This window comes from Lepidochelys kempii, chromosome 3 (assembly GCF_965140265.1).
Source record: "Lepidochelys kempii isolate rLepKem1 chromosome 3, rLepKem1.hap2, whole genome shotgun sequence".
NCBI lineage: Eukaryota > Metazoa > Chordata > Testudines > Cheloniidae > Lepidochelys > Lepidochelys kempii.
In genome coordinates, this window is record NC_133258.1 from 97,174,002 (window position 1) to 97,318,180 (window position 144,179).

General features: G+C 42.6%; 2 protein-coding genes across 9 annotated transcripts; both read right to left on the minus strand.

Moving 5' to 3' along the window:
* Positions 1-41,824: 41,824 nt before the first annotated feature.
* On the minus strand, positions 41,825-55,819 carry KIAA0408 (KIAA0408 ortholog). 2 transcript variants are annotated; one of them, XM_073337257.1, is made up of 5 exons: positions 55,675-55,819; positions 52,457-52,798; positions 52,048-52,127; positions 48,581-49,937; positions 41,825-45,828 (listed from the first exon to the last, which is right to left on the minus strand). In XM_073337257.1, the coding sequence occupies exons 1-5, from the start codon at positions 55,807-55,809 to the stop codon at positions 45,655-45,657; spliced, it is 2,088 nt and encodes a 695-aa protein (XP_073193358.1). In that variant the 5' UTR covers positions 55,810-55,819; the 3' UTR covers positions 41,825-45,654. The 2 variants fall into 2 exon arrangements, with proteins under 2 accessions (XP_073193358.1, XP_073193359.1); XM_073337258.1 differs by lacking the exon at positions 41,825-45,828 and adding an exon at positions 45,911-46,048.
* A 2-nt stretch (positions 55,820-55,821) lies between these two features.
* On the minus strand, positions 55,822-114,281 carry MTCL3 (MTCL family member 3). Of its 7 annotated transcripts, none has more exons than XM_073337252.1 (9): positions 113,362-114,281; positions 112,477-112,701; positions 108,301-108,459; positions 78,087-78,158; positions 76,187-77,353; positions 73,058-73,226; positions 60,627-60,744; positions 59,720-59,831; positions 55,836-55,923 (listed from the first exon to the last, which is right to left on the minus strand). In XM_073337252.1, exons 1-8 carry the CDS (start codon positions 114,226-114,228, stop codon positions 59,768-59,770), a joined length of 2,841 nt encoding a protein of 946 aa, XP_073193353.1. In that variant the 5' UTR covers positions 114,229-114,281; the 3' UTR covers positions 55,836-55,923; positions 59,720-59,767. The 7 variants fall into 7 exon arrangements, with proteins under 7 accessions (XP_073193355.1, XP_073193354.1, XP_073193353.1 ...); XM_073337251.1 differs by having other exon boundaries at positions 55,836-55,919; positions 76,178-77,353; XM_073337250.1 differs by having other exon boundaries at positions 76,178-77,353.
* Between the last annotated feature and the right edge of the window lie 29,898 nt (positions 114,282-144,179).

Sequence of the window (144,179 nt, forward strand, 5' to 3'; positions counted from 1 at the left end):
GGGGATATGTTCTATAACTAGATTTCACCAACCCAGTAACAAAAGTTGTTGTATACGGTGAAGCACTGTAACAGTCTTACCATGGAGTCACAGACAGTCCCCTTGGACATTCCAGACTATCTTGCCATCCACGAAAGCTGGACTCGGTGATAGTTGGTTGCCACACACCAAGATTACAAAAGATTCAGGTTGCTTCCAGTCCCAAGGGACCAGTCACTTATCCTAGGTCAATTTGTACCTCAGATCTCACACCAAAGACAACACTTGTAGCCAATCCTATAGTAAACCAACTAAGGATATATTAACTAGGAAAAAGAAATGGGTTATTTACAGGTTAAAGCAGGCAAACATGCATACACAAATGAGTTACATTCTGTGATTCCAAAATGTCACAGAGTTGTAGCAATCTGGCAGCACTGAATATCTTTTAGGGCTACCCCAGTTAGACCCTAGGGATCTCTGCTTCTGTTTCCTTGCTCCAACCCTGAGAGAGTCCAAGTAACAAAGAGATGAAAATTTTTCATGTCAGCTATCTTTATTTCCTTCTTCCAGAATTCAAGCTGATGGGACAAGCCCTTTGCTAATTGCTCCTGCAAAGGCTACTTGCAAAAGGCTTTGTAATGTGACATTCCACAATGGCCCATTCTGTTTTGATAGTCCTTCCTGATGGGCAGGAGAAAATACCATTCATAAGGATTTAGCATTTAGCACTAGGCAAAGTTTTTTCTTGTTTGGTGAGTTACATATAGGGCCCTACCAAATTCATGGCCATGAAAAATGAATCACAGGCCATGAAATCTTACTTCTGCGCTGCCTTCAGAGCTGGGTGGTGGGAGAGCAGCGGCAGTTGGCCAGGCGCCCAGCTCTGAAGGCAGCACCCTGCCAGCAGCAGCGCAGAAGTAAGGGGCAATACCATCCCACGCCATCCTTATTTCGGCTCTGCTGCCTTCAGAGCTCGGCAGCCAGATAGTGGCAGCTGCTGACTGAGGGCCCAGCGCTGCAGGCAGCAGTGCAGACGGGTGGCAATCCCATACCATGCCAACCTTACATCTGCGCTGCTGCTGGCCGTAGCTCTGCTTTCCAGCTGCCCAGATTGGAAGGCAGCCGCCACCAGCAGCAGCAGTGCAGTAATAGGGGTAGCAGTACCTTGCAACCCCCCCCCCCCACACACACACAACTCCTTTTTGGGTCCGGACTCCTACAATTACAACACTGGAATTTTAGATTGAAATAGCTGAAATCATGAAATTTACAATTTTTAAAATCCTATGACCGTGAAATTGACCAAAATGGACCATGAATTTGGTAGAGCCCTATGTATATAGTTCAGAACAAACTTTTACAGTTATATAGCAAACACTTTCGTGTTATCTTATAGCATGAGATACAGATCTTATAAGTAGGATTAATACATGTAGCAATTAAAAAATATTTCACAAAGTCTAAACATATTGTTATAATTCTAATACCCATCTTAACCATCCTAACACACAGGAGAGCTGGATTGGTTTCCAGGAATGAATTTGCCAGTGCTCGGCTTAGGTCTAAAGCCTTGGCAAGAGCTGGCACCCGGTCTGCCATGGTCACACCTCCCTCTTCAGGATAACTCTTTTTTTCAAGGTCATTTTCTTTAGACAAATTAAATGTCAGCTGCCACTGGTCTATATTAGAGAGACAAGGTGGGTGAAATAATATCTTTCAAGCTCCACAGAGAGGTCTTCTTCAGGTCTAGGAAAGATACCAGGAGTGTCACAGCTAAAAACAAGATCAAACAGATACTTTAGCATGAACAGGGACCATTCAAGGCCAGTGGCCTGTTGTCATAGGACAAAAAGGGATCTTAGTGGGTTGCCCACTATCCAATCTGTTTCGGTCTAATCTATACTTGTTTGGCATTTTTCCCCCAGAATTTTTTCCATGCCCCAAACAAATATGTTTACAGTCTTCCTGTTAACTGCAGGAGTGAACCACAGTAATATTCCCAGAGGTGTAATGAAAAACAAGCTAACATGGAAACTGATTTTATCAGCGTCCTGCCCCCCATCCCACACTTCCTTCCATCACCCTTTTAACCATATTCCCATTGCCTGTTCTTCCCAAGGTGTATTACTCCCAGCTCTAAAAAGTATGCAATGATAGTTCTGTTATAATTTTGCATGCCTAGCAAAGCAATATCGTATATACTGGCTGGGACGGCAAAGTTCGGGACAGATTTTGGTACTTAACCTGCAACAGAACTGTATTTGTGATGGGACGTGTTCTGTCCTGCTCAAGAAAGTTTGTCTTTCCTCCTACCTAATCCAGGAGGTGATAGAAGGAAATCCCCTGTTCTCTCTTATCAACAATGTGATACTAACAACATGTAACACAGCTAAAAATCTAACCAGGAATAATGAGATGAAATTAAGAAAAGAGAAATTCAGGCTGAAAGTTAAGAAAAACTTCCAGACAGTCAGATCTGTCATTCCATAGAACAATCTTCCAAGTAAAGCCCATCCTGGAATTTTGATCTAAAAATGTTTACTTTGGGGGGGTTGGGATCAGAAACACCAGATCCATCTTCCAGGTTTAACGAGAACCAATTAAAAAACCTGGAAAAGGACATGTTTCACCTCCAGAATTCAGAAACAGAAAAAGACCACACTCACTCAGGCCCCTCTCTCACCATTGCTCTCATCTTCATTCACCATTTTTATCTTCTAAGACGGGGCACCCAGACCAACCTGGGAAAAGCTGGGCATGCAACTCTGATACCGCTTATCTCCAGAACTATCCAGCGGTCCCAGCTGCCTGCTGCTTTAAGAGGTTCTAGCCCAGGCCAGGACTGTCCAATCACATAGGGAGCTTCTGGGATCTAGTAGCTTACTTCACACACATACCTGTTTTCACCCTGCCCGCCTTCACACCCTCCCACAGGGCAGGAATCATTACAGTTGCTGCCTGTTGGAAATACAAGTTCCAGAAGCCCTTGTACAATTTCTAGGGAATACTTCATTTTCATTCTGTTGCCAAAATTCAAATCCACTCTGCTGTTGGGATTCAGATAAAAATTCCTGCCCTAAATCCTAGCTTTTGCCACATACGGATCCAAATCTGGATTCAGCTGGGTCAGTTCGTCTCAACTTGTAAAGGGCATGGTGGAAGTTCAGTGGCCTGAAATGTAAAACCGAAGCACCGGAGAGCTAGAATATACCTCATTGCCAGCAGGATGGAGTAAGTGACTTCACTGGTATTTTCTCTCTCTAATATGCTAGAAGCATGCAAGGAAAATAACTGGTACAGCTATCTCATAATATTTTCGAGAAAACAAAATTGAACAAAGCTTTATAATCTCTACCGACAGTGGCTCCTTTTTTAATAGATATACATTTCTAAAGAAACAGTATTCTTTTCACTGCGTGATGTTTGTCAGACAGAATATACAGGAGTCTTTCCCCCCTCATCTCAAATGTCTAAGATTTTCTGAACTAAGAGGTACGATGAATAAGACTGGAGGGTTTCAGTGTCCCCCACACCAAGCTGCTACCTGGTCTATTTTTGTTTTACTGATGTGTTCAGCTGTTCTTTTTGCACTTGGCCTGCTTTGTGCTCAGATCACAACTTCTCAGCTCTGCGTACAAAAATCAAGGACAAAGATTCTACGACAGAAGGGCAATAAAATGAAAAATAGTTTCACATGCACTTCAAGCTCATGAGGGCAAAGTCCTTTAAAAGAACACTGTCATGTACTTTTAGAAGGAAAATTGAAGGGTTTTTTTCTTTCCACTGTTTCTAATTCCCCTTTAGGGATCCTAATCCAAAGCCCATGGAAGTCAGTGACTGCCATAAGCTTTGGATGTGACCCTTTGGGCCCAAAACTTGAAGTCTATTCTATCAATTGTGGCCTTTTCTATGTTCTCTCCTCTCTCCTCATGCCCACAGCTCTGACTCCCCCTCCCCCCACTCACCAGCCAGCAATTCATCTGCCCATCCCTGAGGGAAGTAGAGAGAAGAGATCATCACTCCCCAGGACAGTCCCAAGCTCCCATCCTCATACCCTAGCAGAGGTAGTATTCCTGTGGTTAAGAGACAGAACTAGGATTCAGGAGATCTGGATTGTATTCACCACTGCCAGAGGCTTTCTATGGGACCTTGGATAAATCACATAGCCTCTCTGCACCCATTTCCCTATCTTTAATATGGGAATAATAATATTTACCTTCCTCATGGGTTGTTATAAGTCTTAATTCATTAATATCTCTAAAGTGCTTTGAGATCCTTGGATGACAGCCACTGTGAAATTACACAGTATTATGTTTTTTCTTCTTCATCACCAACTTTAACTACTTCTCTCCCATCCTTTGGTTCATCTTCACTCCCCTTCCTCGTCCTATTTCCTGGCTGCTTCTCAGCTTTCTTCCCCATCCCTCCTTAATTCCTGATTACTTCCCACTCTTAATGTCTGTTCCACTTTCCCTCTGATCTCACACACACACACACTTTCCCCCTGCTCAAATATTCTACTTCCAGCTGCTCCACTTCCCTAACCACCCCCATCCCCGCCACATGCTGCTCTATGTGAACTAGCAGAACAGAGTTTGGGGAAAAGCAAAGAAGACAGAAGTGAAATTAAAGAATTACCACAACTTAGAATGTATTTATTGCTCTTTCAGCTGCTGCACTCTGAGCTGTTATCCTGCAGCTTGCAGGGACAGATTGTAACCAAGAAAAAAAACAACATTAGTACATCACACACAAAAGTAATGCCCAATCCAGCCCCCTTGTTTGTGCATGAAAGTGTGTCTCCACACTCCAGAATTACCTTAATGGTACTTAAATTGTGCTAGTTAGCAGTCATTGCATACATATATAGTATTCACACTATATGTTCTGCCCCAGGTTCTGCTCCATTCAATTGTTTAAGCAGGAATGCCTTCTGGGCATGCATCCCAGAGTTCCTAGCACTGCTCCAAACTGGAGTATTGCAGATGATTTTTGCACATCCCTTGCATGCTCCCAGGGATTGCGGGAGGAGAGGTCAAATTCTTAACTCTCCCACAATCCCTCCTGCAAAGTCCCATAATTCCTCCAGCATCCAGAAACCTATTACTATTATTATTTCTCAGCACACCAATGTACCCAATGATGTCAGCATAGCACTGGGGCTAATACTGGTTAATTAAATATTGCAGAACCAAGAAAGAGCGCTCACACACAATTACATTTTGTGGGTCCTGAAAAGCTGTTTGCCATTTAAAATTTTTTCTCAGAAATGATTTAAAGATGGGCTTTTAATCAGAAAAACAAAAACAAAACAAAAATTTAGAATGCAGAAAAAAAATCTTCACCAAGTTAATGATTTTCAGATTGTCAAATAAATCTAAAATCTGAACTATTAATCCATTTAGGCTGCATGCTCCTCTTTCCCATGGATGAACTATAGAATCCAAACATACTTTTGAAATATATAAGACCATATGTGTTACAATCAGCTTTGGTTGGGAATGATTGGGGTCACATTGTTCGCATCTGTTTCAGACATCCCAGCGTGTTGATGACAGTTAACATACTTATGCGCACAGTTCCATAATAATCCAAGAAAGGAAGCCAGTAATATCGAACTCCAAATATTTTTGCTACACTATCCCTTCTTATTTCTTTAACCTATGAAAGTTTGTTGTGATTCAATAAGAAAGCCAATACGAGCGTCAATTGCCTCATTAAAAAATTTCTGCTTCACTCCACCATTTTTGCCAGTTTTACTAGTGTGCTTGCAACTAGGGAAGTGAAGTTCATCTTACCTCTCTAGCTTTATTTGTTCTCTTGCTCACATTGAACATTTAGCTAACATGATGATGAACAATTTGTTCTTGTCCAAACTTACCACTGCACCAAGTTTGGCCCCCATTCAGCTAAAAGACTGCTGGTCCATGATCCAACATGGTTCAATTTCACAGTGTCTGTGTGTTATCAGTGTAGTTTGCCTACTTCATGCCAGCAAACGGGCTCAAGTATGCTATGGGCCAAATGCTCTCATGTCCTGTGCAAAAACAGGAGCAATAAAAGCCTAGGGAGGAGGGAATGTGGCAATGGCAGACCCGAGCCCCAATCCAGCAAAGCACTTAAGCACATTGTGACTTATAGGTAGCCCCATTCTAGTGCAAGGCTGCAGAATGGCATAAGTGGGCATGAGAAGTATTGAAATAGGGCAAATTCCACAGCAGCCCAATACAAATAGTCAATAAATACGTGACAACCAGACTAGCACAGATACCTCAGAGCAGGAAAATGCATGTCTTTGCTGTACTGAGTGGGTTCAAATTCTGAACTCATCACCTAAGTAAAGGCCTATGGAAGGCCCATGTAATCTGAAAGTGGGTGTTGGTCAGGTGAGAGCTACTTTTGCTAGGTTGACTGATTTTTCAGTGCATCACATTATTGCCCTGATTTTCAGAAGTTCTGAAACCTCAGAAGTCCTACTGAGGTCAAGGGGCGTTGTTTATGCTCAGGACCTCGAGGAATCATCCCCTATGGCTTTCATTCTTTACTTGTGTGCACATGAGTGTGTACGCATCTACACATGTGCATACGTGTGCATGCATCCACTGTCAGCATCAGGGCCTCTGCTAGGAGACAGCATCTGCATGTTCATGTATGGGCGTGTGAATAAGTGTGCATTTGTGTGTGAGCGCACATGACTGCGTGTGCACGTACTTCACTGTGAGGATCTGAGGATAGCAGACAGCACGAGTACAATAAGCTTTTTTTACAGTCAGGAGACAGTCAGGCGAGTTTTATTTTTAATGTAGTGCTGTAGCCCAGATGGTTTATTAATGTTGCTGACATCATTAAAGAAAGATCCAGAAGACCAGGATGAAATCTTGTGGTGGGTTAATTTTAAGGCCCAATAACCTTGTCAGTGTTATTAAGTGAACAAAGCTATTTCTGAGTCAGTAAACAGAGGTGATGCTGAGGATCCAAACATACCCAGATGACATCATCAAAGGGTACAGTTCTTCCCTCCTGCCTCCCCTTTTTTTAACCTTGCTCCTTTGCTATTCCTGTTCTTTTCCCATTCGTCCCTTTATCTCAGCTATAATTCACTTAGTACAGTTTATATGCTGGGAAGTGGCTTAACGTTACACCTTCAAGGAAGCGATATTGTTTCTGGAAATTTTTTCAAGGCGCTCAGCACACTGACCACAGATTTCACATTGGGAGGTGCGAGGTGCGAAGACCATTTGAAAATCTGGCCCTTGAACGATAACTTTATTACTTGAGTTCTGACCTTTCTTTTAACAGAGCTTCCTACCAGCTGGAGCTTCCCCATGCTAGAGATGGAGGCAGGTTGGGTTTCTCAACAGCAGCAAAAGTGCCTCACCATCTCTTAAAGGGGTAGCTGCCGTTCCCACACTTCCATTCAGTGGGCGAAATTTTTCAACTGAAACTTTCTCAGTGAGTGGATACATTTTGCAAATTCAGGTTAAATTCACTGAATTGTTTCATTAAAAAAAACAAATTCTGAAAAATAAAATCGAAACATTTTGTTTTGACATTTTCAAAGTGAACCCTTTTTATTTTTCAATTCAAGCCAATTTTTTGTTTCAAAATGTCCTTCCTTTTTATTTAAAAAAAATGTAAATAAAGCTTGAAATCAAAAGCAAATATTTCATATTGGGTGTAACAAAATGTTTAGTTCAATCCAAAACTAATTTTTCTGACATTTCGGTTTACCAAAAAGGTTTTAAAAAATATTTCAGGTCAACCCAAAGTGACACACTCCCCCCCGCAGTTTTTTGGAACTATTGATAGAAAAAAAAACAAAAAAACAATCCGGGTATTCACATAGCCCTGAATTACACAAAACTTGATACTAGAACTTGTTGAAAACTGCTGGAAAACAAAAAATTGGAACTCCTCCCTCCAAAAAATTTTGGCTAACCGTCATCCGATGAAGTGAGCTGTAGCTCATGAAAGCTTATGCTCAAATAAATTAGTTAGTCTCTAAGGTGCCACAAGTCCTCCTTTTCTTTTTGCAGATACAGGCTAACACAGCTGCTACTCTGAAACCCATCAAAAAGAGGTCAGCCCTACACCAAAAAAAGCTTTTGAAAAATTCAGCTTTTCTGGTTTTCAGTTTTCCATTTAAACTTTTTTTTCAAGGAAATCAGAGACTTTCTGTGAAAGTGTTCATTTAATCAAACACAGAAACAAAAGTTCTGAGAGAAAATTTTCAGCCAGCCAACTTGCTACATCTGTTACCAAATGTACACCCACTACAAGTACAACCACGAACACACATTCAAATAAGATTGAAAAGTGATTGCTAAATGCAGCATTTTACCATATAAAACCCTTTCTACAACGATACTTATCTCAGGGTCCTCATGCTAGCGTTATTCTAGCTGCACCGCTTTCCTTTTGGAAAGTGGATTCTAACTACTGCCTCTGTGAATGTTTTCATCATATATATTCTCTTGTACAGCGTATGTCATATTGATTTATATATTTCTTCAAATAGGCAAATGAAGTTCAGAAGTGACATTAAAATATGAATCTCTATACAGTAGCTGCAACATAAAGTAAACAACACTCTAAATACTGAAGAGTAATTATCTATAAAATTTGCTAGTACTTATTAAAGCTATCATTTCAACACACTGAACATAAAGTAATTCCATAGCAGTATAACTCCATTCAATGGAGAAGTGCCTTTGAGCAATTTGTGCCTAGTAGTATAAGTCAGCTGACGGTACCATCTGTTGACTTCATTCATTCCAGGCATCATAAACAGCCTGTGCTCAGAAGTCCTAAAGTATGATTGGTGGTGTTGGCAATATGCCTGTTTGTAGCCATTAGGAAAAACACAATACAATGATTATGAAAAATGGTTATGGATCAATTGTGTGGTACCATGACTGGGAGTTTTTTCTGCAAAGTAATCACTCAGATAAGCTTGTCATCTCATCTCTCTCTCTCTCTCTCTCACACACACACACACACGGACACACACAGAGCTATTCTCTATTTCTTTGCAAGATTTTTCCAATAGAATTTCAGCTGAGTATTTCTGTAGATAGTGTCTGAAGAACTGAACCAATCCTCCATAGAAATTGCCACAAACATTTGTCTTTTATGTGATCTTTTTTCCCACACTCTATTCATAGGGTAAATTATGAATTAAACATTTGAAGATCACTCAGTGCTTTAAAGCATATTCAAGATTAAAACCAATGCTAAATTAGCATTTAGGGAACTTGTAAAACTCACAAAGCGGGACATTCAAAGCTGCCCCATGGTGATTAGTTTCTTACAGGACTACTGATATACACAGGTTGTGTTCTCTGAGACTCTGGCAATATCTCAGCAGGGGACAGGGGAAATTGGGGGCCTTTAATTCTGATTTCCCTTACTTTTTTCAGACTTTTGAAATGGGAGAAGCCAAATAGGAACCTTACTCTTCTGGAAACTAGTTAATTTCCAGGTGGATGTCACTTGGGAACAAGCTAATTTATTCACAGATTGGAGATTGCCTGGCCTTGTGGAAGGGGTGAAATGGAAGGAGGACTTCTAGTGACTGTGATGCAAAGCAGGTGAAGACTTTAACGAAGACAAGACAAGAGTCATCTTGTTCCAGTTTTCCCCCTTCTCAGAACTCCCTCTTTCCCCAGCCTGTCCTCTCATGTTCACTTACAGTAGGTGGGTGGGTTGGAGTGGCAGGTTGGTCTGGGGCAGAGAAGTAAGTTTTGTTGGAAACATTCTAAATTTGACATTTCTCAGCCAGACCCACTGCCAACATGATCCTCCACTTCAGGTCCTCAGTGGAGCACATCGAGAATGGACATATGCCTCTTGACTCTTCTATGCATTCATTTAGAAAATGCCTAAACTTGTCTGGCTCCCTGACTTACAGTAATTTGTCTGCAAACTGAATCCTTTCCATGTCTTGTTTCACATATGCCTCAACTCTCTCCTACTCGCAGTCCCCCACCTGGCCTGTTAGATTGGTCAACTGCTATTTCTAATCCACTGTGCCTGCCCATTGTATTCATAACATAACCCTATACTTGCTCTTCTAGAGGGTGCCCTGAAAACAGTTATTTTTGATTCAAACTGACTCACAGGCCCAGCCTACAAAGTAAAAGTATTTGTAACTAAGTTTCTGACAAAACAAATTTGCTTCTCCACCCTGTAATACATTGCAATGTACATTTTTAGATCACATTGCTTTGTTGGGTTTTAACTTTGATGTCACAGTGTAATAAGCCCATTTAGGTACTTAGTAGCTATCAGTGCATTGCATAGCATGGGCACTTGGAATGTCAGTGTGCAAAGATAGAAATCAGATACTCCAACTCAGGACTTGGTCCAAAATGACTTCAATAGCAGGCTTTGGATTAGGTCCTTGATGCACAGACCTGTATACTACATGAAGTAAAGAAAAATCTCAATTTGCTATTCACAGTATAAGGCCTATGACACAAATGAGCAGTTGTAACTCCACACAGTAGAGGCCAGTGGTACAAATACACACCATCCAGTTCATTACAGTAATAAATTCCTTTTCCTTCCCAGTGACAGTTAAAACGACAAATACTAGAATAATTTTTAAAATGCCTTTGACTACTGTATGAACATGTGGTTATAATGATTGTATTTACAGAAGAATCTGTTGTTCTCCTTTCTTCCTATCTCCTGTGTCTCCCAGGAAATATGCCAATTTGCAGGCATTTTGCTCCATATTAGAGGAAACTTTCCTACACACAGGGCTCATCTGTCATAGAGCACCAGAGTGCTAGGAGTAGAAAATTAATAGCCTGAGAGCCATCTGTAAAAAAATGGGCAGGAATGAATATGTAACTGTTGGAAAGTTGCCTGTGTTCCCTTGATCTTTCCAGTTCATTCTTTATTCCATTTTCTTTAATCCTCCACTTTATCTTTAATTCTCCATTTTCTCTCCTTCCATTTCCCCTCTCCTGTTTTTCCCATTTTCTCTTCTCCCCCTTCCGTCTTTCTTCATCCTCTATGCTTCTCCTCCCATTACTCTATCTATAACCCTGTTTCTCTTCTGCCCATCCATTTCCATGTGATCCCCCCACCCCAATATCTTTAAGCCTATGATGCAATTTCCTCAATGAGTTTGTTTCCCCATTTTTTGCTGTCTGACCCCCATTCTCTCTTCCTTCCCAACCCATTTCCCTCCCTCTCTGTACCTATAATATCCTTCCCTTGAGTCCAATAATTTTCTCTCCCTATTTCCCCCCCACCCCCTTTTCCTTCTTAGGTCAGACCTCCTTCCCATCCATTTCTCAAATCCTTTCCTCTTCTCTCCACTTCCATATGCCCCATTTTCTATCTCTCCCTTCCCAACACCCCACCCCACTCTGCCATTACAACTCTCTCCCTTCCCCCCACTCAACCCCATTCTAACAACCCCCGTTCTTCCTTGTTTGTTCCTTTCCTCTGGCTGTTCCTTTCCCTGGTCACTTATCCAGCTCCCCTTCCCCTGTTATACCGGCCCAAATTCCTCTGTTTCCTTGAGTCAGTGGTATGACCAGGAATCTAACCCAGCAGTCATGATTTGCAGTCCCATCATGTTAACCACTAACTCTCACTAACACAACACTTGTAATGATGTGGCACTGTGTTTGTGTAGATGTCATTTGGCACTAATGCGATATACGTAGAATTGCTATAGTATTGAAATCCTGAAGCTCTGGAGCAAAATGAAATTTTCTCATTTTTATATTTGTATTATTTCCACCTTCCTATTGCACTGTGCAGAAGCTTTCAGAGCCAACAGGCGCAAAGCAGAGCAAGCTGCAGTGTTGTTCTTGGAAGGCAGTTCATAATGAAAACAATACTGCTGGACTGGGGGAAGTCGCCTCTTCCAACACATACATCAGATCCAATATCAGATCTGGAAGAATGGCAAATGTTACACACCCACTGGAATCTTTTTTGAACTTCTTAGCTGTTAGCCCAACACTAGAGGGCAGAGCATTCCATTCAACCATTGATCCAGCCAGGCTTTTCTTTGGCAGCATTTTGAAACAGGCTGCTGAGAGGAATGTAGTGAGTATAATAATAGTACTTTGTATTTCTGTTGTGCCTTCTATCGGAGTAGCTCAAAGGGCTGTAGAGACACTAATGAATTAATCCTCAGCACACTCCTGTGAGCTGGGTAGTGTCATCTTCTTTTCACATCAGGTAACATCTAATGCACAGAGTGGAGAATTGACCTTCCCGAAGTCACACATCAGCCTTACTTAAGTCTTTTCCACACAGGAGACAGTGCCCTGCAACTCAGAATGAGGCTTGGTGAGCAAAGAGGCAGGACACAGGGGAGTAGGGGGAGCTGCTCACAAAATGTATTTTCCACAACAGATTTTGGAGGTTTATTATGACAAAAAGCTGAAACCTGAAAACTTTTTGTATTAAGGTTTTCAGCTTTCAAAAACTGACTCTAAAAGCAAAAATCTATAAGCTGAATTGTTCTGAGAGGTCTGCCCTTAACAGTAAGCCTGTCTCCTTCCACTCCATGGGGGTGTGTGCGCGTGCACATGCAGACGTCAGATTTCACTCTCTGAAGACCTGCACCCTCCATATTCCAGAAGGATCAGAATGACTAGCTGCTTCACAGACAAGCAATAAACGATTTGTTGAAATTACTCATTAGGTGCCTAAATGCTAAGTGAGGGACCCTTTACAAATGCCTGAGGGACAGAAGCAGAGAGCCTCAGGCACTAGACAGAAAAATTAAAATAATGGAAAAGCAAACTAATCAAAAGCTTTCAAATATCAAGAGTTCTTTTTCTTATAAAGTATTATTAAAAGCTGTTGGCTCAGAGTCCATTTGAGTTTTGGGGAAAGATTTTGGTCAGTACCCCTCATTACCGGCAATTTAACATCAGCCAATCTGTTGCCTTCTTCCACTGGAATCCATTATGAATTCCTTGAAAGCAGCTTGTCCTTATGCACAGGACCACTAACAAAGTTAATTTGGTAATAAAGGGGAAGAGGAGCTGTGTGTTCAGTTAGGGAAAGTACAAATACAAATGAGATAAATGTTTCCAGCAGACAAAAAAAAAAAAAAAGATAGTAACCCATAAACAAACAATAAAAAGAAACATTTAACATAAGAGAGAAAAAACAGTGAACAATTAGACAAACACGTACAACATAAGATAGAAGAGGGGAGCCAGAGATGGGCTATGTTTGGGGTGCCTAGCATCTGGCTATGGAGGTGAGCAGCCTTAAATAAGAAGCATGTACAAGTCCAAAAGCTGATACAAGTACACAGGATTAAGGGCAACATCTGCTGTTGCAGACAGACATTTAGGCCCAGATCCTCAACAGGAGTTTTTGGAACAGTTAGGAGCCTAAATAATTGAGCCCTAGAGCCATGCTTAGATCTGGGATTTATTCCACTGGTGCTGTCTCTAGATCCATTTGGGAATACAAATCCTAAAGTACTCATCAATATTTTGACATTTATTTTCAGAGGAATCAGGCTAATCCTTGGAAAATGTATTGGTAGGATGAAAGGTACTAGGGAGTTTTGGAGCCAAAGATAATCACAGATTAAAAACCACTGGGAGAAACACTCCCCAGGAGTACCCATGATTGTGAGGCCCTCACCACCACTTGCCCTTAGTAGGAGGAAGTCTTGTCGGTGCCTGTCGGGGGTCAGCTCCCTCATATAACCTGTCACTGGCAAGACAAGCATTTCCCTCCAGGCCTCATCCTCTGTACACATTAGTGATAAACATACACCAAACTCCGTGTCCTTGAAGCATTCTCTGTAGTGTCCAGTCCCTTATCCGCTGAACACTTACAGAATTAGCAGACCTGCTGTTCCCAAAGGAACCCTACACACCAGCAGATTAGTCTTGTTTTTCACTGTAAACTAAGCTAAGTTACAAAATAAAAAACCCAATAGATATTCAAGTGATAGTGAGTATGAGCATTGGAAACCAATGGTTACATATAAAATAAAAATCATAAACACTTTCTAGAGCAGTAGTAGGCAACCTGCGGCCCATCAGGGTAATCCGCTGGCAGGCCACCAGACAGTTTGTTTACATTTGCAAGGCTGCCGGCAGTTCCCCATGGCTGCGGTTTACCATTCCTGGCCAATGGTAGCTGCAGGAAGCTGTGCGGACCACAGGGACGTGCTGGCCGCCCCTTCCCACAGCTCCCATTGGCCGGGAACGGTGAACTGATGCCACTGGGAAATGCTGGCAGCCGTGCAAATGTAAACAAACTGTCTGGCAGCCTGCCAGCAGATTATCCTGATGGGCCGCAGGTTGCCCACCACTGTTATAAAGGCTAAACTTAACTAACAAGTTATCCTCCTGTCTAAAAGAAAAGGAGTACTTGTGGCACCTTAGAGACTAACCAATTTATTTGAGCATAAGCTTTCGTGAGCTACAGCTCACTTCATCGGATGCATACTGTGGAAAGTGTAGAAGATCTTTTTATACACACAAAGCATGAAAAAATACCTCCCCACACCCACTCTACTGCTGGTAATAGCTTATCTAAAGTGATCATTCTCCTTACAATGTGTATGATAATCAAGTTGGCCCATTTCCAGCACAAATCCAGGTTTTCTCACGCCCCCCTGCAACAAAGCCCGTTGCCAACTGTGCCCACATATCTATTCAGGGGACACCATCACAGGGTCTAATAACATCAGCCACACTATCAGAGGCTCGTTCACCTGCATATCCACCAATGTGATATATGCCATCATGTGCCAGCAATGCCCCTCTGCCATGTACATTGGTCAAACTGGACAGTCTCAACATAAAAGAATAAATGGACACAAATCAGATGTCAAGAATTATAACATTCATAAACCAGTTGGAGAACACTTCAATCTCTCTGGTCACGTGATTACAGACATGAAAGTTGTGATATTACAACAAAAAAACTTCAAATCCAGACTCCAGTGAGAGACTGCTGAATTGGAATTCATTTGCAAATTGGATACAATTAACTTAGGCTTGAATAGAGACTGGGAGTGGCTAAGTTATTATGCAAGGTAACCTATTTCCCCTCGTTTTTTCCTACCCCCTCTCCCCCCCCCCCCGAGACGTTCTTGTTAAACCCTGGATTTGTGCTGGAAATGGCCCACCTTGATTATCATACACATTGTAAGGAGAGTGATCACTTTAGATAAGCTATTACCAGGGGGAGGTATTTTTTCATGCCTTGTGTGTATAAAAAGATCTTCTACACTTTCCACAATATGCATCCGATGAAGTGAGCTGTAGCTCACGAAAGCTTATGCTCAAATAAATTGGTTAGTCTCTAAGGTGCCACAAGTACTCCTTTTCTTTTTGCGAATACAGACTAACAAGGCTGTTACTCTGAAACCTCCTGTCTAAAGAAGCTTGTGTCACCCAAAGTTCTCACCAGCATTTTCAACCAAGCCTGGAGGAGACCCCTCTTTCATGAAGAAAACTTGCTGGCCATTTACTTCCTCGGTTGTCTTCTTCATCCCCTAAATATACCAGAACAAACCTTTCATATGCACTTCAAGATAGAGTCCTCCCCATTCCTCCCCTCCCCTCCTCCTCCACTGTTTAATTCTTCCTCTTACCTAACTTTGAAAAGAGATTCACAATCCATCAGCATTTGTTTCAGACTGGTGACTGGAGGCCAATTGTAAGCCATACAATACTTAATTTACATGTAAACAGCCCAATGAACATTTCTTGCTCGTTTTTCACCTTTCCTGGTGACCAGTGCCTAGACACAGACCTTAAGAATGTGATTTTCAGTGTATATACTTAACTTCTTGCACAACATCCTTACGTGTGTTTTGAGTTACTACTGCTGATCAGTGTGATACAGTTCACCAAAAGAGTGTCTTGTGAATACCAGACACAGAAGATCTTTGTGATCCCTGTACATCCTTTCTGTACCCCCTTGCCAGCTGGCATGAAGATGTTTCTGGAACATAGGGTGTGCCAAACTCTTGCTGGCTCAACAGAAATAGCATGAAGCCCAATTACATAGTAGAAGCAGCTTCAGACAATGGAAGTGCTCCCCTTCCCCGCCCCCAAGGCAATAGGCTACATGGCAGGTCAGCGCTAAACTGTGTGGACAGAGGGATTTCCTGATTGCAGGCATAGGGGCTAGGATATCAAGAGCAGGCTGTGTGTGCTGGACGAGTTCTGAGTGTGGTCCTGAGAGGAAGTCGAGGGATAGGATTTGCTGGACACAGACCTCATTGGAGTGACAGACTTGGGAATTTCTGAGCAAGGAAACTGCCTGCTGTTTGTTTCTACCTAGGGAGGATGACCATATTTTCCCAAAGCGAAACTAGGACTCTGCATAGGGCTGGCCAAAGGTCCCCCGCTCCCCCCATGTGGGGCCAGCCCGAGGCCCCTTGTACCCATTGTGCACAGGGCTGGCCCAGCCCCTCTCCCAAGCCCTTCCTCCCGCATAGGGCTGGCGTTGCTGCTCTGCCCACCGCCCCCTTCATGTTCTTCTGTGCCCTCCTAGGGGTCACACCCCACTTTTTTGGCAAAACTGCATTTGTCCTGTTTGCTCTTGCCAACAGATCATCAGTTAGCAAGAGCAAATGGGACAAATGCAGAGAGTTTTGCCAAAAAAGTCGGGACGGCCAGGACAGGGCTTAAAAAAGGGACTGTCCTGGCCAAAATGGGATGGACGGTCACCCTATTTCTACCCTGTTCAGGGAACCAGGACTGTGTGTACATTTTTTATAAATAAAAGATTACATTAAAGATTATACCTGACCCATGTAGCTGATTTCTCATCCGAAGAGAAGCAGCCCAGCAAGACATTAAAGTTTGGCTAACTGCTCTGGCCAGGGAAGAGGGACCTTTTATTCAACGCCACGGTCACCCCCCTGCACCTACAAATGAAGGTAAACAGCTCAATGTTATACTGACCGGAAGTGAAAAAATCTTAAGTATTCTATCTAAAATTCATTGAAAAATATCCCTAAGGTTTTAGTTAAAATGAGAAAGCTTAAAGTCTATTTTTAAACTGCTTTACTTAGACAACAATGTATAATTTAAGAAATGGAAGCTTATATTGTAGCAGAGTGAAGTAGACCACAACTTGCTCCAGTGAATCATAGCTTTTGGGCTGACCCAGAAGTCTGGGATCCTAGATTATTAGGGGATCTATAAAAGGTACTTCCTGATTATTGCTTACTTCTCTAGTCTAGTCTGAAGTGAATATCTAAATAAACAGCCTTCTTCTCACCAACTGCCAACCTGGTAAAGCTACAACTGTCAGAAAGGGGCCAAATTCTTCTCTCAGTTAAACCAGCATGAATCCAGAGTAACCCATCTGAGGTTTATGGCGTTTAATCCAGATTTACAGTAGTGCTAATGAGACCAGCATCTTGCTCTGGGCATTTGGACATATGGATTTCCTTTCTTGAAGGCATAATGTAGCTTCATCTACATAGGAAAGAAACTACAAAGCAAATTAGCTCATACACATTATTTTTGTCCTAACTTGGCAATGCTTCCTCCTGTTGCTGCCACTATTGGTTTTTTTCTCTTTCACTGGTCCAGTATTGGAAGGCACCCTTAGCTCCTCATGGATATGTCTGGCAGCTGCAGGGATTCATATGCCAGCTGGAATGCACTTGATATCAGCGGCAGCATATGGAACTGTGTCTGTCCCTTTGGCTGCCTTCCTGGGTGATCTTTTCCTTTACTCAACTGCTGGATGCCGCTAGTGCTCGTGGCAGCTTGCTGGGGTGTCACGGAATTACTAGTAAAACTGAGACATTCTGTTCTCCTGTCTTGCTAGCAAATACAGATTTCCTCCTCCCTCCCCCCCACCATTTTTCCATGAGTTTGGGCCCAGAGAGGAGTTTGCTGGCTAGCAAGGACCCAGTCACGCTCCCACTAAATCCAATAGATGTTTTGCCATTGACTCCAGTTGCTGCAGGCTCGGATCCAATGGAAGATTCCTGTTGCTGCTCAACACCAACCTGCCCTGTCCTTATTTGGGGCCTGTCAAGGTTCCTTCCCCACTTTGAACTCTAGGGTACAGATGTGAGGACTTGCATGAAAGACCCCCTAAGCTTATTCTTACCAGCTTAGGTTAAAAACTTCCCCAAGGTACAAACTTTGCCTTGTCCTTGAACAGTATACTGCCACCACTAAGCGTTTCAAACAAAGAACAGGGAAAGAGACCACTTGGAGACGTCTTTCCCCAAAATATCCCCCCAAGCCCTACACCCCCTTTCCTGGAGAAGGCTTGATAAGAATCCTCACCAATTTATACAGGTGAACACAGACCCAAACCCTTGGATCTTAAGAACAATGAAAAATCAATCAGGTTCTTAAAAGAAGAATTTTAATTAAAGAAAAAGTAAAAGAATCACCTCTGTAAAATCAGGATGGAAAATACTTTACAGGGTATTCAGATTCAAAACACAGAGGATCCCCCTCTGGGCAAAACCTTCAAGTTACAGAAAACAGGAATAAACCTCCCTCTTAACACAGCGAAAATTCACATAAAACAAAAACAAAACATAAAACAAAAGTTAAACTAATCTGCCTTGCCTGATTTACCTATACTGGTTGCAATATTGGAGACTTGGATTAGGATGGGTTGGAGAAGATGGATTTCTGCCTGGCCTCTCTCAGTCCAAAGAGATAACAACCACTTAAACAAAGAGCACAAACAAAAGCCCCAACCCCAAGATCTGAAAGTATCTTGTCCCCTTATTGGTCCTTTGGGTCAGGTGCCAGCCAGGTTAGCTGAGCTTCTTAACCCTTTACAGGTAATGGGATGTTGCCTCTGGCCAGGAGGGATTTTATAGCACTGTATACAGAAGGGTGGTTACCCTTCCCTTTATATTTATGACAGGGCCAGATTGCCCTTGGCACCAGGAGTAATTGCAGTTCCTGTAGATTGGAGAGGACAGGAACTGCTCCCTTGACGTACCTCACGAGCGCATGTTGCCTCAAATGAGGCAGGAAGTAGGTGTGACCGTGTCTTCATCTCTCCTACATCAACCCACAGAGTGAGTTAAGTGAATTAGCCAGAGTAGAGTGCGCCATCCTGAGGCACAATCCTTCCTTGGGTTCTTCCTGGAGCAGGGCAAGTCCATGCTTGCTCTCTACACAGGGGCAGTGCCTGTGCGCTAACCCTTGATAAGAAGCAAGGCATGTGTGATGTGGGAACGTGTACATTCGCTCTCCCCCCTCTCGCCCTGCCCCCAGCATCCATAGAAAGCAATCCTGCTGTGTGTCCCATTTCTCTCTGTGAATCAGGAATGACATCCATTCTCTTATCTGAAAATGTCTGGTTCCTTCACCCTGGAGCTATCTTAACCAGAAGCTCAAAACACAACACGATCATTAAAACATACAGCATAGACAGTGCACATCAGGGACTGGCCCTGCTCACAAATATGAGACAGGACACTGGGAAATAAGGAGTCTATCAGACAAAGCCATGCTGAGAAATGTGACTGACCACCTGTGGACATTGACACCAACAGTCCAATTCTCATTTAAACTCTGGCAGTATAAAAAGGCCTTGAAGTAGATGTATATTTATGTCAAATTTAAGGCCCTTTTACTGCCAGATGACTGTTCTAGTGTAAATGAGAACTAGGCCCAAAATGTCCAACTATATTTCATATAAATATAATGTACAACACCATGAATGGCCAAATGAAGGGCCTGATCCTGAAAACATTTACTACCAAGTGGCATGCTGCTTCCCACCCTGTCTAAACTCCCAGTACTACTCACAACAGAGAGCCCTGTGCTCCAACTGGGCTTTAATATAGTAGAAGGACGTAAAACCTGGAGCAAGTTTAATTTCTTTAGCATGTGACTTTACTTGTCGTTCAGTGTCGCATATCCTCTGCTGTTGTCCACTAGTCATCTGATAAATTCAGATCCGTCTGAAAAATAGATTGTGACTTTAAATCATCATCAGCATCATAAGTTGCCCCAAACTCTTACATAGCCCCTCTTATCAAATGTAGACACCTGTCAGGTGAGTCACAATTGCTTAATAGGGAACAGCTATGCTATAGGACAGAACGGTAAGAAAAAAGCTTTATCTAAGCTTAGGAACTGTGAAGGGTTTTCTTAACTGTATCCAGTAATGTATAACAATGTTTTAGCTGAGTGCTCTGCTGACATCTATTTGGCTCCAGTTCAGCTAAGCCCTTTAAACAGCTAGTCATGTGCGTAAGTGCTTTGCTGAACTGGGGCCTTAACCCTTTACTCTCCCAACATCACTAGAAAGGGCTTTCTCTGCATTATACTCACTGTCTCTCTAGCCCTCCCTCTGGAACCCGTTAGAACTACTCTAAGCATTCCCCAAAAGGGATTTGCTAGAGAGCATTACACATTGCTCTTTCCCCTTAGGTACCATGCACGCTGCCATGGCAGCATCCCTGGCTGATTCATGCACTTGGAGGCATGAACCATCAGTCTCAGGAACTGAGCTTCACAATCCCTCCATGCTGGATCTAAATCACTGGCATAGCATTGCCACTGGACTACCATGCTGCCCCAGCTGAGGGTGCTTTAAAAATGGAACCCTTGATAGCACTTGAATTGAGGCATGGGGAAATTAGCTTAGAGGACATGAATTGGTCAATAGTCGGACTGCATTAGCCTAAAGGTACTTAGCTGTTATGCATTGTTACTATAAACACAATAGTCAACCAATATTTATTTCCATATTTCCTAGTTAGAGTTAAATATGTAACAGATATGGGAAAGCACAAGTCTGTTGTTTCTGCTGCAATCATATTTCAGAAATATTTCCCTTGTGACTGCAGGTTCATCAAGTTGCTGTAGGGAAAACTGCTGAGCTTGGCAAAGAGTCATTTCTGCAAGGCGAAGAGATTCACTGAGGGCCATCTGCCCTAAAAATGTCTTTGTCAATATAAATTCATATACCATATGGTAAGAGCAAAAACCTCACAGAAAACCTAACCTCAGAACTTACCACAGCAAACCCTAACCTTATAATGTACCACAGCAAACCTTATAGCACAGCAAACCACAATCACCCTGTAGGCTCAGTTAACATACCTGAAGGAATCTCTTTCCTAATGAGTGTTTTTACTCCCTGCCATTTAGAGGCCGGCATTAGTGTACTTACTGGAATGTGTTTCTAATGCTTTGTTCACGGTGGTGTAACTGGGCTGGAAAAGCTTTATAGACCGTCACATGATAGAGACCCTATAAATAGATATAAAAAGGATGCTTTCTAATGTAATGCATTCTTATCAGACTGTCTCTGATTACATTTATTATGTCAGACAGAGGAGTCTTTGTATTTCAGAACTGGTTCTATTCGTAGCAATGTTTCAGTTAGGGATCTAATTCATTTAATAATATTTCATACTAATGGCTACTGTTTTTAAAGGCCTGCCTTTGTGCACGGACGTGGCAGCAGAAACAGTGAATGGCACTATAAGTAGGTGCCTGTCTTCAAAGCTACTTGCGTAGTTTACAAGGTTTGCTGGCTTCCCTAGGAAATGTTTGAGGTCTTTGCACGAAGTGGGTGCACAACTACATGCATATACATTCCTCATTATTAATTTGTATGGTAGAGCCTAGAGACCCCTGCTAAAAGCAGCACCCGATTGTTTTAGGCAGTGTGTAAAGCCTCTGCCCTGAAGAGTTTATACTTGAAAAAGACAAGACAGACAAGAGGTGGGAGGGGAAACAGAAGCACACAGGTCAAGTAATTTGCCCAAAGTTGTACAGTCAAGTCAGTGGCAGAGCTGTGATGAGACCCCAGGTCTCTGGATTCCCAGTGCAGTGAGCTAGTCACTAGATCAGTCTGATGCAATTAATGCATCTATTTTTAAATATGCTCTTGTAGACTTGAGGAAATCTGCAGTACATGCTCAGTGTGCAGTTTTCAAATGCTCATCACTTTGCTATAGCAAAGCCGAACAAGGGCACTAGTCCTTATTGAGGTCCATGCCCACATTAAAGTTGTTTCAAACTGCAGCCAGTTTTGCTGCATTCCTCTTCAGAAATGCCTGTTGAGAATTATTTAACATTGGGAAACGTGTATTTTTTTGTTTTGCTCCCAAAACAGCTTAAAGGAGTTTGCTCAAACTTACCAAAAAAAAATTCACCTTCATGAAGAGATAGGTACAAGTTGGAAACATGAGTTGTAGTTCAGTGAGTATGAATGATTATTATGATTGTGTAATTTCTGTATATTTGCATAGCACCACTTATGTATGTGGTTCTTAAAGACCACATTGCTCTGGCAATCGCCTGTTGCGGGGTGGGGGAAGCAGCGAGTAAAGCTGGTTGGAAAATTTTAGTTGACTGTTTTCTGTCAACATTGAAATTAAATGTTTCAGTTGAGCCCAAATTAATTTTTTTAAAGAATTTAATTTAGTGAAAATTTTAAAAATGTTGCCTGTGTCGTGAATTGGGACAACTCTTTTTTGAGATCTCAAAATTTATTTTGTGAGACAGAAAATCTGTTTTCTGATCAACTGTAATAAGGAGACAGGATGTACTGGATGTTACAGGAAAGCCTGGCCAGCTATAAGATGGTTGCTATGGTAACTAATGGTACATGAAAACAAAAGAAATAATGTTGCAAATCCCAAGACAGTTCTTGTGCCCTCATTTCTTTGTCTACTACAAGGTAAAGACAAAGAAAGGAAAAGAGAGAAAGAAGGTAGTGTCATGCTGTCTGATGTGACTCATGACAGAGAGTGCCAACTTCAGGGAAGAATATCAAAAAGCAGGACAGAAACCCCAGATTGATTGTATGTTCTATACTTAGGTTTCACCAACTAAGTAACAAGCGTGAACTCTTAAAGCCCTATAACAGTCTTACCATGGTTCATAGATTCATAGATATTTAGGTCAGAAGGGACCATTATGATCATCTAGTCTGACCTCCTGCACAATGCAGGCCACAGAATTTCACCCACCACTCCTAAAAAAGACCTCACACCTATATCTGTGCTATTGAAGTCCTCAAATTGTAGTTTGAAGACCTCAAGGAGCAGAGAATCCTCCAGCAAGTGACCCGTGCCCCATGCTACAGAGGAAGGCGAAAAACCTCCAGGGCCTTCCAATCTGCCCTGGAGGAAAATTCCTTCCCGACCCCAAATATGGCGATCAGCTAAACCCTGAGCATATGGGCAAGATTCATCAGCCAGATACTACAGAAAATTCTTTCCCGGGTAACTTGGATCTTACCCCATCTAAAAACCCATCACAGGCCATTGGGACTTGACTTATGAGTAGACCTAAAATCATTTGGAAATTTAAATGAAAGTTGTTTGTGTTTTGTTGTTTTTCATTTTTTTTAAATCAACACATTGTTACTCATCTTGGATCCTTAACTGTTTTTTCCATTGAGTATTTTAATTCAAATTTAGTAAATCTGTCAACTGTTTATAAATGTTAGTTTTGGAAATGAGAAATTGAGCTGTTAGTAACTTTTAGTGGGTCTGGGGTAACACACTTTTGACGTTGTCAGAAGATTGGAAATGTTTTATGGTGTCACAGATAGTCCTCTGGGGCATTCCAGTCTATCTTGCAAGCTGGACTATGATAGATGGTTACTTTACACCAAAGCCACAACACTATTCAGGTTACTCCCAGTCCCAAAGAGCCAGTCACTTACCCCAGGTCAGTTGTCTTTGTTTCGAGATCTGAGCACAACACCTGTAGCCAATCTACAATGGCCCATTTGAATTCCATGGTCCTTCCTGATGGACAGGAGATACCACCTCTTGGGGTAAACTAATATTTCTCACTTGGTAACGCTTCTCCCCTGAGTGCAGGGAATTTACAAACAGTTTTATAGTTACAGAGCAAACATGTAAACATTACCTTATTCCAGGGGATACTGATATTGTAAGTAGAACATGCAGTATCCTACAAGTGTTCCATAAACACTAAACACACTGTTATAACTCTAAAAATCTATTTTGAGAACATTCACACGCAGGTAAGCAAGACTGGTTTCCAGCTATACATTTGTAAATGTTCAGTGAGGCCCAGGGACCTTGGCATGAGCAGGCACCTGGGCTGCCTGCATCACAGGTGGATTCTGGGCACAAGATGAGAGGTAGAATCAAGATGAAAGTACAAGAAAGAGGTCATTTGTCTCCTAGGCATTGTTAGCCTATGGATAAAAGTAGATCAAGTAAGGCAGTGAACTATAACCATCGTAAGACAGGGGATTGGCAGGTTAGTCCATGCCTGAGAATGCAGGATATGTGTGGGAGCTGTGGCTCTGTGTTCCATGTTAGCCTAGGGTGTGGCCAACACCCAGAGCCTGAATGCCACAGCTCAGATATATTTTTGGCTCCTCAATCAGACTTATATTAGCAGAAACTTTCACTTTTTGCTGCAGAGAACTCTTAGTAGTAGTTACTAAGTTACATAGTTATGAAAGCTACATATTGCGTGTCGAACAGTGGAGATTTTCACATTAAAAGTTAATTAACATTAGCTAATCTACATTCGTTCAGTGTATTAAGAGATCTAAAATGCCATGTAAGTGCCAGGTACTATAAAGTATCAATGCCATTAAATGATGGCACATAATATGTTTGAGCCATAAACTTGGGTTGCACATGCAGGACCTGTGCCTACATAGGTACTCTGGGGACAGAACATCCACGGCTATGGAAACCGTATCCCCAAGGTAAATATGTAAATCCAGGAGGATATAAGGTGATCACACCTGACACTCTCAATACATCTGCTGTTGTCAGTAGCTACCGGTGTGGTGCTCCACTCTTGTTCGATGATAACAGTCGGCTGCGTGCGTGTTCCATCTGTGTGCTGTCCCAGCTCTGCGCAGATAGCTAATATAGCAGACCCTGAGAGAACCCCCCAAAACCACAGACTCTAGTAAGGCACGAAGGAACCCAAGCCAGGTTTATTATCAAACGAAGCACAGTAATAGTTCCCTATAGACTTTACAGGGCATACTACGAATTTGTGCTCCCTGGCAATGGACACAGCTCAGTCAGTGGTGGGACACTCCACTGCCCCCTAGGCTGAACAAAGATGTGTGCTCCGGGACCTACTTTTATACTGTTGCAGGACAGATTACTCATCATAGTTCAAACGAATCTATCCATCATGTTGTCCTTTTGACCCTGTCTTTAAGATGCACCTGCCTGTTCTTTGTTATGTCTATGGAGTGTCTTGCCGCCGTCTTGGCACAAGTTCCTCTCATTAGCACTTGTGTGTGTGTGTGTGCACACGTGCCTCTAACAACCTTTTCTTGCCAACTTCTGTAAGTGGGACCTGCCTCTGGCTCACAGCCCAGCTTTGCATATCACTGCCTGGAAGTACTTTGGTTCAGGCTTTACTTTGGCTCAGACTTCAGGCCTCAGACTGGGACTCTGATACAAGAATTTATGTTTCAGGGCTTCCTCTTACTACATCTGCTATTACTTAGTCATCCCAAAATGGGATATTGTTGATCTCTTGAATTTAAATCAAGTCTGAGCTAATTTGGAAGAAAGTTGATCTCACTTTGCATCAAAGTGTTTTACAATTATGAAAACAAAATATTAAGAGGAGCACGATACAAGATTCCTTTTGGTCTGATCATATGTTATGGCACTGGTAGAAGTGTTAGGTATACATATTGTAGTTTTATATTTTCAGATCTAAACTTTCACAGAGATAGCTTCCATCAAATTCTACCCAGAATGAAAACCTTCAGCATCAGAACAAGACCATCCCTCTCTCCCTCCATTTTATTGCTCTATATTGTTCATGTCTATAAGATCTGCTTCTGGGAAGTGCTGAATATGCTCAACTCCTATTAATTAACTGTGATATAGCAGAAAATACTTAACTGAACTGTATATACACACACGTATATACTGGGCTAGATTCTCAGATGCTGTAAATCAGCGTAGCATCATTGACTTATATCTGTCTTTCTGACAATCTGTCATATTAAATATGGGATGTGGCCCATGGGCTGTAGTTTGCCCACCTCTGTTCTAGAGAAACAAAATACAAAAGCTAAGTGGTCTATAATGAGACTTGTACAACAGAGAAACCATCCCTCAGTGCTGACTAGCTCTGCAAGACCTCTAGGGCTTGTTAACAAGGTCTCAGGTGCTGATCACATGATTAAGTAGTGTTGAAATGAGATGGACATCAACAAAATTATATTAGACTGCCTAACATCTTTTGTTCAACAGATCTGTTAGTTCTGCTAATATATGCTTTTTGAGTCCTGTTGTAAATGCCTAATCTTCAAGAAAGCTATAGTTTAAATTCCAGGCCCCAAACAGCAAGGGTGGGGGTTGGATGGGTCAGGGGGTGGGGGCCAGGCTGTTTGGAGAGGCACAGCCTTCCCTACCCGGCCCTACATATAGTTTCGGAACCCCGATGTGGCCCTCACGCCAAAAAGTTTGCCCTCTCCTGTGCTAGACCCTTATTGTGACATTATCCTGGGTACAATCTGAATTGTTGAACAGCTGTGTTGCCTCCATTCTCCAACTGGAGGGCCTTTTACACTGCTTTGCTATCAGGGCAACCACTCCTGGTCTGCTCACACACAGCCTCCAACATGTAAATTACTCCCAGTTATACTGTATGAGTGAGATAGCCAGCCACCCATGAATTACACTGCAGGGCAACACCAGCAAACACCAGTCCCAAAACTTCCCCCCAGAAATGTGTGTTTTGTACTGCCCAGTCCTTTACTGGACAACACAAGCTCATGTAAATTCCATCATTTATTAAAGAAAATGCTCTGCACCAATCTTATCTCAAATGGAGTTTCCCAAACACATTGGTTTAAATAAAACAAGTTTATTAGCTACAGAAAGATAGATTTTAAGTGATTACAAGTAATGAGACCTAAAAGTCAGAATTGGTTACAAAGAAATAAAAGGTAAAATGCAACTAATACCTAACTTAACAAGTTAAGTGAATACAAAGCAAAAGTCTCTCTCTCATCACATATTGCAGCAGTCTTACCAGCTGAATTCCTTTCAGACAGTTGAAAGCTGTTTCTTTGTTCCTCAGGTCTTGTGGCTGCCGTGGGTAGAGAAAAAGGGAGGAATAACTTGGAGGTATCTGTTCCCCATTCTTTTTACTTTTCCCCCTCTTCTTTGAGAATCATCTCCAGCTAGGGTTCAGGAGACAGAAAATGTGTGGGGATGGGAACCTCCAGCTGTTTCTTTGCCAAAACATACATTTCTCACTCACATCCTCTTTCCTGCCAAAGAATGGCCACTTAATCCGGTGATAGTCCATTTGATTTTGTTGACACCTAGCTGAGACAGCTAACCTCTTGTCTCTGGGGTTCTGGTTTGTGATTCTTCCTCCAGACTCAGAACATGTCTTTAGTAAAATAATACAGTAGAATCCTATAACATTACATACAATGTTGCCACACATTTTACCAGAACAATAATGATCAGCAAATTATGAGTTTTCAAGTGATACCTCACCAGGCATACTTTGATCAAAATGTATCCTAGTCTTGAAAAATGGGTGAATATAAGGATTCAGTCTGTCACACTTATGTACATACTATACTTGCAACTGCCCTGCAAATGTATATCCAGACAAGGTAGAACCTTGCCTTTCAGATTGTGAAAGTGTTTAACAGACTCAGAGCACTCTAGATATTAGCTGATGCTGACCCATTCTGATCCCATTTCACAAGTTGGACAATCCCTTCCTCCCCTCTTTCTACCCTTATTTTACATATTTAATAGAAAATCTGATCTCTTTTGTCATGTGTGTATGTGTAGGATAATGGAGAGTCTTCAAGTGCTAATATACCATGATGGATTTAAATTAACAGTATCAACTTAGGGAAAACACCTGGGCATCACTGTAGATAGCTCAATGAAAACCTCTGCCTCAATGTGCAGCAGTGGTCAAAAGAGCAAACAAAATGGTAGGACACATTAAACTAGGATGGAAAATAAAACTGAATATATTATGTTATTATACAAATCAGTGGTACATACCCCCCGGGAATACTTTATTCATTTCTATTCTGGCCACTCCATTTAAAAGAGGATAGAGTAGAGTTAGGGAGGATTCAGAGAATTATTAAAGGCATGGAAAAGCTCTCATGTGAAGAGAAATTGAAAAGATTGGGGCCTGTTTACCTTAGAGATGAGATGTAACAAAAGCATATAAAATAAATAATGAGTGGGACAGAGAAGGTAGATCAGGAAATTTATGGATTCCAAGGCCAGAAGGGATCATTGTGATCAGTCTGACCTCCAGTATAATACAGGCCATAGAACTTCCCCAACTTGATTGAGCTCTTTGAGCCTATACTTTGATACATGTTTTCTAATCCTTTAGTTATTCTCATGGCTCTTCTCTGAACCCTCTCCAATTTACCAACATCCTTCTCCAATTGTTGACACCAGAACTGGCCACAGTAGTCTAGTAGTGGTCACAGTGCCAAATACAGAAATAAAATAACCTCTACTCCTACTCCAGATCCCATGTTTATGCATCCAAGAATTGCATTAGCTCTTTGACCACAGTGTTGCTTTGGAAACTCATTTTCACCTGATTAGTCACCAACCGCATCCCAAATCTATTTCAGAGTCCCTGCTTCCCAGGATAGGGTTTCCCAGCCTGTAAGTATGGCCTGTGCTCTTTCTTCCTAGATCTATACATTTACATTTAACCATACCACACAACCAAACCAAAACACATACTGTTTGCTTGCATCCTGTCACAGGGTGCTCACTCACTGCAGGTGGCACTTCCTCCTGGCTGTTCTGGGGAGTAGCTTTCTTCCTGGTCTGATGCCTCTCCATTCAGTCTCTCAGTTACAGTCTTCCATCTTACTCTGTAGCCTCTCTCTCAGTCCAGGAGCTGCAGCTTCCTTTTTCTGGCCAGGTCACTACGTGGTTTCCCTCCAGGGTATATATTCTCACTGAACCCACTGTCCAGACAATACCATTCCATCAGTGGCTGATATGGGAACTCAGGCCAGCCCACTGCTCCAAGTTCCAGCTGAGGGACTCTACGCCATGCAGCAAAGGTCTGCTCAGTCCCCAACCTTGCTGCTCTCTCCTCCAACCTTCCTCTCACAGGCTTTCTTCTCCACCCTTCTCTCTTCTAGGTGCATCCCAAGGTCCTACTTTTTCCCTGGGTTCCTTCCCGCTATAATGCACACAGAACAACTGCAGACATCTTTACAACCATTTCTGCAGCCAGCTTCTTGGTTTTATACTAGCCCAGCCCATACCTGCTCAGTTGAGCTCCATCTTCCAATCAGGGGTTGCTTCTCCATCCTAAGCCCTCATGTGTGGCCTATCACACTAATTTGCCCTTTCTCAGCTTCCTTAACCCTTTCAGAGCTGGTGTGGAGTGAACACCCATCACGCACCCACTCACCAAGCAATCCAGATCACTCTTTATCAGTGACCTTTGCTCTTCATTATTTAGCACTCCCCCAATTTTTGTGTCATTTGCATACTTTATCAGTGATAATTTTATGTTTTCTTCCAGGTCATTGATACAAATAAATAGCGTAGGGCCAAATTCTATTCACTCTGTCTCATAACACAAGAGCAAGGGGCCATTCAGTGAAATTGAAATGTGGCATGTTAAACCAATAAAAGAAAATACTTTTTCACCTGTTGCGCAATTACCCTGTGGGACGCTTTGCCACATGATGCTGTTGAAGTCAAGAATTGTAAGATTAAAAAGGGGACAGATATTTATATGGATAACAAAAATATCCAGCATTATAATAGTAAATATTACAAGTAAAGATGAGCTTTGGAAGCAACATACACTCTCATGGTTCCGGGCACAAACCAACCTCTAGATTTGCAGGGTTAGGAGAGAGAATGGATGGTCCAGTGGATGGGGCAATAGTCAAAAAGCTGGGTTCAATTCTTTGTTCCCCCACAAATATTCTGTGTGAACCTCTTTGCATATTTTCCCAGCTGCAAAATGGGGCTAGTAGCACTTTTCTACCCCTTAGGGGTGTTGGGAAGATAAATCCATTACAGATTGTGAGGTGTTCAGATACAACTGTTTGGGCCACTATAAGTATCTAAGATAGCGAGTTAAGAGGAACTTTCCCTGGGGTCAGGTTATGCCATAAATTCCTACTTCCAGCTTTCTTGTTCCTTCCTCTGTAGTACATGATCCTGGCCCCTGCAAATGACAGGCCACTAGACCTGATGGACTACTGGTATGGAAATTATGTTCCTAAGTATTTTCTGTTTCTGGTGGTGGGAATTCCAATGACAGTCTTTGTCATTTAAAGTGTAACAGTTCTCTGAATCATAGGCTGATGGTACAGTTTTTTCTCTCTTTGAGGCATTACTTCAAGGGCCACTCGTATTGTGTTCTCCTATTCTTTACCAAGCTTTTCCCCCATTGTGGCTGATGTTAGATATCAAAGCATTACAACAGCTGGGATAAAGTGTAAAGGGCACTGGCGTAGAATACTCATTAAAAGAGGAGTGAACAAAATGGGGCCCAAATATGGCCAGTGAATTATCAGCTGTTGTCTGTGGCTCTCCTTGTGGCACAGCCCTCAGAAACTACGAATGCCAGCATGCAATATCACATCTCAATCAAAATGGAACATTGCATTTGCTCTGACCTGTAGTCTCTGCAACAAAGAGCTATAATGACTAGAGCTCTGAAGGTAATCAATGTCCTGTACCACAGATATTTTCAAGCGCTTGGAAATTTTTCCCATTATGCACTAGGACAAACCAGAAACCTTTTGAAGTTTTTGACCACCTTCCCCCAAAAAACAACCGCCCCCCCCCCAAAAAAAAAAACAGAGACAGAGAAAAATATCCAACCAGAATAGCCAACAGTATGGTGGTGGTTAGCGCACTCACCTAGGATGTAGGAGGCCTGGGTTGAAGACCCTGGTTTGGAGCCTGGACTTGAACTTGGCTCTCCCTCATGAGTGCTGTAACTGCCTGGTTGGTGTCTGTCTGTGATTCTGACCAGAAATTGCACCCTAGAACCTCAGAGACCTCTCTCAATACACCTTTCTTTGAACCAGGTATGTTCCTGCAAACAGCTTTGGTTTCGATGAATTGGCATTTTCCGTTTCATCCAAAAGTCCTAACCAGCTGTAATAATGAATATGGGATGACCATAACCAGATTTAGGGTCTCAACGTCCCAGCAAATTGTTAATGTATCTTTTGGCTTAGCGAAGTTTGGACATAACTGTATGTAGAGCACCTAACAAGTGTAGTAAGAGGAAAGGGGGAATGCTGTATTTTTTGATTCTTCAGCCTGCCCAGAATGTGTATATGGATCACATGGCAAAATCACAAGATCCAGTGTGGCATTATATTTTACCATGCTTGAATAATCAGGTCATTCTCATTTGTCACTGATCCAACCTTTCATACAAATACTAGCTTCCTTGTCTAATTCCAGTTCATGCAGGCCCTGCTACCATTTACAATTTGGCTTTCTCTTGAGTTAGGAAATATCAATGGGGAAGAAAGGGCAAGGGGGTGTTTACAGAGAGTAAAAAAGACAGAAACATTTTTAGCCCTCAGCCTGTCTTCCTTTTTAGGCTGTTTATCCGTGATCTCTGCTGGCAATATCTCCAAATTCTTTTCTTTCATTAGAACATCTGATTGTGGTAAATGTGGCTGCCAAGCACTTGATTAAAGATGGGCTTTAAACTGAGAAGAGTTTTCACAAACAATTACATATGTCTTGTGTGGACCCAAGATCTGAATCAGGATAGGAGAATAAAATATTTCAGAGTTGGAACCTATCACATGGAATTTGTCAACTCCTACTGACATATGCAGAACTGTTCACCTTTGAATTCAATATTCAATTTAATAATCTTTGCGTACCTTTAGACTGTTAATTGGAAATTCCTTTAAAAGGCTTTAGAGGCTATCAGTTGGCACTTCGGATACTTAAACATTTTCCCAGTACCAGACCTTGAGTGGAGCAAATCTTGTAAAAAAGTTATTCATAAACATTTGTTCAAAATGATTAATAGCATTCTTTTCACCTCTGTTCATGTCCCTTTTGTGAATACTTCCTGCCAATATTCTAACAAACAAATTTACTGAGAGGAATATTCGCAGAAAACTAATCTTAAGCATATAGGGCCTGATTCAAAATATATTGAAGTCCTGTGTCCAGTTCTGGTGTCCCCAGTTCAAGAAGGATGTAAATAAATTGGAGAGAGTTCAGAGAAGAGCCACGAAAATCATACATGCAAGGTACACAATCTATTTAGCTAAACAACAGAAGGTTGAGGTGTGACTTGATTACAGCCTATAAATACCAACACGGGGAACAAATATTAAATAATGGTCTCCTCACACTAGCAGAGAAAGGTATAACATGTTCCAATGGCTGGAAGTTGAAGCTAGACAAATTCAGGCTGGAAATAAGGCATATATTTTTAATGGTGAGAGTAATTTACTATTGGAACAATTTATGAAGGGTTGTGGTGGATTCTCCATCACTAACAATTTTAAAATCAAGGATGGATGTTTTTTCTAAAAGATCTGCTCTAGGAATGATTTTGGGGAAGTTCTCTGGTTTGTGTTATACAGAAGGACAGAGTAGATAATCACAATGGTCCCTTCTACTCTTGGAATCTATTAATCTATTCCTTTGGTTGAAATAAAGTATAGCATCAATATATATTTTCTAAATATGTAATGTAATGTTAATATATAGTAATCGGGAGAGAGAGGTCTGAGGCACTTACATGCCATGGTGATAAGCAAAGCATAAAAACATAGATAGATTTGATGGCATAGGATTCTAGGATCTCCTGCGTTCTAATCTGGGCTCTGACACTCACACCCCTGGCAGATCACTACAGGCCAGATTCTTTCAGCCTTGCTTGCAATGGATAGTGTCTTACTCTCTGAGTAGTGCTGTCAGGATAGCACAATCTACCCCTTAGTCTCCCCATGCCTCAGTTTCTCCATATGAAAAATGGCGATAACAATACTTACCTGCCTTATTGGAGTAAGGACACCATAAAAAGTTAATATTTGTACATTATGAAAAATGAGATGTAAGAGCATAACATTATGATCTAATATCTGATTTATCTTCTATAACCAGTCCTTGCAGGGAGACTAACTCAATGATCCCATGGTCTTTTTAACTCTAAATTTGTGACTCCGCTGTGGACAACAGTAATTTATTCCATCTTCAGAATGAAGTCTAGAGTTTAGAAGTAATAATCCCAACTATAAATATAAAATGATGGGGTCTAAATTAGCTGTTACCACTCAAGAAAGAGATCTTGGAGTCATTGTGGATAGTTCTCTGAAAACATTCATTCAATGTACAGTGGCAGTCAAAAAAGTGAACAGAATGTTGGGAATCATTAAGAAAGGAATAGATAATAAACAGAAAATATCATAATGCCGCTATATAAATCCATGGTATACCCATATCTTGAATGCTGCGTGTACATGTGGTCGCCCCATCTCCAAAAAGATGTATTGGAATTGGAAAAGGTATAGAAAAGGGCAACAAAAATTATTAGGGGTATGGAACAGCTTCCATCTGAGGAGAGATTAATAAGACTGGATTTTTCAGCTTGGAAAAGAGATGTCTAAGGGGGGATAAGATGGAGGTCTATAAAATCATAACTGTTGTGGAGAAAGTAAATAAGGAAGTGTTATTTACTTCTTCTCATACTACAAGAACTAGGGGCCCCCAAATGAAATTAATAGGCAGCAGGTTTAAAACAAACAAAAGGAAGTATTTCTTCACACAGTGCACAGTCAACCTGTGGAACTCTTTGCCAGAGGATGTTGTGAAGGCCAAGACTGTAACAGGGTTCAAAAAAGAACTAGATAAATTCATGGAGGATAGGTCCATCAGTGGCTATTAGCCAGAATGGGCAGGGATGGTGTCCCTAGTCTCCGTTTTGCCACATGCTGGGAGTGGGCGACAGGGGATGGATTACTTGATGATTACCTGTTCTGTTCATTCTCTCTGGGGGACCTGGCATTAGCCACTGTCGGAAGAAAGGATACTGGGCTAGATGGACTTTTGGTCTGACCCAGGATGGCCGTTCTTATGTTCTTAAGTACTCATGTGACACAGGACAAGAATTTTGCCTAAGAAATTATGGAAATGGAAGACCACTCTGCTCATATTTATCCAACAGGAAGCAAAAAGCAAATATGTTTTTTATCCATATTACAGCCAAAGAAAATGAAGACTAAACCTTATTCAAAATCTCTGCCAAATGAGGAATTCAGGAATGGTATTTCTTTCTTCCTGTCCTGTTATTGCTGGCCTTTCTGTGATACTCAATTAGCCAACACTAGATAATGTTCCCATCATAATTAATATTTTTCTTCTTTGCCAAGAGTTACAGAGCACATACAGGAAGAAATTCAACAACAATAGAGGTGAGGTTGAATGTTAGCTTCTTTACTGCAGCAGAAAAGGAAGGAGCTACTGTTCACCTTCAGGCAACCTTAAGTTACTTAACAGTGTGGAAAATCTTTCTTCAGCCAGCCATCTCCCTTTCCAGGAAAATGGGATTCTGGACCCAGTGGATTCTGCAGGGCTGGCCTTAAGGCAGGTAAGCAGGGCAGTCGCCCAGGGTGCCAATTTATGGGGGTGCCACTTTGCATTTCCTGAGTGCCACAGAGCACGTTTCAATGTAGAACCACGAGCCATTCCTCTCACACTATGAACTTGGTGCAATGCTGGGAATTCAAGAGGACCTATGGAGTGGTTCCACTAACACTCCTCAGTACAATGCTTTTCCCTTTCAGCTGCCATCCAGAGTGATATATTCTTAACTCTGAAGCCTAACAATAACCATTGGAATGTCAACACTGTTAGCTACTTCACTGTGGACCATTTTAGCAGAAACACCCAGAATGCAGGTGGAGTGTGGGCAGAGTACTTCCACTTCTTTTTCATTCTGTTCTCACCTGGGATGTTTCCACAAATGCATGTTATTTTAGGAGTTAGGCTTTGCAGGTCAGGCTAGGGGTGTGAAATGGTTGCAATGAACCCTAAACCATTTGAAATGCTTCAGGTTTCTTTACAAGCTCTAAGCCCTAACAGTACTCATTAACAGATGTCAATTTTTTAAATTTTACTTCAAAATCACATACAGTTCAATTTCGGTGGGGAAAACTTGGCAGTTTCACTTGAGTTTTCCTTTGAGATGTTGGGTGGGTTCAAAAAACAAAACTAGAGATGAGCCTGAGCTAGAGTCCTGGATTTGAACACTCTGCTCATTCCAAACTATGCAGAAGTTCAGCTCTCTAAATGTGGGTGCGATCTTTCCAGTTGGGTCCTGTGTAGTATGGACTGAACCATTTCTTTTTTGTAAAACCAACTCGAGATTCCTATGAGTCTGTTTTGCGATTGTGAGTTGACATTTTTATTTTAGGATACACTGTCCTTGCTTGCCAGTGTAAGCATATCTTCCTAAGTGAACATATTTTCATTACAAAGGACAAGGCCAGCTCTGAGTGTAACATACAGTTTAAGAAAATGCCTCTGAAATACATTTGCAGGCCCCAGTCTGTGGTTCTTGATACATGTCCCAACAGATGTTTTGAGAAAGGAAGGCCTCAATCCAGCACTGTGCTCTGCATGGGCAGACCCATATGCCTGAGTGGAATCCCAATGAAAGTCAGTGCAGAGCTCAGAAAGCTCAGGCATTTATCCACAGGCAGCTCAGTGCAGGATTCAGACCTAAAGGACTTGCCGTTTTTAGCACATTCATATCATGGACTCATTTTAAAGTTGGTCACATCACAACCTGTTTAAAAAAAATAGAGATTTTTTCCCCTTCTCTTCTTGTTAACAGTCAAGCTGCTTGATCAACAGGAGCACAGACAGCTTCTTCTGTTCACATCCAGGTTAAGAAACAGATGAGGCAAGATGTCAATACATGCAGGGAACACAGCAATTCACCTTCTGTTGTGACCCAGCCATGATCGGCTTGGCCCTGTCAGGCTCCACAGCGTATTACTGACATTTAGACTCTTTCTCTCTGACGGCTGCATGGCATTTCAAACTACTCTGGCCCCACTGTGGGTCAAAACATTCTGACTTTAATGGGAGTTCCCACACAACTGACTAAAGGTGGAAATACTGGGGAGAAGGGGAGAAAACAATCAGTGTGTGTGGGTGTGTGGGTGCTCACGCATGCTTTGGCGGGGGCAGCATGTTGGATTATTGAACTATTCTTTTCTCATATATCATGCAGCATCAATGTGCTGCTTCCAGCATTACATCTCCAGGGCTTACTAGAGTAGTTCTCCTGTTTAAACAGGACAGTCTAGACAAAAAAAGATACGCTGACACTGAATGGCATCTCTTGGAAAAGAGTATCTGGCTTTTAACTGTTCATAGGACCACTGTAACGTTCTCTAAACCACGAGACCGTTGTTAGGAAGTGCACAGGAGTTCAGGTCCGACCTGGGGTGCCATTTTGTAACGAGCCGTGGCTGCGTGTGCACACACTGACGCAGACACCAGTTGTAAGCAGGGATTTAACCCTGGGGCCTTCAGCACAAAACCCACAGGCTTCTACCACTTGAGTTAAAAAAGAAAACAGCAACCTGTGTTAGCCACTGGGAGGAGTCCTAATGTTGGTAGCCCATCGCTGACGCTGACAATGTTATTTTCACAATTCTCATCTCTGGCTACGCGTATGACTCTGAAGTCCAAACCCTGATGCGCAGAGTTGGCCGTATTGAGGTCATGGAAAGTCAATATCTGATATTTGACGATGCAGCCTGGAGATGATTTCGTCAACCCCACTCAAATCTGTTACATGCTGATCTTGTCAGAGATCGCCAGTGAGTACTGTTCTGAGCCATTCCATAGAATTCAAGGGTTGGAAGGGACTTCAGGAGGTCATCTAGCCCAACGCCCTGCTCAAAGCAGGATCAATCCCCAACTAAATCATCCCAGCCAGGGCTTTGTTAAGTTCTTTGAGATTAATACCAGTCCACTGGACACTGCTCTTCAGGCTGTCTTTAAAGAGCTTAGATGGATGATTCTTTTTTCTTTTCCCCTGACCCAGCCCCGCATACAAGATCTGTTTTGGGAGACAGCGGTCTTCCACTTTGATGACACGTCGTGTCCACTTAAGTTGTGCTCAGTGCTGGTTGTGTGCATTTCCTCAGTGCTGGTTGTGTTCACCCTTTTTAAGGAAGGGGCTAAAAAAGGTGCCCTAAACACTGCCTGCCCCATAAAATCTGGTCAGACTACCCTGGCTGACAGATCATCCTACAGCGGGTCAAAAAACAATAAACATTCTAGAAGCATGGAACATCCGCACCCTTATGGATGGAGGCAATGCACAAAGGCCTGAGAGAAGAATAGCTCTTGTCTCCAGAGAACTCGCCCACTACAATATTGATATTGCAGCACTGAATAAGACTAGACGGGCCAGAGAAGGTTCCATCAGTGAGCTAGGAGGCAACTACTTCCTTTTGGAAAGGAAAAGCAGAGGATGAACACAGGATCCATGGAGTTGGATTTGCAATTAAAACATCTTTCCTGAAACAACTTCCTAATCTCCCTGTTGGCCTGAATGAATGACTCATGAAACTTTGATCCCCCCTGAATCCTTTACAGCATGTCACTGTCATCAGTGCCTATGAGCCTACACTGACCAGCACAGAAGAAAGCAAGGAGCCGTTCTACTCTGACCTGGACTACATCCTCAGATCAACCCCTGCATATGACAACTCCTCTTGGGAGACTTCAATGCTAGAGTTGGTAGAGACAGCAGTGACTGGAGAGGTGTGATATGACAACACAAAGTGGGAAAGATGAACAGCAACAGATTCCTCCTCTTGGGTAAATGTGCAGAACCGTCAGCTCATCACTAACACTGTCTTTAGGCAAAATGATAAATATAAAACTACATGGATGAACCCATGGGCCAAACAATGGCACATGATTGACTGTTATCACTCACCAATGAGACAACCGTGATGTCAGAATTACCAGAGCCATGCATGACACAGAATGATGGACAGACCACAGATTGGTAAGAGCAGTGCTCAACCTGCATATAGCCCCTCACAGTGCAAGCACCCCAGCTCAACAGAACAGCCTTCAACATAGCAAGGCTCAAACTAGGGCTGTCAAGCGATTAAAAAAATTAATCGTGATTAATCACACTGTTAATGATAGAATACCATTTATTTAAATATTTTTGGATATTTTCTACGTTTTCAAATATATTGATTTCAATTACAACACAGAATATGTGTACAGTGCTCACTTCATATTTATTTTTGATTACAAATATTTGCACTGTAAAAAACAAAAGAAATAGTATTTTTCAATTCACCTAATACAAGTACTGTAGTGTAATCTCTTTATTATAAAATTTGAACTTACAAATGTAGAATTATGTATAAAATATAACTGCATTCAAAAATAAAACAATGTAAAACTTTAGAGCCTACAAGTCCACTCAGTCATAGTTCTTGTTCAGCCAATCGCTCAGACAAACAAGTTTGTTTACATTTGCAGGAGATAACGCTGCCTGCTTCTTGTTTACAATGTCACCTGAAAATGAGAACAGGCGTTTGCACAGCACTGTTGTGGCTGGCGTTGCAAGATATTTATATGCCAGATGCACTAAAGATTCATATGTCCCTTGATGCTTCAACCGCCATTCCAGCGGACATGCGTCCATGCTAATGATGGGTTCTGCTCAATAATGATCCAAAGCAGTGTGGACCAATGTATGTTCATTTTCATCATCTGCGTGAGATGCCACCACCAGAAGGTTGATTTTCTTTTTTGGTTGTTTGGGTTCTGTAGTTTCTGCATCACAGTGTTGCTCTTTTAAGACTTCTGAAAGCATGTTCCACGCCTCGTCCCTCTCAGATTTTGGAAGGCACTTCGGATTCTTAAACCTTGGGTCGAGTGCTGTAGCGAGCTTTAGAAATTTCATATTGGAATCTTCTTTGCATTTTGTCAAATCTGCAGTGAAAGTATTCTTAAAACGAACAACATGTGCTGGGTCATCATCCAAGACTGCTATAACATAGAATATATGGCAGAATGCAGGTAAAACAGAACAGGAGACATATAATTCTCCCCCAAGGAGTTCAGTCACAAATTTAATTAATGCATTATTTTTTTAATGAGCATCATCAGCATGGAAGCATGTCCTCTGGAACGATGGCCAAGGTATGAAGAGGCATATGAATCTTTAGCATATCTGGCACTTAAATATCTTGTGACGCCAGCCTGTTCTCACTTTCAGGTGACACTGTAATTAAGAAGTAAGCAGCATTATCTCCAGTAAATGTAAATAAACTTGTTTCTCTTAGCGATTGGCTGAACAAGAAGTAGGACTGAGTGGACTTGTAGGCTCTAAAGTTTTACACTGCTTTGTTTTTGAGTGCAGTTATGTAACAAAAAACCTACATTTGTAAGTTGCATTTTCATTATAAAGAGATTGCACTCCAGTACTTGTATGAGGTGAACTGAAAAATACTATTTCATTGTTTATCATTTTTACAGTGCAAATATTTGTAATAAAAAATAATATAAAGTGAGCACTGTACACTTTGTATTCAGTGTTGTAATTGAAATTGATATATTTGAAAATGTAGAAAAACATCCAAAATATTTGATAAATTTAAATTGGTATTCTATTGTTCAACAATGCAATTAATCGCGATTAATTTTTTTAAATGACGATTACATTTTTTGAGTTAATCGTGTGAGTTAACTGTGATTAATCGACAGCCCTTGCTCAAACACATTGACTATCATGTGCAGTTTCAGCAGCCTTGTGATGACAAGCTTTTTTCATGGCCACCAATCTCTGGCAACCCAACAGAAAAATGGAACTACAAAGATGTGATTATTGATAGTTAAATCAGTGCTGGGGCCAAAGAAAAGGGTATACCAGGATTGGGTCGATGAGAACAATGAGGACATTTCCAGACTCCTAAGTGACATGCAGAATGATTTCACTTCCATCTCAAAGAAAGATAGGTGTAAGTGCCTACAAAGCAAGACCCAGTTTGAACTGAGGAGAATGCAGGATGAGTGGTGGGAGAGGAAAGCTGCAGAAGTTCAGCCTTACGTGGAGTCCTAATAGCATGTATTAAGCCACCATGTTACAGTTACACACTTGTCTTTTTACTCTCCAGTGCAAGCTGCAACGTACCTATCCAAATCATTAGTTAACATATGGCCTGTCACCCTGGCAGATGCTGCCATTTGAATGTGATGGCTTCCCCAAGATCATGTTCTATTACCTCTGCAAACCATTCAGTCCTGTGGTACCTTACTGGAAGCGCAGGAGTTCCCACCCCTGCACACACACTGTGATCTTGGCTGAAATTCCTTTACAGGCCACTGATTCAGACCTGTGTAATTTTGCTATCATTTCAACTACATAAGAAAAACCTTTATTAGATTCTTCCCACCCTAACTCTTATGTGGGGTCAGACTACCCCATGAAGGTGAAGACACAAGTTAGGAATGGTGGGGAGACAGCACCTCCTGGCATAAGTGCTGGAACTATGAGTGCTGGGGCGCTGCCACACCCCCTGACTTGCAGTAGTAATAACAACCCAAATACAGAGTTTCTGCCATCAACAGCCCCTATAATAATTGTTCCAGCACCACTGCCTCTGGGAGGCACTTAAGGGGAGCGCACACCCTTACAGAGTAAAGCATGTACCTCCCGCACAACAAGCCAGCTTTGCCTCCCATGACAGGCCCTGCCTTCTCCCAGCCCCATTTGGGGTGTCCCATGTCCCTGGGAGTGCTAACAGAGAGCAGGTCCTTAACAGAACAGACCACAGGAGCTGCAATTTTGTCCCTGTATGGGAGAAGATATGCTGGATTGGGGGTGAAGCTGCTTGCAGCCAGCCCCCACAACTTGCATGATCAACTGGGGGTGGGGTGAGGAGTTACATCATAGCCCATAGTGTGCTGGAGGGAAATACCAGTCACATTCCACCTTACAGGGCTAGCCACACTCCAGCAGTATTGCAGGGCTCCTCCCTCTGCAAGTGTTGGGATTTCTGTGTGAATGAAAGGTGTTTGGTCCATATCCTCCAAGGTATTTAAGTACCTAACTCCCATTGATGTCATTGGGAGTTAGGTACTTAAACACCTTTGATGACCTGAGACTATAGGTCATAAATTTCATACTGTCCAAATCATGAGTGCTATAGCATATCTGCTGGTAAAACAACAATGACACTAGAAGGATTAACATATGAAACCATACAGAAGCTGATAAACACTCAGCAAAAATGCATATTTTTTAGCATTAATGGGTGAGAATTTGAAATCGCCAACATCAACTACTGCTATAATACACACAAAGCAGGAAAACTGGAATTTGGTATCCACAAAGGCACAGGTGAAAAAAATACAGGACTGAAAATTTCAAAGGATACATTACAGGCAGTAAAAGGGGATGTTTCCTTAGGAACAAAGAACTAGCCACACATTTACTACAAGTGTAGCAGCGCCTTGATATTTGATTCTTCTGTTATCTTCCTGATTTTTATTCATACCCTTGACTTTGTTCATATTCTGGGTTCAATCTGTGTTACTCTAAGGAAGTTCCAGTACAATACTTTTCATAGTAACATCCTATCAAGGCACTGTAAGTATGAAATCTCATAGTCACATAGCTGCTGATTGTTCAGTGCACATTAGGAATATGTTCCTGCTAATGTAAATGCTTTATAAATAGAAAAGGAAAAAAAGCAACCTCAGAAACAGAGTTACCATCCTTAAACTATAAGAGTAACAAGTTTTATATAGCATATGACATTAACAGTTGATGAAGAAAGTGCATTTCAAATGACACAAAACAGTAAATTAAGGTCTAATATTTTTACGGATGGCAACGGTATCAACAGGTTTAAGAACAAGATGTGTTGGGGAAAATATCTTGAGTGCAGTACAAATAGAAAATCCTACAGTATGTCATATACGTATGGACCATTGGCAAGGAACCACACAGAAAACATACATCCACTGGGAATCGAGTGGTGGTGGAAAGGACAGATGCAAAAAAGGTTTTCAGGTTTAGCAGATAAAAGTAAATGTCTTCTGCCTTTCATTTTAAAGAAAACATACACAATCAAAGAGAATATTACAGATTACTCCAAGAAAGAATAATGATAGATAGAATTGTATATTGCAGGCCTCAATGCCAAAAAAATTCTTTTCATAGCAACACCGTGAAAATTGCATACTTTTTGCATGCTAGGGAACTTATATTTGGTCCATAACTTAAAATTGGGATGTAGCTAGCCAGCCTGCTGGGATGCTGTGAAACTTTGCAAAAATAATATTGAGGCCATTTCGATACAAGATCCCTATTTACAGTTTCAGCAGAAACATATTCTTAAATAGACAACTCTGTACATACCGAGCAGAACCAAAGGGCAGTAGAAAGTAACTGATGTTCAAAAGAACATTGAAAAATTAGATTACACAGTTTGGCAATTTATTCTGATAATGGCCAATTCACCCCCTACTGTCTGTGTAAAGGTCAACACACTAATTCTATGGCTCACAGAGAACAAGCAAAGTATTGGTTTCATTCCTTTAGCATCATTTAAAATGTACTCTTTATAGGAAGATGATAACTAAGACTATTGAGCAAAAATAAAACATTAAGTAGAACTAGATGGTGAATGATGAGCGAGAGGTAAAAGGATATATGAGCATTTCTTGGAGATTTACCTTTTTATTCCTTCTCCCCCTGCCCAAGGGCTCTGTATCAAGCCAACCAGTCCTTTCAGCCAAGGGAAGTTGGCTGGGGTGGTGCCTCTCTCTCATTTCTAAGGCCTGGTCTATACATAGGTTTTACACTGATTTAACTAAATTGGCTTACAAACTGATTTTGTTAAGTTCATACAACTTTTATGTGTAGACAAGGCCACAATCCCTTTGTGATTGTGTGCAACACAAATAACTGAGCATCAAAGAGGGGAGGCAACTGATCCATAGTGACATTCACATATTTTCAATACCTGGAAAGTGTTTGGGTTGGCAGCTAACTCCATTGTGCCTGAGGAGTTTCTATTTAATTGTTTCCAGTTAGGCTTTTAGAACTCTGCAGACTCTCCACTGGATTTACTTCGGGGCCAAAGTAAAATATAGTCATGTTCCTAGTCGAAGCAGTATGGAGAATCTCACAGTGGTTCAGAGAGTGAATAAAGAGTGTACAGCTACACAAAGACTTTAACCAACACATGGAGACATAACATTCAACCTGTCATTTTGACAATAGGCTCACAAAATAAAAGCAGTGGAACCCTTCATTTGGTGAGATCAGGGGTGGGAGAAAAGTTATGTCCCACTCTGAAGATTTATGATTTCTTTGTTCTGGAGGCTCTGTCCCTTCAGAAGCTCCAGCATGGCAGCTCTTCTCAATCTGAGCTAACACTGGGGAAACTGGAAAGACAGCTAGTACCCCTTCCTCCTACAGCAAGTAAGAGCATATGTCAGATCACTAAGGCTACTTAAGACAGCTGCTAAGCTGTGGTTATCACAATGCTGGGAACTGACTCTGCCATGCTTACTCCTGCAAAGACAACTTCATTTTAAACAGACGTATATTAATATTTCTAAAATCAATATGTCCAGCTAGTCTTCTCGGGTATTTATAGTGCACAAATTACTGAGATCTCTAGATGTCAAAACCAAGGTATATGCATGAGAGGGACTCAGAAGATCTTGACAAAATGGACTTGTCCTTGACCTATTAGTTTACCTCCATAACTTTCTGTTAATTAAAGTTACATACACCAGGGAATACCACAGGTTTTTGTTCCTTTCTATGGTTTCAGAGTAGCAGCCATGTTAGTCTGCATTTGCAAAAAGAAAAGGAGGACTTGTGGCACCTTAGAGACTAACAAAATTTATTTGAGCATCTCTTCATCCTTGCTCGGGGGTCGCATAACTAGTTACGCGACCCCCGAGCGTTTATGCGACCCCTGAGAGAGGATGAAGGGATGCTCAAATAAATTTGTTAGTCTCTAAGGTGCCACAAGTCCTCCTTTTCTTTTTTGTTCCTTTCTATGTTATTCAGCAAGTTGATAATCAAAAGTAGGCAGTAAATATCAGTAAACTGAAGAAATATCTTAACTGGTTGTTCATCCCTGCTACGCATCTGGCAACTTTATGGTGGGTACAAATTTCTAGAATGGAGAACACTGTTGTTACAAAAAGTGAACAAAAATGCTGAATAGTGTCAATATTTCATTCAAAAGGTGGGAAGGGAATAAGCCAGCCTACACACACAGCATTCTAATGGCCAATAATATACAGACAGATGAGGGCAAGAACATACTTCTAATGCCATCAGTCTAGGATTCCTGGCACCACAATGATCATATCTCCTTCAGCTCTTGAGGCAATATATATGTACTGTATGTAGGCTGTTGCCAGAATACAAGCAAACTTCATAACTGACTGCCACTTATACCATTCACAGGAGCAGTAAGTTAGCTGTTGGCTTACACTCTATGAAGTCCAGTATCAAAGTAAGAAAGCCTAACTACAGCATTTGGTAATCCTAGCATTCCTTATTCTCCTGCTTTCACTGAAAGTAAACAGGTTAAATTTCTCTGATGTAACTATACTTTTAAATACAGTGTTTAAAGAAAACAAATTTGAAAGAATTACCATGCTTACCATCCTTTTCTTTCCTCCATAAACTGTATATTTACAATATAGCTGAAACTATAGGAGTTAATTCCCTACAGTAGGTTATATTAAATGGCACGTATAAAGCATTTTAAGGCAGCAGAATGTTTTAGGAATATCTCAGGTGATGAAAAAGGCTAATATAGTACTAATCATACAGTATTTTAATTCCGAAAAAATATGCCCAGCTATATTGACCCTAGCATCGTAAGGGTTGAAAAACCAAACAAGTATGCCATTAAGCACGTCCGAGGAATCCACTGAGCTTGTCTGCTTCTGATACATATTGTGCAAGCCCTTGTCGCTGCAACTATAGTCAAAAAAGTGTATTCACTATACCTGTGAACCTATATAAAAGATGTACAAAATATAAATGTCATCAGGGCTTTATATTTTCAAAAATTTTAAATAAACACAAAGTATATATAGGCATATATGTTGTAATTTCAGTGTCAATACTAGCACAGAGTTTGTCTCTTCTAAATACAGACCTGTATACTTCCTATTCCAGCACATGCACCTACAAACACATGATCATGCATACAGCTTTACTTTCTGCTGTTTGCAGAAAAGTCAGAATATACAGAACTATACATTGTATCAACTCAAAATAGATTGGCAAACCAAGGAGGATGTCATTCAAAAGTAATTATTTGTGAGCCATTTAAGAAAGAAAGAAAGAAAGAAAGAAAGAAAGAAAGAAAGAAAGAAAGAAAGAAAGAAAGAAAGAAAGAAAGAAAGAAAGAAAGAAAGAAAGAAAGAAAGAAAGAAAGAAAACGAGGGGTATAATTATTTCATCAATAAAAACACTGAAGACTGCAATGATGATCTGAGATTGAAAACGCTTTGCCCAGTAAGTCAAGTGACAGGATTACTTTTGGACGATATACACAGTGTAGAACTGGGTGCTATCACAATCAGAGAACACACAGTTATAAAGAGGCGCAGAGCTTTCACATTTCACAACAGCATCAAATTCATCCTTGAGTTCAGACTACTGTCGTCTCTGACTGAAGTGAGAGAGAATAACTGTGTGCAGTCATTCTCACAGCAGGTGGTGCTGAAGGTGATCTGGATGCCCACCTGGAAGGTAAGCGTCGATTTGCTGGCCGCGCTGGCCGGGAGAAGCCTTTCCCAGTTGAACATTTAGCTGGCACAGATATCTAGAACACAAATGAAACTACTTGCCTTAACAAGTTATAACACAGTCGTTAATGGAATGTAAAAGGAATGAAGTGGCATACCTCAGAACAGGTGGTCTTGGGCTATTAAAAGGACCTGAGGATGTGTTTACATAGCAATGTATAGAATGCAAAGGAACAGACACTTCTATATATAGGAATTCTTACATCAGTTGCAGCATGAGATATGTGGACATGGATGCTAGATACAAGGGAAGATATAAGATTTTAACCCATATGCAAACCATAAATTAATTGCTCTTGCAGGCACCTTTTCATTTTTGGAACTTATGTGGATGAACTTTTATGCTGGTTCATAAACATAACTCAGTATACAACAATACACTGAAACAGGATTCCATGTACCTTTCAGGTATCTTTTGATGGATCCTGTTGTAACTGTCAAGGCTCATTATAAAGGACTGTGTTTCCATTACTGTTATGTGAAGATGTTTGTACTTCATAAATTGTTAATAATGATAATTTATGACTATAGTATCATAGCTGCATGCAGAGCTTCACAAACGTATGAAAGACAACAGTCCAGACTCTGTTCTTTGTTTCAGTGGTATAAATACAGAGTAATTACCATAGGTGTGATTCTTCAGTGCATTGTGCCATGTGTGGTTCTTTATACCTTTGCCAAGTGAGTGCAGGTGGGTTTAAAATGCTGCCATTCTGATTAGTTAGTATTTTACACTCACTTTACATAGGCATAAATGACTACACAAGGAGCAAGACAGTGGAGAGTCAGGCCCATTGGCTTTAGTAGAGTTACTCTGGATTTATGCCAGTAAAAATAAAATCAAACTCTGGCTCATTGTTCTTACTCCAAATATTCACTAAGGAAATTTCCTATCACATTTGCACAGAGCAAAAAAATCAGAAGCTTCTCCTTTTTTCTTTTTTTTTTTTGCTGTGGTAGAACAAAGTTGTTTCTACTGAAAACTATAGGGATGCAGGGGGTGTTGTAGCACCCCCAGGTTTTACGCAGGTTTCCAGCTGCCTTCCCCACTCTGGGGTCCTGGCCCAGCGCCCAGGGCTCCACTGCCACCCTCCCCAGGGGCCAGGCTGCCAGCCCTGTGCATGGGGCTCTGCTCCCAGTTGCACTCCCACCCCCAGCTGTGGCCCCAGCCTCAGCCCCTTTACACAGGTCCCCCCTCCCAGAGACACAGGCCTGCTCCCAGCCCCAGCTCTGGGGGGGGAGAGGGGGCATGGACAGAGGTAAGGGGGCTGGCTTTCAGCACCCCTACTATTAAAAGTGTTCCAACACCACTGCTGCACACTGGTGAAGCTGACCCAAAAAACCCCAAACCAACAAGAACATCCTTATGTTAGGCTCAGCCCTTGGTCAGAAGAAAATCTACAGAATCAAATTCTCAGCTGTTAAAATCAATGTGGCTCCACTGAAGTCAATGGAATTGTGCCAATTTGAATTATACCAGTTGACGATCTGACATACTTTTTTTCCCTATGGGGTTTCACAGCTCCAAGTGAGTCTACCCCATCTCTGTGAGGCGCTAAGGAGGGTATCACAGAATCATAGAAGTTAGTAGGATCAGCAAAGGTCATCTAGTCTAACCCCCCTGTCAGGATGCAGGATTTGTTGTGTCTAAACCATCCAAGACAGATGGCTGTATCCAGCCTCCTTTTGAAAACCACAGTGAAGGAACTTCCACGACCTCCGAAGGCAGTCTGTTCCACTGTCCTACTGTTCTTACTGTTAGGAAGCTTTTCCTGAGCTTTAATCTAAATCTGCTGTGCTGTAGTTTGAAACCATTGCCTCTTGTCCTGCCCTCTGTGGCAAGAGAGAACAACTTTTCTTTACCTTTTTTATGGTAGCTTTTCAAATGTAGCTGAAGACCGCTATCATATCCCCCGTTAATCTCCTCTTTTCCAAACTCAGCATACCCTATTCCTTCAGCCTTTCCTCATATGGCTTTCATCCCCATCCCTTTGATCATCTCTGTCGCGCACCTCTGGATCCTTCCCAGTTTCTCTACATCCTTTCCTTTGTGTGCTTCCAGCCAGTAGTCTGCCTGAGCCAGTAGTGACGTCCACTTCCCAGCAGCCACTGGCAGGACCAGTAACTTCAACTACATTTTTCAAAATACTTGTTTCATTTTTTTTTTAGGAGTTTGAGAAAAGGGCAACTTTTCTACACTCTGCCAGTAAAATAAGGCCAAATGCAAAATGCTGTGGCTGGACCAGCCCCTCTCTTTCCCCTGGGTCAGTGTTGGGAGCGATGCACAGTCTGGATTTGAAGAATGTGTGAATGCTCCGTTACTGGACACGTATAGAAACCCCAGCATGGCACCTTTAGGAGACAAACAACAGCCATTGTTCTGGAGACTGCTCTCTCAGCCCCTGTAGGTTTTGCCATGGGAGGCTGTGTTAAAATCCTTTGAATGGGTTTTTGAAAACAGTCATGGGAGGGGAGAGCGGGGGAGAGAATGGGCCAGATTCTGATGTTAGCTATAGCAGTGCAAATTTCAAGTAGCTACACTGAGGTTAAACTCTAGATTTACACCAGTGTCACTGAGATCAGAATCTGATCCCACAGGACTCCTATATTATACTGATGTAGCTCCATTACCTTCCATGGAATCACTCCTGATTCACACAGGTGTAAATGAGAAAAGGATCACACCCAAAGTATCTAATATTACACAAACAGATATTTTAAACTGTCCCATTTTAGTGGCTTGTTTCTGAAGTTGGGTATAAATCTTACCTCTGGTAACTTCTGTCTCTCTTTGCCTTGTTTGACTTGCTGCCCAACACGCCTGGCTGAATTCCTCTGAAACTCTTGCTTTCCTTGCTCTGTCTGGAGCATTTCTAAATACCCACTCAATGTCTCACAACTCCCATCTGTGAACTCAGAATCTGACTGTGTCCCCTTATCTTTGCAGCATTTAGAATTATATAAAGATGTCACTGTTGATTTTTCATAGTTTTTCAAAAGTTTTTCAACAACTCCATAGTTTGACCTCGAGTCAGCTGAACGTGGGCGACCAGATAAATTAATTGGTCTCCAATCACGCTCGTGAAGCATATGCCGGTAGCCACTGGTGCTTAGAAGTCCATTTATTTGCTTTTGTTGCCCTGTTGTTCTGGCAGCTTTGGTTGGATTGCAGGGATCCTGTTTCTTTGCTGCAGAGAGTCTGGGATTTGAAACATAAGATGCATTTACAGTTTCTGTTCTGTTAATCATCCAGTCACACCCTGGGCCACAGTGTTTATGATCTCCAGTTGGTCTTTGAAGCTTCTGATTTTCTTGCAAAGATTTGTTGCATTTATCTGTATGAAATACAGTCCTGTTAAATTCATCGATCTTTGCTGCCAATGTTTCATTTTTTGGGGTCTTCTTTGGCAACATTGCAGGGTCACAGGAGTCATTACCATAATGTAAAACATTATGAGATTTAGGGCAATGTCTTCTGTGCAAATTCTCTGTTTGCACCATATTTCCATCTGAACAGCTTTTCTGGGCAGACAACGGGGAAGATCCATTCGGAGTACCTTTTCCAAGCTTGCCCACATCACATGACCATGTGTTGTGACAAAAACCTGCCGCTACACTGCACTCAGAGACTCTCTCTTTTTTGGCTATAGGTACTGAAGCAGTTACCACTGCACCATCTTTCACAGACTTTCCTTCATTTGCATGTGCCACTGGATCTTCACTCTGTTTTGCAAGAGAAGGATTAATACATTTCCTTCCATTCCTATCCTCCTGAACCTTACAGTTGCTTCTGCTGTCTGTATCTTTTACGGGTACTTCAGAGATCTGTACAGCTGCAGAAAGTGAGTTTGTCAGATGTCGAGAAGTGCTCCGTGGAGGAACTGGTGGGGCTTCTTTTTTTGGCCAGGGCATGAAGTCTCTTCCTCTACCACCAGTAAAAGAGCTACAAGGCATATCTTTCAAACCCCTGTTGGCACTCATCAAGTTCTTCCTGTTATTTTGTCCTTCTGTTTCAAAAGTGATGGAAGAAGTTTGTGGTTCATTGCTGGACATGCAGTTAATCTCAGGCATAATAACTGTGTTTTGGGTTTCTTCAAATTCTTCCAGAAAAGGAAGTGACTTCATTCTGTACATAAAAGAAGAGGCGTTTTTAGTGATGAGGATGTTCCTCCTAAGAAGTCATCTGGGGAAAAGGAAGGGAAGGCTTAACCTGTAGACATGTGACAGAGCATGGGGCACTGTCTGACCCCTAAGGGGAACAAAGGATTAACCCCAGCACAGCTTCCCACTCCCAGTACACAGGCACCCAGAAGAAGGTCTTTAAGACTGGCTGTTGGAAAAGATTTTGGGGCAATTCCACTGCTAAGAATACAGGGAAGAAGTCCCACTCTATGATGGAAGAGTTTGAAGGAACCTCAGCAAAGGAAATCTTGCAGTGTACTCCTCCCCTCCATCCCCCAACCTAGGTCCCCTATAAGAGGTTTTACTGTAGGAAGGAGGACGGGCCCTCTAATTTGTACTCAATTCAGTGGGAGTTGGCATGAGTATTTGAGTGAGGAGCGCCTCTGCGCGTAGTCATTGGCTTGTGCAAATGTCTTAATATTCAATGTGAGAGCACAAATGTGTCATTTATGGTTCCATGCAATAATCACATTTTCCAGCACACATTCACAAAGTGTACAGCAGTTCCTTCACAGATATTGATGCTAAAGCAATCATACACTGTGGAAAAGACTGTAGGCTGCCCATGCATGGATGTACTGGGGAAAGACTCCAAGGAGCCCCTTTGTACTTCTTGAATCTCTCAGCAAGAGCCTGGCACAATGTGCGTACATACCTACAAGGCGACAGGTGTTAGCTGCCTAGAAAATTACAGGGTGAGGTCAGGTCTATGCTCAGCAGAGTTGGCTGAGAATGGAGAGGGAAACACAATGCTGCCTCTCCAAGAGTGGTGTAGCTGCCGCACAAGTGTGGGCTTCCCAGGAGCCCCAAGGAGGAATTCTGGCAGAATCAGCCAGAAAACCTTCTGGGCACTTGGCTGCCATGTGGCCTCACCGAACCCCTGCCAGACAGCCTGTCACACCAAGGGCACAATCTAGCCCTCTGTGCACTTTATGTACATCCGTGTGTAAGGAGCAGTGTCTAGCGGTATTTCCTCATGAGGAATCCAAGGGCATTATGTTTGCAGTGGACGGGGTGCTGGTGGAGGGGAAAAATGATTTGCTACTGTTCCTTTCAGCATGCAGCTTACTTCTCCCTGATGTGGCCAGCCATCTCCCCTAGTGTGTGTGTGTGTGCAAAGTGGGAGGGAGGGGAGAGAAGTCACTCCCTGCCCCCTTGCTCCTTGTAGGGAGTATCTGGTGAAAATCCCCTGCAGTCCCTCCAGCATCCAGTGCTGAAATCTAGGTAACCCTAACATGACACAGAGGGGGGACAAAAAGAAAAGGAGTACTTGTGGCACCTTAGAGACTAACCAATTTATTTGAGCATAAGCTTTCGTGAGCTACAGCTCACTTCATCGGATGCATACTGTGGAAACTACAGAAGACATTATATACACAGAGACCATGAAACAATACCTCCTCCCACCCCACTCTCCTGCTGGTAATAGCTTATCTAAAGTGATCACTGTCCTTACAATGTGTATGATAATCAAGGTGGGCCATTTCCAGCACAAATCCAGGTTTTCTCACCCTCTGCCCCCCCCCTCCCACAAACTCACTCTCCTGCTGGTAATAGCCCATCCAAAGTGACCACTCTCTTTACAATGTGTATGATAATCAAGGTGGGCCATTTCCAGCACAAATCCAGGTTTTCTCACCCGCCCCCCTTTTTTTTTCCAAAAACCACACACACAAATTCACTCTCCTGCTGGTAATAGCTTATCCAAAGTGACCACTCTCCTTACAATGTGTATGAAAATCAAGAGGGGGGACAGAAATCTTTCATCCTGTCTACTCCACTACTGTGCTAGGGCGAGGCACAATCTAGCCCTACGTAAATGCAGATATCAGTTTATATATTTTGGAAGCACACTGCATTTTTTGCAATTAAAACATGAGTTTGAAACATATTTTGGTTTTCACTGGGATTCCTTACGCTGAGCACTAACACACTGAGCCCTATCCAGCTCCTGACCAATTCAATTGCAAATTTCCCTTAACTTGAATAGCCTCAGGAATAGGCCCACTGTTGCCTTTCTTCCCCTAACATAAATAGGCCAAATGTGTTTTTACCTTCTGTGGTTGGGCTTCTTTCGAATTTCCTCTTGATAGCTGCATAACTCTTCACTAACTTTTGCCAGTTCTTTAAGAGCCTTTACAAATAAAATAATGTTACCTTAGCATGAACAGTAATCTCCAGAATTGTTTTATACCCAATGATGATTTACATGGGAGAGTCCTGTGCAGAAGGGAGTAGCACAGAAATGTCTCCAAGTTATGGACCAAGGTAAATAGCATGCCACTAGTGTATTTAACAAAAGTTTATATATTCAACAGTCACAAACTGAGGGGGAAGGGGAAACATTCCCTGGCTGGGAAGTTGTTGCATTCTAAGACTCAGAGGACATATACTCTGGGTAGAGAGAGAAGGATTTCATCATGTTCCCCACATTTGCTGAAACACTGTTACTGTCATACTTACTGCATTGAGATCACCAGCATAACTACTGGTATCTTTCTTAGGAATTTTCAAGCTGAGGAGGTCTTCATATTTCTCCTGGTTGTCAAAGGCCAGACTGTTCCTTAACAAAACATTGTTTTTCCCCTGAGTTCTAGTTTCTTTACATTCTTGTTCTGTTTTACTGAGCAAACTCTTTTCTTCCATCCGGTCACTTGCCAAGTTATGTCGACAGTTCAGTTCTGCTGTGTCACTCCCTTCTGAAGTAGGGGAATATACAGATAGCTGCAGCATCTTGCTTTGAATGGCCTTATTATCCCGGACATTCATATTGCTCTCCCGCCTTAGTTTTACCTCCTGGTAAAGCTGAAAAGGCAATAAAACACCCTATTTAATCTAAGTAGAATTATGAGCTTCTAGGATAAAGGACCATATTTATTGTCTGCTTTAAACTGTGTTACAAAGCTCCTAAGCATTTTCATTCAGTAAAATCACATATGGGCTGAAAGATTTGATATGTATTTTTAGCTAAGAGATGCTGAGTCCTTAGCGGAATGGCCAATGGACCATTCTGTTGTCACAAGGTGTGGAGAAGGTTTGTTACAATTCCCAAAATCTTTGCTATATTTTAATCAAGGGCTTAGAGCTATGGAATGGGTTCCAGAAGATCTCACATGTTAAGTACCTCTGAGCTTGGTCAGTAATTAGGTGGTAGACTGCCAGAAACACCAAGGTGCTCCAGCAAATTTTGCTGGTCCATAAATAAGTGAAACATCCTCTATGAATCAATACTGAATCAAAATTCCAGGATGGTGTTGGATGGTAATGTGCTGGTGTCTTTTTGATCAGGTCCTGACCATGAATAGGCATTTAAGATCCTCTGACTCCACTAGTAAAAGTAAAGGCATTGTCAGCTCAGGTATGCTGGCATATTCTAATTTGGGGAATTATAATACAAAATATATGTTTAATGGTTGATGGCAGGATGCAAGGTCTGAGCTGTGGGACTGTTTGAGATATTGTTAATTTTATAACCATGGATAAAGAGTAAGAACTTGAGATGTCACTTTGAAGCATTGTACAATGTATATTTCCATTTACTGTCCCTTGCATGCAAAGATCCCAAAGCTCCTTATCAACATTAATTAATTCTCACAACATCGATGTGAGGTAGACAAGGGATGTAGCCATTTCTGAGCTGAAACACACCTGCTCTTTAACAGTGCACAGCACAGTCTGTAACACAATTTTGGACAGGCAGAAAAGAAAAATAGTGCATCTGCTTGAAACTGCATAGCAAATACGGGTAGGTAGAATGCAATGACTAGAGTTGGGAATTTGGCTAGGACATGGAGGTTTACATATTCCTGTTTTTATTTGAAACTGTTAATGACCACGAGCGATCATTACATCTCACTCAAAAGCTATCAGACCTGATTCTCCCACTAAGGCTGCTTTACACTGCTCTGGCAGCATAAAGGGGCATTACAGTGTGTGTAAATTACAATTACATTCACTTTAAAGTCCCTTTCCACTGCAAGAGCTGGGTCAAAGGGCCTCAGTGTAATTGAGAATTAGGCCCATCATCTCCAACACCATAGAGCCAACTAACAAACTAGCAGATGATTATTAATTGTAATAATACTCATTTATTATTTATATTACAGTAGCATATAAAGGCCCCAATCAGGTTGGAGCTCCATTGATTTAGATGCTGTAAATGATCGAAAGCAAACCTGATTCCTGCCCCAAACAGCATAAATATACATATAGGGCTCACGTTACTAAGCACTGAAATGTAGTTTGCCACTTCTGTGGCAAAACAAGGCAACTAGTTAACAAATCACAGCAACATCACCACATTTAAGGCAAGAAGTGGAGAAGAATATCATATTCAAATCCAATAGAAATTACAGCTGAAACATAGGAGGCAGACATCACGGAGTTACACTGTAGCCTGAGAGCAGCCTATGTCTGAGTCATTTGGCTCCATTTTCCTTTTCCATTTTATTATTTTCCTTTCATGTGAACAATCTCTTCCTTACATTCCTAGTGGTTGCAGAAAGCAAGCAAGAATATTTTCATGTGTATATTAGAATAAATTTGTGCACTAGTGAGTGGCAGAGGATTTTATTCAGATGACAACTTTGGTGTAAAAGAATAATAAATAAATTACTTACGCTATCCTTGAAAGGAAGTGAATTAGGATTGATAGAAAGTAAATGATCGCTAACAGGTGTAAATATTCTTTGTGTCTAGCCTTTGTTTACTGTAATCCTTTTTTCTAATAAAGGTCGTCAATAAATATAGTAGGTCTTTGCAGGAATAAATCTCTCATTTCCTGAGCCACTCATTCTTTGATTCATGGAATTCCCTTTGATGTTAACGAATAAAGTAGTACATAATTTATCCCAGACAGAGAGATATATTTTATAATGCCTGTATTAGAATTTTGTTGATAAATATGCATTCACCTAAGCCAGTGGTTCTCAACAAGGGGTATGCATACCCATGGGGGCACGCAGAGGTCTTCCAGAGGTACATCCATTCTTCTAGATATTTGCCTAGTTTTACAACAGACTACATAAAAAGCACTAGCAAAGTCAGTACAAACTCAAATGTCATACAATGACTTGTTTATACTATTCTATACACTAAAATGTAAGTACAATATTTATATTCCAATTGATTTATTTTTAATTATATGATAAAATGAGAAAGTAAACACTTTTTCAGTAACAGTGTGCTGTGACAATTTTTTGTATTTTTTGTCTGATTTTGTAAGCAAGTTGTTTTTAAGTGAGGTGCAACTTGGGGTACACAAGACAAATCAGACTCCTGAAAGGGATACAGTAGTCTGGAAAGGTTGAGCGCCAAAGACCTAAGCCCCATACAGACATGTCTGCTACCGTTTAAAATGTATGTACGATGCACACTGTGCCCAGAATCTCTGGCTATGGTATATACTGCCAGCAATACTGCAGCAAATTTGACCTAAGACCAATGCTTCAAAGTGACATCTCAAGTTCTTACTCTTTATCCATGGTTATAAAATTAACAATATCTCAAACAGTCCCACAGCTCAGACCTTGCATCCTGCCATCAACCATTAAACAGTGGCAGACACTGAACTGGAAAACGGTTCAGAGAGAAAAACCATGAGGTGGCCTTGGGCTATCATATAAGACTTTAGAAAAATGTTCATTTTTACAGTGTTGTTTACACTCAAAAATCCAAAGTACCTCTTCTATTTTCTTCTGCATGACCTTCCACTGACTTTCCCACTCCTTCCTTTCACTGTCAAATCTCTCCAGCAGTTCCATCTTCTCTTTAGTCCAGTTCTTTTCAGTATTCTCCAGTTGTTTATGTAGGTCCATTGCTGCACTATGAGTATCAACTAAAAGGTGTTTATGCTCCTCTTCTTTCCTCAATGTTTCCAGGAAGCTGGGATTGATTTTATCAGAATAAGTCTTTCTTGTCTTTGATTCTAGCTTCAAGCAAAAAGAAAAAAAAATGTAACAGACAGCCCATTCCATTCATTTCAATTGTATCAAAGATTGCTTGCATGAGTCTATATCAGGATTATAATGATAAACATATACACTACAGTAGAAGTATGGATGAACTGGAATACACAGCAGGAAAAGGAGTTCCAATCCCTTCTCCCCCACAAAAAGTGATATCAGATAACAAATTTAGTCTATCATTCTACATGCTGTACCTAAATAGCATACACATAAGCAACAGTCCTACAAATGGGTAGTATTTAAACTTGCTCTCCTTTAGATGAAGCAGAAGTGCTATGACAGCACTTGATCGTGCAATATACAGAGAGCCTCTTTCAAGATGCTGAGCACCCTCAATTCCCGTGGTCGTGAATTCAAGGCCTTGGAACCTTCCAAGATCTGTCTTTTAGTCAGAATGGCCAAGAATGCTGTCTCTGTGCTATATTTGAACTGTTCACAACAAAACTAGAAATCTAAAGATAGGAAGTTTGCTCAGAACAATTGAGATTTTACACTGGCACATTTAAAAACATTAGTGTTATATGTATACTTTTAATTACACAAAAGAAAACATGCAGTTATGGGGGGGGGACCATAAATCTTTTATGAACATACATACACATCAGAACACAATACAAAAGCTTAATGTATTTTGGTTTTACACGTCTTAATAAATAAATATATTAGTCCCATGGCATGGGCTTGGAAGACAGCAGAAAGGGACTCTATCCCCAACTCTGACTGATTGTGAGACCTTGCATAAATCATTAAACCTCTCTGCACCCCAATTTCCTCTTCTCTCAAAATACAAATCATGATCCCCACCACCCTCTGTAAAAATCTCTGAGTTCTATGGATGGACAAGTGCTAAGTAGCATTGTTATATTATATGTTTCAGAGTAACAGCTGTGTTAGTCTGTATTCGCAAAAAGAAAAGGAGTACTTGTGGCACCTTAGAGACTAACCAATTTATTTGAGCATAAGCTTTTGTGACCTACAGCTCACTTTATCGCATCCGATGAAGTGAGCTGTAGCTCACGAAAGCTTATGCTCAAATAAATTGGTTAGTCTCTAAAGTGCCACAAGTCCTCCTTTTCTTATTGTTATATTATGATACACTTGTAGAGGGAAACCTTTTACCGAATGGTGATAGATTTTATAGACCCGATTCTCACTCACTCAATTTTTACATCAGTGACTCATTAAAAATCAGTAGATTTGCTGCTGATTTACACCAGCATGAGGTTAGAATCACACCCATTAATTCATTCTTGGGAGCAACAGTTTGGTAGCCTGACATGGGATGATGTACTGTATGCACAGTTGTGTGTGTTCCCTGAATTTGGGTTTCAAATCAGACTACTGTGTTAATCTGGTGAACACAGATATTCATATCCATTCACAATAAACTTGCAGATTGCATTGGTTCATGCTCAGAGGCTATATCAATGTTATTTGTCTGGTCTCAAAAACGACTCCCTTTATTGGACATGTTTGTGATTAGTAGTTTGTATCTAATTTTGTAATTCCTTTTGTGCTTCATGCAAAGCTATGCTCAGCCCTTTACTGGGCAAAGCAGATTGATTCAGCTGTGGCTGCTACATGATCACAGCTTCCCACTGTCTGTTTTTTTTCTAGCCAGCTGACAAGTTGACATCTAATTCAGACTCAGCTTCTTTCATTAACAAGTGAGCTGTGAGCTCAGCTGAGGACCAACAGGTTACTTGCAACAGTGTGTTAGATGAAGTCCTGATACCATACATCTCAACTGACAGCATTTAAGGCCTGATTCTACTACCACCACAGCCAATGGCAGTCATGCCTCTAACTTCAGTACAAGTTGGATTGGGGCCTCAGAGGGCGGGACCTCCCTTCATTGAGCCTCCCTGTCACTCCCTTTCAAGATCACAGTAATACCATAGAGTTATTTAGCTGTGCAATGCAGCGTTTGAACTCCGCTCTTTCAAGCTCCCACTCAGCCCTGTCATTGGAACACTGAGACACTGAGAAAAGCTTCTTCTTTTCTCTTCCATCTTTAGCTCTGCCTGAACCATAGGTGCCAACTCCCTGAGTGCTCTGGGGCTGGAGCACTCACAGAAAAAAAATTGTGGGAGCTCAGCACCCATCAGCCACAGTTGTTCGGGGGCATCGCTGATCAGCTATTTGGTGCCCTCCCCCATCAGCTAATTGGGGTGCTGACAAACAGCTGTTTGGTGGCACAGGGAGGGTTTGGGGGAGAGCAGAGAGCAGTGAGCAGTGGGTGGGTAGGGGTCTCAGGGAGTGGGCAGAGCACAGGAAGAGGTGGAGAGAGGGCAGGGCCTCAAGGGGGTGGTGTGAGGGCAGGAAGAGGTGGAACAAGGGAGGGGTCTTTTGGGAGGGGCTGGAGTGGGGGCAGGGCCTCAGGGCAGAGTGGGGATGGAGCACCCCTGGGAAAACTAAAAGTCAGCACCTATGACTTGAACCACTTCCAAAACAGACTTCAGATCCAGCAAAACACTTCTGTTTTTATCTACCTGGAAACATTCAGGGTAGCTTTACAAATAAAGATCTTTGACACTAACAGAGCTGCTCCAAGACAACTCAGCATTCTTAATATGAAATAAGTCCACTATTAGTTTGTTGTTTAAGACAGGCTCACGGCTTCATGTTGAAGCCAGCCAGTCTATGGAGCTGGCCCCTCTCCAGGGCCAAGGTTCAAGCTCAGTACCAGGGACTGCCTTAAATGTTGATGAAAAACAACTTCTTATATAAGAATTCCATGCACTGAAAATCTGTTGCAATCGAAACATCTATTCATGGAACATCTACAGCCATATCAATATTTTTTTCACTTCACTACTACAAAGGTTGTATTTTTATGGGGGGAGGAAGGTACAGCAGTAATTCACTCTTTTGCTATACTTACTCTTTTAATCGACTTTTTTTAACTTATTCAAGAAACTTCAGAAGAATTAACCAAACTGATCTATTTACTCACTTGACTTCTCTGGACTGATTCAAATGCATGTAGCAAAGAACAGTATGAAGACATAAACTAGAGACAGGCTGAGATACATTTTGCCTACCATTTGCACAAGCCTTTGTCAATGCAACATTTGGAATAACAACTGTGATTCAATCAGAAGTAAATGGTAAATCTTACTGGAACCAATCTGAAAGCCTACATTGCAGCCTAATATTTCCTGAATGTGCTCCTGTCATGCACACATTTGCAAAGCAGGTTAGCATGTCAAAAGACTCTTGATGTTCTTTTAGAGTGATTACTTATCAGGTATTACTCCCTTGCTTACATCCATCTTCAAAATGTGCATATGCCTCATACAAGATTCCATTTAGAAAAATAGAATGGAGACCCTCAACATGCAATCAAGTCCTGGAAAAAGTTAGTTGCAGCTATTTACTTGTAACTGTATCTTCCCTCAAAAGTGCTTCTCTCTTTCATTCATGGTTTCTTTTCCTGTTCATATCACGACTTATTCCCTTCAAATTTCCTCTTAAGATGCAACTACTCATAGTGAAGCTCATGATTGTTGATGTTCGCTCAGATGGCTGGGTGACCATATGCTGCGACTGCTGTTGCTATGGTGGGTAAATTCCTTAGAGGACTTTGACTCCTGTCCCTATCTTTGTCTCTTTCTCTGCTTGTTGATTTCCCAATCTCTAATACTGTGAGTATACTCACTACTTGTATAAAACACGGGGCTGTTCCCACAGGTATTCCACATGGCTTGAGCAAAACAAACAAATGTCAAAAGCCACTGCTTCCTTTTTATTAAAATACCTTTTTCTTTCACATGTGAAGTCCTATCACCCCAACACAGCCACAATTTTAGCTTGCCTTGGGGAGCAGTACAGTGTCTGAAATCTGGCTGTATTGGCACTTTCCACACGTCCTAGACAAGGTCAAAAGCTCATTACAGCAATCAACTTTAAACAAATAATCAATTTTGTCAACATCAGCTGTATTTCTCCTTTCAGCGTACCCTTCTCGCCTCTCAAATAAAAAGGTTTTATGCTGCTCCTGGTCTCTGATGTTACTCTTTCTTCCCTCTACCTCCCCTCTATGTAAATATCAAAAAATGCAAAATAATTTGAACTAAATCTCTGCTGGGGTATGGCAACTTCTAAAAATAATCTGCTGTGACATCAGAAGAGGAGGTGTTATTTTTCAACAGAGATTAACTGGAGTGGATATGCACAGCTAATCAGGTGAACTGATCTTCCTCTGTTTTACTAGTGATTAATTCACAGTAAGATAGGGTGCTGGCTTCTGGATGGGTCTATTTATATTTTTTTAAAGAAGTGGCAGGCATCATAGATTCTATGCACTTTATATTAAACCTATAAGAAACTCTCAGAGTCTCACTCTACTATTTAAAAAACAAAAGATCAAATGTGCAAAAATGGGCTGTCATCTCTGTCTTGTTAATAAATCATTCCATAGTTTGGAAACACTGACTGAACCACTGAACAGCCTTTCCTTGAGAATAAACAACCACCATCACACTTTTAAACTATTATTGGTCTAGATACAAATATCAAAATGAGGCAGATGTTTACAAGAGCCGTTAGTCAAACTGTTTACAGCCTTAATAATGTGTATTGTTACCTTTCTTTTCTATTTCACAAATAAGGCCAAAACTCTTCAAAAACCGCTGTGATTTTTAAAAGAAAAGAAAAGAACTTACCTTTTGTGCAGTAAACAATCCTTCAGAAATTTTTCAGTCCATTTTTCAGTGTAGTAGTGAAAGCAGTGAAATGCATAGCTAACTGGGATAAAGAGTTCCAGTTCTGTGAATCCTGATCCTTAAAGAAAACAAGAAACCAGGAAAGAGAGAATTTTTCAATTGGAGCAGCACTTGCAACTCTCTTTGATTAACTTCCCAACTTCGGTTTTGCAAACTGAAAAACAGTTCTGTCTGGCATCATCCCGGCAGCTGGGTTCCATGTGACGTCAGTACATGGAGGATGGTTTTAAAGCCACTTCTTCCAGCCCCCAGCTCTGTAACTTTATCTCTCCTCATATTTTGTGTAAACAACTTCAAGTCCAGGACATTTTTAGGTTTTATAGTGCAGCTAGTATTTAAAGCTTGCCAAAGCAACCAATGTTAATGTTAAAGCTATGACAATGGACAATTTTAGATTTCTTTTATTAGTTAAAGGCAACTCTGTGTTTTAAAGAAGGATTCTTTTCTACATTCCACGCCCAATTTTGAGGGATACATTTTAAGTTCTTTAGGAGCTTTGAAGCTAAACCACATTTGTTTAAACAGGCAACTTTTCATGATCCACAGCTCCTCTAAAATACCCACTCTTCCCCCATACTAAAATCTTTACTTTTTGCATTCAATTACATTATCACTTCTGAAATAAGACATTACTAGTCATTGTGTAATCTTATTTTACTTGTATTCTAGGAATGTTGACAATGGCTTGTTCAGAAAATACACAAACATTTTTGCTACTGTATAAGGATATTAGGCCAGATTCCCTGGTCCATTAAGTCCACTTTTGGACTACTTAGAAGCACAGAAACTGGCCAGAAATAGCCAGCAGAGAATCTCCATGCACAGGGGAGCTCTTCACTGGCAGAAACCTGGCAGAGATGGTGGAGATGTCTCCTGTTACAACTGCACCCCTCAACCCTGGCACAAGGGGATGGAGGAGACATCCAAGATTGGCTTGGGGCAAAGAGAGGGTGTGACTAAGTTGAGTTCTGCTACAAAAAATCCTCCTCAGCTACAACATCAGTGAAGGACCTTATGCCAATACAATAAGTTTGAGCTGCTACCCTGCAATGCTTCAGCTGGAGCTGGACAGGCTGGAGGCTCGAGCAAGACAGCAGAGAATCAAGCAGCTACAACCAATGAACAACCACTGTGCCCCTGCTCTCCTGGGTCTCAGTGGAGCAGGGTAGAGTGTCTAGCCCACTGTGACAAATCCTTTCATTTGCATATCTAATTGGATAGTATTGTTGCACTGCATTGTAGGTTATAAATTCCATGCTCACGTGGTATTGGTCTGTGCTGGATATACTGTGGACCTACATCACCTCAGAGGGAACTCTGGCAGCCATCTGCCCCAAGGAGCACCCAGGTGTGCGGTGGGGTGGGCATGCATACAACTTTGCCATCAGCAAAAGCATCAGGGGAATGGAGGCATGTCTCTTTCCTGCCCCTATTTCCCTCTTTAGCCAGTAGTAGTTCTGGAGCTTAGTTGTGCTGAGAGACTGCAACTGAGATTGGCCCCTGCTTGAGGCTGGGGGCTAAGACTCCTTGTGCCCTCACCCATTTGCACACCTGCATGACTCATATTGTGGATGGCCAATCTCCAGCTGTATGCAGTAGCTTCTGTCTGTGCTGAACAGAAGACTGATGGGCATCTGCTATCAGGCATGTGAATGCAATTCCCATTCCCTTGATTGGAAACAATGTTCATGCCCTCAAGAGTAGAATTTGATCATCTTATAGACAATAGGAGTTGCTTGTGGGATCAAGAACATAGTCTGCCCTAGGTGCTGCTGTGAGGAGCCAGGAGCACTTTGCCTACTCAGCACTTTCCCTCTTTGGAATGACAAGATGCGCCTATGTTAAAACACATGTACAGTAGAAGGGTTTCAGCTCAGGGTGCATTTTACAGTAAACACCAAAGTAGGTTGCAGGGAAAATACATTTTTTCTCCTTATATGGTCAGAAAGTAAGTCCCAGTGAAGACATTATTTGGGTGCTTATTCTGCCCCTGTGAAAGATATGCAATGGGACTCGGACTGTTTATACAAGTTTCAAAAGCCATTTAAAAAAAGAACAAAGATGTCTGAATATGACAGACAGTCCCTGAGGAAAATCCTCAGCCCATTCATTTAGAAATCCTTCTTTTTTAAAACCTCAGAGCTACTTTCTGCCCTCAGTTACACTCAAGCAACCCAACTGTTCTCAATGGGAGCTGTGCCTATGTAAAGCAGGGCAGAACTGAGCCCCTAACCCAGGATTATGGATCAGACCCTCCTCTCACAACACTGCAGCTTCAATGGGGTCAACAAGGTAAGTGAGGGCAGAATACTATCCTATGAATTTTTACTCCTATCGTTCCTTAATATAGACTGTAATTCCAATGTATTTAATTACATTTTACTGAATTAGTGCCTGTCATCATCCAAGTGCTGTGAAACAAAATATTAAAACACAGACTCAGCCAAATCCTGAACTCAGTTTTTACTGAAATTAACTTGAGATTTGCCTCAGTCAGAGTGAGGATTGACTAAAAACAGTGCAAAGGCTTCAGGGGTAGTCCTGTGAATAATATGATGCTACTCAGTAGGAGGCCAGACCCAAGACCCACTGAAGTCAGTAGGAATCTTTCAGATTACTTCAACAGGCACTGGATCATATCCAGGCCTTGTAAGCACCACAGAAAGAGGTGTATAAGGATTGTAGCTGCTTTGGATTCAGTTAAGAGTGTTAGAAGATTCGAATTAAAATTTATGGAATTGTGAAGGAGCTGAGTTTGTAGCCCACCTCTGCACTGACCATATGCAGCTCCCCTTGAAGTCAAGAGAGGTATTTGCCTGAGTGAGGGCAGAATTTGAGCCCTACATTTTATTTTTAAAGTACGGTTCTACTTGAAAATGACTGTTTTAAAATGGCATCTTGTTATTCAATAGACAAGATCCCTGTGTGACTGGCACCTGCTGGCAGAGTCTACCCGGCTCTTACATGGGCATGCTGTGATTAGGAGGGCACAAGAAGTCTTATCCCATCTGCAACCCATTTAAAGGCCAGGCAAAATTGCAGCACTTGTGCTGAGGGAGTGCAGGGACTCCTCAATCCCCATTCTCCTGGGGGCATACAACATGCCCCTGGGGGGAAAGCAGAGACAGCACCTTGGCCTTCCCCCCAACCAGCCTGCAAAGCAGAATGGGGACACCCAGCTAGCAGACTGCACCCAAGAAAAGGATGTAATAGCAGGCATGTTCCCATTACAAGCTGGAGAGCTCAGAGAAGTTTTCTGCTAAGTGCCTCCTCAAACTCTCACTGAGGCAATGCAGTTCCGCACTAGGGTTGCCAATTTTGTTTGGAAGTATTCCTGGAGATTTAAACACATGATGATCTTTAATTAAAGATTAATCTTTAATTCCTGGAGGGTTGGCAACCCTACTCCGCACTGTCCCCTATTCTGGACATGATCTAGCCCTTAGTGACAAGAAAAGATTTACTACTGTAAGCACCAGAGTCAACATGGCTACAAAGGAGATTCCTGTATTCTATTACTTTTTATACATCAGCAGTCTTGGTAACTAAATTCCATCTGCAAAAGGGGTTTCGTGGAAAATACAAACACTGTTCAACCCCTCTGGTTTCACTGACACCACTGTGAGGGAGGGAAATATCATCCACAATTTACAGTTGGGGGAACAGAGTCACAGCTACATCATGCAACTTGCTCAAGGTCACATTCGAAATCTATGGCAGACATTTATAACTTGTTTACTCTCCTAAATTACAGCATAGTTTACCAATAAGCACTGCATATCTAATGGCAGAACCTGGTCTTGCATATTGTTTCCCCATCACTAAAAGAAAATAACAGTGTCAGAAATTTAAGTCAGTAGGTGTTAGGTGCCTACCTGACATTTCTGCCTTTGAAAATCACCCTCCTATCCCATTATATTCTGGGCTGATAAGAAGAAATGATGTATTATATTCAAAGGCTCTGCTTGTTTGTGTAAACAACCCTTGAAGTTCATGTGCAGTTCATATTTTTTTATAATGCACATTTAGACAGTTATGGTTTTGTCAATTTTTTATTATTCAACTGCTGGGTATATTTTTGCTTCATATGGGCACCTGCTCTCTTCCAGTTCTGATTCTAAAGCACTGGTGACAGATGTCAGCAGACCCTTGTCTTATTATATCTGTAATCTGGAGCTTCAGGCAACCATATTTTCAGAAGAAAGAAATATCTTTGTCCCTGAACAAGATCTTTCAAACTACCATTTATTTTCATCTGTGCAAGTTACTTTACAGTAACAATTTAGAAAACATTTTAGAGGCATTTATTATTTAAAGAATGTACATCTGGATCTTAAAAGGAAACAGTCTTGACTCAATTTCTCTGGTTGCATTCAAAGAGAAAATACATTCAGAATCTACCCAGGTAGGAAATCAGTGAAGGCCAGAGAATGACCTAAAATGTTCATTTTTTAATACTGCTACCATAATGATGCACACATGGCAGTAATCTTTAGGGCTATCAAACGATTAAAAAAATAATCACAATTAACCACAAGATTAAAAAAAATAGTTGTGATTAATCACAGTTTTAACGGTGCTGTTAATAATAGAATACCAATTTAAATTTATTATAAATATTTTTGGATGTTTTTCTACATTTTCAAATATATTGATTTCAATTACAACACAGAACACAAAGTGTACAGTGCTCACTTTATGCTATTATATTTTATTACAAATATCTGCGCTGTAAAAAAGATAAAAGAAATATTTTTCAATTCACCTCATGCAAGTACTGTAGTGCAATCTCTTTATCATGAAAGTGCAACGTACAAATGTAGAATTATTTTTAACATAAACACATTCAAAAACAAAACAATGTAAAACTTTACTGCCTACAAGTGCACTCAGTCCTACTTCTTGTTCAGCCAAAGAGGGGAACCAATAGGAGATTTCTAAAGATAGCTACAGCACTAGACCTAAGGTTTAAGAATCTGAAGTGCTTTCCAATAGCTGAGTGGGACCAGGTGTGGAATATGCTGTCAAAAGTCTTAAAAGAGCAACACTCTGACGCGGAAACTACAGAACCCAAACCACCAAAAAAGAAAATCACCCTTCTGTTGGTGGCACCTGACTCAAACAATGAAAATGAATGTGCGACAGTCCACACTGCTTTGGATCTGTAAGGATAAGGCCATTTCCTGTAGCCATATTGTAAGGCCCAAGGCCTTTGTCTGCAGCCATATTAGGAGAGTAGCAGCCATAAGTCAAGAAGCAGAAAGTCACATCCTCACATTCCATCTAAATTACATTTAAACAATATAATATTGGGCTGTTAAGAAGGCGATCCTGTCCTAATAGTACCCACTATTAAGTAAAGAAACAGATCTTAAGGTGGTTAAAGAAAACTTGATAGCATTCTGTCTGGCAAGCAATCACTTACCAATAGTTGTGGTTGTAAAATCCTGATTTCTTTATTGTTTTGTCTTTATGGTCCCCATTTCTCTATTGTTTGTCTGTATGGTCTCTTTCTGGTTCTTTGATTGTTTCTGTCTGTTACATAATTAATTTTGCTGGGTGTAAATCAATTAAGGTGGTGCGGTATGATTGGTTAAAGAATTGTTTTACAATATGTTAGGATTGGTTTGAGAATTGTTTACTAATATTCTAGTAAAATGATGGTTAAGGTAGAGCTAAGCAGGACTCAAGTTTCACTATATAAACTGGGGTCAAAAAGGAAGTTCTTCGGAACCAACTCCAGGACACAGCCTCAAGATCAGAGCTGCGAGACCTCAACACCCTGCCAACCATGCTGTGCAGAAGTTGGAGTCCCCCAAATGACCTGATCCTGACTGGCCATCAGGGGAAAATACATCTGCCCTAATGTAAGTGGCAAGCACTGTATGCTTAGCGTGCCTTCTGTTTTGGTAATTGTTAATAAATAGAGGGTAAGTAGGATACTACTGTGTAAGGCTCTTTCACTGGTAAAAGACCCCACAAACCCGCAGAGTGTAAGGTTACGACCTGAGCCCACAGAAGGGTAAGGACGGGTGCTTAAATTAACAGAGTTACGCCTGAGCCCTAGGGTAAGGGGTAAAGGTGGGTGCCTAAATTAAGAGGGTTACGCCTTGAGCCCTAGGAACTCCGTAAAGGTGGGTGCCCCTAGAGTGTGCAAGTAACAGAGAATTTTGTGTGGGTAATAGATTGTTATCTAGCAGAACCCATCATCAGCATGGAAGCATGCCCTCTAGAACAGTGGTCGAAGTAGGAAGGGGCATATGAATGTTTAGCATATCTGGCACGTAAATACCTTGCAATGCCGTCTACAACAGTGCCATGTGAAGGCCTGTTCTCACTTTTAGTTGACATTGTAACTAAGATGCTGGCAGTATTATCTCCCATATATGTAAACAAACTTTTTTGTTTTAATGATTGGCTGAACAAGAAGTAGGACTGAGTGGACTTGTAGGCGCTAAAGTTTTACATTGTTTTATTTTTGAATGCAGTTATGTAAAAAAAAGAATTCTACATTTGTAAGTTGCACTTTCACGATAATGAGATTGTACTACAGTACTTGTATTAGGTGAATTGAAAAATACTATTTATTTTGTTTATCTTTTTTACAGTGCAAATGTATATAATCAAATAATATAAAGTGAGCACTGTATCCTTTGTATTCTTGTTTAATTGAAATCAATATTTGAGAATGTAGAAAAACATCCAAAATGATTTATAATATCTTTAAATTGGTATTCTATTATTGTTTAACAGTGTGATTAAAACTACGATTAATCACAACTTTTAAAAAATCTAGTTAATTTGTTTTGTGTTAATCGCTTGAGTTAACTGTGATTAATTGACAGCCCTAGTAATCTTGTTATTATTTCACTAGTAGGGTAAGACCTGTTCAGTGCTAGAATAGGGGACATTTGGAAAAACTCAAGCGTGCTTCAGGAGCAGCATTAATGATTCAGGACCTGATTCAATTCTCAAAATGAAGTCACTTCTGATTTACACTACTGTAAGTGGGATCAGAATTAGGCCTATATAAGTGGGACTCTTCCCTCTGAGGCAATATTGAATGAATGCTCCAGAGGCACTGTATTGCAGGAAGAGCTGTCTTTCAGACAGATATAAAGCACAGAAGGTCCTTGTGGTCAAATCCCAAGGCATTTTTCGCAAAAGCAGGATGTTAATCCCACCATTCTGCCCAAATTCAAATTTGTGTTAATTACATTCTACCTACCAAAATTCCTTCTGCAGCTTCAAATAGATGTTAATTTCACTTCCTGCCTTAACTGTGGTGTAACATTTCTGTGCATGTTTTAAGAACCAGTCCTTCAAATGATTACTATGTGGTGTGTAGCCCTTTCTACCACAAATAGTCCCATTTACTTGGATGGGCCTACTCACGACAACGAGCACTGTGCCTGGTAGTGTTTGCAAGTATTTTGGTGCTAAAACAGCTGTATCATTCTACTGCACCTGTGCCTGCATTTCAACGGTTGGTGAAGTAATTCCTATGTAAACTTGTAAAGTGAATTGGTTTCCTTTGTGGTGAAATTTATTATATAGAGGTAGGTTATTACAATGAAGCTGATGATGATGCAGACACCTTTAACATGAAAGCCAGATTTTTAATCAAATCTAAGGATATGTTGTACAGTCATGTTGACTAATATTAATGCTTACTTTAATAAAACAGGTTCATGGTCAGTGGGAGCTCCAGAGCCGGCGCTTGGGGCAGGGGCAGCGCACGGAGCCCCCCTGGCTGCGCCTCCGCCTAGGGGTTGAGGGACATGTTGCCGCTTCCAGGAACCACGTAGAGCCAGGTAGGGAGCCTGACAGCCCTGCACCAACTGGACTTTTAATGGCTTGGTCAGTGGTGCTGACTAGAGCTGCCAGGGTCCCTTTTCGACTGGGTGTTCTGGTCGAAAACCAGATGCCTGGCAACTCTAATCAGGGGCCCTGGAAAAACTGGCACCCCTATGCCCCAACCCTTCTCCCTGGCTCTGCTCACCAGGGTTGGGATGGGCTTTGTCATTTCCATACTGAATCGTCCCCCTCTTCCCCCTGCATGTTTTGGCTCATGGAGAGCAGACAGAGCAGGATGGAGCACATTTTTCCCTACACTCTGGGTCCTGCCTCAGCAGCTGGACACAGCCTCCTGGGTCCTAGTGCCCACCTGTTTCCTCTACAACAGTGAGTGTGTGCGGGTGGGGTGGGGGGCAGAACAAGGGAGACAGGGTGAGAAGAAAAGGGGAGAGGAAGGAGGAGGGGATGAGGAAGAGACAGGGATACGGGAATGGGTGGGTGCAAGAAGCATGTAGCATACCCTGGGCAGCAGCAGCCCCAGCAGGGAGGCAACAACAGCAGTGCCAGAACAGGGACATCACTGCAGCAGTCGGTGCCGCAGTGGTTGCCAGCAGCAGCTGGGGCTCCCCCGCTGCACCATCCTGTCCCCCCCAGCACTTACAGCCCAGGTACCACTGTAGGCCGAGGGTGAGAGCCAGTGAAACAAGGGGACTGACTTCGGCATGCATGTGTGCGTGTGTGCATGGGCACGCTTTGTCCCCACAAATATAGCAGCCAAACTACACCTATGGCCCAGGACTGGAGGAACTCTAGCTCCCTGCTGTGGCCTCAGGGCTGGGGGAGCTCTCACTTCCTGCTGTGGCCCAGGGCCATGGTGGGGAAAGGGGACGGAGCTTCTCCAGTCTTGGGGCCACAGTGGGTGGGGGGAGGAGGGGATAAAGGAGTAAGGTTGTGGGGCCACAGTGGGGGGGCAGAATGGGGCTGTGTGTGGAGAAGGGACAGAATGGGGTGGGGGCTGTGGGCGGGGCCACAGGCAGAAGGGTTAGAACGGGGGCAAGACTGCAGGCGGAAGGGGTTTGGGGTGGAGGGCCCCCCACTTGCTCTGGCAAAACCTTAATCTGCCTCTGGCTGGAAGAGCTTTCAGCCACCCTCCCACCCTAGCAGCGGGGCTCTTTTGCTATAATGAACCCGTAGCTATAACGAACAAATGGCTTGGATCCTGATAGATTCATTATAGTGAGGGCATACTGTATAGCTACATCTCTCAGCAGTGTCGATTTTCTGCCCCCCCAAGATATGCAGACATACCGATCTAACTTCCTATTGTAGACCAGGCCCTAGTCTGCAGAGTTTCATTCTGTCAACCCTCTTGTTCAACATCGATACAAGGCCTCTAGGGAGAGTGTGAGATGATTTGGGTTGCAGTACCATATGCTATGCTGATGATATTCAGCTGTTTGGGGCAGATACTCAGCTGATATAAATCAGCATAGTTCCATGGAACCTGGACTCTGGTCTGCTTTCCCAATGCCTAACTTAGAGCACTGAAAGAGTTAAACTCAGTTCAGAAAAAGTGGATGTGACATTGTCAAGGCAAAGGAAGGCATCCTGAGAAATTGATGGGGTTACAAATTCTCTGTCCTATGCAGGGGTATTCCCACCTCTTGATTCAGATGTCACAATTTCAGGGTATTATTGGACCCATCGCTGCTGCTGAATTCCAAGGTAGAAGCAAATCCCTGCAAACAGCTTTCACAGATGGATTAAAACTGTTCTGTGTGAATGATTTGTTGTAGTAGGAATACAAATAAATAGTTTTTGTAAAGCATAAAACCCCTATAGAAATCCAGTCATACTGTTTACAGAAAGAATTCTGGACCATTATAAATTAATAAACATATTGCACCAGGGTATAACTTTACAGGAACATTGATACACACACATCAAGATAATTGAGGGTTAACCCAGATTCTGATCTCACACCATTGCAAGCCGAGTGACTCCACTGACTTCAAGGGACTCATTCTGGATTTAAACTTGGGTGAGGGAATTTAGAATCAGGCCCTTATCAGGCACTTTTATTAAATAAACGATGCAGAAAGGTATGAGTTAAAATCCATGCCCAGCATTCGAGGCTCAGATCTGAATGTTCCTTTTTTATTGATTGAGTTGGTAACATTTAAAAATGCCAAACTGATCTTTCCCTCAAAGGAGATTTAAAAACAAACAAACAAAAATCCCTTTGTGCTAAATTTTTTATATGACAAGCTTTAGCTTGGAGAAATATTTTTTTAATTGCAGCATTGCAACTCTCTGGAAATAGGAGTTTCTCAGGAAGTGCTGAGAAATCCTGATTGGGGGTGGGGAAGGAGAGCAAAAGCGAGGGCTTTCTTCTTCAGTGACCTTTCAGTGGATAAGGAAAGTCACAAAGCAATAAGTGAATGTCCCTTTGGAGATTATGAGTGTTCCTTGGGAAAAGATGATCTAGCCATAGCATCCCTAGCCCCACTAATCTCTGATGGATGGAATGGTCCCTTGGGCAACTGGGCATGAATTAGAGAAGCCTTCAGGGTCCTCTGACTTACTCCAGGAACCAGACCAGGTCCTATCCTTCCCCAGAATCTGAGAAATATGAAGATGGTTTAAGGCCACTTTTTCTAGCAACACCCTGGCAGGTCCTCCAAGACCTGAGAACCTGGGCTTACTCGTTATGTGGTGCTCATTACCATCGCATCTGCACACCTCTCAATAATTTATAAAGAAATAACAAAGACAGTTTCCTTTGCTTTCTTCACAAAAGATAGAAGTAAATTTCTTGATTAAATTATAGTTAGGGGGTTTTGATTGTTTGTTTTGTTTTATTTTTGTTGTTATGGGAGAAGAGCTTTTTGAGAGAAAGCTCAATCAAAGAAATGAGGTTTGCATTTAATTCTGTGAAGTTACTACTTTCTTAGCTCCTGTGGAATGAATTCCACAAGTTAGGTCCAAGCTCCTCTGAAAGTTAAGTCTCTAGCACTAAAAGGCATTCCTTCAATTAGCTGATCCCCAGGAGGGTTCTGAATACTAGGACAGAGACACTGACCTGAACTTTATTTATTTGGGAGCAAGTGCAGATAACAGAGCACTGCTGTGATAGGTCCATGGCAACCTATGTTGCTAAGCAGAAAGGCTGCTGCATTTTATACTAGTTGACGCTTTTTCAGGATGTGTGGCTTCATTCCTAGATAATACTTAGTTGCTATGCTCACTCTTAAAAATCAGAAATGCACGGACCACTATGGCCAAAAGGGTGGGCTGCAACCTTTAGATGGGTCACAGATAGAAGTGGCCTTTTTGCCACTGTGAGCAGTCCAAAAGACTCCAGGGTTGAAGACTGATTTAACAACCTGAGGGCAGATGCCTTAGTGGGGAGCCCATTACAGAGAAGGCCTATTCTTTGAGGCATTTCCCTCTTCCCAGTAGTATCACCTCCATCTTACCAGAGCTCAGTTTTAGTCAGTTGTTGTTTATGTAAGGGCTGATTTCAGCTAAGCAAAGAGAAAGCTGGAAGATGGTGTTGTTTAGATCTGACATAAAGGAGATGTAGAGATGGGTGTCATCTGAGTACTGGTGTCACTTCAGACCATATTGTCCCCACCAGCTGTCCCAGTGTCCCATGTTGAATAATACAGGGGAGAGGATTGAGCTTTATAGGACTCTTCAAGTGAGGGCTCTACCTCTGCCAGATGTGCTCGCTCTCCATATCTGACTCAATTCCAGTGGCTGCCAGTTCCTGACTTCCTCCTTGAGCCAGGAACCAGATCTGGGGAGGTGAAAAGTCAGGCCAGGGTGGAGTGAGCCAGCAGATCTTACAGTAAGGTAGGGAGGCAAATTAGGGTTAGTGGCCAAGAGAGATGGACTGACATGATAAGGCTGGTGAGCTGATCAATATGGGGTCAGAGGGATAGACCAGGCGAACACTGCAGTTTTTCCTATCCCTATGCCACCTCTCAACCTATGTTTTCACACAAAACTGTCTTATTACACATCATTCTAATTTTGACACCTCCTCCCTACCATTCACCACTGAAGTGATAAGGACCTCAAACAGGATAGGATATAAAGTCCACTCTATAGGCCTGATCCTCAACGGTGCTGAGCATCCACAACTCTCAGCAATGTCAACAGAAGCTGTGGATGTCCCTCCCTGCCAGGGAGCAGGTCACGTATGTGAGGAAGACTAAATGCAAAGTTCCTGTTTTTATCATTTGGATTTGAGCGTCAAATCCACACCACACAGTGGTGAAAAACATCAGTATCAAATGGGCCCACCATCACACAAAATGTACAAAAGCAGTGAAAAACAATTGTAACATACACACTGGAGGTGATTTTACTGTTCACTTGGGATTGCAATACAAATATTTTGAAATAAAGAAAACAAAATGACCCAATCAATTCTAGTAAGTAAAAATGAATGAATACTAGCTAAATTGGCTCAATTTTCTCAAGAACATTTTTATTATAAAAGTATAAAACAATTTTCTTAAGACAAAATTTAAAAAGTTTATATTTTATATTTTCCGTCAGCTTACCTGGAATACCTTGGTGAGCAGAATTCTTATTCAACTGGGTGGCTTTTTTAGATTTGGTTTTGCTTTTTGTTTTTGTTTCACTTTGTTTTGTTCTTTTTTGCAAACAAGTAGTCTTCAGTGTTTTTACAGCAGTGGCTACTACAGAAACTATATCTCTTGTACTTCTTATCTTGGAGGGTGGACAAAATGAACAAACTGAAAATAATACTACAATGAACAGTAAATGATTAAAGGTTTACAGTACAAAAAATAGTGTAAAAAGGAAGACAAGTTTAAATATTGTTGTGTAAGAAAGGGATGAAAACAACACAAGGATGAGAATAAGTAAAATGATAGGCTGGAACATCTGGGAAAGTAAATACAAAGACACAGAGAACGGTTAATTAATAAAAAGGAAACCTCAACATTTCAACAGACTAAGCAGTGAAGCAGGATCTAATACCATATTTGTTTGTTCGTTTAGAAAACACTAAGTTATCAATTTTACTTACATAGTGTGAGCCCCTCCTTCAAATGCTCCATGCACAGGTCTCCTTTTAAATTAATAGGGGCTCTACATGTGCAGAGCAATTGGCTAGGTGACAGAACTGTTGAAAAGGATCTGGGGTTTATAGTGAGTCAACAGTGTGATGCAGCTGTGAATAACGCTAACAACATTCTTGGGTGTATTAACAGGAGTGTTGGATATAAATCATGGGAAGTACTTGTCTCACTCTACTCAGCACTGGTGAGGCTTCAGCTGGAGTACTGTGACCAGTTCTTGGTGCCACACTTTTAGAAAGATGTGGACAAACTGGAGAGTGTCCGGAGGAGAGCAACATAAACAAGAAAAGATTTAGAAACTGACCTATGAGGAAAGGATTAAAAAACTGGGCATGTTTAGTCTTGAGAAAAGAAGACTGGGGGAGGGGGCACCTGATAACATACTTGAAATATGTTAAGGGCTGTTATAAAGGGGACCGTGATCAATTATTCTCCCTGTCCATTGATGGTAGGATGAGAAGTAATAAGCTTAATCTGCAGCAAGGGAGATTTAGGTTAGATATCCGGAAAAAATTTCTAACTATTTCTAACTATAAGGGTAGTTAAACTCTGGAATAGGCATCCAAGGGAGGTTGTGGAATCCCCATCACTGGATTTTTTAAGAATAGGTTAGACAAACACCTGTCAGCAATGGTCTAGGTTTACTTGGTCCTGCCTTAGCACAGGGGGTTGGACCTAACTCTTTGAAGTCCCTTCCAGCCTTTTATGATTCTTTGATTATAAATGCCAGATCGGGTCCATAATCTGGATGAGAATATGGTATAATGTCTTTTCCTTTTGTTAAAAGATGCAATGCATCCGGTCTCACTTTGATTTTATGCAGTGCACTGACAGTAATTGACTCTGTCTGTGACTTTCTGATACAAGGAAACAAATAATTAAATTAGTCAACATATGAATAAGAAATAGCTTTCAGCTTCACATGGCAACAATTCTGACTGTAGGGCTAGAAGTACTGTACAAAGTTAATATAACCTAATATGAGACTTTCTAGGAAAGACCAATAGCAACATTTGAAGTTACTCATGTTAAGATTACGGTAGTTAAATCTTATTCTTAAGGGCATAAGATGATAGTCACAGGGGTCAGGAAGGAATTATCTCCTTGAATTCAGCATGGCATAACACCGCATGTAGTATGGAGGAGTTCTGTTGTTTTTTGTTTCTTTTCCTTGCGCTGCAGCATAGGCTTGACTCACTCTAGATCAGGGGTCTCAAACACGCGGCCCGTGAAGTTAGTTTCTGCGGCCTGCCAGTTCCCCGCAGCCCTCCCGCCCCCTCAGCGTTTACCTAGAGCAGCTCCAGCCCGGCCCGGTGGACACCTGGGGCAGGGCAGGCTCCCTGCCTGCCTGTCCTGTCCCCGCGCTGCTCCGGGAAGCGGCCAGAACCTGGGGGGGCGGGGAGCACAGGGGTCTGGCCCTGGCCACTCCTCCAGGTACCTCCCCCGAAGCTCCCATTGGACACGGTTCCCCATTCCCAGCCAATGGGAGCTGCGGGGGGCGGTGCCTGGAGGTTCGGCCAGGGCAACACACAGACCCCTGTGCTCCCCACCCCCCCAGGTTCCGGCCGCTTCCCGGAGCAGTGCGGCGACAGAACAGGCAGATGGGGAGCCTGCCCTGCCCCTGGTGCGTGCTGGGCAAGAGCCCACCCCCCGAACCTCTGCTGCAGCTGAACCCCCTGCGTACCCCACACCCATCCTGCACCCCAACCCCCTGCCCTGAGCCCCCTGCTGCACCCTGCACCTCTCCGGACCCCATGCCCTGAGCTCTCAGCCGCACCCCACACCCCTCCTGCACCTGGACCCCCTGCCCTGAGCCCCCTGCCGCACCCCGCACCCCTCTAGCACCCCGATCCCCTGCCTTGAACCCCCTGCTGCACCCCCTGGGGGCAGGGAGGGTGTGGAGCTGGGGTGGGGATTTCAGGGAAGGGGTTGGAATGGGGGCAGGGAAGGGGTGGAAAGAGGTGGGGCAGGAGCGGGGCCTCATGGAAGGTGTGGAGTGAGGGTGGGGCAGGGGCAGCGGGGGGAGGGGGCGGTCAGTGATGCGGCCCTCATGCCAATGTACTAGTCCTCATGTGGCCCTCGTGGTCATTTGAGTTTGAGACCCCTGCTCTAGATGCAGTACACCATACTTCATTAACCATCTGATCTGTTAAAGCACTTGCTATATTCTATTCTACAGTTTGTTTTTGGTCATCACCTAGATTACGCTTCCATTTCACTCCCTCAGGCCAAAGAACATTTGTGCACTGACATTATTGGTGATGTCAGAACAACTCTGGCAAACACTGCCGCAAAGCCAGAATGTTCTGTCTCCCACAATAATAGTATCTACAGTATTTTGTTTATTTATTTTTTTAATGTTGAGGAGCCTGTTCTACAAACCCTTCCTTACATGAATAGTCATTACTCACATGAGTAGCCCCATTGACTCCATTAGGAGGATCAAATCCCATGTGACGGACTGGGGGATTTAAAATTAAATCATAGATATTTAGAAATGCATTATAGAGCAAATTAAAGGCTTAAACTATTTGGCAGTATCTTTTTACCTCTAGGCTGTAATAAGTAAAAAACTACCTGACTCACTGACAAAGGTTCATCTGCACTTCGGTCATCTGATGACTTTGGAACTTCTAGTCTGTCGATGAAAGTCTGGAGTTCTTTCCTAAATGCCTTCATCTGTGCATTGATTCGATAAAGAAGCTCATGCTCCCGAATCCTACTGCCATCATCTTCTTCATCCATGAGTCCGAATAGATCCCCATTGGCCACATAAATTCTTGCCTCAGTTATGATGGTACTCGTGTCAGAAATCAGACGATCTATCGTCTTGCCCAGTCGCTCGGCTTCAGAGCGGATGTCCTTCATCTGCTGCCGATCTGTGAAGCTCTTCTGCCACCCAGTTGGCGTAGGATAAAAAGACCTAGTGGGAGTCAGGCACCGGATATTGCGTACCTCCTCAGAGTCGCTTTCCCCTCCAATGGGACCTTCCCTTTTGCGGTGGGGAGGGCGGGAATCATCATCACTTTCTTTTTTCCCTGCATCACTTTCAGCATCACTGTCTCTGGGGCTGCCCCGGATCCCGAGGTGAGAGGCCAAATCATAGCGCTGCATGTTGGACATTAACACTCTGTTTTCATACTGAAGTTGCATGACTTTGCCACTGAGCTCATTGATTTGCATTCGGGCAGCTTTTAGCTCTTCTTGCAGTGCTTCCGTCTTGGCATTATCATGGTGCCTCGAGCTCTCATGGGTGCCAGACTTGTACTTGTATTTATTTAGCTCAGTTGTGATGCGCTTGTTTTGTTCCTCCAGGTCAGCCAAGTTTCTCCTCAGCAATTCTGTCTCATCTTCAACTAGCTGCAAATGCTGCCGTAACTCTGAGAGAGATTCGCTCTGTTCCCCCATGAGGGGATTTGCTGTTCCTGAGAAATCATCTCCTCTTAAATCATCAAGCTCTGCTTTCAGTCCTCTGTTTTCTACTTCCAGTTCTACTATTTTCCTTCCAAGGATGTTGGCTTCTTCCTCTACTAATCTCAATCTAAGTTTGAGTTCTGCTTCTCTTGTGGTAGGCGGTCCTCCAGCTTCACCTTTCGGTAAGGGACTGTCTAGATCCCCATAAAATGATCTATATTTTTGAAGCTCATGTTCAAATCTGTCTTTCTCCTTATCAATTTTAGCCATTTTTTTCCTCATAAGGGCAGCTTCTTCTTTAACAAACTGCAACTGGCATTTCAGATCTTCATTGTCCTCCTTAAAAAAAAATGAAAATAATTTTATGTCAATAAAGAGAGCATCACTTGAAATCAAACAACTTCAAATTAAAAGGTTAACAATAAAAGCAATATAACTTTAGAAGTTAAAATATGATTATAACAATTATTTTTCTACATCTGAAGATGAGATTAAGACAAAAAAGCCTTCTTTCTTTGCTATGAAAGCCTGCTCTGTTCCCAGAAAACATACGTTTTCAGCAGCCTTTCATGAAAGACTAAGATTTTATTGGCTCATGATGGGTGGAAAGTGAAAAGAGAGTGAAAGGATACTTTCTAATCTTCGTACCCAACAGGCTGAAAAACCAAAATTGAAAGTCAGTTAAATAAGGCAACAGACCCATAAAAGCATCTCAAAGTCAGCACCCAAAGGGCCAAGTCCTGGAGTCCCGATTCAGATGAAACTCTTGTTGACATCAGTGGGAGTTTTGCTTTTCACCCGGATACTACAAATTGGACTTCTGAGCCCATGCGGAGCCCTACTGCAGTCAATGCACAGGTCCACTTGTACTGTTGTCAATGCAGGATTGGGTCAGTTGTCAAGACTGCAGATTTGGGCCCAAGATCCCCATTTCCCAAACAGCAGTATGATATAATACTAAACGTCAAAACTAACAACAAAAACAAAGGGCCAGATCCTCCGTTCATGTAGACTGGGGTAGCTCCACAGAAGCCTCAAGCTGAGGATCTGGGCTGTTATTACTTCAACATACCTCAGTGGGTGTCTGCTGTGACTTTTTTTCTGATTTTTGCAAGTCTTTGCTCCCTCTTCTTTTCAATGACAGCTACAAAAAAGTGAGAGACATTGAACTTGTCACCAACCATGTATCTAATTCAGTCCCCTTTTCTAAAACATACCAAATCACAGACAATTATTTGGACTGCTTCTTCTAATTCCTGTAATATCACAAACAAGGGAGATAATTCTACCTTAAAATAACACAATAGAAATGCTGTACAAGACATAGTAAAATAGTAACCACTCTTGGTTGCATTTTCAATATTCAAGCATCAAATAATAAATCCTTACAACATCCCCATGAGGCAGGTAACAAACTTATTATAATTCATATTGTACAGATGGGTAAACTGAGGCAAGAAATCCTGGCTTCATTGAAGTCAATGAAGTTCTGCCATTAATGTCGATGGGGCCAGGATTTCACCCAGGGAGCTTAAGTGACTTCTGCCCAAGGCCAAAGAAGGAATCAGAAACAGGCAGTTCCCAGAGATCAGGAAATTAGGCCTCCCTGCTTTCATTTAAAAATATTTAAAAAAATAAATTTTAACACTAGAGCTGGTGAATTAATTTGTTATGAATCAATTATCTGATGGGCTTAGTCCTCTTTTCTGTTCACTGTTTATTTGCAAACGAATCCTGATGTATGTGAAAGTATTAATTAGTCACAGGTATTAACCAAATTGTCTTGCTGGCCAGTTTTCAAGTAGTAGAGCATTTGCAAATGGTTCACTATTCACAGAGTAGGATGGGTCACCAAAGTCACATGACATTGTTCTTCTGGCTGATTAGATAACTGGAAGCTTTTAAATATGGGAATTATAGACATGTAGGCCTGGAAGGGACCTCAATAGGTCATCTAGTCCAGTCCCCTGTACTGAGGCAGAACTAAGGTATGGTCTACACTACAGAGTTAGGTCGATGCAAGGCAGCTTATGTTAACCTAACTATGGAAGTGTCTACACTTAAATTTTGCTCCCACCAATGTAACTGCCCCGCTACACGGACTTAATAACTCCACCTCCATGAGCGGCACAAAGTCAAGGCTGATGTAGTTAGGTTGATGCAGTATCAGCGTAGTACTGCACTGCTTATGTGGACAGTTACTGGCTTTCAGGAACCATCCCACAATGCCCAAAACTGACAGTACAATCCATACAAGCACTCCTGGTGAGGACACACACCACTGACACAAGGAACAAAGTAGACATGCACAAGCAATGTACAGTAACTCCTCATGAGTGAATAACTCCTCACTCATGCACTCACGAAAGCTTATGCTCCAATACATCTGTTAGTCTATAAGGTGCCAAAGGACTCTTTGCCATCCTCACTTAAAGTCGTCCTGGTTAACGTTGTTTCCTTGTTACGTTGCTGATCAATTAGGGAACATGCTCATTTAAAGTTGTGCAATGCTCCACTATTACGTTGTTTGGCTGCCTGCTTTCTCCACAGCTGGCAGCCTCCCTACACCCCACACTCCCTCCCACCGCCTCCGCCTGCCAGCAGACCCCGTGGATCAACACCTTCCCCCCCCCTCCCTCTCCACCTCCTGCCCACGGCAATCAGCTGGCTTGCAGCGTTTAGGAGGCAGGAGGGAAGGGGGAGGAGCGAGGACTCAGCACGCAGGTTCCCCCTCCTTCCTGAACACCGCAAACCAGCTGATTGACCCGGGCAGGAGGGGGAAGGAGGGGGAGCCTGCATGCCAAGTCCTCGCTACTCCCCCCTCCCTCCTGCCTCCTAAATGCAGCAAGCCAGCTGATTGCCTTGAGCAGGAGGGAGGGGGGAGGAGCAAGGACTCAGCGCGCCTCCCCCCTCCCTCCCCTGCCTCCTGCCCGCATTCTCAAAACTACGATACCCGCACGAGGAAATAAGGAAACAGATCAGCAGAGCCAGACGTGTACCCAGAAGCCTCCTGCTGCAAGACAAGCCCAAGAAAGAAACCAACAGAACACCACTGGCCATCACATACAGTCCTCAGCTAAAACCTCTCCAACATATCATAGGTGATCTACAACCCATCCTGGACAACGATCCCCCACTTTCACAGGCCTTGGGAGGCAGGCCAGCCCTCGTCGACAGACAACCCGCCAACCTGAAGCATATTCTCACCAGCAACTAAACACCGCACCATAGTAACTCAAACTCAGGAACCAATCCATGCAACAAACCTCAATGCCAACTCTGCCCACATATCTACACCAGCGACGCCATCACAGGACCTAACCAGATCAGCCACACCATCACTGGTTCATTCACCTGCACGTCCACCAATGTAATATACGCCATCATGTGCCAGCAATGCCCCTCTGCTATGTACATGGGCCAAACTGGACAGTCCCTATGTAAAAGGATAAATGGACACAAATCAGATATTAGGAATGGCAATATACAAAACCTGTAGGAGAACACTTCAATCTCCCTGGACACACAATAGCAGATTTAAAGGTAGCCAACCTGCAGCAAAAAAACTTCAGGACCAGACTTCAAAGAGAAACTGCTGAGCTTCAGTTCATTTGCAAATTTGACACCATCAGCTCAGGATTAAACAAAGACTGTGAATGACTAGCCAACTACAAAAGCAAAAAGAAAAGGAGTACTTGTGGCACCTTAGAGACTAACCAATTTATTAGAGCATAAGCTTTCGTGAGCTACAGCTCACTTCATCAGATGCATATCGTGGAAACTGCAGCAGACTTTATATATACACAGAGAATATGAAACAATACCTCCTCCCACCCCACTGTCCTGCTGGTAATAGCTTATCTAAAGTGATCATCAGGTGGGCCATTTCCAGCACAAATCCAGGTTTTCTCACCCTCCACCCCCCCACACAAATTCACTCTCCTGCTGGTGTTTCTCCTCCCTTGGTGTTCACACCTCAACTGCTAGAAGAGGGCCTCATCCTCCCTGAATGAACTAACCTCGTTATCCCTAGCCTGATTCTTGCTTGCATATGTATACCTGCCCCTGGAAATTTCCACTACATGCATCTGACGAAGTGGGTGTTCACCCACGAAAGCTTATGCTCCAATACGTCTGTTAGTCTATAAGGTGCCACAGGACTCTTTGCCACTTTTACAGATCCAGACTAACACGGCTACCCCTCCAATACATAATGCCTTTTGTCTGGCAAAAAAATATTTCCCTGGAACCTAACCCCCCCGCTATTTACATTAATTCTTATGGGGAAATTGGATTTGCTTAACATCGTTTCACTTAAAGTCGCATTTTTCAGGAACATAACTATAATGTTAAGTGAGGAGTTACTGTAATTACTGCAGCAGCTGTATGCCAATGTAAGTTAAGTCAACTTAATTTTGAAGTGCAGACATAGCCTAAGTATTATCTAGACCAGGGGTTCTCAATCTTTTTCTTTGTGAGCCCGCCCCACCAACATGCAATAAAAACTCCATGGTCCACCTGTGCCACAACTGCTTTTCTGCATATAAAAGCTAGGGCCAGCGTTAATAGGTAGCAAGCAGGGCAGTTGCCTGGGCAGTTGCCATGCCACAGGGGCCCCCACAAAGCTACATTGCTCAGGCTTCAGCTTCAGACCTGAGTGGCAGGGCTCAGGGCCTGGACTTCAGCCCCATGCAGCAGGGCTTTGGCTTTCTGCCCTGGGCCCCAGCAAGTCTAATTCTGGCCCTGTTTGGCGGACCCCCTGAAATCTGCCCCCAGACCCTTGGTTGAGAACCACGGATGTAGACCATACCGACAGGTATTCGTCTAATCTGTTCTGAAAAACCTCCAATGACGGAGATTCCACAATCTCACTAGGTAATTTGTTCTAGTGCTTAATTACTTTTACAGTTAGGAAGTTTTTGCTAATGTCTAACCTACATCTCCCTTGCTTCAATTTACGGCCATTACATTTTGTCCTGTCCTCAGTAGTTAAGGAGCACAATTTATCACATTCATCTTTAAATCAACCTTTCACATGCTTGAAGACCATTATCATGTCCCCTCTCGTCTTCTCTTCTCCAGACTAAATAAATCCAATTTTTTCAATCTTTCCTCGTAAGTCGTATTTTCTAGACCTTTAATCATTTTTGTTGCTCTGATCTGGACTTGCACCAATTTGTCCACATCTTTAGTGAAGTATGGTGCCCAGAACTACTCTCTGACTATGCTTTTTCAACCAGTTGTGCACCACCTTACAGTAGGTTCATCAAGGCTATATTTCTCTAGTTTGTTCATGAGAAGGTTATGTGAGACAGTACCAAAAGCCTTACTAAAGTCGAGATATATCGCATCTACTGCTTCCCCCCATCCACAAGGCTTGTTACCATGTCAAAGAAGGATATTAGGTTGGTTTGACATGATTTTGTCTTGACAAATCCATGTTGATTTTCCTTATTTTCCTCTAAGTCAAGGGAGGCCCGCAGGCTGGATCCGGCCTGTCTGGGCTCTCAATCTGGCCTGCGGGATTGCCAGCCCAATGGCACAGCAGGGCTAAGGCAGGTTCCCTGCCTGCCCTGGCCCTGTGCTGCTCCCAGAAGCGGCTGGCACCATGCTCCTGCGGCCCCTGGGGGAGGTGGGGGCAGAGGGCTCTGTGTGCTGCCCTCTCCTACAAGCACCGCCCCTCACAGCTCCCATTGGCTGGGAATGGGGAACCCCACCCCATTAGTTACTGCCAGACATACTGACCACTTCCAGGAGAGGCACAGGGCCAGGGCACCTGCCTTAGCCCCACTGTGCACCGCTGCCACCCCAGAGCCGCTCGAGATAAGTGGCCCACACCCCGAATCCTTCCTGCATCCCAAGCCCCTACTCTGAGCCCCCTGCCACACCCCTACAACCTGTGCTGAGTCCCCTCCTACACTATGCACCCCCTCCTGCACCCCAACCCTCTGCTGCACCCCACACCCCTCCTATACCCCAACCCCCCTGCCCTGAGCCCCCTCCCACACTCCAACCCCCTGCCCTGAGCCCCCTATGCAACCCCAGGTAGTACTTAAATCTATCCCACCCTGGCATACTCCCTAAGGCAGGGCAGTAGTACTAACATAGTACTAGCCTTCCCTCTGAGGACATTCCCCTCTCTGGCACAAAGGGCCTCAGTGGCAGAGAGAGAAGAAATGTGCACTTCTCTACACCACTGGGTCAAGAATCCAGACACTACCTAAAATCAAAGCTAGCTTTGTTCAGTTTGAAGTCCATACCACATAATGGATCAGGAAACAATGGATCAGTATGTTGTACACACAACCCTGTGCATGACTCTACCTACAGGTCCCATTCATTCACCACCACCACAGCAGTCCCATAACAAACAAGATCCACAAAGTGCAGTGTAGCAAAACTAAAGAAAACAACATGTAAATGCCAGCAGCAACTACAGACAAGCCCAAGGGTGCTCAGATTCAGGGATCCAGTTTGAGCCCATTACAGAATCAGGCGTGATTCATGATGTCCAGATGAGTATATATGGTCAAAATTCAGAGTGGAGAGTGGGCAGGCTAAGACCTGGCATTACACTTTGGAACCATCTCTTGCAAAAAAACTAAGGCAGATGTTCAAATCAGTGGACTCAAGGATGCATAAAGAGATGGAACTTGAGAGTTTCAGCTTCACACATAGGAGCCGACTTCCCCTCTGCCCAGTGGGTGCTCGACACTTCCCCCCTCCCCGCCCCGGCCCTGCACCACCCTCGCCCCACCCCCATTCCACTCCTTCCCCACAGTCCCCATCCCATCCCTTCCCCCTTCCCGTCCCCATTTCACCCCCTTCCCCCAAGTCCCCGCCCCTGCCCTGCCTCTTCTCCGCCTCCTTCCCTGAGTGCGCTGCATCCCCACTCCTCCTCCTCCCTCCCGGAAAGTCCTAAGCGCTGCCAAACAGCTGTTAGGTGGCACGGGGCCAGGAAGTGCTGGGAGCGAGAGGAAGGAGCGGGGACACTGTGTGCTCGGGGTGGGGGGGGGAAAGGAGGCGAAGAGTGGGGAGCTTGGCTGCCGGTGGGTGTGGAGCACCCGCTAATTTTTCCCCGTGGATGCTCCAGCCCCAGAGCACCCACGGAGTCGGCGCCTATGGCTTCACATTAAGCTTTATTAAAGGAAAGTCCCCACAAGCAAACAGATTGCATTAGTACTGCAAACCTTGACACAACAGATCCTTGCCAATGCTGCCCACCGATGAAATATTAGGGGTACTAAAAATATAGTTCTTCTTCATCACCTAATCTCATCTTTTTCATCTCTCAGAGCTCAGCACCTCTCCAGAAATACAAAAGTTATGAAATGCTGAGCTCCAACTTCTCACCTAGGCCCGCCAGCTCCTAATTAAAGACAAGGACTGTCTGAAAATATTCTCACAACAAATAAAACTGGCCAAAAAAAATACCTCATCCAATTTTTCCAGGTTTGAGAAGAGCTAGAAACGTGTTTACTCTTGCCTCAAATTTTTAACAAACACTACAGTCATTTTTGGTAGAAAGGAAACTAACATTTGAACAACAACAACTTGCCTTTATATACTGCCTTTCATTCTGCTCTTCTCAAATTTTAACGATACCCAATGCTCATATCATCCTCTACTGAAATGAAGCAGCTATTTAACAGCACACAGCAACACTATATAATTTATAGCTGAAAGCAACAAAGAAAACCACATATACAATTAAAATTGAAGGAGTGATTTGAGTCGTTAGATTGTGCCCAATTAGAATTTGGGTGGGACGCTGGGGAGGGAGAGGGAGGACCAGGGGACACATTCACATTCTCCTGTGAAAAGTACCATGGGAATTTAATGACCACAGGAGGTCAAGACCTCAGTTTTCCATATCTCCTCCGAACATAAGAACGGCCATACTGGGTCAGACCAATAGTCCATCTCACCCAGTATCCTGTCTTCCGACAATGGCTAGTGCCAGGTGCTTCAGAGAGAATGAATAGAACAGGGCAATCATCGAGTGATCCAAAGATGACCTCTCCAAAAAAACACAGTGCGCCCTAACAACATGTCACAGCATTGATCCAATACTGACGCTGAAGAGAGAATGTCATCTACTGACTATCAAACACTATATCCTGAATAATAAATTCAACAGGATTTTTCAATGGGGTAGATAGCCATTTAGAACATCTACACGTGCCTGCCATCATTTTATTTTCATATTTCATACTTTTAAAAAACACTGATCCTATTTTCAATGTGTGAAATTATCTACTGCTGCTAACAGATATTTTAATTAATGGAAACTGAACATAAAATAATTAGGGACTGAATAATAAACGCTGGACAAACTAAAAATGTCCTCCCTCTCAATGGAATCAGATTCCTCATGTTATTTTTATTTGGGCCCCAAATGGAAGGAGAGAAAGAGCTTGGGGAAGGCAAGTCAGGGTGACAAAGAGTTGTGATTTAGGATCAGGAAGCAGAGACCTGAGCGTTTTGGGTAAAAGAGAGTGTTTTGGGTAAAAGAGGATATGGGCTGGGATTGAAAGAAGTGAGAGAATACGGAAGGCCAAAACAGAAAAAGGAAAAATAAATTTAAGAGCAAGGCAAATGGAGACACTTGTAGCCTGATTTTCAGACTATGACTTCCATTTGGCACATATAAGATTTTATGCATATACCCTATGTATGCACTTTTGGTGCACTAACACCTGACAAGACAGATTATAGATTCTGTCACTTCCATGTGCAGAATTTTCATGTGCAAAATCTATTTGTCTACAATAGTTACGTACATGAATTCCTTTAGGATATATTTCTCTACTTGTCTCCATTCTTTTCCTTTGGCTGGATTACACCACCACAAAATGAAATGCGGCAGCATCCAAATAACGCCCCCAACTGCTTCTCAACTGCAGCAACAGAGCTAGCACCAATATTTCAAAGCTGGTTTCACACATTATTGGTCGGAAATGTAATTTTTGTGCTCAGAAGTATTTTTTCCTCAATAATTTGAAAACTGTGTTCGATATTTTCGTGTATTCGGATAGCAAGAGCAAAATATTTCCCTAAAACGAAACAAATATTATTGTTTACAGGGAATTAACTATATGTTTATTGTTAATGAAAATATTAAACTGGTTGAACTTTTTTTTAACATGTCCCTCGAGATTTTTCAAATGTACTTTAGACAAAATGTAGGCAGGGACTGTTCCACAAAACTAACATCATTTTAAAAAAATCTACCATTGTATTTAACAATTATGATCAAAAAGATGACAAACTACATAAATAATTGATTTAGTTTGAAGATCAATTTAGTATACTTTGATTTTTTTAAATGTGTTTGTCAGACAGGTTTACAATGAAAATTGATTAAGAATATTTCCGGAATACCTGATGAAACAAATTATGTATCCGAAGTGGAAAAGACTGAGATATGGTCTACCAAATGGTGACTACACAGAGGATTTTAGGGAACTCTCCCACTAGCAATTAGCAACTCTACCAGAATTAGCAACAGTGGGAGCACTAAACTGGCTGTTAGCATTTCTACAACCTGTTGAGTAATCCTGCTCAGAGCAAGTCTGAAGACATGGAGGTAAAACTTCACCACTTTACCAGGGCTGAGCAGCTGAAGCCAACCACATGAGAAACCACCATAACATACAGGGATCAGTGGGTGGCACAGAGCTGCCATAACAGCTCCCACTTCACCCCTGCCCCCATCTTCAGCCAGCACAGGTGTCATGGCCAGAGAAAACGGAATGTAGTTCTTTTACACCTAAGTGATCCTTGGCTGTTGTAATAACTTCTTGGAGCCACTGGAAGTTAGAGCTGGCTTTAAGCCACCTTTGCACTCCCCGATATTGGTGCATCTGTCTACCATGCTGGTCTCTAGGCTGCTCTAACTTGCACTTACTGACCAGCCTGGCACAGAGTTGCCCCAAGTTCAGGGAAATGCAAAGTTGGCTTAAAGTCACCTTTGCACCCTTCCCCCAACTCCTGACTTGCTCTGAGCACTTCTTGCCAGACCCTAGGATCTGACCCTGAACAGACACGAGAACTGAAATAATCACTTTACTACCACCTATTAAAAAAATCAAATGAACAGGTATTAGAAACTGAATGGATCCTCTCCAGGCTGGTGACTGAAAATACGTTCTACCCTCAAAATAATATGTTTTAAAATGTCCATTTCATTCCTAAAATTTATCAGCCTTCCAAGACAAGGGCCACACTCCTATTAAACTGTTTCAATCACCATGCTGGGCAACCTGCCAGCAACACACCCAGGGCACTTGCTTTGTCTCTGATGGGCACAAGCATACATATCCTACCAATCCAGGGTTCTGCCCAGCCTACTCCAAGGGCAATATCCTGTGTATTTCAGTACCCTGCCTGCTCACAAGAATGAAGCAGGGAGGTAGCACAGAGGGATATTAAGAAATACAAGTGAATATTCATACCCATGAACTGAACAGAAAGTTGCTAGATCTAGTTACAGCCCTAACAGCCCTGTCAGCGTCCTCTTAATATTAAAAATGGCATATGTTACAGTCACTACTGGAGAAGGATATGGAATGCAAGTGGCCTTCACCAGAAAGAGATAAATAGCTCAATGTAGTCATTTAAACTAGCTGAAGCCAATATCCCACTTCAGAAGTGAGACATGAAAGTCAGCTTTACCAACCTCTGTACACGTGCTGGCCATGCAGCAGACCCAATTCTGATTTCTGTTGCTTGTGACCATGCACTTTCTGATCAAGCAGAGTTCAGCACAGTGGTGAAAGCAAAGTGTTCTTTCCTTCCAGAGGATATACCCCTTGTAACTGACCACCAAACCTTTCAACTGATCAACTGATACTGATCAAATTCTGAACTGGTATTGATTAAATTCAAAGAAAGTTACATCTAGCCATTTAGTGCTCCCACTGAACCAGATTAAGGTTGAAGGTCACCACGGACATAGTCCCCTTAATCCTGGGGTGCACAGGCAAGTCTCAGAGTGCAGTGATTCCTTTGAACTGAAATGCCTGGCTCAGGGCACTTGGTAGAGCAGAGACTATGGTAAACTTGTGTCCTTGTGCTCCCCCAGTCTGTCTGTTGTATCTACCTGTTGTCTGTCTTACAGTCTTTTTGTTCTGTGTTTGTATACTGCCTATCAAACACACTGTGTGGGATGAATACAGCCTCAGAGATGCACAGTGCTTCTTTGTCAAAACTACACAAGGTGGTTGGTTGGTGAATTTGTGTAGTTATAGATCCACCGACCTTGCATCGACTCAAAAAGAACCATCTGCACTATATTTGTACAGCACTAAGAGGCCTCAGCTCACCTTGGGGCCTTTGGCCACTACCATGACGCAAATACATACATAATAAAATAATAAATAAAATTATACGTACATTAATAAATAATTAATAATAGGAAAGAAGAAGCCCCGGGAAGCTGTGTTACATGGCTTCCTACAGCAAGCACACACGGGTGGAACTGCCTGGGATCCACCGTGTACAAGACCAATAGAAAATCAGGCACATTTGTAGACAGATCTTCCGGTTGTCTGCAGACCTCTGCAGGCCAGTAGAGCTGAATCCTCCAATGCTGGCAATTGGATCTAGATAATTTTCCACAAACTGAAAAAATATGAAATATAGAGAGAGACTTTGAAGGAGGGGCTTTTCATCAGTTTTGTTTGCTCCCTTTATTTGCTTCTCTTTATTTTCTGTTCCAAGTTGGGAGTCTAATGAAGGCATAGTCTGTTGAATTTCAAGCCACAGTACTTATTAGGCCTAACAGCACCTCCTAGATAGGCCTGGATATAAATCCTTGCCTGCTCACCAGATCCTGTCCCTGCTGGACCTGACAGCTGGACAGAGAGGAACTCCTTATCATGTGGGAATTGGAAAGAATTGGGCCTCACCTCTTGATTCAACCTTCCGCACTGCGACAGAGGGGCCACAAGGGGACACTGCTTGCCTGTGGAAAGAGCCATCTCTCTCCTGAATTGACAACAATCACCACCCACATGTTGCCTGATCTTAAAGAGGGGCTGGCCTTTTCTTTTTCTTGCTGTCTTCTCTGCTGTCCTGTTTGCTTTTCGGGGAACTGATTTGGAAAAACTAATAGCTTTGCAAATAAGCTAGGAATGTTTTCCATCATATAACAAAAGGGAATAAAACAAGCTGGTTTTGTAATGTGCAATTTCCCCCACGTTTAAGCTCATCAAGACAGTGCGTCAGACTCTCCAGAGCACAGTAGGCAGTTTGTCCTGGTGCATCAGTGTAATCCTACCACTAGCCAATAAAGTCATTGCAGTGGAAAACAGAGGTTGGCAGCTTCTGGCACAGTGAGTTCAGGGTGCATGGGTACAGGAAAATGAAGTACTGTCAGGTGCAAAAAGATGTCACACTGATCCTCACCTCCCTGCCTGGTGCAAAATAGATGTATATTAGCAGTGGTACTTTCAGCAGCCTTAAGGATAATCTAAGATACCATGTAAAGGGCTCCCCTAGCTATGAATGTGAAAAGCTCATTTTGACAATAGGCAGCTCAGTGTAGATCTTGGTCACTGGTAATGCACTGCTAACCTAGATAACCTAAGCAATCATCTGTCTTCTCACCTATTACCACAAAGGTCACTGAAAAAGCAGATCATCAAAATCTCTCTCTCCACATTACTGGTGATCTGCCTTAGAGTGATACAACGTATGCAAAGGCAGACACATGGTACAGGCTAAGTCTATATACAGTACGCTGCTATAATGTGGAATTAGGAACAGCCACATGTAATAGGGCACCTGGTAGAACCTGGACACTGCAGCAAAAACATCTGCTTTGGAATGCAGCGTGTTCAAACTTGAAACAAAAGGATGGGTTTGATGCCAGAATACGTTGCCAACTCACCATTTCCATCAAATCTCCACAGAGCGTTCCCGATTATGTAGCACTGCCATGCGTAGTGTGTAGAGAAAGTAGTCACGCCAAAAATGGAATTCACTGTGGAGACTTTGTGGACTAATAGGAATGTTCTTCTATGGCATATCCATTGCTTTCTGTGCTTATTTACAGTTACTGGCCAGGATGCAAAGGCATTTTTGGTGCCTCACCATGTATGGCTTCAGCTCCCAAGGGTCTGGATGCTCTACAGTTCCGTATACAGTTATGACTAGCCATTCTAATGGGAGAGGGATCCCAGGTGCTCTCCCTACAACACAGCTACTGCATATGTGACATAGCTGCATAATAGCTAGACTGGTATCACTACGACACTGAACAGACAGCGTATCCCAGCCGGTAATTGTGAATAAGAACTTAAACCAATGATACACCTGTATATGATTCAGAATTGTGCTGCTACCAAAGCGTCATATCCTCCATAATGTACTGTGCACTAAATAGCAGTCATGTGGAGTCACGTTATGTCACTTGTTGGGTTGCAGAAGTTCCATAGCGGAGTTGTTTGTAGCAAAAGGTGGTCAGGTCTAAGAGTGCGTGCCATCTCTACCTCTTCTACAGGCTCTTCTTGTAAATTCTTTTTTTTTGGTATACTCAGTTTTTCAAAAATCACCAATAGACCAGGTTTGAATGCTCACTACCTGCTGATGAGAACCAGCTTGTATTCATGCAACTTTGTTAATTCCATCACAATAGAGACTGCAGCACAGAACGCAGACAATACTCTTAAGTACTCTGACCACAACATAAATTACAGATCACTGCGAATGCACATGAATGTGCATACTGATGCAAAGTACATCATGTTAACTTGCCTGTGCTAAATAATTCCCCCTTCTGCATAAAAAAAGTATGCAGATATGCAATAGCTGGCCTAGAAAACAGCAGATGTACCAAGACAACCAGAGAAAGCGCTTAGCACAAAACATATGAGCTATCACTAGTCACTTCACTCCTAATGTGGTCACCATACAACTGCTATTTCTCACTGTAGATGGTGCACTATAAGGGAAACCCATTAGTGGTCAACCAACAAGAAAAAAATGTCCCCATTGGTCTGATGAATGGTATGTGCCTACCACATCACTGGATTTGGGTTTCCCACCCCTCAGGGAAAATCCTGTCACCCTCTATGGAACCGCATCAAGATCCTTACACCCAACTTTGGTGCTGAGGCTCAATGGAGAGTCACATGGAGCACTCTGACCACGCAAAACAAACAGCTCGTCATTGATCCTGTTGAGGAACCACCGGGTTTTATGTCAGAAAGACTGGTGCAGATTGAATCGCATCAGGACATCCCATGGGAGATGTGGACAAACCCTCTTCAAATGGAAAATGAGGCAAACACCTGTATGTGACTGTGGTCACCAGGCACCAACGATAGAGCACATCACATCTGAATGTCCCCTTTGTTCTTTTGCTGGGGGCCTGAAGGACATTCACCAGCTCACTGCTGCGGCAACATGCTGGCTATCACACTTAGATATAAATTTGTAATTGTTTCTACCTACCCAAGCCATAAGAAAGAAGAAGTTCAAAACCACATTGCCATTAGTGCACTGTCTCTAATAAATCACTTAATTGGAAATCCAAACTTCTAGCACCAGTTAAAATGTAAAAGGTTCAGTCAAGCCTGTAACACCTACTCCTGGTAATGAGGTTGCCATGATGGTCATCATCAGTCACACTCTAGATGTATGTATACCTGTCCCTGTTACAGGCAACAGTGATGGGAGCAGGTGCACAGCGAATATCGTCTAAATGCAAGCACTCATCTACGACCTACACAAGCATCCATAACATGTACTTATCATCCTAAACTGGGTTTAATGTCAAAATAGCTAAATTCATTAATAAAATGATACAATTATGATCAAATAAGGCAATATGAAAAGGTTATCCACAGGTTTCTCTAACATACCTCCATGTGTGCTGCCATCACTACTAATGGGAAATTTTTCACATAATATATAAAAGAATCTCCGCAGAAATAAAGACTTATTTATTTTTAAAAAATTGGTCCAATAGGCTATACTTACTCTGTTACTTCTTAACCATGGCTGCAGTGTTTGGCACTCTGATTACAGAACATTACAAGGACCTGGATCTACTAAGACACTGAAAATGTCAGAGTTTTCTGGCTACTGAGGCAGTGAATACTGTGACAAGTTGAAAACAAGCCTCCAGCTGGCAATGAACAAACACCAGAAATCCTGCCTGCAGCTTCATACCCCCAACTAGTGTCGACTCCACTGAATTCAGTGGAGAGGTCTGACCAATCACTGAGCATAGTGAAAGTACTGCATACACCACAGCTGTGCTGTACTTCCCATGATGTATTTCTACACAGCAAAGAAAAATCCACGTCTGGCCCTTGCCAGCTGACTCAGGCTCACGGGGCTTCGGCTGCAGGGTTGTTTCATCGTTGTGTAGACTTCTGGGCTTGGGCTGGAGCCTGGCATTCTGCAGGATGGGAGGATCCCAGAGTTCCGGCTCCACCCCAAAGTTCTACACAGCAATGAAACAATCACACAGCCTGATCCCTGTGAGCACAAGTTAGCTGGCACTGGCAAGCCACGGGTTTTTCTTTGCTGGGTACACATACCCCCAGTGGCTCTATGTAATGTTCAATGACATACACTACAAATACATAATTCAACTGCATATACTCAGTCACAATGCCTTAAAAGAAGAAAAGTGCCCTGTCCATGTAGTTCTGCAGTCAGTTTACAAATAAAATCAGAAGTGAATGGCGAATTGCTTAGAAAGTATAGGTATCATGCTAGTAATGAATGCAGAATCACTACAGAGATGTATGCACAATTCTGTATAATTACTTATATGCAATATTACACTACAGAGAAGCTGTTTTGCTTGCAGTATTCACCATTGACACATGTATTATCCATTCTCTCTTGCACCTCAAGAAAGAAAGAAAGAAAGAAAGAAAGAAAGAAAGAAAGAAAGAAAGAAAGAAAGAAAGAAAGAAAGAAAGAAAGAAAGAAAGAAAGGTCAGTCAGCCTACATATAAGATATTTGCTTCAGCTGACTTTTAATTCTTAGCACATATTCACATATAAATAGCTACTTCACACAAAAAAGTTACTGTGGTTGCAGATCACATTACAAAAAGCTCAGTGCATTAGGAAAAATGGCATAATGGTAGAATGGTACCAACTTCTACCCGCCTCTACATGTTGGCTGTGATGAAGGTTGGCTTGGATAATGTGTCCACAATGGCCTCTGCAGTATCTCTGTCTAACAGATATAACCTTCTCCCCCTCCAGAACAGAGGCCTATTCTCTGACAGGTGCAAAATGCGTCATTGACGTTGTGGACCACAGAGTACATCCCAACTAAAGAGCCCCAATATTATAACCAATGTCCTTATCATACTTCACAAACTCTTGTTTTTATTGAGTGCATTGGAAATGAATGCAAATTCCATTATCAGTTGTGTGCAATAGAATCTATAAACTGTGTTAACTCACCTTTGAAAGGGAGATTTTTTTTTCAGCAACTACAAAAGAAAGGACTACGATTTCTGCACCAGCCAAAGACTCAAACTGTGATCATAAAGGCAGAGACCCTTGCTAGATTAGCACCTTCCACCATAGGTCACTAGAGTTCTGTGTCATTTGGCTATAGCTTATTGAGAACGAGTATGTACAGCTATGTTAGGTTCAATCAGCTTACCTCATTTTGCAATCATTGTGTAACTTACTAATGGAGGTTAGCAACCTTAAAAAGGGTCATTTTGAGGAAGTTACAAATGAGCAAGTTGTTGATCCGTTATACAGTTAACATCATAATTCCTTTATATAGGAATGGTCAGAACTTGGATTAGCTGCCTACTGCTCATCTGCATTACAGAATGAGGTCCTGCCATTTTCCTTCACCTGATTTTGCATTTGAAATTGCACAGACATAATCCCAGAAGGACCAAGACATGCCTCACAGCACACATCTGTATTGCAATATGCTTCTTATTCCTGGCACTGTTAGCAGGATACTGCTGAAACACAGGACAAAGCTTACCTCTATAACAGTATATTCTATTTTCCAGCATGGGGCAATGGCAAGCAACCTAGCATTGTGGTGCTTTGCAGGAATACAACTAGGAATGCTGGTAGCTTTGACGCTCCCAAACCCCAGTCAGGAAAACTACAGTGACAAATTCCATGTGCAAAACAAAGGGAGCTTCAAGGCTTCTTATTTGCGACCTGAGCCACCTCGTTAATTAGCCCCTTGTTCTGTGCCATTCTATGCTTACTAGCAGCACTGGAGAATCTGGCCTAGCAATATGCTTTCACTGAAGAGTTAAACTTGAGACCAGGAGAAAGAAGTCCTAAAGACAGCAGTGGCCATGGATATAATAAATTACATGAAAGCCATGACAACTCTTCCTTTGATCTGACAGAGCTTGAGTTTTTCAACTGTCAGCAGCAGGTTGCAAACCCTATCTATTTTCCCAGGCTTTTCTTCAGGGGGCAGGAGGCATTGAGGGAGTGAGCTGATCACAGCGCGTTGAGGGGTAAACAGTTTTTAACTATTATTTTTCATGGCCTTGAAGAGATTTTCAGTAAAACAAAGTCTATTTTGAAATGTGTACTCATTCTGTAAAACAATGTCTTTGTGTTGATGAGCAATTTTTGATAATTTGAAAAAAAAATTAAATTACACTGGTGCAAATTTAGCTTTTTCAGATTACCAAAACATTTTTAAAGAAACTATAATCCTCCAGTGAGTGCCCTGGAATCCATACAGGGCCTGCTCCATTGGCTCAGAATCACTGGATGATTATTACTAATATTATTTATACTGTAGTAGTGCCTAGAGTTCCCACACTATACAGACATATGACAAAAAGAAGGTGCCTTTGTGAAGAGTTTACAGTCTAAATAGGCAAGGTAAATGCTCTGTCTCCACTTCTATTATGCCCCCGTCAGATAGAATGACCAGACAGCAAGTGTGAAAAATCGGGACAGGGTGTGGGCGGTAATAGGTGCCTATATAAAACAAAGCCCCAAATATTGGGACTGTTCCTATAAAATCAGGACAGCTGATCACTCTATCATCAGGCCCTCAACACACCACTGTGCTTGGGGTTGGTGGGGAGGAGCCATGGTGTAATGTATGACACCCAGAGATTCCCCTTTATGTCAAGGGAATCCCTGGCTACCTTCTTACAGTAGCCCTCTGCCCCTTTGTGTCATATGGGGAAGAAGATGGATCTGGCCCTCTCTGTGTTGTTTCTTTGAGGATCTAGACCAGTTCTATAGAAACGTGCCAAAGAAATGTTCTTTGAGATGGTACTATGTAATCCCATAGAGAATGGCTACAAAGGTATGTAATAAACTGAATCAATCAATATGACAAAAAAATGACAGTGATAACAGGGATGAGATAAAAAATTCAGGTCATATTATCTGAGGAGAGTTAAGCAGAGAAAAAAATCACTCAACTCAGATGATGAGCTATGAGAAAGGTAACACAACTGATGTAGAACTAGCTAAACTGGGTAGCCCCATTTTCTGACCTTGGCTTTTAAGTTAAACCACCAAATTTCTCATTTGAACAGTCAAGTTGGCAACTAGAAGACTAAAATATGAGTGCCCATATATGGAACTGGAGTGAAAGTTTGAAAACTGATCCCCAATGGATCCAAGAAGGGCAACTGAGACTCCTATATAGCTCTATAGCTCCTTATGGGGAGATGTGCTCAGCACTGTCACAAGCTATCACAAAGCCTAAAAGAGATTATCACATGGTAGTTGGTTCAAACTGAAGCCAAGCAAGACTGCAGTGATGCTGGTGGGAACGGGGATACACTTTAAGGAGCTAGATATATTTTCCTCTGTTTGCTGGGCTAGTACAGTGCCTCGGGGCCTTAATGGAGTCATCACTAATACTGGATATCACTACTGGATATTCAAGTGGCAACCATAGTATAAATTATTCTCTTTTTCCTCCAGATTTCTAGGAAATCATATCCTTCCTTTAAGAGGAGGCCCTACCAACAGAGATGAATGCATGCATTCATTGCCTCCACACTTGACTACTGTGACTCACAGTACCTGGACCTAAAGGTAGTGGCAACATGACAGCTCCAACTTGTGCTGAAAACAGAAGACCAGCTCTTTAGTAGGAAAAACTACTGAAAACACATGACACCAATGCTCCTCATCCTTCACTGGCTCCCACTTAACTTCAGGGGTCATTTCAAAGCCCCTTGTCTTAATCTTTGAAGTCCTCAATACTCAGGGTCCAGCTGCACTAAAGACCACTGCACCATTCATGACCCATATAAACAGCTGTGTATACCAGTTTTGCTGACCCTACTCCTGCACAAAGGAAATGGATTAGATTTACTCCTCTGCCACCTCACTTGGGTCAATAAAATTCATCACTGAGTCAATTATTCTCGTGGACATCAGAACTCTAGTGATGAGAACAGTGGTTCAAAGGCAAGTTGCTCTTATGCTTAATGAACTGAATTGGGATGCAGGACATATGTGTTCAGTGCCTTGTTTTGCTACATATTTTCACAGTGACTCTGTGCAAATCACTTACTCTCTCTGTGCCTCAGTTCCCCATCTGTAAAATGGGGATAATAATACTTCCTTTTTTCACTCTTTGTCTGTTTTATCTATTTTGATTGTAAGCTCTGTGGGACAGGTATTGTCTCTTTCTTTTGTACATTGCCTAATATAAAGAGGCCCTGAACTCAGCTGGGACTTCTCTGCACTATCATAAAGTAAATCAATCAATCAATCAATCAATCAATCATCACCATCACCACCACCACACATGGAAAGTTGGGGCTGCCCATATCAAGTAAAGAAAAAAAGAAACTCAGAACAACATTATGCTGGCATTAGGAAGGAAAGAAAGTCAAAGCCACTACAGTATTACTATGTCTTCAAGTTCAAACAGCTAGCAGCTTTTAATAAGGCAATGCACTGGGGCAATTTTATTCTGGTGATCATAGGTGATGACAGAATTACTTTTAAAGTATACCATTTCCCTCAGTTTTAAAGGTATCATACTTATATTATCTTCATTATATTTGCCAATTTGTATTATTTTCTGATAAACAGGCAAAACTGCTAATATAAATTCCTTGTAAACTTGGGGACAATTTGATGACGGTACACCAAGCAGCACTTGGGAGGCACTGTCACCCTGAAAAGGTCCTGTTAAGACTTTTTTCTGATGAAAATCTCCTTGTAGGAAGGCATATTTTGAGCCTGAAAAAAATATTCCAGTACTATTTTATAAGTGGTTTGGAGCCCATATTTTCAATGGCCATCAGGCTGTTCAGTTTCCTCTTCGATAAACTCAGTTTGCATCACACTGGTATATACTTCTCAAACTTTTTTTTTTTCTGCTTGTGACACATCATTAACACCCTTTTCAAAAGACTTAAAGGGAACAGCTACAATATATTTTGTTGTGGAGATTACCTTGTTTTTCAACACCACAGTTTCCTTATCTTTAAAGCACCTACATGGAGCCAAATTCTGATAACCTAGATCCCAGTGAAATCATTGGGAATATTCACAGAGTAAGGTATTAGTTACAGTGACCAAGGGTGTCAGAATCACACCCACAGACTTGGAGCAACATCCATATTCAGCATTTGTTTTAAAAGAAAAATATTTGGGAAGCCAGTCATGTAAGCCCTGAACATATGGGACTTCAGTGGGGGTTGGGGGGTGGTCTGTCAGTCTGTATATACAGTGCTTACAGAACACCAGGTTTGGGGAGTATTTTGGAAATATTTTGCTAAATAAATCCTGGATTTAATTTTGCTTCTCAAACCTTTTGGAAATAAAATATCTTAATTATGATTTTTAATTAAGCTTTCACGAAAGGCAACAGACTGAGAACTCTGATAACTGAAATCCTCTAGGTAGGGATATCATTGGTAGATGTTTTGCTATAGAGACAGACTGAGCCCTCTGTCCCTGGAGCAGACCCAGGAAGAAACTGTGATTGAAAGAATCACAAATCCTCCCCTGCTGCCATCTTGTGCCAGGAACAAGTAAGTTATTAGAACTCCAGAAAGGGTGCAGCTTACGTCTTCCAAAATGGGCCTGGCCAACTACTCTAGCTAGTGAGTAGAGGAGCAGGGCTAAGGCCACATCCATTTCCTACCCCTCTTTTCCCCTTCCCTGCCCACCTGCTTGCAGGGTAGTAAACAGCTAGAGCACTCCCAGCTATCTTTGAGACACCACATACTTCCTGAGGAAACTACAACCCATCGGTGATCTTCCAGAAAACACCCTCCTGGCCACTATGGATGGAGAAGCCCTCTACACCAACATTCCACACAAAGATGGACTACAAGCCGTCAGGAACAGTATCCCCGATAAAGTCACAGCAAACCTGGTGGCTGAACTTTGTGACTTTGTCCTCACCCATAACTACTTCACATTTGAAGACAATATATACCTTCAAATCAGCGGCACTGCTATGGGTACCCGCATGGCCCCACAGTATGTCAACATTTTTATGGCTGACTTAGAACAACACTTCCTCAGCTCTCGTCCCCTAACACCCTTACTCTACTTGCGCTACATTGATGACATCTTCATCATCTCGACCCATGGAAAAGAAGCCCTTGAGGAATTATTCCACTATGATTTCAACAATTTCCATCCCACCATCAACCTCAGCCTAGACCATTCCACACAAGAGATCCACTTCCTGGACACTACTGTGCTAATAAGCGATGGGCACATAAACACCACCCTATACCGGAAACCTACTGACCACTATAGTTACCTACATGCCTCCAGCTTCCCTCCACGACACACCACATGATCCACTGTCTACAGCCAAGCTCTACGATACAACTGCATTTGCTCCAACCCCTCAGACAGAGACAAACACCTACAAGATCTCTATCAAGCATTCTTACAACTACAATACCCACCTGCTGAAGTGAAAAAACAGATTGACAGAGCCAGAAGAGTACCCAGAAGTCATCTACTACATGACAGGCCCAACAAAGAAAATAACAGAATGCCACTAGCCATCACCTTCAGCTCCCAACTAAAACCTCTCCAGTGCACCATCAAAGATTTACAACCTATCCTGAAAAATGATCCCTCACTCTCACAGATCTTGGGAGACAGACTAGTCCTCACTTACAAACAGCCCAGTCCTCGCTTACAGACAGCCTCCCAACCTGAAGCAAATACTCACCAGCAACCACACACCAAACAACAAAAACACTAACCCAGGAACCTATCCTTGCAACAAAGCCCAATGCCAATTCTGTCCACATATTTATTCAAGTGACACCATCATAGGACCTAATCACATTAGCCATGCCATCAGGGGCTCGTACACCTGCACATCTACCAATGTAATATACATGCCATCATGTGCCAGCAATGCCCCTGTGCCATGTACATTGGCCAAACTGGACAGTCTCTACACAAAAGAATAAATGGACACAAATCTGACGTCAGGAATCATAACATTCAAAAACGGGTAGAACACTTCAACCTCTCTGGCCACTCAGTAAAAGATTTAAGGGTGGCAATTTTGCAACAGAAAAGCTTCAAAAACAGACTCCAATGAGAAACTGCCGAGCTTGAATTAATATGCAAACTAGATACCATTAACTTGGGTTTGAACAGAGACTGGGAGTGGCTGGGTCATTACACATATTGAATCTATTTCCTTAAGTTAAGTATCCTCACACCTTCTTGTCAACTGTCTAAATGGGCCATCTTGATTATCACTCCAAAAGTTTTTTTCTCCTGCTGATAATAGCTCATCTTAATTAATTAGCCTCTCACAGTTTGTATGGTAACTTCAAACTTATCTGTATATATATATATCTTACTATATGTTCCATTCTATGCATCTGATGAAGTGGGCTGTATGCTTATGAAAGCTTATGCTCTAATAAATTCGTTAGTCTCTAAGGTGCCACAAGTACTCTTGTTCTTTTAGCTAGAGAGTGGAGGCAGCACTCCCCAAAAGACTTAGACCCAAAATCCAGGTAGGCCAAACAAGGGGATCATCTAACCCATAATGTTTATTGTTTGGGGTGTGGTCTGTTGTATTTAGTTAACAGGTGTTTACTATTGGTTCAAGTCTGCCATCTTGACTCACATTAAACAGTACCTTACTATGCACATACTCCTGTTCATTTCAAGGGAACTAACTGCAGTGTTAAAAATACTACTCAGTATGAGCAAAGGTGGCAAAACCAGACCTAAAGCTGTTAGCATTTACACAATTAAACATATCCCCACATAAACTGGTCAGCTTATAAAAATTGACTGTATTCCCAAAGACAACTGTGAGAAGTACAGTTCTAAAACAAAATAAAATGAATGTAACCACAGAGCAGATTACAAAATTCTCCACATCAGCTCCACCCAGGCCCATTGAGAAAAAATTGTTTGCTGGGGACCTACTCCCATTTCACCCCATTTAGAGATGTGTTAGGGGCCCCCCTGAGCTCAGGGCCCTAATACAATTGTCCTCTTTTCTCCCCCCTCTCATAAGTCCTGCACTCCACCAATTACACTGGCCACTGCATGGTCACAAGAGGCCTGATGTTTTCAGTTGCTTATATCTTTGCTAACCAAACTGTTTATGCTGAAGTTTTCCATGCTGTGTGGTGTGCTTTAGGCTGATTTTTTTTTTTTTTGAAAGTTTCAGCCGAAATGGCTCAGCCATTTCTGATAATGAGGCTAGGAAAAATACATTGTTTTGCCAATATAAAAGAATTCTGGCAACCTTTTCTTTGAGAAGGTCCAGCACACTCATAAGAACGGCTATACTGGGTCAGACCAAAGGTCCATCTAGCCCAGTATCCTGTCTTCCAACAGTGGCCAGTGCCAGGTACCCCAGAGAGAACGAACAGAACACGTAATCATCAAGTGATCCATTCCCTGTCGCTCATTCCCAGCTTCTGGCAAACAGAGGCTTGGGACACCATCCCTGTCCATCCTGGCTAATAGCCACTGATAGACCTATCCTCCATGAACTTATGCTTGGGAGCAATGATTTGAAATATTGCAAGGATGCATCCGATGAAGTGAGCTGTAGCTGTAGCTCACGAAAGCTTTGCTCAAATAAATTGGTTAGTCTCTAAGGTGCCACAAGTCCTCCTTTTCTTTTTGCAAAAACAAACTAACACGGCTGCTACTCTGAAACCTAAAATCTCTGAAGATTCCATGTGTGCTGAGCATCCCCTCATAGCTCCTAATGCTGACCAGCTTGTACACAAGCCATCCCCACAGCATGGTTACAGGGACAAAGCCTGGGCCAGATCAAAGCTGGGCACTGGAACTGAGAACAGGGAACATTTCTCCCCTGTGCTCTCAGTGACTCTTGCCTGTTGGCACACAGACAGCAGGGGGAAAAAGCCACCTGACTTGAATGCAGAGGGAACGAGAGCTGGAGTGGGTAGGAGGGAAGGGAGTAGACTGGGAAAAGGAGCCTAGTGAGACTGGAACTTGGTGGCAAAGTCAGGGAAAAGAAACTGTGACAGGGATTTGGAAGAAGGATAGGGACTGGGAGCCACGATGGACACTGGGACATGTTGGGCAAGGAGCCTGGGACTGGAACCCATGACAGGGGAGGTTGGGAGACAGACGGGGAGACTGATATTGACTAAGCAAGGAGACTGTGCACTGAGGGAAGGGGAAGCTGGGATTGGGTGTTAGTGAAATAAATAGGGAGCAGAGGAGACTGGGAGCTAGCTGGGGGGGCGGAAAACACTGAGTTCAGACTAGGAGCTGCAGGGAACGGGGGAGCCTGAGACTAGGGACCAGGAGGAGGAAATGGGAGCAAGGGAGGTGAATCTGACAAAGACCCCAGGTGCAGGGGTAGAACTGCGACTGGCTGGACAAAGGAACCGGTTCCAAAGAGGCAAGGAGGGTGGAGACTGGGACAAGAAGCCAGGGAGACAGACTGGATGAGGAGTCCAGGGAGGGAGACTTGGAGCCAGCCCAGCAGGGGAAGCAGAACAAGGACTGAGAGGAACAGGGGCAGAGGAAGACAACTGGGGACTGGGAGACAGGAGAGATGTAGATCAGATGAGGAGTCACGAGCAGATATCTGGAACTGATTGGGCAAGGAGACTGTGGACAAGGAGTTGTGGAGGGAGACAGATACTGTCTGTCAAGGAGATTGGGTGTGACTGGGGAGAGACTAGGGGGAGGGGGATGGGACTCAGATGCAGAATGCCAAAGGGGAGACTAGGGCTGCTGGGCATGGAGACTAGAACTGGATCAGCCTGTTCCTGTCTGAATCCGCCTCACCATTTCCCTGTCTCAGTCCCCACCTTTCCAAGCTCCTCACCTCTCTGCATTCAAGTCAGGCTGTTCCATCTTCTCCTCCACACTGGCAGGCTGGGGGGGGAAGAGACACTGAAAGCACAGTAGAGACAATCTCTCTCTGTTCCCAGTTCTGGTGCCACAGTAGCCCCAGCAGCCAAGAGGAATAATTGCAGGGAAAGTTCTGCTCAGCCCTAGAACCCTGGGCTGGACCACATTCAGTCACTCTATAGGGATGACGTATGCACAATCCGGTTGACACAGAGGATCTGTGAGGGATTGGATTCATACTCACTGTGAATAGAAACATCTGAGAATTTAGTTGCCAAAGTCTAACAAATCTTTAATGAGCATGTGTGAGCTGAAATTTTTCAGTGGCCTATACCTCGGCCAAATTTGGATGTATTTCCAAGGGGACGGCAAAGGCACATCCCCAGCCATATTTCAAGTACTTGTTCCAAAGCAGGGAGGCACTAGACCTTGTCAATTAAACAGTTGTAGGACATTTTTTTTAACATAGCAAAATATATTTTTCCTTAATTTCATTCTTAGAAACAGATGAACCATTTTCATGAAATTTTTAATAACAACATTCAGCCTGATTAAGACCCTCAGTGTGGAAAATGTCAGCACTAGCCATTAAAGTTGGACACAACTATAAGCAACTGAAAACAAGATCTTATAACCGGAAATGTTAAGCAACTGTAACTACAGACATCATTACCAGAAACACAGATAGTACAAATATGTGAATGGAGTAATCCCATTTCACCCATAATTATTTCCATTAATAAGTTAATATTTACATGAATTAACATATTCAGACATATGAAGTGCTAAATATCATGGGCTAATTTAATACTATTTCTATTACGTTAGCATCTAAAGGTTTCAGCTGAGACCAGGGCCCTATTGTATTAGGCACTGTACAAACACATAGTAAGAAATAATCTCCATCCCAAAGACTTTGTCACCTAAATAGACCAAGGGTTGGAGGGAAAACAAAGAGGTGAAGTGACTTGCCTAACCTTACCCAGAAGGTCAGTGTCGAAGCCAGGAAGAGAAGCCTGCTTTCCTGACTCCCAGTCCAGTGCCCTACTCACTAAACTACATGGCCTGTTTTAGACTCTGTTTTCATGCAGTGCATAATAAAAGATCATCCACAGGTGGACCACTCCTTCTCAGAAAGGCACAATGCCTCCCAGGGCTTCACTTTTGCACTGGAGAAGGGATTTCTGAAACCCATTTATGGGGTTTAGCATTCTCCCCCAGCCACCAGCCTACTCCATACCTACTCTATTTCTCCCAACAGGAAGCATCTAGGGCAGAGCACCTATACAGCCAGGTGCCTGGCTGCAATTGAATTTGGCACTAATATGGATGTACAAGATGGGGGAATCCTTACTATCTACTACACCTCTGAGAAATTAGATAAAGACTACACAAAATGTAGCCCTCAGTAATTAATTCCTCATTATTATTATGCCTTTGTCAGCTTTAAATAGTATTATATTTGCTGACCTAGATAACTGCTCTACCTCTAATATATATTTAATATTAAGTTGCATATCTAATGAACAGAATTCTTAAAAAATCTAATAAATATGCTAGAGAACCCAAATGAATTACAGAACCTGTATATCTACCATCTTATGCTCCCTGCAATAAAAATGTTACTATTAATGATAATTATTAATAATGGGGCACAGATATAATCAATTAGTAGTAATTTGCTACAAAGAAAGGCTGAAGCCCCACCGTGCACATGAAAAATCTGCATTGTGCACTGCAGCTTAACTGGCCTGCTTCCATCTGGAGATATGCAGTGGTAAGGTTGCTAAGCAAAGAATCTGCAGGGTGCATTAAATAGGGCATTATTGGACTGCAGGTGAGAGCAGTCAGTGGAAAACACAGTTCTATCACATGCTACCCCAAAACAGCTCCCTAAATTCTGATGTCAAACTGACTGCAAGCTGTTGTGGTCATGAGCAACATTAATTTCCACTCATCAGGCAACACACCATGGTTCCTTCAATTTTCAACAGTTCCAAATGCAGAGAGGAATCTGATACTAAGTGTGTAAGTGTATGTGTGTGCACACATACATGTGCTTGTCTGTATGTGTGTAAAAGTATCCAGTATCTGGATCAATCTCTGCACAACCCATGTACCTTTAATGCCACCTGCTTGCAATATGGCCAACCCATCTTCTTTAATAGCAGCCTTAAAGGCGTGGCATCTTTGCTATGAAATGTTTGGCTCCGATCACTCTCTGCTTGGTGAGCTGAGGCATGCTAAATAGCATGAAAGGTTTCCACACTTTCTTGTGTATCATTTGGCATATCTCTGCTATCTCCACACTGTTTGTCATAGAAAAAGAGCAAACTCCCAACAGAAGTTACACTTCAATGCATTTTAAAGAACAGAGAGGCTCATTACTTTTCCAATACATGAATTTAGAATTTCACATTTTTCCAGCAAATTTGATGACATGCAATATAAAAGATATTCAAATTACTGAGACACATTCAGATCACAGTTACTCTGTTGTAAATCAAGAGTAACTGTGGAACTAGAGTTCCAAAGAGAAATAATTCGGCCTGCTAAACCCAGGGCTGTGAGTTCAATCCTTTGAGGGGGCCATTTAGGGATCTGGGGCAAAATTTGGGGATTGGTCCTGCTTTGAGCAGGGGGTTGGACTAGATGACCTCCTGAGGTCCCTTCCAACCCTGATATTTTATGATTCTATGATCCAATTCACAAGAAAATAGGAAGCCACCATTGTGGCAGTCTGATGATATCACTGAAGACACGAGAAATGTAGATCAGCATCTGAAGGTATGAGAGGCAGCAGACATAGAAATCTGGTGTAGATAAACTCTATTCTACTTCAGAATTATTTGGGTGGTTCTAATGGTGGTTTCATGTTAACTTTACTTCCATAGTTTCTTCATAGATGCTGAACTTCAACTTCAAGCAACACAAGACAGGAAATCAGTACTTAGGAAATCAGTACTAGCTTCCTCCACTGTTCTTCCAACTGGCAAAAGGCTTGCAACATGCATAACATTAGACTTTTCTTCAATATCCCTCTCCTCTGTCTGAAGTGCTTCTCCTCAACCACCCTTCTCTATCCCCAATCCTGTGCTGAAAATCCTAGCCAAGGTCAGCATCCTCTACTCCAGGTTCCTGCTCCACATGGATGAGCATCAGCAGCCTGATATTGAGGTACAAGTCTCTCTCCTGACTTTTCTGCTCCAGCCTGATAATATTCACCTACCCCATCCTCAGGGTGCAGCTCTCCAATCCAACTCAGTATAGAGATACAACTTTGCCTCTCATGACCTGTGTCTGTACCCAGGGCCCTGATTTCTGGTGCCCAGTCTCCAAAGGGTGCCCCATTTCTCCTCTCTGGCCCAGTGTCCCCATTCTGTGATAACAGGTATCATCAGTGAGCTCTGACCTCCTGAAGCTATTACCAAGGAGAACATCACCAACCTCTAATCCATCTTGGCTTTCTCCTTCATCCTAGAGTTCCAAGGAACCTTCTTGCTGAACCAGAGAAGGGAAGTGACAGATACTCAAGATACAGGGAGAAGTGAAAGATATGAGGAGCAAATCCATGGTTCAGTGGTATGGGATAGAAGTGTATACAGAATAGATCCAGGAGGAGATCATAGAAGCTGATGATGACAAAGGCCTATTATCAAGTTCATTCCCCTATATGTACAAGATGTAGATCCCTAATAGATGACGTATGAGATATTAAACTGACACCACATTTGATCTTAATTCGAAGACCAAGAGGAAGCAGGTTGTGAGGTAGACGCTAACCATGGCATAACCTTCAGCACTGGATTGGGGCAAAAGAATCAGAAGTAGGACTGAACCCTGAACAGCAACCCAGGGAGTCTGAATGGACTGAAACTGGGGAAGGTTTGGAGCAAGGCTGAGTCTAGCAACAAGTACTACAGGTAACTAGAGAAGCACCACAGTCTCATACAGCAGATGGGTGTGGCAGCTGAGAGCAGTGGTATTTTACAGTGAAGACCAGAACAAAATAAGGATAAGTGCAGGGTCCCGCACTTAGGACGGAAGAACCCAATGCACAGCTACAGACTAGGGACCGAATGGCTAGGCAGCAGTTCTGCGGAAAAGGACCTGGGGTGACAGTGGACGAGAAGCTGGATATGAGTCAGCAGTGTGCCCTTGTTGCCAAGAAGGCCAATGGCATTTTGGGATGTATAAGTAGGGGCATAGCGAGCAGATCGAGGGACGTGATCGTTCCCCTCTATTCGACATTGGTGAGGCCTCATCTGGAGTACTGTGTCCAGTTTTGGGCCCCACACTACAAGAAGGATGTGGACAAATTGGAGAGAGTCCAGCGAAGGGCAACAAAAATGATTAGGGGATTGGAACACATGACTTATGAGGAGAGGCTGAGGGAGCTGGGATTGTTTAGCCTGCAGAAGAGAAGAATGAGGGGGGATTTGATAGCTGCTTTCAACTACCTGAAAGGGGGTTCCAAAGAGGATGGCTCTAGACTGTTCTCAATGGTAGCAGATGACAGAACGAGGAGTAATGGTCTCAAGTTGCAGTGGGGGAGGTTTAGATTGGATATTAGGAAAAACTTTTTCACTAAGAGGGTGGTGAAACACTGGAATGCGTTACCTAGGGAGGTGGTAGAATCTCCTTCCTTAGAGGTTTTTAAGGTCAGGCTTGACAAAGTCCTGGCTGGGATGATTTAACTGGGAATTGGTCCTGCTTTGAGCAGGGGGTTGGACTAGATGACCTTCTGGGGTCCCTTCCAACCCTGATATTCTATGATTCTATGAAAACCAAAGGAGGAAGAGAGTCTCAAGCATGGAAGATGGAGCAGCCTCTGATTTTCATGTTCTTGGCAAACCAGTTACTAGCTGGAAAAGCAATGGAAGGAAGTTTGTGGGGGTGTGGCAACGGACACCACTTTATCCTCTATTGACAAGTGTGAGTATCAACACCTGCAAAGAGAACACAGGTATTGTGTACATGAAACCATTGTTAAATTAAACAAAACAAATTCTAAAAATAATAGAACTTACCCTACAATGCTGAAAATCTCCTGCCTTTCTTAGCAACTTAAATACATTTCTTCAGTCTCTAACAAGATCAAACTAGCAACTGGAATTTCTGTTGGGAAGTCTCACTAAAATGGCAGCCAGAATGGATATACTGAAATGGTGAGTTATTCCTTAAATCTGTTAGGAATATTCATTTTTAATCCACACACTTTTTCTTGTTAATGCTTGCTTTGTTACCTTTCAATCTGCTATGCTATGTATTGCTGTTGCAGACTTTTCTGTTTATTTTCTTAGGAAAAATCTGGATACTCTTGAACCTGGGGGCTGGGGAAGAGGATAAAGAGCATTTTCTTCAGCCTAGCACATGTGAACCAGTAACGTACAATACAGACCTAACATTTCATTGAGCACTAGGCTGAAAGAACAGCTAGTGCACTCATTAGCATTCCAAAACTCTAAGGGAATGTAGCTAGGATGGGAACATGGCCAGGACCTAGCTCCTCTGCATGCCTGCTAGGATCTGACAGCAGTTGCTGTGGGAGCACATACTCCAGCTTACAAAAGCAGGTGTGCAGGACACGATTCAGCACATTTACACTAAAACTCCCCATAGCATTCTTCATGCATCTGCCTTGCATAGGCAGAATGTCTCAGAGCCCCACAGCTTAGCTCTGACAGCTCCACAATCCCACAGCTTCAGAAAAAAAACAAGACAACAGTTTGGTTATGTATGTCTGTGAAATGATATTAACAGCCCATTTAATTTCTCCAATATGTTTACAACTTCTTAATAATCAAGCTATTCAACCTGACCATTTGCCACCTTAAGTTCTGCACCCTCAGAACTCCCATAACTGCAATGGATATATGGAATATTAGTTATTTCAGCAATGGTAATTTCAAAACTTCCAGCTGGATTAAAAACAGTTCCCATATTTTGAAGTATCACCAGTAAATAACACTAACCTCCTTCACTTTTTCCAGTTCATTCTGTAGAGCCTGTTTAGTAATCTCAACTTCTATAAGCTGCTGTCTTAGCTTTTCATTTTCATCTTCTGTTGTAGCTCGTTTTTCTTCCACATTTTCTAACTCATGATGAAGTCTTACTGAGACATCTTTTGCAACCTAAAAGAAAGGGTGTTTGCAAAAATAAATCATTAAATACATGAAAAGTATGTATTTCTGCAGTACCGTCTGAATGATCACTTCTGACTTTTTTCAGTAGAAGGGGCATGGAAGAGATGTGCGGAAGCCAGAGTCGACCAGTGGGATTCTGACTACCTAGGAACTCAGCCTAACTTTCATTAAAGTTAGGAAAGAAGATTTTTTCCATTGACTTCAGTGGGAATTGGATTAGGCCCTAAACAAATACTCCATCTCTGGATTCCTGGGTGTGCACAATGAAGCAGTAACTCCACCATCCTTGGAAACTGTACTTGAAAGGGACCGAATGCTGCATTGACAGTCCACCCAACTCCTTCACTGACCGCTCCCTTTCCTAATGCACCCTGCCATGTCCCCTTCAGACAGTTAATGTCCATGGAAGCACTGACTAACAGCAAGATCTACCCTTTCCAGCCATATGAAGCACAAACGAGGGGACAGCTCCTCACTTCCTCCCCCCGTTTAGGCATGCAAGGTTGGTCACAATCTGGTCCTTATTATTGCTAATTATTTTAATTTTAAAATAAGATAAGCCTTAGATTTTGTAACCAGACACCTGTGTCTAACACTAAAATTCAGTATGTTTTTAAAGTGCATAGAAGCATTCATGGTTTTTGTTTTCAATTTTGAAATGCATAGACACAAGGAGGAGGGTTTAAGGCAGGGGTGAGCAAACTACAGCCCATGGGCCACATCTCGCCAGCGGGACCGTCCTGCCCGGCCCCTGAGCTCCCAGCCAGGGAGGCTCACCCCCGACCCCACCCCCCGTGCTGTGTCCTGGCCTCCCCCACCCCGCAGCAACACCACCATGCGGGCAACGGGGCTTGTGTCCGCCCACCTCCCAGGCTTTCAAATAAGCCTGTCCTGCCACTCTGAGCAGCATGGTAAGGGTAAGGGGGCGGAGGGGAGAGTGGGTTGGATAACGGGCAGGAGGCCCTGGGGAGCAGTCAGGGAACAGGGGGTGGTTGGATGGGGCGGAGGTTTGGGGGACAGGGAATGGGGGTGGGTTGGATAGGGGGTGGGGTCCCGGGGGGCTGGGGGGGACAGGGGGTGGGGGGGTTGGACAGGGGGTGGGGTCCTGGCGGGGGCAGATAGGGACAGGGGTCCCGGGGGGGCAGTCAGGGGACAAGGAGAAGGGGGGGTTGGATAGGGTGTGGGGTTCCAGGGGGATGGTTGGGGCGGGGGGTCCCGGGAGGGGGCGGTAAGGGGACAAGGGCCTGGGGAGGTTGGGTAGGGTGTGGGATCCCGGGGGGGGGTGGTTAGGGGCGGGGGGTCCCGGGAGGGGACGGTCAGGGGACAAGGACCAGGGGAGGTTGGATGGGCCGGGGATTCTGAGGGGGGCAGTCAGGGGCGGGAAGTGGGAGGGGGTGGATAGGGGACAGGGGCCAGGCTGTTTGGGGAGGCACAGCCTTCCCTACCGGGCCCTCCATTTCATTTCGCAACCCCGATATGGCCCTCGGGCCAAAAAGTTTGCCACCTACTGGTTTAAGGAAATGTACCAGGACCCAATCCCTTTTTTCACTTATGTAAATGACAATTATGCCATTCAGAACATTATATTATAACTTTATGGCACTTTTAAAATGGTAATAACAACATATATCAAATATTTAGGTAAACAACAACAGCTACGATGACTTCGATACAATCATTTTGAAGTATGTGACGTGTTAGTTTCTTTAAAATTTAAAGACACAGTTAATCCTTCGTTGGTGTTTGCATTACTTAAGTCTGAGCTCAGAGTTCTCACTTTTTATGGCCAATACAATATTTATTGCATGTTTTTAATACTCTGTTATATTTCATGTACACCCATACACAGACCTCTAAAGAAAAAAATATTGCATAGAAAGCAATGCAGAAGAATTTTATCAAAAAAGAGTTGCAGCTAGTGCCTCACTCTTTCATGACAGGAAACACAACTGTGTGTAAAGTACTGATACAATAGGCTGCAGCATTCATTCAATGACTTCCCTATCCCTACGCCCCACCTCTTACACACACACCCCGCACGCACACCTTGGCGGGGGAGGGGGACCATCTTTGCTGAATTCCGAGCAGATCCTAGGCTAAGGGACTGCAGGATAGGGTGAAAATCACATTAAATCAGAGGATTAGATCCTGACCTCCTTTCCCCCCCTTTTGTGCTTAGTTGATCAGTTGGGTAGTTCTCCAACATAGGGATTCCACAGGTAGCACCTGTTACCCTCCTTCCAAGCCCTGGCATAGCAGGAAACTCAGATATATGGCCTAGATTCTGCAACCCTGAGACTGAATAGCATTTCATATCCTATTTTGATAAGATTACCTATTTGGCTGACAAAGGTACGGTACCTATATTGACATAATGTATTTAGACCTCTGTAAGGTTTTTGATGTAGTCATGCAAGATATTCTGATTAAAAATCATCATCCAGTGGGGTCATTTCTAGTGGGATCCAACAGGGATCTGTTTTTGTCCCTGTGCTATTTTATGTATTTATCACGCATCTTGAAGAAAGCATAAAATCAATTGTTGGTTAAGTTCGTAGATGACACAAAAACTGGTGGAATGGCAAATAATGATATGGGCAGGTCAGTTCTATGGAGCAATCTGGATCACATGGTAAGCTATGCTCACTTGACCAACATGCATTTTAATATAGCTAAAGGAAAAATCAAATATCTAGGAAACTAGACTATAAGTCACCTTTGTATGATGAGGAACTTTATTTTAGAAAGAAGTAACTGAGAACAGGACTTCGGGGGCATGGTGGATAATCAGCTGAACATAAGCTTGCTGTGCAATGCAGTGGCTAAGACAGCAACTGTGATCCTTGAATGTATACGCAGGAGAATATTAAGTTGAAGTAGAAATAATATGTTTTTATCATTGTATATGGAATTACCAAGATCACTATTGGAAAACTGTGTCTGGTTCCGGTGTCCACACTATTAAAAGGATGTTGACACATTGAAAAGGATTCAGAAAAGAGCTACAAGAATTATCTGAGTTCTGGAAAACCTGCTTTACAGTGATTAAAGCATGTATTTAGTTTATTAAAGAGAAAGTTAATAGGTGATTTAATCAGAGTTGATAAGTACAGTGACAAGATTTCTAACAGTAGAGGTATATAATTCAGCAGTTAAAGGCATGTGGTGAATAGAAACTAAAGCTAGACAAATTCAGATTAGAAATAAAATACAACAGACTAGAAATAAGGCACAAATTTGGCCCAATGAATATTTAACAATGAGGGCAATTAATCATTGGAACACCTTGCCTATGAAACCAGTGGATCCTCCATCATTTGAAGTGATTGGTTTTCTTTCTAAAAGATTTGCTGTAGCTCAGCCAGAAGTTAGGGACTTGAGGCAAGAATCCCTTGGTGAAACTCTATGGCTTGTATTATGCAGGAAGTCAGATTAGATGATGGTAATGGTCCCTTCTGGCCTTAAGATCGATGGCTGAAATCCTGGCTCCCACTGAAGTCAATGGGAGTTTTTCCATTTACTTCAGTGGAGGCATGATTTCACCCTATGAATAACTTACTCATACAAATAGTCTCACTGAAGCCTGAGTAAATACTATAATGGTCCCACTGGAGTCAATGGGACTATTCAGTTGGGTTACAAAAGCTGGCCCATAGGGTGTAAGCTGTTTGTTTGTAATGACCTAAAAAGGTCCGAGTGTAATCACTCAGGGAAATTACTCAGACTCCCACTGACTTCAACAAGAATTGACTTGAGTAAAGACTGAATAAAAGATGAATCTGATGCCCAAAACATGGCCCATAAAATTCTGCCCCCCAAACCAAAGGGTAAGTCTGGCCTGCTATACCCTGTGCTTCTTGCATGGTCGAGAAGATGTGTGCTTCAAACTGATATGGAGCAGCATGTCTGAGTCAGAGAGGATATGGGAGCACCATTTTGTCTCAGCACTCAGTTCTCTCCTTCTTCAACCACCCACCCACACATTGAGACTAGGTGCTTCTGTACCTTGAGATCCTGCTCCATGCTGCGCAGGAGCTCTCCATCAATCTCCCCAGTCTGTGCATAGCGGAGCCTCTTGCGCTCAGCCTTGCGGAGCCGGTACTGTAGGATTCGGCAATTCTTGTTGGCTCTCTCCAGTTCATGACGCATTTCCTGCAGCTGACAAGCATCCTCCTCGAAGAAACTGTCCCTCATCTCATCCATCTCAGTCCTCAACTCATCTATCTCATTCTGACACCCAGTCAGGCACAGGAGGAGAACACAAACGGATGGATCAAGAAAATAAATATCAGAGATACACAGATAAAACATAGGGAAATGTGGCTAAAATGGAGCTGGAAAACAGGTCTTCTCCCTCCATGCCCATTAAAAAATAAGACAAATGGGAGAAACAGAGGGCAGTAAAAGAGATACTATGAACTAAAACACATTATTGCCCTTGTATAGTATTATCCCGATATTATTATAAATCCTCCCTCTCATGAGCTAGCAGAAGAAATAGGAAATAAGCAGAGATCTAGCCCACGATGCTTTGTATCTGCTGTGCAGCATTCTGGCCACCCACAGATGTGGAGCAGCAGAAGGGGTTGGCTAACCCGCTCTCCCCCCTTTTACTCCCCCCATCACTCCCCAGGAAGGGTGTGCGTGACAGGCCTTGCCCCTTTCCAGCTCAGCTCAGAAATCTCCCCAAAGGAATCTTCCCAGCCCCACCCTCTACCTCTGCCGGGGGTGGATGCCATGTGCTGGGCCCCCATCTTGGGGGCAGGGGATGGAGAACCCAGGCATTGCCCCTTTCCACCCCATGGCCGGGTTCACACCCTTGTAGCCATCCTTCTCCACCTCCCTAGGGGAATAAAGGGGGGGGGGGACTCTCTCCCATCCCCCACTCACCTTGAGGGTCTCGTTCTCCTCCCGCAGCCTCTCCATCTCCTCCTGCAGCTCCTCTTGCTGCGGCGGGCTCGGTCTCCCGCCGTCCCCAGCGCCCTGCTGCAGCCCCTCGAGCCCGGCCGCCGCCATGGGCGAGGGGGCGGAGGCCAGGGGCGCCTCGGCCGGGGCGCCGCCGCCGCCGCCGCCGGGGACCGGGTTGCCGCCCTTGGTTTGCATCTGGGCCGCGGCCGCCAGCCCCCGCCGTAGGTGGAACTGGATGAGCTCAGTCTGCAGGCATCCCTCCCGCCAGCACCCGCCGCCGCCCGCCGCCCGGCCCTTGCCTGCGCCACAGGAAGATGGAGGAGCCGGGGCCGCCTCCCCGCCTCCCCGCTGCGGAGCCCGCCCCGCTTTGCCCCTCCAGTTCCTGGGCGGCGGCTGCAGCGCGGCTGCCCCCTCCCGCTCGCCCGCTCCTCCTGCCCCTCCTCCTCCTCCTCCCGCGGGCGGCGGCTCCTCGCCGGCCGGCTCCGTGGCGGGGGGCGGCGGCGCCGGCGCCCGGGAGGCTGCGGCGGCCCCCGCCGCGTGCGGCTGCGCTTCAGCACCAGCCGCCGGCTGGACAGCTCCCGGCAGCGCCGCGCCCCGCAGCAGCGCGGGCGGCGGCCTGTCCGCCCGGCCCCGGCCGCCTCTCTGCCCCGGCGGCGGCCGCGCCCCGCTGCCTTTGGAGGCGGCGGCGGCGGCTCGCGGGGGGGCGGCGGCGGCGGCGGGGCGGCTGTCCCGGGGGCCCGCCGGAGAGGACGCTCGCTGCTGCTGCTGCTGCTGCTTTCTGCTGCTGCCCTCCGGATGCTGGCGAGGCTCGGAAGCAGCCGCAGCGCCCCCGGCAGGCGGCTGGTTCATCGCTGCTTGCTAGCGCCGGGGAGCCTCGCTGGCGGCCGGCAGCCGGGGCATCCTCCTCCCTGGGAGCTGGGGAAAGAGCAGCACGGAGAAGGGGGGCGGGGGGGGGCAGAGAGAGGCGCACACGCTCAGCGCTCGCACCGGAGTGAGCGCGGCACACCCGCAGCCGGGCTTGCTACAAGGAAACCCAGGCACGGAGCCCCGCGGGGCAGCACGTGCCCAGCCCCAGCGCTAGGGAGGGGGCGCTGCCCGCAGGCTTTATGTTGATGCCGCCCGCTCTCTCCGAGCTGTTAGTTAGGAGCCGCGTTGCTGCTGGAGAGGGAAGACGCCTGGAGGCCAGAGCGCTTTGTTCCAAGCAACTCCACACAGCTGTAAACTCGGGCACCTGATTTCAGTCCCCAGCCAGTTAAAAATTGGTGTGCTCTGCAGACATCGCCGTCTGGGATGGCCAGCCAAAGTCTGGTCTCCTTTACACCCATGTAAATTCGGAGTAACTCTGTTGAAATCATTTGAGTAACTCCGGTGTAGCTGAGATCAGACCCTGGCTCCTTTATGTCAGTCTAGGGGACATTTTTTTCTGCTGATGTCACAACTCGTCGTTCCATTCAGTACGGAATGACAAGTGGCACTTGGCTCGTACTCCTCTTACTTGCTTTGTTCACCCGGGCCAACGTTGTTCGGTGTGTATCAGCTAGAGATGCTAATGTATCTCTATCGTGCTAGAAAGGACTCACCAAGCTGTCAAAAAGGACATTGGCAAGAGGGGTGGGGAAGGGAGTATTTTATGCTCTTGGGGTTGCACACGTGAAAATAAAAACCAGAAGTTCCTTTCGCCCTAACAGGGACTCTCCCAGCTGTATGAAGGGTTAGCCCACCTAAACAGAGGAGTCGTTACTAGCCACGCCCTTAAACAATGGTGTGGGTTATTGTTATTAATATTACTAAATTAACCTCTGACCCCAGATTTGTAATTAGTTTGTTGTCCGGAGGTGCTGTAACACTAGTTCTTAAGGTTCATATGTGAAAGTTTACTTTTCCCTCCGATTTCTCAGTGATTATTACATTTATTAATTTTGAGAAGTCTCTCTCTGGCCAATTTTACCCATCTTTATATTTAAAAGGCTAGGAAACAGAGAACACATTTAGAGTACTCCAGGGCTGACTGTTACTGTGGTTACCAAATTACGCTCAGTTGGCAACTTTTTTCTATATTAGCAAAGTGATAGTTTCCATGGTCACAATCGATTATAAAAAAGGATATTTATTGGGTGCAACCTTACAAAGATGTTTCTTAGTATAATCTGAAAATGATCACTGTGATTAATAGCCTTTATTCAACTTTTATTTATAGTGATAATTTATGCAAAAGTAAAAACCTTAGGGGTCCCAGTAAATTTCGAATGATCTAAAATTAGCTGAAGCATTAAACAGTAAAGAGAGAAACCTGAATTTGGCAAGGTCATTCTATATTCTGTACCAGTTAGATAACTCTGGAACATACTCTAAACTATGACACTGCTTATTGCCAGGGATGTATTGATTACTGTTACATGCATTGACATCTGCAATAATGATTTTAGTTAAAGTATTGAAAATTAATGTTCAGGAGTACATAATTGGGCAGAAAGTACCAATATATTAATTGCCATAAGTGGGGCCAGGGGCTATACTCTATTAATTTATAAAAACAATTTATGAAATGTTCCTTTACATTTCTGTTGCCTATTACAAACAGAATTTTAAGCTGCTCTTTTCCAGAATTCTCTTATTGAAAAAGCCTCTTTTTTCTTGCAATCAAAAACTGCATATAGAGACGCTGAAAACGGCTGGAATCAACTTGATTTCAGTATCTTATTCATTACTATGACTTTTAGGTGTTGCTGAAAATTAAACCAACAAATCTATAACCCTACACGCTACCTGGATTTCTTCCTGAAGTTTCACTGCAGCAAAGTCATCAAGCTCAGCAAAGATCTGCCAGGAATATAACTTGAATCCCTCGTGTCCCAAATTCCAGCACCGGCAGACTTCTATACAAATTAAAGAATCTTTTTAATGCAACCAAAATCCATCTCCAAATAAGAATTCCCCATTCCCTCTGCACAAACTCTGCAATAGAATCAGCTCGCTAGAGGCAAAATCACGTGGCGTCAAAAGAGGTGACAGGACGCGGTTGCGTCTCTGCAGGTTTTCCTGCTGGAAACAACTGCCAAGGCGGAGAGAAAAAAAAAAAAAAAAAAGAAGAAGAAGAAGAAGAAGAAGAAAAAAGAAAGGAAAAGAAGAAAGAAAACAAACAACCCCCAACTGCAAACCAGAGAGAGGTTCATAGTTTTCACCGGCCAGTGTGGAACTAAATCCCCGGAGACAGAAGCAGCCAGGAATTCAGAAGGGGCTTCCATTTAATTTTTTCACTCTCCCAGCACAGATCACGTCCTTCTTATTCTAGTAGGTTTCAATGTGCTGCACACACTGCAAGCGTGTTTATTAAAGCTTGTTGGTGCTTCTGGCTTTTGTCCCGATTTTAGGATGCAGAAGGAAGAGGGCGTTTTCGCAGGGTTACCCTAGATGATTTACAATGTGTTGAGTTTTAATCGTATTGAACATTAATAAAAAAAAAACCAAAACAAAAACAAATCAAAAAACCCGAATACCAACAATGGCTCTACTGTAAGGCAGTCTCATTACTCACCACCACTTTGTCTGCTGCTGGGCTGGTAAAATGCATACACACACGAGGTACCAAGCTGTGCCAGAGTATCTCAGAGAAATGCAGCAATATTCCTGAGCTGACCTCACTGGGCCTCGGAGAGAGAGGGTGGGGGAGGGAGGAAGCAGCAAAGGGAAGAGAAAAGAAAAGAAGAGATTAAACGACAAGAACCACGCCCAGGCCTTGAGGCTCAATTGCAGTTCTCCTTAGCGGCACATGGCAGTATCGGATTGCAAGGCAAACAGGAGAATTAGGTTGCAGTAGATGGAGACAATTTTCCTTCAGAATTCATTCCAGGGAAACAATAGATTTCGATCAATTATTTATTCTTCTTTTTAAGGAAGACTAGCATGAGGAGACAGTGATGCCAGACGCCTTCTGATGCAGCAGCAGGATGACAACAACTGGATTTTCCTTTGTTCATTTCCTTGATTTGCATTTCAAGTATAGCAAAATCATAATTACATTTCATTAGCAAACTCCTAATGCAATTGGTAAAGGTAGAGAGACACTGCCAAACTGTTCTCCTCTGCTAGAGATAATTCCATATGTAATTAATTAATGTATGCTTTGATTAAACAAGCTGGTATTTCATTGATGAAATCCTAAAATATTTGGTAAAAATAGAAAGAGTGCCATTCTAATTTACTAAAGACTATTCAAATATTTATTTATTCTTGTGAATATTATGTAGATTTGTCTACATATCCAAGCATTATGTGGCCAGTATCACTTTGTATCTGAGTATCTCCCAAGTATATCAAAATAAAAACAACAATAAAAATACCTCTTTTTCTTCCTTCTGAGTTTGATTACAATGGGGCTATAGGAGCAACAGGAGGGAAATCAGTGGGGGAATCTGCTCAACACTTTAGATGTCTATACACAAATGCAGGGAGTATGGGGAATAAACAGGAAGAACTGGAAACATTAGTACATATGCTACATTATGACTTAATTGGCATCAGAGACTTGGTGGGATAAGTCTCAGGACTGGAATACTGGTATAGAGGGATATAGCTTGTTCAGGAAGGACAGGCAAGGTAAAAAGGGAGGAGGTGTTGCATTATACATCAAGAAAACATACACTTGTTCTGAGGTGCAGAAGGAAGTGGGAGGCAGACCAAATGAGAGTCTCTGAGTAAAGACAAAAGAGGGAGAATAGGAGTGATGTCATAGTAGGGGGCTGCTATAGACCACCAAATCAGAAAGAGGAGGTAGATGAGGCATTTCTAGAATACATAACAGAAACATCCAAAATACAAGACCTAGTAGTAATGGGGGACTTTAACTATCCAGACATCTGTTGGAAAAGTAATACAGCAAAGCACAAAATTTCCAAGAAGTTATTGGAATGTACTGGGGACAACTGTTTGTTCCAGAAATTAGAGAAAGTTACCAGGGGAACAGTCATTTTAGACTTGATTCTGATATACTGGGAGGGAGGAATTCGTAGCAAATCTGAAGAGTGAAGGCAATTCAGGTACAAGTGATCACAACATGATACATTTCATGATTCTAAGGAAAGGAAGGGGTGAAAGCAGCAGAATAAGGACAATGGACTTCAACCAATCAGATTTTAACAAACTCAGAGTGTTACCTGCACACTCTAGCCACCCACCTTTACCCTTCTGTGGGATCAAGGCATAACCCAAATCTGTTACTTGCGCACTCTAGGGCACACACCTTTACTCTTCCATGAGTTCAAGGTGTAACCCTGTTAATTTAGGCACCCCCCCTTTCCCCTCCTAGGTTCAGTGAAAGAGCCTTACATAGTAATATCCTTAATCTCTATTTATTAACAATCACCAACACAGAATGCACATGCTAAGCATACAATGCTCACCACTCCCAATAAGGCAGATGAACTTTTCCTGCTGGCCAGTCAGGATCAGGTCATCTGAAGACTCCAGCTCATGTATGATATAGTTGGCAGGGTGTTGAGGTCTGGCAGCTCTGATCTTGGGCTGTGTCCTGGAGTTGGTTCCAAAGAACTTCCTTTTGGACCCCAGTTTATATACTGACATTTGAGTCCTGCTTAACTAAACCTTAATCAATTATTTTATTAAAATATTGCAAAATAATTTTTGACCAGTCCCAACATATTGCAAAACAATTCTTTAACCAATCATACCCCAACAACTTACTTCCTTTAAATCTTGCAAAATTAGTTATCCAAGAGACAGAAACAATTAAAGAATCAGACAGAAACCATACAGACAAACAATAGAGAAGTGGGGACCATAAAGGCAAAACAATAAAAGTATAAATTTCACAATCACAACTGTTGATAAGTGATTTTTTGCCAGACAGAATGCAATCAAAGTTTTCTTTAAACATCTTAAGATCTGTTTCTTTATCTGGTGATGGTGGGTGCTATTAGGACAGGATTCACCTTCTTAATAGCCCAATATTACATTATTTTAATGTTATTTAGATGGAATGTCAGGATGTGACTTTCTGCTTCTTGGCTCGTGGTTGCTGCTCTCCTAATATGGCTTTAGAAAAAGGCCTCAGACCTTACAAGAGAACTGGTAGGTAAGGTCTCATGAGAAGAAAATCTAAGATGAAAAGGAGTTCAGGAGAGCTGGCAATTTCTCAAGGAGATAATATTAAAGGCACAACTGCAAACTATCCGAATGTGAAGGAAAGATAGGAAGAATAGTAGGAGGCCAATATGGTTCCATTAGGAGCTCTTACATGATGTCAGAAAAATAAAGGGAAGGGTAACCACCTATCTGTATACAGTGCTATAAAATCCCTCCTGGCCAGAGGCAAAACCCTTTCACCTGTAAAGGGTTAAGAAGCTAAGGTAACCTCACTGGCACCTGACCAAAATGACCAATGAGAAGAAGACAAGACAAGACAAAAAGGAGAAACAAAGGGTCTGTCTGTCTGTGTGATGTTTTTGCAGGGAACAGATCCGGAATGCAGTCTCAGAAACTCTGTTAAGTTAGTAAGTAATCTAGCTAGAAATGCATTAGATTTCCTTTTGTTAAATGGCTGGTAAAATAAGCTGTGCTGGGTGGAATGTATATTCCTGTTTTTGTGTCTTTTTGTAACTTAAGATTTTGCCTTGAGGGATTCTCTATGTTTTGAATCTGATTACTCTGTAAGGTATTTACCATCCTGATTTTACAGAGGTGATTCTCTTACCTTTTCTTTAATTACAATTCTTCGTTTAAGAACCTGATTGATTTTTCATTGTTCTTAAGATCCAAGGGTTTGGGTCTGTGTTCACCTGTACAAATTGGTGAGGATTTTTATCAAGTCCTCCCCAGGAAAGGGGGTGTAGGGCTTGGGGGGATATTTGGAGGGAAGACGTCTCCAAGTGGGCTCTTTCTCTGTTCTTTGTTTAAAATGCTTGGTGGTGGCAGCATAGGGTTCAAAGAAAAAGCAAAGTTTGTACCTTGGGGAAGTTTTTAACCTAAGCTAGTAAGAATAAGCTTAGGGGGTCTTTCATGCAGGTCCCCACATCAGAGTGGGGAAGGAACCTTGACACATGACCTTAAAATCAAAGAGGAATCCTACAAAAAGTAGAAACATGGTCAAATTGCTAAGAAGGAGTATAAAAGAATAGCACAGGTATGCAGGGACAAAATCAGAAAGGCTAAGGAAAATGATTATACTTAGCAAGGGACATCAAGGGCAGTAAGAGGTTCTTTCCATATATTAGGAGCAAGAGAAAGACAAACCAATTTTCACTCCATGCATCTGAAGAAGTGGGTTTTTTACCCATGAAAGCTTATGCCCAAATAAATCTGTTAGTCTTTAAGCTGCCACCCAGCCTCCTCATTGTTTTTGTGGATACAGACTAACACAGCTACCCCTCTGAAACAAAAGTGTAGGTCCTCTACTTAGTTGGGAAGGAGAGTTAATAACTGATCACTTCAAGAAAGCTTCAAGAATGTGTGTTTCTCTTCAGTCTTCATTAAAAGGTTACAAATACTCAACACAATTAATATTAACAGCATGGAGGAAAGAATGCAAGTCAAAATAGGGAAAGAACAGGTTAAAGAATATTTAGATAAGTTAGATGTATTCCGATTGACAGGACCTGATGGAATTCATCCTAGAATATTTACAAAATAGCTAAAGCAACCTTGGAATTGCTAGGAATCATCTTTAAGAACTCCAGGAGTTGAGGTCCCAGAAGACTGGAGATGGGCAAACATAGTACCTATCTTTAAAAAGTGGAACAAAGAGCATCAGGGGCCTTATAGACCAGTCAGCCTAACTTTGTTTAACAATTTGTTCCAATATCTTTCCAGGTTTCAATCAATTTGTAGGACACTGGAGGACAATAAGGTAATTAGGAATAGCTAACATGGATTTATCAAGAACAAACCATACCAAACCAATTTTATTTCCTTCTTCAACAGGAGTATTTACCTATGGATAGGGGAGAAGCTGTAGATGTGATATATCTTGATTTGAATAAGACTTTTGACAGTCCCACATGACATTCTAATACAAAAACTAGGGAAATGTGTCTAGATGAAATTTCTATAAGGTGGGTGTGATGCAGAAACCCACAGGTGGTTCATTATTCTATTTCAGCAACTCCTGTCAGGCTTGATATACTCACTACGTCTAACACACTGTTGTCATGATATATATCCAGAAGGTGGCACATAATACTGGAAAACTAATAGCTCATTGATCATTAATATTCTTGCATGATGTATGTACAGCATGTGTATAAAGAATAATTGATACACTAGAATTATGTTCTTAAAATGTGATTGGCAAGCAATGCATTAGCCCAATCTACACTAGACAATGAAATGTGTATTTTCCGACTAGCCTGGTTGTCAGGCAGAGCCAATGAAGATGCAAAGAGAAACTCGTAATATTACTATACATTCCCCAGCATAATTAGCGAGTTCTATGTGGATCAAATAACTATATAAATAACAGACAGAACTGTTTATTACAGAACTTCTGGAAAACAGGAATTTGGCCACATTTTCCATAAAAATATCGAGAAAGAGGGAATACTGCTTTTTGAATTTATTATATTTAATAACTTAATTTAGGTCTTTAAACATTTACCCATCACCAAATTTGTTGGCAAAAAACAAACAACAAAATAACAGGTTAAATAATGTGGAATGACAAACATGAAATATTTCTGGCGGATGAAGTTTGGAAATAAATCCAGCACACTGTAAAATGAACTTATTAATACTGAACAGATTCTATCAAAGAAAAATCAGATTATAAGACTAGTTGAATCTACAAAGTGATAGCCATTCATATCACTCACTATCACACATTGTTTGGTCCTGCCCTTGATGGCCAGCTAGATCTAGTTGAAAAATCTTCAGATAAATGCTCTTTTGTTGAAATCAGAACAGTTCATGGGAACAGATATATTTCAACAACATTTTCAATGGGAAAAAGTTTCAATGAACCATTTCAACTTTGCTGTTGTAGCCATGTTGGTCCCAGTATATTAGAGAGACAAGGTGGCTGAGGTCATATCTTTTATTGGACCAACTTCTGTTGGACAAAATTCTGTTCTGTGTAAGCTTGAAAGCTTGTATCTCTCTCACCAGCAGAAGTTGGTCCAAAAGTTCAAAAGCTTGTCTCTCTCATCAACAGATGGTGGTCCAATAAAATATATTACTTCACCCACGTTGTCTCTTTCATTTCAACTTTCTCATTTCAGTTCAAAAATGTAGAAACATGTCATTTTGATACGGTAATAACATCTCATTTTTACCTTATAATTTTGATTAGTTTTGAATTGAGTGTAAATTAAAATATTTAGTATTATATTTTATTTATATACTTTATAGTTAACACTTTAATATAAAAGTTGTTTCAATGATGTTGAATTGATTTGGTTTGACAATGTAAAATTTGAAAATAAAAACATTATTAAAAAATATTTCAATAGTTCTAAATTGAAATTTTTTGGCATTTTTATTCCACACTACATTTTGAAATTTCCACTTTTTGTTCATATTTGCATTTTTTTTTCAAAATTTTGGCATTTACCATAGAACAAAAATTCTGGTTTCTGGCTAGCACTGAGGTTTACCGCCTTGGCCCTCAGGTAGACGAACTAAGCTGCCATATCATCCTTTCTGTTAGACTCTGCATTCTTGGCTTTGATGAGGATGAGCCCATACTTATCTCTAAAATGTGTCCTAATAGCTCTTACTCATCTTGTGTAAATAGTCTCACTGAGACACTGGAAAGTTCCCCATCCCTCTCATACACCATCCTCACAGTGGAAATCAGATTTAGCTTCTATCCGCCTAATGGAGGAAAAAAATCATCCTGTCTAGGAGAGACAACCTGACTTGTTCTCCCAGTACAAGGAGATGCAAGAAATGTTAATAAAAACTCTTTTTGGTTAAGTTTTATTGTAGGTGTGACCCGATGCCCCATATTCTTCAGCAATATGCTTATGATATGAATATGGCATAACTAAGATATGTTTTGTGCAAGATAGGTCATGTCAGGTATCATTGGAAAGGTTATGATGTACTGACTATGATTATCCTATTTGTATGCATGTATCATTTCTGTATATGAAGTTAGAATACTGATTATGTAATCATTACAACTGTGTTTTAACCTGGGGAACGCCCACCAGACAATATGCAAACAGCCTGGATGGGCCATTAGGAAGGACAATAGGACTTTGAAGATACTCATCTCCCTCCTTCCTGAGAAGCTTCCTGGGATGCTGCTTTGACATTGCAGGGTCATGTGATCATGTTACCTGGTACAGGATACCATCCTGAAATGCTGGTACTTTTCCACAGGAAGGGGTGGGGGCCAAACTAGGAAACAAAGCGTTCCAGCCACGTGCAAATCCTATTTAAGGATAGGGAGTGAGTTAATCTGGGCTCTTGTCCACTGCCTCCCTATCCAAGAAGGAAGACTGCTGAAAACACCAGAAGAAACAAAGGAACTAAGCTGGGGGAGGCAGGGGTTGAGCCCAGGCGAGAAAGGTCACCCTGTAAAAGGAATCGCTGGAGATTTAAGCTGCAAGCAGTGCAGTTTACCTTCAAGAAACTCTGTAACCTAATTGAAACAACATTTAGGGTGAGAAATTATCCAGTATTCCTTAGGGTATTAAGTTTAATTTGCATGTTTTGTTTTATTTGATCAGTAATCCGCTTTGATCTGTTTGCTATCCTTTATAATAACTTAAAATTTATCTTTTGTAGTTAATAAACTTATTTTTTGTTTATTACATAATGCAGTTTGTGCAATTCATGACTCGAGGGTGGGGAAAAAAGCTGTGCATATCTTCCTCCACACTGAGGGAGGGGGCAAATTTCATGAGTTTACACAGTATAGATCTCCATACAGTGCAAGGCAATATAATTTTAGGTTTACACTCCAGAGGGTGTGTGCACCAGAGTACTGGGCAATTCCCTGAGCCGAGTCTTCCCACACACAGCTGATTGCAGACTCTGTGTAATTCTACAGCGGGGTGCATCCCTACCTGTGTGTGTGTGTGCAGCAGGGCAGGGTGAGGGAGCCCAGGCTAGTGGAAGGGGTAGGCTCAGTGGGACCCCAGCACATCAGGTGGTGGGACGGGGGGGTCCAATGCGTCACAGTAGGTTCTCATCAGACAAGCTAATGAACCTTCACTTAGACCTGGTCTTCACTTAAAAATTAGATTGACCTAGCTACATCACTCAGCTGTGAAAAATGTCAAACCCTGAGCAGTGTAGTTAGATTGACGTAATATGCAGCGTAGACGCAGCTAGGTCGACAGAAGAAGTCTTCTGTCAACCTAACTGCATCACTTGGAGAGCTGGATTAACTATACCAATGGAAAAAACCCTTCAGTTGATGTCAGAAGTATCTATGCTACAGTGCTGCAGCTGTGCTGCTGTAGTGGAGTGACAGCCGTAGTCTTCACTTCCCTTCTCAAAGAGCCTTTGTCTTCTTTTTCCCTTCCTGTGTCTCCCTATCTTCATTTCTCTCATTCTTCCTCCTCAGATTTGTTTTCATGTAGATCAGTACGTTGTCGATTCAACATTGTGAACCTGCAACCATACTGTTGCTTTTTTTTAAATCGCTTTTCAATTTTGCCTTGAATAAATTGAAGCTTTAAATGTTTCAATCCACAACTCTCCCTCCCCCTCCCCCCCCCACATACACACACACTGTTGTTTGCTCATACGGAGAGATGTTTCTTTGTCCAATTTGCTTTTTCTGTACGTTTGAATTTTATTTACGCATGGGGATGGAGATCTTAAAGGAACGAAAAAGAAGGAAAAGTGCATCCATTCATACTATAGTCACTTTCTCTTGGGCAAAAGTATGAGTCATCTCACACTATGCGCTAAACATCAGCCAGATCAGGCCATCAGGAAAAGACCATTAGGATTAGACCATCAGGAAAAGAAACTTCTAGAGCTGAGAGCCTTCAATCAAGAATACTCTGGGCCTGATGTAGGACCCTGGTGCATTTCTTCTCTACAGTTCTGGTGGCCCAAATGGGACTGAAAGTTGATTTTAAAAAGGCAGCTAAGGATTCCCCTTGTTCAGGCATACTAAGGTCAGGAGGAGAAGTTGCTGGAGCATACTGTGTTGCACTGGCAATTCCGGCTATTTCTATAGGGTTGCTCCTGCTGGCTCAAGTAAGAGAAGCCCTGAGGCCCCCAGAATCAAAAGCCAATCCTCCTCCTCCTCTCCCTGCAGTCAACTGTACAAAGCACAGTTTAAGTACACCGGAAAAATCTTGTCCTCTGCCTCTAATCCCTGCAAATTCAACTCTAAGGACTTTAACTCACCAGTTGAAGCAGTTTCTAACATATTTCTAAACCTTCCTATAAGGCTGACAGTAATTTGGAAAAAAAGGTGAAGAAAACATGAATTCCTTAATTGTTCTCCTTTTTCATTTAAACTAAGAAAATACAAATTGTTTTCTGTTTCTTTGTTTGTTTTATGCACATAAGAGACCTACACAGCAGTAAATCACAGTAAATAAAACAGAAGAGCCCTTTGTGGGTAATAAGAGTTTGGAAAAAAGTGTTATGAGTTGGGTGGAAACTTGTTATGGGATTGAGGTTGATAGGTGTGAGCTCTTCCTTCAGTTCACATAACTGTAAAAATAAGCCCTACTGAAGGGAAAAGGAGCGTGTGAACCTGCTCAGGAGCTTTTGCTGCATATTGTGGTAGGTGTGTGCTGGGGGGAGGTAGACCACAAAGAGAGACAGCCTAACGGAGCAGCTAAAAGCATGCTGGCTGTTCCTGGAAGAAACCTGGGTTTCTGGGTCAGAGGTGCAGGCTGAAAAGAGTGCTTGTTGGTGCTGGGAGCAAAAAAAGCTGTTTCCTGCCATTTGATTCATTCGGCATTCAGAAACACAGGACTTTGTACCTTCTCTGTAAATGAACAAAATGCATCAAAGTAATACCTGACTATCACTAATTTCTACTCCCAGCTGGAACACGCACAGGGCCCCAAACTGACTAGCCACTCAGGTCAAACGGAGCAGCAATGGGAACACCTCAGTTTCTCCAATTAAGTAACATACCATTTTAGGCCCATAGGAGTTATGGAGCAGAAACATGCATTGGAAGCACAAAACTGCTTATTAGTTCATAAGAAGAAAAGGAGTACTTGTGGCACCTTAGAGACTAACCAATTTATTTGAGCATAAGCTTTCATGAGCTACAGCTCACTTCATCGGATGCACGAAAGCTTATGCTCAAATAAACTAGTTAGTCTCTAAGGTGCCACAAGTACTCCTTTTCTTTTTGCGAATACAAACTAACACGGCTGCTACTCTGAAACCTGTTATTAGTTCATAGTCACAGTTTGGCACATCCATTTGACCAAATTGTAGAACTGATCCATGAAATTGTTTTTAATTGTTCTCTTTATTAATATAACTTCATAAGCAAAGTTTTATGAATGAAACAACATTCATTCATAAAGCTGGTTACCCCAATAACTGGCTAATTGAGTTTCACTTTCAATCGAATTGCTGCTTAAATCGCTTAAACTTACACTGTTTCAACATTGTAACTTCTGCTCACTGTTTGTTAGTCATTATACTTGTCTATATTGTAACTTCTGTTCACTGTTTGCCATTCCTTACACTTGTCCATATTTCAGAGTAGCAGCCGTGTTAGTCTGTATTCACATAAAGAAAAGGAGGACTTGTGGCACCTTAGAGACTAACCAATTTATTTGAGCATAAGCTTTCATGAGCTACAGCTCACTTCATCTACTGCATGCATCCGATAAAGTGAGCTGTAGCTCACGAAACCTTCTGCTCAAATAAATTTGTTAGTCTCTAAGGTGCCACAAGTACTCCTTTTCTTTTTATTTGTCCATATTGTAACTCAAACTCCATTTTAACTTGTCTCAAACTCCATTTTAAAATGCTCACTCCATTTTGTAAAAGCTTGCTGCAACCTTCATTTTTGCAAAACCTTGCTGAAATCTTATTAGTTTAGTTTAGATGTGTGAATGAGGTATGTATGGATGATGGAATCAACCTCCAGCCCCAGCCTGTCCTGATGAAATAAAGTGTAAACACACAACGGCTGAAGATGCAGACAACAGCACTGACAAAGTAAGAGGAGTCCGCCCTCAAAAGAAAAGAATAAAAGTACAACTGAAGAAACATGAAAGCCAGGTCCTAGGCTGAAAGTCATGTCTGCACTTGACAGTTGATCAATCACACCGGACCCAGAGGCAGCGTGACACAGCAAGACCTGTAGACTCTGGATTCAAACTAAAGCCTCCTCCAGTGCTGGGAGGAGCAGGAGCCTCAGCCACCACATCAGCACATTGAGGACCTAACACGTGACAGCAGGCCCAAGTGCCGTGCCGGCAGCGCTCCCAGAAGAATGTGTGACCCCGTGTGTCGATTGCTGCACATCCACCAGCACTGTTACAAAACTGGCCGCCAACAACCTAGTAGAAAAACTGACCAGGTGGCAATCCTAGCAGCTGGGCCAAACCTGAGTGGTGCTACGACCCCCAGCATGCCAGATCACAATACCACTCACTCAAATTTGCCCTCCCCCCATCATGACAGAGGAATGGCCAGGCCAAATTTGAGTGTATGGCATTGCAACCTAGCACAGGGGTTGCAAAGCCACTGAGATTTTTTCCGGCGGTTGCCTCCCCCCACCACTACCATTTCCATGGCCTATGACTTTACTCTTGCTGTCCTGTCTTCCCACCCACACAGACATTTGGGTCTTAGGCATGTGCCTCATTTGCCTATGTCTTCAGCCAGCCCTGTTCAGGGGGTGGTGGCTTGGGGTCCACTATGCCAGGTTTATAAAATTGGGGATTCTTCCAAGTTGGGGGAATCACCAGCTGGCTAGCTAGAGCTGCTTCCTGGTCTGGCATAAAGGGACTGCATGGGCCATGATCTAGCCCAGTGTCTCCAGCCCGGAGATAATGAATGTCTTGCTATTTCTTGCTGCTTGAATTTAAGGACATTACATATAATGTGCTGTAATACCTTAGTCAAGTAAAGCTTAGTCCTTTTATTCCAGTATCTATTGTGTGTTTCCAGCCTCACAAGAAATAATGTGATATATAAATTAAAGGTATCCTTAAAAACAGAAAAATCTTTGTCTCTGGCAGCGGAGAATAAAACTAGATGATTGAAGATTTAATCCTTTACTTTGTTGACCAGAATTTATTTCTAATAATTAACAAAGGTTGTAAAATACAGTATTCTGTTAGCGCTACTCTGGCTAATAGACATTTCATTCATGCTGAGGACTGCAGAAAGTTTGCTATCCCGGTCTTCTACAGTGATCAAATGTACCCATTGTTTTAAAAATGTGCTTGTACTGAGCAGGCCTTAAAACAAGCTAAGCCATCCACACATTCATCTCTGTCCCTCACAGACTTGCTATTCCCTCTTTTGTTATCGGAAACTATTTATATTATAAATGATTCATGAATGAGAAATGAAAAATGTTATTTACACTGAGGAAATGAATCCCACATTGTTTAAAGCTTTCTGTACCATGTACCGATGAAGTGAGCTGTAACTCACGAAAGCTTATGCTCAAATAGCTTGGTTAGTCTCTAAGGTGCCACAAGTACTCCTTTTCTTTTTGCAAATACAGACTAACACGGCTGCTACTCTGAAACCTGTACCATTATAGTCATTGTGGCTCTTCTGATTCTTTATTCCACATTTGGGTCTCAGAAATGGGAGTTATGCCACAGCAGCACTTTTACATACCTACCAAAACCCTATCATACATAAATTGCTGCAAGAACTATTCGTCTTGATGTTATATTTGTGCCCACGGCACATTGATTACATAAGAAAGCTAATGGTAATGTAAGGATGTAAGTAATTCTATGTCTGACAAGACCAAAATGTGAGGTTTCTGTGGATAAACCAGCCCTATGAGTAGAGTGCACATTAAATCCTCACATTTATATAGTATGTTGACTGAAAGCTAACGGAAATAGTGTCCCTGGTAGTTAAATGGAAATAAAAATGTTACCCGTATGTTGAAATAGCTGACTCCAAGAAGAGATTGTAAATCCAGTGTACAAAAACAAAGGTGACGTCCAACCCTGAAACCCCTTATTTGAGGAGCAGTTCTGTCTTACCCACGTAGTCCCATTCATTTCCGCAGTAGTCAATGGGTCTACTCTTGTGGGTGCTGGTTTGCCCCGAAGACTAAGGGCCAGATTGTGCCTGCCCCTAGCAAGGTTGGAGGCAGAAAAAAGAAGGCTGCAAAGAGCCTTTCAATTCATTGCGTTTTCCAGGCAAGGCCTAGGGATAGCTGTGGTCCCTGCACTCAGGGTAGAATCATAGGGTTAGAAGGAACTGCAAGGGTCATCTAGCCATCAACCCCCTGCCAAGATGCAGGATGTGTTGTGTCTAAGCTATCCAAGACAGATGGCTATCCAGCCTCCTTTCGAAAGCCTCCAGTTAAGAAGCTTCCACAAACTCCCAAGGCAGTCTGTTCCATTGTCTTACTGCTCTTACAGTCAGGAAGTTTTTCCTGAGATTTAATCTAAATCTGTTGTGCTGTAGTTTGAACCCACTGCCTCTTGTCCTGTTCTTTGTGGCAAAAGAGAACTTTTCTCCATTTCTTTTATGGCAGACTTTCAAGTATCCGAAGACCACTATCATGTCCCCACTTAATCTCCTCTTTTCCAAACTCAACATACCCAGTTCCTTCAGTCTTTGCTCATATGGCTGGCATTCCATCCCTTTGATCATCTTTGTTGCTCACCTCTGGATCCTTTCTAGTTTCCTCTATGTCCTTTCCATACATTGGCAACCAAAATTGGACACACTACTCCATCTGAGGCCTAACAAGCACCAGGTAGAATGGCACTATCACTTCCCATGACTTGAACTCTAATATATTCCAAGCTAAGGATTCTGCCCTTCATGCACCCCTAGAATGCAATTGACCTCAAAGAAGGTGTGGAAGAGCCTGAGTTAGCAGGGAATGATGTAGTCAGAATGTGCCCACTCTAGCTATCAACCATATTTAAAAGAATGAAGTGACTAAACAGCTGATAAAATATTCTACATCTCTTTGGCTGGGAGATTTGTTTTTATTTTTTAATCTATAATTTATTCTTTGTTAATATTAATTTAATTTTAATTTCAACTATGCTAATTTGGGAAACTTGTTTTGTTAATAACTGGATACACCTAATTGCTCAGACAGGAACTATATCACATTTGTTTTTCATTAATTCCTTCTGAATGGTCATCCTCTTTGTGATGATTGATCTTCTCCATGGTTGTCTATGTCTTTCTGACGTTATGCTCTATAACAGTGATTTATGCAGTTCAACTGGTATTTCCAGATCAATTAATAAAATTTTCAAAAGTACCTAAGCGCTAGATCCACAAAGGGATTTAGGCACCTAACGGCCACATTAGGCACTGAAGTCCAAAATTTCAAAGTTCAAAATGCTGTAGGTGCCTACATTCCTTGGCACCAAAGTTTCTGTTGGTAAAGTCCCCATGATACATTTTTGCTGGTGGGCATGCTCAAAGTTGCCTAAGTCCCTCCACTGCTGAGTTGCTCATTCCCCCTGCCCCGGCAAACTCATAAAACTAGAAATTTCCCTGCCTATCTTGTGTAAATGGCCTGATCCAGAGTCTGTCCCAGAATGCCACTGTGCTTGAGGGAATAACAGCAACAGCCCCATCACCACCATTTTTTGCAATAAAGTGCTGACCTAGCTTAGGTGCTTAACTCTGGAAAGGGGTCACAGTTATGAATCCTAAATAGAAATAAGTGCCTAAATCCCATTGATGGGCAGGGATTAGGCTACATCCCTCTTAACATGTCCTACTGGATAGCTTAGGTGGATCTAGTTAGCATGCTAGTTTTTGTGAATCCTATTCTTAGGGTGCCTAAGTCCATATCTGCACTACAGCGGCACAGCTATGGTGCCATAATGTCACAGTGTAGATGGGTCCCACATCAACGGAAGAGTTATTTTCTGTTAATGTAGTTATTCTACTTTTCTGCGAGGCAGTACCTAGGTCAACAGAAGAATTCTTCTGTTGGCCTAGCCACATGTAGGGGTTTGGCATCCAGGGGGTGAAATTTTTCACAGACTTGAGTGATGTAGCTAGGTCAAGCTAATTTTTAAGTGTAGACCAGGCCTAGTTCCCCCTATGCATTGTATAAGGAGTCAGGGTGTTTAAAGTGGATTCCAGGGGTGGAGGGAACGCAGGGTGCCTAAAGATTGTGAATTTCACCTATGTGACTTAGGAGCCTGTGATAAATGAAGGGCAGGGGAGCTACCTTTTATGGACACTCAGCCAGCTAGTAGCTATAAAATCTCTCTTAGTAGCTGTTCTCTAATTGCTCTACCTGTAAAGGGTTAAAAAGTCTCACTGCTATGCATAAGTAAAAGGAAGTGAGTGGGCACCTGGCCAAAAGAGCCAATGGGAAGACTAGAACTTTTTAAAATTGAAAAAAGACTTCTCTTTTGTCTGTCTGTTGTTGATCTCCCGGGGAGAGGTAGACAGGGCATCAGCTAAGTTGTAAGAAGCTTGGTATGAAAAAATCATCAGTATCATACCTAGAAACTACTCATTTAAAACCTCAGATATGTAAGTAGATCAGGAAATGTCTAGGAAGATGCTATTAGGTTTATGCCTTTTATTTTGTTATGGCTTGTGGATTTCTCTGTGCTAACCCCAGGTACTTTTGTTTTGCTTGTAACCTTTAATTTGGACCTCAAGAAAGCTATTCTTGGTGCTTAGTTCTTGTAGTTGTTCTTTTAAAATCCAGCAATAGCCTGAATTCCCAAATGTATTTTCTTTCTTTTTTTTTTTATTATCAAAATTTACCTTTTTTAAGGACAAAATTTGATTTTTGTGTCTTAAGAGATTTGTGCACATGTTGTTTAATTAGCTGGTGGCAACATCTTATTTCCTTTTTTCCCCCCTCTTTCTCAGCTCTTCCCCAGAGGGGGGGAATGAAAGGGCTTGAGGGTACCCCACAGGAAGGAATTCCCAAGTGCTCCTTCCAGGGCTCTCAAAGGGGTTCTGCACTTGGGTGGTGGCAGCATCAACCAATCCAAGGTCAGAGAAAAGCTGTAATCTTTGGAGTTTAATACAATCCTGGAGTGGACAGTATTAATTTTTGGAATCCTTGCAGGCCCCCACCTTCTGCACTCGAAGTGCCAGAGTGGGGAATTAGCCTTGACAGAGCCGAACTATCATTTGCAAAAATTATTTATGCTTCTAAGTACTTTTGAATTAGTGTCCATCTACATCTTTAGACTCCTAAATACCTTTACAAATCTAGCCACAAGTCACTTTCAAAAATTAGGGTCCTAAGTCATTTAGTTGCTTTTGAAAATTGTAGCCAGTGTTTATATAGATATGTATACCTAGCATTTCTTCATTCCCACAGCAAGAGCTCAAGGTTTTATCTATTAATGTTTGTACAGTGTTTAGAAAAAACTGGATTTAAACTGATGTAAAAACTGGAATCATGCAGTGGTGAATCAGGCCCTGTCTGTCTGTCAGTTCTTCAATATTCCTAAAGCGCATATCATTCATTGTACTATCTAGGTGTTGTATTGTGTCTTGGCATGTTACCTAATACACAGCTCCTGCAGCTGTTGTGGAGTTTAAAAAGTTCAGGTACATGTCAAAATAATAAAAGAGAGAGTGCTGGTTTGCCACTAGGTCATTTCAAGCTGCGTAGGTATTTTTCAGGGTTAAGAATACTTGCCTATTGTCTGATTCAGCCACTGTATATGAGACCAGCACCTTCAGAAAGTGGTTTTCCCCAAATATTTCTCTCTTCTTACATTGACACTGCTTTAAAAGGTTTTGAATTATAGGCAATTTTGCTAGAATCTGTTATTGTATCTACAATGGCTTCTGTTCTCTCTCTGGACTGCCTCAGAAGCGTTTTTTGTGTGAATGAGGCTGGAGTCCTGGTTTCTATGGATACATCAACCACATGTCACCTCATCAAACAGTTGCAACCTCTCTTCCACATAGTGGTTAGCTTGCTTTCAATTGAATTGTTATTTCATGGGGAAGGGTAAGAGGCTAGGAAGAGGGAAGCGACATTTTTAAGGAGGAGTGTGGGAAATTAGAGGAACAAAATATTTTACCTTTTTTAAAGCTGTCATTCACATTTGAAGACTGTAAAAACCAAAAAGAGTACAAGCATAACTCTTTCAGGACAGGTTCCCCATGGAAATTGTGCCCCCGCCACTTCAGGACTCCCTTATGCACTGCCCAGAATCTAACAGAATTACACTAGAGATCAGACACGAGTCCAATATTATTCTAGTCAGTGTAAATCTGGAGAAATTCCATTGAACACAACCTATTTACTATTGTTAAAGCTGTTATGGGTGGGATTAGAAGGTCCAATGGAGTAATGGTGGATTTATACCAATGTAACTAAATTCAGAATCTGACCCATAGGTTCTGTCTCCAGCTGACCCTGAGCAGATACAGGAGCTTGAGTCATGGACAGCTGATGCTGTCACTAGTGGGGGACCAAATCATCACATGATAGTCTTGAAATGCTCCTTCTTCAATTAGAGTAGGGTATTGATTCAAAGATACTCTCAAAGACTGGAACTTCAGATAATACATTTGAATGACGGAAGGAGGAGCAAATAGCCCCCATCTCTGTCTTTGGAAACTGAAGTGCTGGGTTAACTTGGTACCTGGCCCGGCAAGATTAAATCAAAATAGCAAATATTTCCAATGCCTGCAGATGGGACACTAGATGGGGAGGGCTCTGAGTTATACAGAGAATTCTTTCCAAGGTGTCTGACTGGTGGGTCTTGCCCACATTTCAGAGTCTAAGTGATCACCATATTTGTGGTTGGGAAGGAATTTTTCCCCAGGTCAGATTGACGGAGACATTGGAAATGTTTCCACTTTCCTCTGCAGCATGGGGCACAGGTCACTTGCTGGTTTGAACTAGAGTAAATGGTAGATTCTCTGTAACTGGAAATCTTTAATCAAGTAATTCAGCAGAGATTATGGGCCTCTTACAGGAGTGGGTGGGTGAGGTTCTCTGACCTACAATGTGCAGGAGGTCAGACTAATGTGACATACCGAGGTGCCATCTAGACCAGTGAGGGCTGTGGCACCCCTGCCCTCAACCTAGGTGCCTTACAATGCCTTCCTAAAGTAGCTCCCACCTGGGCTGCTCACAAACAGCCTTCCAGCATGCAAGTCATACCTTGAATGTCTGTGTGTAACTACAGCCTGCCAGCCACACTTGGGTTACACTCTGGCTCTCACCAGCCTCAGTTATACTGCAGGGTGACCCCAACATACTCCTAGTCCCAGATTTTCCCCCCAAAATTTATGTCTTGTACTGTCCAGCCCTCTCCTGGACAGTCCAAATATATTAAGTCCATTATTCCTTTTAAGGGAATAATATACATCGGCTTCCCATCTTAAAAGGAGTTATCCAGATACTTTAATTTAAACACACTGGGTTAAATAAAATAATAAAACAAGTTTATTAATTTACAAAGAGATATATTTTAAATGAGTACAAGTAATGAGGCATAAAAGTCAGAAATGGTTACAAGAAAATAAAGATAAAATGCGCTCTAGTGCCTAGCTTAACAAAACAAACTCTATTAGATTTAAACACCACATGCTTCCAACAGCACTCAGACCAAACTCTTCAGGATAGGCTGCCCCCCAGTCCAACAGCTGTTTCCTTATTCCTTTGCCTTCGCAGGTGCAGTGAATGCTAAGGGGAGAGAGAGAGGAGTGTCTTGGGGTGTTTGCCCCTCCATTTTATCGTTTCAGTCCCTCTTTGAAAAGCATTTTCAGCTCAGAACTAAGAATCAGGGGGTCTGATGGAGGAAGGAGACCTCATACTACTTCTTTGTTAAGACACAGATCTTTGTCCCTGTCCCCCTTTTTTGCCAAATAATGACCACTTTTTAGATGATGGCTGATCAGCTTTGTTGTCACCTAGCTGTAATGTCAGCTTGCCCTTCATCTTTGAGAAACTAGTTTAGCCACTCCCAGACTTATCTGAAAAACATACTTCCGCCATGATTTCTCCTTAAGTTCATAACTTTACACATAATGTTGCATTTTACCATGATACTCCTTATCAACATGTTATGAATTTTCAAATGATACCTCCACAAGGATTGCCTTGCACAAAGATTATTACAATAATATGTAGGGTGTGAATAAGAGGTGCATTCCATCACAACTAAATGATCACAGTGGTCCCTTCTGGCCTTAAAAATCTATGAGTCTATAGTCTCGATATGCATAAAGTCTATTGTCTGATAGATTTCTTTCTTTCTTTCTTTTTCTTTCTTTCTTTTTTTTGACAGTTTTGAACAGTGAATACCCCTGCTTATACACAGAACTGATACTGGACAGGTGATGGCAGTTCAGTTTCAGCCCCACTGTCTTGACAATGTGCTTCCAATCTGACCTGGTGGACATCTGTAGGAATGGAGCGAGTTTAGTCTCCAGGTTAATTCAGTCTTGTCCTCTCTTTGGAGACAGTCAACAAGGGTATCAGTTGTGGTCTGTGTGATGACATGGACATCTATCCACTAGAAACTCAACTGAACAGTTTAAGCAACCTTATTACTAAAGAACAGAAAAAGATTAAATGATTTGCCCCCATTCCACAACACCACGTGGCAAATGGTGATAGACCCCAGGTCTCCTGATTTCCAGCCCCTTGCTTGCCACAGATGTAAATATATGAATTGCAGTTTTCCATTTCAAAATAGCCTTATGTTTTTGTGTCAGCAATACCATGACATTTTTCTTCTTACAGGAAGCTATGGGGGGAGGGGGGGAGCGTTTCATAATCTGACTTGGCATGGGGCAGACATGTGAGACTGAACTTTGTCCTATGAAAGTAAATAATACTTTGTACTTGTACGGAACCTTTCACCAACTCATGGTGCGTTACATAAATTATTTAATTAAGTCACGCATTCTTCCAATTATGTTGATTTACCCTACTTTGAACATGTTCTGTTGCTCCTTTCAATGTCTAAAGCTGTTGAAAGATTCACCACCAACAAAACACACACAAAATTATATTTACAGACTTCTTTTGACTCCAGAGGCTCTCTGACAGGAATAAATGGCCTCCTCCTATTCATCCGCTGCTGCAGTGATGAATCCTAATATGAATCTCCCTCATTGAGAGATGTTTTGTGAGCCATTAAGGATACGAGCACTGATGTGTGAATCTGATTTTGATTACGTTTCTTTTTTATTGCCTTTATGCTGTATTTTCTAAGCCTTGTTTGAGATCTCTAGAAGTGTAATAAAGCAACGGCTAATAGACGGGACTTAACATTCAGTACTGTTTATGCAATCCAGCTGAAGTATGTACCAAAAATAATGCTGTGGGCTCTCAGAGGTGGGAACTCAAGAAGTTATTTAAGCAGCCTCGTCTTTAAAGCCTCATAAAATAGGGAATTACATTGTTAGGGATTTTGATGGTCATACTGGAGAAATCTAATAAAGTCAGTGTAGCTACTCTTAGCTAATGGATGGAATAGAATATCATGGGCCTGCACTTCTGGGTGTCCCCGGCAAGGTGCTGAGCACCCTCTATTTCCTCTGGCATTAATGAGAGTTGAAGGCACTCATATGAAGCATGTGTAGATGTTCATCTGCTTAGAGTTTAAAAAACTGGGGGAGGGGGGAAAAGGGTGTTGTGGAAGAACTTAATATACCTTAGATAGAGAAAAACCTCTGAAAATGAAAGCATTATAAGAGGGTACATTGTGGTTCTTATTAAAGAATGGAAAGTTTGTATTCACCAGTAAAATTCTTATATTCTTACTATACATACATTTAATACCACAAAAAACAAAGCTCTTAGCTGCAGCTCTCTGCTTCGCTGAGCAGTTACAGAGCCCTGTATTCTAATACCGAGGGTGACCTTTACTTCCACGACTCTTCCCTCCCCTCTTCCACATGCTTCCGCAACAACAGCAGCTACTCCACAGGCATTTCCTCACAATTATATTTCATCTTTTCCTCTGCCATACATATTTGTCACAATGACAGTCTGCTCGGAGTATCTAGCGACGGGAAGACTACTAAATCCAGCCCCTTACCTTTGGCTTTTCATATGCATTTTCCCTCTCCCTAGATGCCGATGGTAAATAAGTGTAACCCTTCTGCCCGTCAGAGTTGGCAGCAACAAGGGCCGGGTTCAATATCTAGGGGATCCATTCCAATAACACAATGCAAACCGGCTCGAGCCCCCACCCAGTGACCTGGGACAAATATATACCACCCCCGCTGGGCACCTCCAAGAGGCAATACTTCCCCTCTCGCAAGCACATAGTCTGAGTGTAGCAAAAGCCTTTTAATAACAGAGAGAAACAATGTGGCATTATGTTGGGGAAACACCACCAACAGGATTCATAACACAACCCATGAGCAAAAAAACCCACCGCAAGCAAATTAGGGCATGCCCCTTTTCCCTTTTGTTCTTGAGCCCAGCAACCCCAAATCACCCAAAGTCCCAAAAGTCCAACCCAAAAGTCTCTATCCCTGGTCAGGGCAGCCCCAGAGTTCGAAAGTTTATCTGCGGAGCTTTACCTCCCAACCTGGGTGGAGATGGGCTGGGGGAAAGAGGCACCTTACATGATCTGAAGCTGACCGCCCCACAGCTCCATAGGCCTTCGCTTCGCTCTGCCAGCCGCCCCACGAACTCCTTCGCTCAGCTCCGCGGCCCACAAGCAGCTCCCACCATCCCACGAACTGCTCCACCAGCCGGTCCACAAACTGCTCCACGTCCCACCAGCAGCTCCTGCCGTCCTATGAACTGCTGCACCAGCCTGTCCACAAGGCACTCCAGCCGTCCTGCAAACTGCTCCACAATATATCTTCAGGCTCCCTCACTACTTAACACAATGCTCAGTGATTTCAGCTCTTAGTCAGTTCAGCTCTTTGGTGAATTCAGCTTGTAGTAGGGGAGCCTCAATGCCGGTGCACCATTAGCCCAAAGTGAGCTCAGCAGCCTGCAACTAGACTCCTAATGGAATCAAAATTAGCTCTGATATTCCACAGTGGAGAGAGGAGGAAGTGCAATTAGCATGTAAGGCCCTCACCATGCCACCAAGTATTAATACTTGTCCCCAGCCTCTCTCAATTCACAGAGTTTTAAAACCCATGACCCTTGCCTAGCGAGTGCTACTTAGTTGATGGTGAGTCCCTCCATCATAACAAAAGGCCAAGTACAGTTCCAAGCACAGTTCCCATAATCAGGGTAATAACAATTTATTCTTCCTGCCCCAATAACAGAGACACTGGGGATCCCACAGCAGCCAAAGTAACCATTTGGGCAGCTATGGCCTCATTCTAGGCGGGGTGGGTGTGCCTATGCAAATGAGATCGGCCCCTGAAGTTCTTTTCCACAACTTGCCACACCTCACCACCAGCTGTCAGGGTGGAGCTCATCCTGACACTGCTTACATCAGTAACAGCTGCAATGAGTGATAGCTATTGATACAGAGGCAGATATCTTACTAGAGGAGATACATGGGCACATGTAGCATTGCTAAGTATAACATAATCTTTTTGACTGTGACTGGAGTGGGATACATTTAAAGAAGCATTTTCTCAAAAAAAACAAACCCCAGCAGAATTTTGTCCCTTTCCTGCTCAGAAATTTGTGATCTCATTTTGTTTTGTAGTTTTCATCTATGCAAATAACTCCCAGGAAAAGAGAGTGGGGCCTCCAGAGCAGCAGGAGGCCATGGAAGATCCAGTATAGCAGGAAGGAGTGTGGCAAGGAAGGAAGCCTCCCTCTAGCCCAATGCGGGAAGGGCAAAAGAAAACATGGGAATCCAGAAATAAGAAGAAGCAGCAGAGTTTAAAAGAAGATGAGCACAAAATACAATTTTTCATATTTATAAATTGTATTCCAAGTATAAAACAGTGCTGTGCATAGGGGTGGGGTTTGCTACTGAACTATGATGATCATATAAGTGCTTTCTTAAATCAATATCAAATCCACTTGAAGATAGATTAGCAACACTCACAAATCCTCCCTTCTCTCTGGATGCCTCCCGCAGCCAGATAACCCTTTTCCCTATGCCATCACATATATCCAGGACAATAATAAAATCACTTTAAGCATGTTCTTATAAAGGATAAAGTAACGAAAATGCAGTAACTCACATAAGAATGTGTAAATGAGATGAGATCAGCTGGAACATACAGAAAGCCAGTGGCCTTCCTTGGCCCTTATCTAATCTATTTTATCTAAGCTAATGTACTCAATGCTTTTTTTGCCTCTGTCTTCACGAACAAGGTCAGCTCCCAGACTGCTGTGCTGGACATCACAACATGGGGAATAGATGGCCAGCCCTCTGTGGAGACAGAGGTGGTTAGGGACTATTTAGAAAAACTGGACATGCACAAGTCCATGGGGCCAGATGAGTTGCATCCGAGAGTGCTAAAGGAATTGGCGGCTGTGATTGCAGAGCCATTGGCCATTATCTTTGAAAACTCGTGGCGAACGGGGGAAGTCCCGGATGACTGGAAAAAGGCTAATGTAGTGCCAATCTTTAAAAAAGGGAAGAAGGAGGATCCTGGGAACTACAGGCCAGTAAGCCTCACTTCAGTCCCCGGAAAAATCATGGAGCAGGTCCTCAAAGAATCAATCCTGAAGCACTTACATGAGAGGAAAGTGATCAGGAACAGTCAGCATGGATTCACCAAGGGAAGGTCATGCCTGACTAATCTAATCGCCTTCTCTGATGAGATTACTGGTTCTGTGGATGAAGGGAAAGCAGTGGATGTATTGTATCTTGACTTTAGCAAAGCTTTTGACACGGTCTCCCACAGTATTCTTGTCAGCAAGTTAAAGAATTATGGGCTGGATGAATGCACTACGAGGTGGGTAGAAAGTTGGCTAGATTGTCGGGCTCAACGGGTAGTGATCAATGGCTCCATGTCTAGTTGGCAGCTGGTGTCAAGTGGAGTGCCCCAGGGGTCGGTCCTGGGGCCGGTTTTGTTCAATATCTTCATAAATGATCTGGAGGATGGTGTGGATTGCACTCTCAGCAAATTTGCGGATGATACTAAACTGGGAGGAGTGGTAGATACGCTGGAGGGCAGGGATAGGATACAGAGGGACCTAGACAAATTGGAGGATTGGGCCAAAAGAAATCTGATGAGGTTCAATAAGGATAAGTGCAGGGTCCTGCACTTAGGACGGAAGAACCCAATGCACAGCTACAGACTAGGGACAGAATGGCTAGGCAGCAGTTCTGCGGAAAAGGACCTAGGGGTGACAGTGGATGAGAAGCTGGATATGAGCCAGCAGTGTGCCCTTGTTGCCAAGAAGGCCAATGGCATTTTGGGATGTATAAGTAGGGGCATAGCGAGCAGATCGAGGGATGTGATCGTTCCCCTCTATTCGACATCGGTGAGGCCTCATCTGGAGTACTGTGTCCAGTTTTGGGCCCCACGCTACAAGAAGGATGTGGATAAATTGGAGAGAGTCCAGCGAAGGGCAACAAAAATGATTAGGGGTCTGGAACACATGAGTTATGAGGAGAGGCTGAGGGAACTGGGATTGTTTAGTCTGCAGAAGAGAAGAATGAGGGGGGATTTGATAGCTGCTTTCAACTACCTGAGAGGTAGTTCCAGAGAGGATGGTTCTAGACTATTCTCAGTGGTGGAAGAGGACAGGACAAGGAGTAATGGTCTCAAGTTGCAGTGGGGGAGGTTTAGGTTGGATATTAGGAAAAACTTTTTCACTAGGAGGGTGGTGAAACACTGGAATGCGTTGCCTAGGGAGGTGGTGGAATCTCCTTCCTTAGAAGTTTTTAAGGTCAGGCTTGACAAAGCCCTGGCTGGGATGATTTAATTGGGTATGGGTCCTGCTTTTGAGCAGGGGGTTGGACTAGATGACCTCCTGAGGTCCCTTCCAACCCTGATATTCTATGATTCTATGATTCTATGATCTAGTCCTGACAATCAATACGGGTCTGTCTTATGCGGGTAGCCTTAATACAAATTACAACATTCAAGTCAAATTGTGTAGTATCATGTTTCTACAAGAGCCAAAATGACTGAAAACCATGGGCCACACCCTCAGCTGGTGTAAATCAGCAGAGCTCTGTTAAAGACGCTGGCTCTAGTCCAATTAATCCAGGATCTGCCCCAAAGTACTTAGCTCCAAGGACTACTGCCTATTCTGCTGAGCTAGCAAGCAACTGGACTGAAGACATAAAATGTACAGAAGGGTTGTATATTATGATATACGAAATAGTAGCAACATGGTGATGGGAGCCCGGGCACTGCTGTACCAAAATCCATACATGCCTTCTCTTTGAATCTTTAAATAAACTTAGTGCTTATGATTTACAGTCCTGATTCTGAACTCACACTGGTTTTATACCCATATAACTGCATTGACATCAATGGAGTTATTCCTATCACCAGCGTGAGATCAGAATCATGTCAAAGTCTTCTCTTTAGCCACAGAACAGGTACACAGCATGGGCAGAGGCAATGGCAAGTTTCTGCATCATGCCCCCACCAATATACCTCAACCCTGTTCCGTGGCGGTCAAGGCCCCGAGGGCCTTGTGTGGGTTTTGTTTTCTTAAGTGTATATGTTTTGTTGCATTGATGCTACCAAAAATATAAGCCCTGGTGTAAACCACTATAGTTTTACCACTATATCATCTAATCCTGCTCTAAAAGCTTACAGTTTCCTAGGGTAATTGCTGCCTTAGGATGAGTTTCAGAGTAGTAGCCGTGTTAGTCTGTATCCGCAAAAAGAACAGGAGGATTTGTGGCACCTTAGAGACTAACAAATTTGGTGCCACAAGTACTCCTGTTCTTCTTAGGATGAGGGTGATTCAGTTTTCATGCTCATTTGAATCCTCAGCCTCTCTTCTAGTCTGACAACAAATGTCAGTTGTGATAGATATGAGGTCTGTAATAAAAATGCACATTTAACACAAACAACTAACAATACTTGGTTTATTTTCAGATTTGCCAGTGTATTAAAACAAATCTGGTTATAGTCTATCATCTTTCTTTGCTAGTTAAAATTGAAATAAATACAATATAGAGGTTGTAATATAATTATATGGCATCATCTAGTGGTCTTGTAGAGAACAACAGCATCCTACAGTTCCGTCATATTTCACTTCAAGGCTGGCATTTCAGGCAAATATATTTTATTACCAATTTCATTATTTCTAGCTGTGTGTTTGTGAACTTTAAGAAAGGCGTGTACTATTCATTTAGCAGCTGTGTAATCCCACGCACTGCTTGTGTGCAAAAACGCACTACAGAATATCAAATTTATTACTACAAAGTTTTGATTGCAGATGAGCTCAAGCCACAACATTTGGATCTGGATTTTAAGTACTTCTAAGCTTGAGGGGGTTCAGATCTGGGTAAGGGATTAAGATAAGGGCCATCTCCAATTCTCATATTGTACGTGGTTTGGTCATTTTGACACTGATTTGAGAGCTGGGTACTATATTCCTGAGAATAAGCTAGAGAATTTAAATTACTTTCCCAAAGCCAAATGGCAAATCAGTACAAATTTACAATGATCAGCCCTATTCAAATCTCAGCTTCTTAAGATCATTGTTCCCAAGAATTTCTGTATTTAAGCTCTTGCTTGGCACTTCAAGGGCTGGTCTACACTGAAAAGTTACACTGGCATAACCACATCTCTCAGAAGTGTGAAAAATCCACACTCCTAAAAGACGTAGTTAAAATGACCTAGTCCCCAGTGTAGACAGCACTATGTTGATGGAGGAATTCTTCCATTGATCTAGCTACTGCTTCGTGGGGAGATGGATTATCTAGAGCAACGGGAATGTCTACACTGAAGCACTACAGCAGTGCAATGGTGCCACTTTAGTGTTTTAAGTGTAGACATAACCTAGCATTTCTTTGGTTCTGCATGGCTGCATCCATCTCTCAAAGTCACTTCCGATCCAGTGCCACTCTGTCTCAAGGTGCCTTGCCACACAACAGTGACACTCCCAAGCTGTTACATCTCATAATTCTACCTTATAAAGAACTCTTTATTCTTAAAGACAATAGCAGCTGTTAATTTCTGTTAAATTCAAACAGTGAATTTAATTTAACAGACTTGGTGGCTGCCATATTATGTCTCTAGAAGTGCGGTGGAACCACCTCAGCTTACAGCTCAGACCAACACCTACAACAGGGCAGAGAAATGGAAGGGAGGTCATGTGGTGACAGCCACCCAGCCTTTCTATAAATGCCTCCTATTCTTGGTAAAACAATTAACTCCTTAACACGTGAACTAGAAGGCAGCATAGTCACTTCAGCGAAATGGCCCTTCTGAAGATGCTACCAAATAGTCAGAAAACTGGGTCTTAAGTTCTATCATGTAAACAGTAAGGTTTGTGGTTATTCCAGGCTGATCCGAAAGGGAATCCCATTGAAATTCAATGCAAATTGAGCAACTAACTCCCAGCCCTAATTTCTTGTGGCAGGGAACTCCATAGACATGGGCCTATGGATTATAAAGCTAGTTCCTCACAATATTTAGCCTTGTTGTTGACAGTTTCACGATTCTGAGTAAGAACAGTTGTCATCCGAGATCTTGTGCTTCTAGTCGTCATGTTTGTTTTTAACTTTCCCACCTCCCTTTGATTTTTACTGAAGTAAAGAAAGGTTCTCATTACTCTGCTTAGGCGAGTGCACAAGGGGCCACATATTTCCCCTTTTGCCAGGATGTTACATAAATCCACAAAAATTGCTATTTTCCTGCCA

What these genes read in the sequence shown, in the direction of transcription:
- KIAA0408 (XM_073337257.1), bottom strand. Translation starts at nt 55,809, where the DNA reads ATGGACCTACATAAACAACTGGAGAATACTGAAAAGAACTGGACTAAA. An exon ending in TGCAGAAGAAAATAGAAGAG is followed by an intron (nt 52,799 to 55,674) that starts GTACTTTGGATT and finishes TTGCCTTTTCAG; the next exon opens with CTTTACCAGGAGGTAAAACT. An exon ending in ATGCTGGTGATCTCAATGCA is followed by an intron (nt 52,128 to 52,456) that starts GTAAGTATGACA and finishes TTATTTGTAAAG; the next exon opens with GCTCTTAAAGAACTGGCAAA.
- MTCL3 (XM_073337251.1), bottom strand. Translation starts at nt 114,228, where the DNA reads ATGAACCAGCCGCCTGCCGGGGGCGCTGCGGCTGCTTCCGAGCCTCGC. An exon ending in GCATGGAGCAGGATCTCAAG is followed by an intron (nt 108,460 to 112,476) that starts GTACAGAAGCAC and finishes CCTTTCTTTTAG; the next exon opens with GTTGCAAAAGATGTCTCAGT. An exon ending in AACTGGAAAAAGTGAAGGAG is followed by an intron (nt 78,159 to 108,300) that starts GTTAGTGTTATT and finishes ACTTTTTTGTAG; the next exon opens with CTGTCATTGAAAAGAAGAGG.